Here is a 111,587-nt window from a genome sequence, read left to right on the forward strand (position 1 = left end):
CAAATTTCCATATGATTGGGCTCTGCTGCTTTGGTTGAACGAAGAACCGGAATATATAGACACACCATTCCTATATAAAGTAAGGTGTCAAAGGACGATATGAGTTCTAATTATAAATTAATAATGTATGAGAAAAAAAAAGAAATTAAAATAGTGATACTGAATAATTGGACTATAGAATAATGCGTGGTAGAAAAAAAAATTCAAAAATAGAAAATTGGCTAATTATAGGACAAACATAATAAAAGAACTGATTTTTGGTGACATTCTTTAAAGTTAATTTAATGGACAAACTTGTGTTTGTTGTACACATGATTGTAAGAATAAAAGGAATAACAAAAACATAATAGAGGTGAGAAATATTATTTGGAATGTTGGTGTCAGAAAAGTATAATCAATTATTGAGCCAATGTAAGGGTTAGATTTTTTTTCATAAGACAATATTGTTTTGCTATATTAGTATGCGGTTCACAGCCATTATTGTTCCTAAAATACAAGATAGTTAATATGATTTACTGTGTGATTTGGACTTGCTATAATCAGGGCGCGATTGAACGAGATCAAGAAGAACAACATGAAGGGAATTTTACGTGGTTCAGTTTTGGCAAACCTACGTCCGCAGACAAGAAATAGATTCACTCTTTATTGATGTATGCGTGAGGGTGAATTACAACTCAAGGCTACTGTGTATCAATCTCCTATCACTTCTAATCTCATTCTGCTGTACAAAGCTAATCAAATGATGATGATACGCTCCTTGAATCTAGTGTGTGTGATATGTGTGCTCTTGGTGTTGAGTTCCTTTATATACTCAGCTCCCAGCCTCTCGTAGCTCGTGGTCCCAGCTCGAGTGTTCACACTCATCACTTCACATAACAGAAAAACGGTTGACAACTCGCAACAACTCTTTCCAAAAGATCTAACCAATTCTCTTCCCTTTTTCAGCCATTGATCTTCTTTCATGAACATCCAACGACTCTCAATAGGTGATGCATGGTTATATCTAACAGGACTATCATTGATTCACACTCCTATGTTCCGTATAACTATCTTATTTGTGGTACAAAACTAAGGAACTTTACATTACCATTAAGATTTATGACATGCATGAACCATGTCAAGATCCTTCTTTTAAAGCGCTTCAAATATTTCATGTGTGATTTTCAAGATTGGTCCCATGATGACATGTAGCACAATTATTTAAATAGTTTGATAATGTAATTTCATATGATTTGTTTGACCATCATAAACTTGGGTTTGGTAGGTAGATTTTGGGATAAAAAATGACTAAATAACCCTCAAATAATCCAGGTAAAACACAATGGAGATGCTTTTGTAGGCACTTTTACAAATTTATACTTTCATTAGGTCATTGTACCAGTACAAGTTTTATTTCATTAGACCATTTTACAATTTTTTTATTTCATGTGATCGCTGTAATAATACATTTTGATATAGAAGGTTTTTAAATTTTTATTTTGATTAAGTTGGATCTTTATTTATCGAACTTTAGAATTTAATTGATTTTTCATATGTTAAATAAATTTATTTTTGATTCAAAAATATACAAGGTACATAAAAAAGAAATAATATGAAAATTTTATCATGTGATTTCTAGCTTGATTCGAAATAATTATACTATATTCAATAAAAAAATAATCTTTTCTTAAATAAGTATATAGATATTCAGTTTAAAATTTGAATGTATGCATAAAATTTTCAGATAGATTAATATATAATTTATTTTAAATTAATTAATGTTTATAAAATGATTTTTAATCTAAAATATCTAAACTATTCAATTATATATACAATTCATGTATATTTATCATTATGTAAGTATCTAGTATTAGCACTATCTGCACATTATCGTTTTGTGTTTTGAAGAGAAAGGAATCTACACATTATCGCTCCAAAAAAACATGTGAAAAATATGGATAAGTGTCACCCTCGTGGGAAATGCCACTAACTTTTACTACTGTTTAATTTTCGCCTTTTGTCCCATTTAATTCTAATGTACCCTCATCTTTGTTTATTAATTACTCGATCATCCACACACTTAACCTTTTGGAGCCGAAATGGAGGGTAAAGAGTAGTGAATATGCATACAATTATGACTTTGATTTTATCATCATCTTCTTATAATTAAGCGTGAAAATTTTAATATTGTTTAGAATTTTAATTTGGTTACTTAAACCTTGAATACTACTTGAAGGCTATTTATCATAAAACTAGCTACATTTTTGCCATTGCTAGAATAAGTACCAAGATTTTGTATAGAAACAAAAATTAGAACATATTTTAGCATACTTTAATCAGTTGAGAATATCTTGTAAAATCGAGTCATAGATTAGTACTGTTTATTTATGTTCTCTAAGTTTTTCTAAAGTTTTCTTCATCGATTCTTACCAAGTCCAAGAGAATCAAACCGCATAGATTTAGAATTCTATATATATTTATTCTCATTCCCTTTCTTCCGTTTCACACCAATTATCGGTTCTTCCTCTTGGAGAACCCCCTCAAATATATCCTAAACAATCAATAATATTAGTAAAATGTTTGAACTACATTTGGAAATTAGGGGAATAATTGAGAGAGCCCCAAAGAATAACAAATGAAGAAATCTCAATCAATGTCTAAGATGAATCTCGCATGGGGATTAATAAGTTGTTGGTCGATCTCCATCATTGTTTCGTTTCGTGACAAAAATCATAGCCCCAACCGTTATCGTTACAAACTTAATAGTTCGGGCCTTTGATTGATATTAGAAATAGTTTAAGATATATTTGAAGCTCGACAAATAATCAGGGCCTTTGTAATAATATCGATAGTATGTGTCACATTTAAAACATGACATAATTCAAGTCTTTTAAAATAAATTAAATAACATTAATTGCTATTTTGGTTTAGTGTAAAAAATCTCCACTCCTTTTGTCCTACTTATGTTCTAGGATGGTTACATTTGAAATGCACTACCAAGTGAAGACTACTTTGAGCCATTCTCCAAAACAGAAAAGGTCGTCAACTTTGAAGCCGCAATCTTGGAAAAGTTGAATCATGAACAAGAAAATATTGTACTCCACTTAACAATAAATACACACCTTCAATTCTAAGCATATTCACATCCAAAAAAAAATACAAGGCGTGATGATGTGCTGTATTAGGGTGAGATCACAAGATATAAATGTATTTATCATAATAAAATAAAAATATTACAAACAATAAAAGAAAAAGGGATGTAGCCTGTCTGTGTCCCAGATAGTGGGTTTGCAATTCAGGTTCGGCCCGGGGCACGACCATTGCCAAGCACATTGGCGCCGAGAGTACCTTAGACATGTGCCGTGGCCCGTGAGTGCCTCCTGCCTATTACCAAATCCACCGCCATTTTCAAACAAATATATATGTCCATATATTTATGTACATATCATTAGTTTATTAAGTAGTAGTCAAATTATTAACATTGTGAGTTAACACGGTAGGTTGTTTTACTAAAAATAAGTCACACTCAAATTTGGTTTTCACTTTGTGGGTAGTGAAAGCCAAGTAAAGAGGCACTCGGAAAAGTTAGGAATGAGTAAGATATGTGAATCAGTCTCCACTCATGCCTTCTTGCCCACCCCATTTGTTTTTTGGCCATAAAATATCGAAGTTAATATATGATGACGAATATATACGTCCTACTACACTAGCACTATATATGAAACTTACCATAAAAATAAAAGATGACAACACGTGGAAATGTGGAATGATCTCCATAGTTCTATTATTATTTAGAGTACCCGATCTTTCTATTTCACACATAAATGATACTTGATCTTTATTTTATACTATCGTTTTTGGTACTTATAAATCACGTTTTTGGTACCTGATGCAATTTTCACCTTAAAATACCCTCTAAACAAATTCATTTTTTCATTTGTGTCATAAAGGATATTTTGGGCATTAACAAAACTAGTAACAAAAGTGATAGTATTATAATATCTTCTCTCACACCATGTTTATCAGCAACTCACCAACCCAACCCAACCATCCATTTTTTCAATATTTAATTCATTTCTATCTCCTCCACATCATCTTTCACATCATTAATATTCATCCAACCCAACCACACATATTTTCATGGTTTATCAATGACCACCCAACCACACTATTATATATTTATTTTTAAATTATTTTTTAATACTACTATTATTACATGAAATACTTATTATTATAAATTTATCGACAAACGTAATAAATGACAAACTAAAAATTATAAAAACAAACAAATAAAAAACATAAATTACAATAATTGAAATACGAAATTGAAAATACATAATTGGTGCTAAAAATATTATTATCATAATCGGAGAATATATTATTGTCATCATCCTCCATAGCTAGCAACAAGGGAAACTAAAAAATATGAAATTCTATTAAACAATAAGGATTATAGGAGGAGAAAAGATGATATTTTTTGTGTGTAAAACTATAGCAAATATGGTCTCTATTTATAGAGGAAGAAAAATTATAAATTTTGGTATAATTTTTATAATTTTGTAATATAATATATTAAAGATATATAAATTATTAAAAATAAAAATATCAGCCAATGAAATTGTGTTTGACATAATCTCATTGGCTGAGTGGTGAAAGGGATGGAGAGACCTTCGGTCGGTTTGAAGAGAGAAAGAGACTCATGTCAAGGAGAGAGAGACTAATTGTTGAATAATTTTTTTTAATTTATATTTGTGACATGGAGGTCGAGCCCCACAACCGATAAACATGGTCTCATTCTCCTCACTCTTTATACTATTATTATAAATCAATATTAATATTATTATTTTGATATTATAAATTAACAATTAATTTATTTTTAATATCATTTAAATACTTAATCATAATTATAGTTATAATTATATTTAATTATTATAATAATATTATTGTTATAATAGTAAAAACTAGTAGTAATTAATAAATAATAATAATTATTATTTTATATTAAATTAATAACTAATCAATATAGTCTTAATCAAAATTTAAAATTGTGAATTGTATTCATAATGATAAAGAGTTGAATGTTTTTAGTTAGGTGTTTCAACCCTAAAATGAGTATACATAATTTAATTAAAAATATACAATTGATTTAATTACTTTATATAATTAATTTAATTAGGTGTTTTGTTATTAATTTATTTCATGAATACAATTAGATGTATGTATAAAACACTAAAAAGAAAGAGGAAAAAGAAGAGAAAGGAAAAAAGAGGAAACATAAACTAAGGAGAAAAAAGAAAGAAGAAAGGAAGATAAAATACTAAAAAGAAAGAAGAAGTTGAAGAAAAAAGAAAGAAGAATAAACTAAAGAAGAAAAAAAGAAATAAGAAAGGAAGGAAAAAAATCACATATTTGGTTCTATTTAATTGAAATTTCCAAAAATATTCTCTATAGTAAAAAAATCACATGTTTGGTACCTAGAGTTATTTTTGTTATGAAATACCAAAATCGATATAAAATAAAGATCAAATATCATTTACGTGCAAAAGTGAAAGATAAGATAAGAGATGTAGTTCACTCTATTATTTAATATATATGGTAGATGTCGTTGATTAGATGCATGTACAGCAGTAATCAGTAGACATCTCGAGGTTTCCCTTTGTTATGGATGTTTAACTCTAGTGAAGTAGTACTATACAAGTTATAATGTGATTGCCCCACCTTTCCTACTTTTTTTTTGTTTGTTTGCAAGTGAATGTTGAAGGTGTAGCCAAATGTCATCTTTGGTTTATTTCGATAATCAATGGATATTATTAACGTTTTAATTACTCGATTACGTGGCCATTGTAAAAGATGCGAATGAATCAAAGAACAAAATATGTTTTATTAATGATAAAAACGAATATTTTATATACATTGTTAGGCCTAACATTTAATTAAGAGAAACAAAACAAATTATTTTTGAACCCATTTTTGGGAATTAAGGCCCAAATCTGCAGTGCTTTATATGATCATGCAACCAATAAAACATCTAAAAAACATTCCCAAAAAAGTGTAGAGAAAAATCATGTCACTGTTATCGCTATTATTTAGCAAATCGAGTGGAGTGTTATATTACTAACTCAATACTTAATTGCTAATTATAATTAAATAATAGCCATTAGATATTCAAATTAAGGACTTAGATCATCAGTCCCGAAATGTCAATACGATCAACAAAAAACGTCAATAAGGTATTAATGTTAATTTATAACAAATTAGTTGTAATTAACTTTTAAAAAATATCTCATAACTTTAAAACGCATATAACTTTCTCGATTTAAATTATTTTTTCGCACAACATATATCAAATTAAAGATAATTTCATAAGGATTCTAACGAGATCTCACTTGCATATGTTCCAATGTCAAAATTTGAAATTTTTTTCCAAAATTTTCAATTTTTTCTTACAACAACAAATGTCAACATGATATATAAAATATGTCAATATAATACATGTAGAATGTCAATATAAGCAATGTGTTAACATTCTCAAAGCATTGTGTTAATATTTTCGAAACACTATATTGACATTTTCATCCAAAACACTAATTTGATAGTTTTTTTTTTATCTTTTTCGATTTAATTAATAAAAATGAAAATTACACGTGGCAAATTGTAGACAACAAGTTTTCTAAAATCATATGGTCTTAAGTAGTTAGCAATTAAATGATCAGTTAGCAATTGATCACTTCCAGCAAATCGAAGTAATCATATTTCATCTGTGCAGCACGAATAATTAATGTTTGATATGAAAATTTCCAAATTCAAACAAATCCGAGTGACGGAATCAATCATTTTTTAGAGCATCCACAGTGGTGCGGATGTCCCGGCGGACATTCCCGCGGACATCCCAAAAACACCTCCTGCCACGTCATAAGGACTTTCCACTGGACTGCCACGTCATAAGGACATCCCACTGCACAGTGACGGACATCCCGACGGACTTTCCACAATAATAAAAATTTACAAATTCACCAAATTAAACAATTTACGGAATTTTCAACGAGTTGTATTTATAGAATTTTCAACGAGCCATATTTATAGAATTTTTTAAAAAAATAATAAAATAATCGGGACGTCCGCGCGGACGTCCGTGGAGTCAACGCAATGGCGGACGTCCGCAAGGACGTCGCGACGGACGTCCCGGGACGCCGCGGAACTCCGGTATCCGCGTCACAGTTGCACAATGACGGACGTCCCGCGGAACTCCGGCCGGACGTCCACCGGGACAGGCGCCATTGTGGAGGATGTTAAAAGAGTGTGATCAACCGTTCAATTTCCTTTGTTTATTTAAATAATTCTACTAGACTAGGGTAATAAATTTGGTAAGTTGCTTTTATAGAGATGATGAATTCATTTAGAAAGAGTTTTCCATTGTCCATGGGCTGAACCCAAAAAGCCTGTAAGTTACTGAAATTACTGAAATTATATTCTTATGCATTTATATAGTTTCAATAAGCTGGCCCATTATGGTAAATGAATTTGTAGTTACGATTTGGGCAAGTCTAGCAAAGAAATTTGTTGTCTCTTGCTTTTTATGTCAATATTTATTCAGAATTTTAATATTCAATTTTGCTATTGAAGTGCAACACTATTTAATTCACTATTACAAATTAGTTTTAATATTCAGTTTTATCATTGGATTCAATATTAATTAATCAGAAAATAATTTTGAAACACACTTTTTTGTTAATTTTTTATTATTAAAATTACCAATGGAAAATTCTATTACTAGTAACTATCGACGAACAACCTATCAATAATCTTCTCTATTTGTCGATTCGGATGACATTTGTCCTCGGTAGTCTAACAGTAAAACTATCGTCACCCATCTGTAACTTTTTTTATCATCGTATTTTGCATTGACATTGTTTATGCATGTTGGTAAATTCGACGATTTGGATTTAATAACGGAAAAAATTGTCACGAAACTCGCTTGTTAGTGTATTTTGAAGTTAGTTCAATAGCAATCTTGTTAGCAACAAGCTAACAAATAACAAATCACAGTAGTATACGTTTCGACATTCTTGGAGCACTTCATCCGGAAACTTTCGGCGCATTGATTCAGCAAATAATGAAAATCCCAATAACATTATTTCTTTTAAGTAGCGATAATATCAATATGTGGGGTACTGACTACTGATCTCACTATTTATCTAAGAATTTACTTTTTGAAAACTATGAAGAACTAATGCATATTCATTCTGCGTTCACACATGCATGCACCTTTTCCTTTAGCTCTAATTCAAATTCAATCATGAATTCAGATTACTTAAATTCGGAATTGAAGATAATTACACGTAATTAGGAATCGAATTACAAGGATTTCGAATGTTCAAATTAATACAAATGACTACATATATATATATATATATGATATGCCACTATCATAGAAAAGTCAAACAAAAGCTAGTTATATTATCTTGAAATCGAAAATTTTATAAGCTTGAATAAGGTTTTAACTAAAAAGATGCAAATTAAATGTAAAAAACTAATTGGACAAGTGAATCCTATTAAATAGTTTTAAAATTAAATTAAATCACACTATAGTGAGATTAATTAAAGAAATGAAAATTAATTAAAAAATTGGTAGTGGGACAACAAATCAAGTGCCCTTAATTATAGTTTGTTCATATATAGATTAGAGTGCAAATTTTGTAAGCTAAAGAGCCACATATATTACACATTATCCCAACAAAATAAATCAAAGCCCAGTAAATAACAAGTGACAAACTAGCTAAATCAAAATGTCCCCCACAAACACATTCAAGAAGTAACTCATACTAGCAAATAGTAGGAGTAATACAAAGCACATCACCTTTAATTACCTAGTAAATAAGTTTAATAACAATAGTCCCATGAAACATTGTTAGTTTCAAGTGTATGTATTACCTTGCTTGTACTTTTTAAAGAGATCTTCAGTCTTGGCTCTCCTAAAAGCACAACATCCAAATACATAAACCGCAATGAAAGCGACAAGAGTGATGATCAAAATCATGTCTACTTTGATCCATTCTTTCTTGAGATTTGCAAGCAATCCGGCTTTGCACGAGTCGCAAGAATAACAGAGCTGCGTTTGGTCGTTGCTCCATTGCACACAGTCCGTGTCCGCCGCATTGTTTATGGGACTGATCCAGTATGTAGGGTTCACGAACGTGTACCCGCATTCTGTTGGCGGCTTGCAGCACCCCGACTGCAAGCCGGGATGGACACATTTTTAAAAGTCATATTAGGAAATGAACATATTTTTTTAAAGACAAGGTCAAGTTAAAATGATTAATTACCCTGTTTATCACCTAAAGTAAACACTTCTTATAAAAATCAATAATCAAATATGTCCTATATTAAGGGAGTATTTTTTTTTATATTCTCACATGTTTTAATTATAGGGTAAATGATTTATGGTTAAAATGAAAAATTATAAGATGGGGACCAATGTTTTCAAAACCAGACCAATAATTGAATCAACAAAGCTATTGATTCATGGTTCAACCAGTCAGACTGATTTAAAAAGATAGAAATGAAAAAACTTCATTAAGATAGAAATCCAAATTTAAGTCCATTGTTTGAAAAGATTGCTCAAGCTCAAAGAAAAGTTAAGTAACATGTTTTGCAGAATCATGTTTTGTGTGGTAATCAATCTAAGAATAATATTTACAGCACCATAAAGCTACCAAGCAAGTAGTAGTAGATTAAAAGCTTTAGTATAATAAGGTCACCTTTTGCAGGTCTAAAGAGTAGAAGTTGTCGGACTGAATTCTACTACTAAATCACATAAACTCACTTTCTTGATTCTTTTAAAAGATGAAATTTGAATGAACTTCAACAAAATAGAGTAAAGCAAAACCACATACACACTAGAAATGAAATTTGATAAATTTTTTCCTTTCCTTTCCTCCCACTTTGTTGACAATTGAGATTACCTGCAAAGGAGTTATGGGAGCATTGAAGAAATCCTGAGCCGCACGGTAGCTCTGATTCAACTCGGCGCAAATGGTGGTGGAGCTGAGGCAGCTCCTGATCCTATCCCACTTGTACGTGCTGCTAACGCGCTGCCTCAGCCAGCCGGAGTAGCCGTCGAGATCGTACTCCCAGTAAGTGCGGCTGGGGACGGGGTGGCCCCCGCCTCTGCTGGTGACCATGTAGATGAATACAACCAGGCAAGCGAGAAGTAGAATGAGGAGAAGCATGGCGACCATGTAGGCAATGAGGAGCCACTGGATCCTCCAAAACCCTCCCACGAAGCCGGCCAGCGCCGCCACAAGGATGAGCACGCCCAGGATGATGACCGGCCACTGCAGGATCTTCACGCACGCGTTGTCCGCCTTCGACGACAGCGTTATCCCCGCCCATATCACCGGGATCGACAGCAGCATTGCCACGAAGTTGGCCCCGCCGATGATGTTGTTACTCAATGCCATCCTAATTAAAAATGGCTTTTTTGGGAGAGTGAAATGTGGAGATGTTTTGTTTAGTGGGAAAAGGGTTTTGATTATATGATGGACTTTGTTTCGACTTTTTCAACGGGAGACAGCATGTAAAGTGAAACATGGGGAGAAATTCGTTGCTCCAATGCAGGTTTATGCTGTCATCACATCTGATTCATTTTCTCAATTTCTTTTCACGGGAATGGCATTGGATTCTTTATTAAGTTGATATTAGTAAGAAAATATTTCCTTGCATCAATACTTTTATGGATTTTGTAGGACCATGCAATTAAGCATCATTTATATTGTATATGTAGTATTGATTTAATATTAAGCTATAATTCATTTAATATTCAGTACTAACATTTTTCTTGTCACGTATTAACGACAACAAAAATACTGTATTCGCTAGTCACATTGCATTTGTTTTTTCACTTTAGAGTTTCAATTGAAGAAGAAATATAAGTTTAGGGTCTTTTGCATTAAGAGCATCTCCAATGGCGGCGAGCGGGCCGGCTAGCCGATTTCCGGCGCTCGCCGAACCATTGTAACCGGCCAGCGCCATTTCGGCGAAAAAATCGGTGAGCGCACGCCGATCCGCGAGCGCTGGGCGATGCGCTCGCCGGTCTGCTCGCCGCCATTGCAGGCTCCGGACCGGCGAGCGGAAATTTTAATTTTTTTTATTTAATGTTTTTTTTAATGAAACTCATTCTTGGTTGTTTCTCTTTTATAGAGACATCCTTGAATGTTTTATGTTCCACTTTCGATGTGGGACAAACTCATTCTTGATTGTTTCTCTTTTATAGAGACATCCTTGAATGTTTTATGTTCCACTTTCGATGTGGGACAAACTCATTCTTGAGGATGTTGTAATGTTATTTTAATTTTAATGAAGCGTGTTTTTTTAATTAATGTACTTTTTAAAATTTTAATATTATTATTGAATTTTCTCGTATCTGTGTCGTAAATTTAATTCCGTATTTTGTGTGATTGTCAATTATTATTTGTTTTATATAATTAGGAGTGATGTAGCTAGACTATTGCTAGGCTATTGCTGGGCTATTTGTTTGTCCTAGTGATGTGGCAGGAGGATTTTTAGTGCTGATGATGTGGCAGGAGGAGTTTGTGGCTGAGCTATTGTTGGGCTATTGCCGGGCGAAAGCCACTGGAGATGCCGTTATAAGCAATTAGTAGCGGGTTATTGACGGGTTTCTTCAACTGCGGGCCTAAACGTGGGCTTCCCACTTTTTTATAAAACTATGGCCTAACTAATAAAATATTACCATCAACTCTCATCTCGTTTTACAATTCAAGTTGATGAATAGTTAACTTATACTTTAGCAATTAAAATATTAATAAATATTAATTTATTTCATATTTTATATTATAAATTAATTTCAATAATGTTGTAGGCTAAACTTCAATAATATTACATTCCCAAAGTTTGCAGAGTTACAAATAGTATTTGGAAGTCCATAAAATTTAGCGTTAAATTCACATAATTTATTCTTGCAAAAAATTTAATTATTTGAAAATTTCACATAATTTATTAGTTCTAGTATTTAAGAACGTCAATTTTGATTTCGATAAAATATTATTTAAACATGAAAAATAAATATCTATAACGTAGACGAATAAAAGCATTTAATTTGTAGTGTAAAGATGAAAAAAAGATGGCAATAGCTATTGTTGATCTAGGCTAAAACTTGGAGTTCTCACGGTCACGGTGATACACTTTTTTGTGGGCTCAAACATTCGAGCTAAAGTTCGAAAATTGGGCTTTCAACTACAATTAATCTAGGCTACTTGTCGCTCAAATGAAAGATGATGGCACCCATTTATATGCACTCCTACAATTTAAGAATGAGAAAGATCAAATCCTCATTCCTCCCCAACTAAAATAAAAAGAAAAAAGAAAATTTGTAATTATAAGATTGAAAATGCATCCTAAGACATGGATCATCCTTCATTTCTAAATTGGACTCCAATATAGTATGATGTTGGAAGTCTGAAAGGACTTTATGAATTTCCATATCATCATCATATGACTTTCTTTTTGTTGTCTACTTGCTCTTGTTAATCGCCCATTACTCTTTTTTTGCTCATCACATAACGCATTACTAAAAGTGTATACAAAGTTGAATAAAATGCCCCCACTCGTCTCAAAAGTTGCCCACAATACTCAATCTTCAACAGAAAAAAATATACTAGTACTCCATCCGTCTCATATTACTTGCACTGTTGCTTTTCGACTCGTCACAAACTCTTTACACTATTTATAGTTTAAGTTAGAATTAATGCATTTGATTAATATGTTAGTTTAAGTTAAGAGCTCCTTTATTAAGTGATGTCTCATTACACTTAAAATTCTAATTTAATTACACTAAAAAATCAATCTCAAATTTACGGCCTAAAATGAAAAGTGTGAGTAACATGGGACGGAGGGAGCATATAGTAGTACATAGATACATCATATGTGCATCATATTTATTCAATACATTCATGAATTCAATGAAACTCTTTTTCCTATTTCCTCTTGTTTTGCTAATGTCTTCTTTGAAATCCTTGTTTTCTTTATTTGTTGTTTTCCATAAATATGGTATCTCCATTAGGTGATAAGTAGGGTATTGAAGTGTAAAATCATGCACTACATAGTACATTCCCCACCCACAGTTATCAAAATCTTTATCGCCACTAGGCGATCATCAAATGTTCATACACAGGAATATTGTACTCAATTTTATTGATATCATCCATTTTTTTCAGGTTCCTTCCGTCCCATAAAAATAAAGACATTTTTCATTTTGGGACGTCCCAATATTTGAACTTCTTTCTCTCTAATAAGGTGAGTCTCATTCTCCACTAATAATACTACAATTATTTTTCTTTTTATCTATTTCTTACGTTACCAATTGTGCATTACTTCTCGTGTCATCCCAAATGTCCATATTTTTGTGAGACGGAGGGAGTATATTCATTTCCCATACTAAGCCATTGATTTCACATTTTCACTTATAACGTAGAAACATGCATATGCCTTAAATACTTCTCACTCTTGGTGATGCATTGGCCTGTTGTAAAGTGTCATCACTATCTTAACATGTAGTGAAAGCTCGTGTTGTCAGTCTGTTTACTGCAAAGCTTTGAGCCTTTTCACTGCAATATGAAAACGACAAGCTTCCAAGCAAGAACTTGTCCTATAATAAATTTCATTCATGATTATTAAGATAGTAAGATTCATGGAGGTTAAAATCTTCCTCCTAGTGCCTATTTCTATCTTCTCCTCCTCCATCGATAACTATGTCCTCTCTATGACTCTTATCTATTTTATTCCTTCACTCAATTTTGTGTCTAATCAACGCATGCATTAATCAAATCCGGTCACAATTGTTTTTTCCAAAATCTCAATTTGGAACTCGTTATATACGTTGCTTAATTTTGTAAGGGTTTAAAGAAATGCCAATGCAAGCCAACAATAACTAAAATTTTCGACAAGGAAAGTGTTAGGCAAATTTCCAAAGACGCCTTATTACTACAAGATAGAGAAATGCATGTAAATTATACAACTATCATAATTAAATTTTAATATATAATAATAATCGTAAAAATAACAAATAAGTATAAATGTTTGGATTTTGAACCTATATTAATTAAATAAATTTAATTAACTAATTGATTTAATAAATGAATGAATTAACTATTTTAATAATTGAAGTAAGATATTTTAATTAGTTACATAATAATTATAATAATGATTGTTATTATTATTTTATTGATTTATATGATCATATTATATTAAAATTTTCTAAAGAAGTTATTTGAATGACATAATAATCACAACAACCTACGAGAGTAAACTAACATCCGATGTAAATCCATAAATTAAACACTACTACATAAAATTAATTATCTTCATCTCACCGATATTTTCTATTTGTTTTACCCAACCGAATTAGTAGATAGTTAAACTAACCAAATGATTAAATAGAGGTACTACAATTTTGGAAAGCGACGTCGAAAACAAAAAAATATTGATTGATCTCGAAGCACACGATTGAAAGTGTGGGAACAAAGCATACATGAAGGTTAGTAGTGTGGTGAAGCAAACCATATCCCACATCGAAGAATGAACAAGAGTTGCAAGCATATAAATGGCCTACCCCAACTCCATTAGTATGAGGCCTTTTGGGGAGTACCCCAAGAGCAAAACCGTGAGGGCTTTGCCCAAAGCGGACAATATCATACTAATGTGGAGTTCGGGTGTGCACCATCGGGACCCAACAGTGGTATCAGAGCCCTGGTTCAGGGGCTGGGCCTGTGTGGCTCGGGGTTCGGTGGGTTGCGCTTGCAAGTTCTCCGATGTCTCTGCGTGAGCTCGACCAAGACCTGTGGTAACCTGGTGACCTGTAACATGGGGCACAGACATGTGGTCTTGGTCTGATGGTCTTGGTTTGAGGGGAGGATTGTGGTGAAGCAAACCATATCCCACATCGGAGAATGAACAAGAGTTGCAAGCATATAAATGGACTACCCCAACTCCATTAGTATGAGGCCTTTTGGGGAGTACCCTAAGAGCAAAACCGTGAGGGCTTTGCCCAAAGCGGACAATATCATACTAATGTGGAGTTCGAGTGTGCACCACCGGGACCCAACAGTGGTATCAGAGCCCTGGTTCAGGGGCTGGGCCTGTGTGGCTCGGGGTTCGGTGGGTTGCGCTTGCAAGTTCTCCGATGTGGTGTGTGAGCTCGACCAAGACCTGTGGTGACCTGGTGACCTGTAACATGGGGCACAAACATGTGGTCTTGGTCTGGTGGTCTTGGTTTGAGGGGAGGATTGTGGTGAAGCAAACCATATCCCACATCGGAGAATGAACAAGAGTTGCAAGCATATAAATGGGCTATCCCAACTCCATTAGTATGAGGCCTTTTGGGGAGTACCCCCAATAGCAAAACCGTGAGGGCTTCGCCCAAAGCGGACAATATCATACTAATGTGGAGTTCGGGTGTGCACCACCGATACCCAACAAGTAGTTTGTAGTGACAACTTTACACGTGAAGTTGTTTTCTTCCCCTTTGGCCTTATCTCACACTCTAAGATCTCTCGACTTTTTCCAAATCTTCGAGGCTGCATGCATTGAAATTGAATCTACCTGCACCTCTCCCTCTCACACCTTTTCAATTCTTGGTCGTTGATGGACCAATCACAAGCACGACACGTCTGCTCGCCACCTAGTACGCCGCCTACCGCCGGAAGCATAGGCCGAGGAGGATTTGAGAAGATCTCTCCGACATACTACGTCGTAGTGAGTAAATTATTTGTATTTGAATTTTGAACTTGATGTTACTATGATTGCTATATATCTTGGATTCATCATTAGCTTTCTTTTATGTTTAACTATTACTCTCTCCGTCCCACAATAAGAGTCTTGTTTTGTCATTTCGGTCTATCCCAAGTAGACCCCACATTCCACCAACTTATTCCACTCACATTTTATTATAAAACTAATTTATATAAGTGGAACCCATATTACACTAACTTATTCAACTCACTTTCCTTTACATTTCTTAAAATTCGTGCCATAACTAAATATTACTTTTAATCCGAGACGGAGGGAGTATTATTGAAGAAGCATTAAACGTGTTTAAAATATAAGTCAATGCTCTAAATTTCCTTAACATCTAAAATTCTATGATCCTAGCAGTGGTAGTGGTGTATCCAGTCAATCATAATTATAGAAGAGGAAGAGAAAATGAGGAAATAGAATATTTTTGTAATTGTAATTGGCTAGACATATCACGTGGCAATATGTCCGTACCATTGAATTTTTATTAGCCTTTTTGTAGTCATATTCTAAAGAAGTAAATGCTCTTCAATTACAACATAAATGAATTACCAAGGAGTTAAAACATACTCGCATCTTAAAAATTGATTTAGTTCACTATAAATTAATAACTTAATAAGCAATTCATAATAATTACAGAAATTTAAGTTATTCCAAAAGTTTAGGATCCAAAAAGTTATTTTGCACAAAAGAACTTTTTCGATCATAAACATTTACCTGTTCCAAAAGTGAATACATCTATCCTCTGGCATATTGAGGCAAAGGAGAAATAGAATCTACAAATTCACAATAATGAAACAAAATCCACTGTCATCACATAATTATACTCCACTTTCTGTGAATACATCTAACCTTGAATTGGGAATTTTCCTGTGATTAGCTTCCAATAATTTATAATTTAGAAAGGTTATGATGCGATTTTTAGGTTAAAGGAGTAATAAAATGTAAGCATAGTCGTACCTACTTTTATTGGTTTTGTATTAGTAGTATTAAAAATCTAAGAAATTTACCACAATTAATGACATCTACTAACTTGGGTGTACATTTCATTGTCTCTTTAATATGGCCTATGCATCTTGCTAGCTATAGGTTATTAAGTTCAGATTTACTCTTCTGTTCCCATAAAACTCAGCCTATACTATACCTATACATATATCCTACTTGAATGTTTGGCTGGATTCAGAATTTCAGATGTTTTCACATTCACAGCATTATAGCCTATTCCCTTGTAACCAAAATTAGATTCACAAATTTTACTATATATCAATAAAACAGTACAAGAAATGAATGAAGAAACAAAATTACTTTGTGTTTACAATTTAACGCGGATACAAATCACTGATCGTTGCTTCATTTCTGGAAAACTCAGTTGCTCTGATCTCATCGTTGCTACTAGGCACGAAAAACCCGGGCTGCAAAGGCACCGGGAAAGTGGAAGACAAGCTATTAAGCATCACCACAACCGAAGCCATCGTTGGCCGAACCTTTGCATTTTCTTGAACACACAACAAACCGATATGAATGCATCTCAGCATATCATTCCGAGAGGCCGAAGCAGACATCAATGCCGGATCAATCATCTTCTTCGCTGTCCCCGCACGCCAATTTCTCCAAGCCTGTATTACAAAACTAATGATTTTGCCTCATCTATGTTGACATTTTAACTACTATAATCAATGAGAAATTTTCAACTTACAAAGCTAAGCATGTATTCTACATTCTCTCCATTCTCCACATTCTTGAAAGAGTTGTTACTCTGTCCGCTGATAATCTCCAACACCAGCACTCCAAAGCTAAACACGTCTGACTTCATCGAAAAATGCCCGTTTCGTGCATATTCTGGTGCCATGTACCCGCTGCCAAAAAGAAGGCATAATAAAAGAACAAGTTTTAACTTGATTGTGGATCTAACTAAATTGTTTAACATGATGAGTGGACTTACTAGGTTCCAACTATTCTGCGTGTATTGGCTCGTGTTTCATCCTGTGTGAACAATCTTGCCATACCGAAATCTGAGATTTTAGGGTTGTTATCTTCATCTAGGAGTACGTTGCTCGCTTTAAGATCACGATGAATTACACGAAGACGAGAGTCTTCGTGCAGATAAACAAGTCCCTTGGCGATGCCCTTTATGATCGTGTATCGGACGTCCCAGTTAATAGCCAAACGCTTCATCGGATCTATTTCTCAACAATATACATACATCAATTTTTAGTTTATAGAATTATGGTGTTTTTTATCAAGTGGCCGAAATGAAAGAAGGAATTACCAAAAACAGAGCAATCTAGGCTCCCATTATGAACAAATTCATATACGAGAAGCCTCTCCGGTCCTCGTAGTGAGAATCCCAACAACCTTACTAAATTTTTGTGCTGAAGCTTGACCATCAACACCACTTCATTCTTGAACTCCAATTCTCCTTGCTCTGAGTTTCTTGATAACCTTTTGACTGCAATTTGTTGGCCTTTCCGAAGTTTTCCCTAAAATAAGATTATAATAACATGTGTAAAACTAAAAGAATGAATAGTTTGCTAGTATTTTTATCTTTACAAATGGATGATTGGTTAATAAGAGATTCTAGTATAGATATTGGAAATCTAATGCCTAGCTATATTTGACGAGTTTTAGGTAATTTCGACACAAAGAGAATTAAATGTCATTGTGAACTTGTTACAACTCGATCATACTACACCTGATATTCTGATACGAACTGAGATTGCTTATACAGTCATACAGAAACAGTGCAGGTTCCAAATGCTACTTTTCTTACCAACTAAATTGGAGCAATGTGCTAACAGGGAAAACTGCATAAAACTCTAATAGTGATTTTCAATTTATACCGACTAATTTTGGAGTTATATAATACAAGTAGCTTTTAGAATTTACCTTATAAACTGCACCAAATCCACCTTGTCCAATTTTATGACTATCGGAGAAATTGTTGGTGGCAGTTAGAAGCTCTTCAAAATCGAAAATAAGGGACTCTTCTGCACTTACATACTCCTCCTCATCTAATCCTATATAAAATAGTTAAACCTCATAAATGTTAAAATGTAAATATATGTTAGAAACTGGAGTAATACGCATCACAAGATTGATTTAAAATTAAACCAAAATAATTGGATTACTTTGTAATGTGATGTGCTCTGTTTTCTTCTTCAATCTCTTTCTGACATAAGTGCCAACACAAGCAGCAATAAGCAGAGACGCAACAATTGGAACAAGAATAATGATCACTGTTCGAGTGCTATTACCATCGTCGTTGCCTGCAAAATCCACATTACAAACTCCTTTACATATTGGCAAAATTGACATTTGGTACCTATCGTTACATTTTTGGATTTAAGTGTTCCAATCACCGAAACTTTTTGCTGAAATAAAATGATTAGTACTCAGTGATAGTAATTATCAATCATAGGACAAAATAAACCATTACCCTTATATTTATCACATAAGTGAAACAAAAACTCATATACATGGCACTATTTCAAAACTAAGTAATCCAATGTCCAACAATAAATATCTCAACTTTTATCGGTTTGGATTTCAAAATAATCGTTTGACTTTGTAAAAAAAATGAATAGAAAAGGATAGTGTAATGTGAATCAATCATAGTAATTGTTTTAGTAATAATGTGGGTCCTACATGAAATGGGACATTTATTGATGGACTGATAATAAAGACATTTAATGCAGGGGCGGACACACTAAGGCAAATGGAAGGGCTTAAGCCCTTACCCCAAATGTTATTTTTTGTTTTTTTTTCACTGGTACAATTTTTGAAATTTTCAGAAGAAAAGGGCTGAGTTTGAGTAATGCTTAAAGAAACAACAATGGCAGTTGTATGTTGAAAACTTGAAACGAAGAAGAAGAGTATTGAATATTAGTAATATAATATTACTAGTACTATTTACTATAGATAGTAGGCTACTAGCACTTTTTAAGGCTATATAAGTGTAGAGTATAGACTATAAGTGTAAAGCGTAGACAGAGAATTTTTTATAGCTTCAAAATTTTTATAGAGATGAGTATCTTTTTAAAAACTAACCCTTTTTTATTACTAGAAGTTAAAGATAATTACGGGACTACTTTAAATTAAACTCATTCTTCTTCAAGTTAAAAACCTCCAAATTAGAAGCATGCTGATTATTTGTTTCATTCTTTAGGTTAGATATATGTTATACTAGTTTAATGTCCTATAAAATATTTATGCACATCTATAGTTTTGTTGATTGTATTTTCCGTCCATAAAATACATTCCTACTCTTTAAAAATAGTAAAGTGATAGAAAAATAAAGAAAAAATGTAGTTGAAGTAAAAATGATACTCAAGTAGAGAAAATTATATATATTGACTATATAAAATATGTGTGCAACGAAGCCCTTACAAGAAAAATTTTCTGCGTCCGCCCCTGATTTAATGGCCGACGAGAGAATATTAAACTAAGTTAATCGAACGGATTACCTGGCGATGACCGTGTCGCTGGAGCCTGCACCGGAGGAGACAGGGGCGCTGCTATCATCGCTCGAACTTGCTCGATCCGACTAATATTATAAAAGGGATAGATAGTATATTCAAGATAACAGCCTGGCATATACACAACAATCCGTGACCTGTTATCACAACAGATCATTTGCTCCGACCTGATCAAGCAATCGGCGCATCCCGCCGCCGACAGATCCGGCACGCACTGCACCATCGCAAACATCGTCTGAAAATCCGGCGCCGTCCCATTCCCCGCCGCGATCTTCATCAGCGGCCCTCCCGCAGCCGCCTGGGCGCGAAGCTCCCTGAGCAGCACCCTCAGCTGCTGGTTGAACTGCTCGGGGCTGCTCAAGTTCTGGACGCCCCTGGAGCGGACACTGTATGACTGAGCTCCCGCGCCGCCGGATATGGGCACGTCGGAGTAGCGCAGAGTGCACGCTTGACGGAAGAAGATCCCCTGTCTCCGGTTGGGGCAGAGCGACTGGAGAAGCGGGGCGATGGCTCCTCGGAGGCAGCTGCGGCATTCCTCCAGCTGGAAGTCGGTTCGGCAGAGTGCGCTGGCGTAGACTTGGTCCGGGGCTTGGCCGGAAGTGGCGTTGTAGTAAGCGTTGTCGGTGATGTTTGGTGCGAGGGATGAAATGAGGGAGATGAGATTGGTGCTGTATGTGCCGTTGGCGGTGTAATTGCCGCCGAAGCAGCCGTAGTTTTGGGCTGTTACGGAGGCGGAGAGGTTGGTGAGGATTGCCAGGATCAAGAGGAGACATGTTTGACTACTCATTGTCGTTTGAGTTTGCTTTCAAATCTGGGAATGGAAGTAAATATACCAAATTCAGACATGTTGGGTATTTTATAAGAGCTAGTGGCATAAAAGCATGCATGCGATGTAACGACGAAATATCCTTCTAATACTAAAAAACTATATGTAGCCCATAACTGATGTTACAACTTGGTGCGGAGATTAGAATTAAGTAGAATTAACATTTACATGCTATTTGCTAATAATTTATATTTACTCTCTGTAAAGTTAGTTTCCATTTTAATCTTAATATAATCAATTGTAAATAATACTACTAATGTTTAAATAGTTTTGGTGCTTATTGAAAGTTATAAATAAATTTCAGTTTAATATAGAGTATTTATTAAATTGCGATATTTCTAGAATAAAAATTAAAATGCTTTCAGAAAAGCTGAGATTTATTCTCACTTCAGAATAACATATCAACTCCCTCCCAAACTTCCGCATTGCTGATGCCCAAATTAGCTTCTAACTCAACCAAACTCAAACACCCTTTTAGTCTATCAACTGCTAGTAAATGTGATAGTGAAAATATAGTTGTAAAAGGATGTCAACAAACAGTCTATGTGTAAGTGTAATTGCATTATAGTAGTAAATCGTAATTTCAGACTTTTGCTAGTTGCAAGAAACATCGAGGCTCTCTCATTGCACATTTTATTAGCAAAAAAAAAAAAAAAATGACGCATGCTAAAGGCGTACAACTACATTGGGGTTTTGGAATTTTGTGCACCTTGATTTGTGAACCGCTATAAGTCTATAACCATGAAAGGCATTCAAGCCTTCTGAAAAAAAAGAATGAAAGATATTTATGCATCTTGTCCGTGTAAACTACTTCCTTCGTTCCATAGGTAATGAAGTCATTTCCCTTTTTAGTAAAAGTCAACATATTTATTCCTACTTACGTTTCCTCTCTCTTACTTTATTATCTTTTATTTAATACATTATACATTATTTTCTTAATCTCCGTGCCGAAAAGAAATGCCCCATTACTATGGAACGGAGAGATTAACACCCAACAAAGATGTTTAGGCTTTGCATGCTCTTACACATGAACGAGAATGTATTATGTACTCATGAAGTAGTGGATGTGGGTTTTCATAAAAGATAAAGATGTAACACCGCTAGCAACAGAGCTTCATCGAACTGGACAAAGCAAAATTTCAACAAATTAAAAGACTAGGCAGAGAGAGAGCTTGACAACTTGAATATTGTGAATGTAGAGATTTTGGTGTTCTGTATAAATGGACTTGACTACCATATAATAGGTGTAATCCAATGCATGATGAGGCAATTGAAGTTAACACAACTTAAGTCTGTCATCATTGCTAGAGTGAAACGACTCCACCGGGGGTTACAGATGTTACACGCGCTACTCAGGGACGCGTGCTCGAGTTGAACCTGGACGGACACACCTCACATCTAGGTTCGTTCACGTATGAGACTTCTATATGTCAGCCACATTTCCTTCGCCTCATTATGTTGGCGATGTGGCCACCTCTGACCACGGACCACGGCTCACGACCTCGGCCTCTGCATCCACGAGGCGAGGCAGCGGCGTGCGTGTGAGGTTTACCACCCATCTTTGTCCACTTTAATTATTATATGTAATAATTTAGCCTCTTAAATATAAGATTAATGAAGGCTCTAAAATCTATGTGGGATAGTTAATACACCTACTCACAATTGAAAAAGTATGAAAGATAAGAAGGGTGGTTAAAAGTATTGTTAGTGGATAGTGGGGTTCCACATTATTGTTAATGTTTAATGAGTTGTAATTGCATAGTGGTATAAGTTTTAATTAAATTGATATATAAGAGTAATAAGTTGTGGACAACTTTCCATAATGAAACAAATGCCACTGTCTTTACAAAATTGAGTGATGCTAAATGGCCATAATGTGGCCGGCCATAATGATTTAATTTAGTCCATTTACATGAATAAAAAAATTAGAATTACCGATATAAACTTATATGTGTGTGAATGGACTTGTAAGTTGATACTTATCTTTGAATTCCATTACGAAAACACATTAATATCACGAATTACTGTATACGTTGAGCAACAATCAAGAAATGACAGTAGTAATAAGTTGAGCAAAAACTACGAAAGAGTAACACTAACATGTTGAGCAATATATAATGAAGATGATATAAAGTAAAATCAAGTAGTATTAAACCAAAAATTTGAAAAAAAAAACAATTATTTTTGTTATTTAATTAATTTATGGCTGGCCATAATATGGCCGCATAGCATTATTCTACAAAAGATTATAGTACTTCACTTTTCCCATTTTGACCTTGAATTGGAAAATTTTCCTGTGATTAGCTTCCAACAATTATATTCCAAATTCAGTAAAAGCAAAGATTAATCGTTGGGAAAGATTATCATGCTATTATATTTCCTACTTGTATGTTTGGCTGGATGGCATTCACAAATCACAATAGTTTGACATTCATAGCATGATGACTCTGTTTTTTTCCCTTCTAACAAAAATGAGATTCACAAATTTTACAATGTATCAGTAAAACAGTAAAAGAAATGAATGAAGCAACAAAATTAAATTTGTTTTTGAAACACACGTGTTCACAAATGTTTAACGCGGATACAACTCACTGATCGTTGCTTCATTTCTGGAAAACTCAGTTGCTTTGATCTCGTCGTCGCTACTAGGCACGAAAAACCCGGGCTGCAAAGGCACCGGGAAAGTGTAAGACAAGCTGTGAAGCATCACCACAACCGAAGCCATCGTCGGCCGATCACTTGCATTTTCTTGAACACATAACAAGCCGATATGAATGCATCTCAGCATATCATTCCGAGAGGCCGAAGCAGACATCAATGCCGGATCGATCATCTTCTTCGCTGTTCCCGCACGCCAATTTCTCCAAGCCTATAAAAATACTCATGATTTTACCAAATCTTTATTGATGTTTTAACCACTCTTAATCAATGAAAATACTTGAACTTACAAAGCTAAGCATGTAGTCTACGTTCTCTCCATTTTCTACATTCTTGAAAGAGCTATTACTCTGTCCGCTGATGATTTCCAACACCAGCACTCCAAAGCTAAACACGTCGGATTTCATCGAAAAATGCCCATTTCGTGCATATTCTGGTGCCATGTACCCGCTGCCAAATGTACATAGGATATGTTTTCAAGCAACCGAAAAGAAGGTACTATAAAAGAACATTTATAACTTACTAGGTTCCAACTATTTTGCGTGTTTTGGCCAGTGTTTCATCATCTGTGAACAATCTTGCCATACCGAAATCTGAGATTTTAGGGTTGTTGTCTTCATCTAGGAGTATGTTGCTCGCTTTAAGGTCACGATGAATTACACGGAGACGAGCCTCTTCGTGCAGATAAACAAGTCCTTTGGCGATGCCCTTTATGATCTTGTATCGGCTGTCCCAATTAATAGCCAAACGCTTCATCGGATCTATATCTCAACAATATAAGTACATATATATATATACATCAATTTTTAGTAAACAGAATTAGGATATTTTTTCATCAAGTGGCCAAAATGAAAGAAGTCATTACCAAAAACAGAACAATCTAGGCTCCCATTATGAACAAATTCATATACGAGAAGCCTCTCCGGTCCTCGTAGTGAAAATCCCAACAACCTTACTAAATTTTTGTGCTGAAGCTTGACCATCAACACCACTTCGTTCTTGAACTCCAATTCACCTTGCTTTGAGCTCATTGATAACCTTTTGACTGCAATTCGTTGGCCACTCCGAAGTTTTCCCTATACAATTCATGCGTATATCAAACTATGCACTATAATATTTTTCCAATAATTTTATTGAATATGAAAGTTTGGTTTCAACTTATCTATAGTAAGATGATTAATCCCAAATTTTGCCTCTAGATTAAAGGCATATTTACCTTATAAACTGCACCAAATCCTCCTTGTCCAATTTTAAGTCTATTGGAGAAATTGTTGGTGGCAGCTACAAGCTCTTCAAAATCGAAAATGAGGGACTGCTCTGCGCTTACATCCTCCTCCTCCTCATCTAAGCCTATTTAAATCACATAAAATGTAAATATATGTCAGAAGCTAATATGCATCATAGTCAAATGATGATTTAAAAATAATTGGATTACTAATGTGCTCTGCTTTCTTCTTCAATCTCTTTCTGACATAATTGCCAACACAAGCAGAAATAAGCAGAGACGCAGCAATTGGAACAAGAATAATGATCACTATTCGAGTGCTATTACCATCATTGTTCCCTGCAAAAAACCAGATTACAAACTCATTTACTTAATAGGCATAATATCATTTAATACCTATCGTTACATTGAGTAATCAACGTGTAATTTGGGATTACCTGGCGATGACGGAGGAGACAAAGGCTCTGCTATCATCGCTCGAACTTGCTCAATCCGACTAATATTATAAAAGGGCTCAATAGAATATTCAAGATAGCAGCCTGGCATATACAAAGCAATCCGTGCATTGTTACCACAACACAGCAATTGCTCCGCCCTGATCAGGCAATCCGCGCAGCCCGCCGCCGAGAGATCCGGCACGCACTGCACCATCACGAACATCGTCTGAAAATCTGGGGCCGTCTCGTTCCCCGCTGCAATCTTCATCAACCGGCCCTCCTGCAGCTGCCTGGCCGCGAAGCTCCCTAAGCAGCACCCGCAGCTGCTGGTTGAACTGCTCGGGCTGCTCACATTCCGGACGCTCCCGGAAAGGACACTGTATGATTGAGCTCCGGCGCCGCCAGATATGGGCTCGTCGGAGTAGCGCAGAGTGCACATTTGTCGGAAGAAGATTCCTTGTCTCCAGTTGGGGCAAAGTGATTGGAGAAGCGGGGCGATGGCTTCTCGGAGGCAGCTGCGGCATTCCTCTGACTGAAAGTCGGTTCGGCAGAGCGCGCTGGCGTAGACTCGGTCCGGGGCTTGGCCGGCGGTGGCGTTGTAGTAACCGTTGTCGGTGATGTTTGCTGGGAGGGATGAAAGGAGGGAGATGAGGTTGGCGCTGTATGTTCCGTTGGAGGTGTAGTTGCCGCCGAAGCAGCCGTAGTTTTGGGCTGTTACGGCGGCGGAGAGGTTGGTGAGGATGGCCAGGATCAAGAGGAGACATGTTTGACTACTCATTATCGTTTGAGTTTGAGTTTGGTTTTAAAATTGGGAATGGGAAGAAATTAAGTAGACCAAATTCAGACAAGTTGGGTTTTTATAAGAACTTGTGGGGTGGAATATATTGCATGCATGCTATTTAACAACCAAATCATTTTATTTAAAATCAATATGTACGTCAAAAGTTACTTATATAAAAAAAAGACTATGTAGGTCAATAGTTGACCTTATATAATGACAATATATTGGTCAATAGATGACCTTATATTAAAACTACGCGGTGTGTAGAATTAAGCAGAATTTAATATATTACTTTTAATCATTTTCAATTTATATATTTATATAAACTCTGATATTTCTAAAAAAATTTAAAGTTGTGCAATGCTTGGCAAGTTGAGCTCACACAGAGCCAAATTTAGAAGGAAAACATGGATTGAATAAATATGCCGTAAACAGGACGTTCACTTACTGAGTCGTCGTCACTCGTCACATTTCATGAAAAAAAATAAACATTGTAAACCAACTCATTCTGCCAAAATAACACTAGTATTAATTCAAATTTCATTGTATCTTTTCCTCCCAATTATTACTCATTCTCTAAAAATATTAGTAATACTCACACCGTCCCACAAGAATATGCACTATTTACTTTTTAATTCTTAATTCATTCCACAAAATTATGCAATTTCTAATTTTAGAAACTTATTTCTCTCTAATTAGATGTGACTCATTCTCCACTAATAATATTTTAATTATTTTTTCGTTCTACCTCTATGTTACTTTACTAATTTTGCATTAAAACTCGTACTGAACCCAAAGTGTATATTATTTTGGGATGGAGTAATTATTATCAAACTTCATTCTATCTTCTCCCCTCAATTATAACTCATTCTCTTAAAATATTAATACTTCATCTCCATGATTTGAAGATTCATTTTGACCCGACACTGATTTAAATGAGCATTTTGACTCAGACACGTGCAAAAAAAAATTACTTGCAATTACCTTAGGACAAAAGAAGTACTCCCTCCATCCCTATAAACATTTGGTTGGCATTAGTTTTAATACATAATTAGTAAAGTAACAGAGATATGTAAGAGAAAAAGTAATTAAAGTATTTTTCAGTGAAAAATGAGTCTCACCTCTACCTCTTTAGAGATAAAAAAAACTTTCCAAATTAGAATATTTATAGTTTTTAGGGACAGATTAAAAAGAAAATTGTTAATACTTTTGAGGGATGGAGGGAGTATTATTTAACACTCCTATAAACAATAGTATGTCGTTTGTAAGAGCTACACTAGATTCTATCCTCTTGTTGACTCCCCAAGGTCCATACTACATATACATACCCAAGCCTTCCTTAGACGAAATCTAACTTTGAAATGGTGCTCAGCCTCGCAAATCGCAATCACCTGAAAGGACGAGTGCACTGGAAGATTTTCGAAGTCTGTCGAAAATACACCCCTTTGATAGTGAAAAATATAGGATGTCAACAAGCCCATCCAATTTGTGGTTGTAATTGCAACATAAATCGTATTTCCAGACTTTTGATAGTTGCAAGAAACATCGAGGGTCTCATTGCACATTATAGCCAGAAAAGCAAAGGTGCAGGTTATGGTATAACTTAAGACCGATGAAGTAGCTTACAACACAAATAATAAGTAGACTTATGTAATCAAAATTTAAAAATGAAAACTATCACGACTATGGATAAATTTGTTAGTTATTGGAACTTGATAATTAACATACTCCAATGACCTGTCGAGAATGATGCAGATTTTATATCTACTAAAGCAATGTGAATAGATGAAACAAAACCACTAACCTAACTCTGCTACAACTCTCCACCCTAGAAAGGTATCAAATGTTTTGTACATCACTCACCAGTAATCCTCTCTAATCCAAGTGCTTTGGATACTGGATGCTTCTACAAGTATTTCCTCTGTAGTCTGTATTGAACAAAAAAATGCAGCTCTGCAACAGCAAAAACTCAAAGTTAATCACATTGCTAGAACAATAACCTTCAACAATCAGCAACAAGTCTGATTGATTTCTGGAAATATACAGTTCGCTGCAATCAACAAGATATGATATGCAAGGACATACCCACTCATTTGGTCTTTTTTACTCAGAAATTCTCTTGTTTCTTGCCTCTGCTTTCCAATGCCTTCGGCTGGATCCATTTGCTGCACTACTATCCGAAATTGGAGTATTTGAAGGATTTAATAGTGGATTTTCTTGATGGCCGCCACCATCCACAAAGGTCGCTGAACTTCCGCTTGAAATTACAGTGCCACCATTATTCAAAGGACATGTTTCTGAGTTCTTGTGCATATGGGCTGTCCTGGCATCTTTCTTCCAATCTCTCTGACAATGAATACGGGTCAAGTAATCTGGGCCATGACCCGGGGCAATTCCGCTTACTGAAATATCAACTTCCAGAGGTACAGATAGAAACTCAGTATGCAGCTGCTGGTAATGCACAGGTGTTGATTGATCAATACTTGAAGCCTTTCTTAGATCAGCTTCTTGACGCTTACGAGCTCTATATCTACGTTGCCTCTCCCTATTCTTCAAACGACGAACCGAAATATCATCAGGACTTCTAGCAGCTTCTTTTTCATCATGATGCAACAACAGAGAACCATCCATCCTGGAATAACCACAAGTAAAATACAGGTTAGAAAGACATGTGTTTCAAAAGAACATCAAGTAACTCTTGATTGCACATTTACTTCATCCATATTGATTTTCAATAAAAATTTAATTCCACAATGAACAAATAAACTGGGTTTAAAAAAGAAAAAAAATAAAAAAAAAATAAAAAAAAATAAACTGGGTTTATTTTTCTGTAAGCAATCACCACACGTAAAGGTATAAGAGGCACAGAAACGTAAAAACTGTTCCAATTAGAGGAACAATATATAGGTGCAATGGAGACTTGAGATGACAGAAACGTAAAAAAACTGCTCCAATTAGAGGAACATTATATAGGTGTAATGGAGACTTGGAGATCCTCTCAGATAGGAACATACAAGTATGTAATGTTTCTGAGAGAATGAGAGTATGGATGCATGTTTAAATTAATATCCAAAGTTAGTGCCATGGGGAATATAACTTTGAAAATCCTTTAAATTTGAGCCTGAGGTGTCTTCAACCACAACATGTAGATCATAATTTTTCTCCTTGAAAGATGAATTATAGCTTCTACTAAGGTATAAATATTTACAACACATCTGACCAGCTTAAGGAGGGTAGGCACTAGGCACTTAAAAGAGCGAATTTTTCCAAAGCTCCTTATCTTTAATAAAGTATGTTTGAGCCTATAAGAAACAGCAAAGCAGACCACATGTACACTTCACATGCAAAATTGCAATAGCTATAACATAAATATAGATGATCCAGTACTTTATATCCACCAGATGGAAAATTTTACAGTTGAAAAGAGGATAAAACAATGAAGGTGGTCATTGGCTGATAGATCTTTATGAAACACTTTTAGCAACGCAGCAGATATATTCAGTTGGCAAGAGATATTATTGAGAAAGAAAGAAATAAACCACTAAAAGGTAGCAGTAGGTAACTAGATATGGCTTGAAGATACACTAAAACTGATGGTAGCACTAGTATCCTATTTTAAACAACAGCTGAAGAGAATTAACTCAGTGGAAGTTATCCTATTGCTTCTTTTAGTTGCAAGAATTCAAGAGGTTGGTAAGTTTTCTTCCCAAGTGCTATTGACTTAATGTTAGCCACTTGATTCAATTATTCTAGTTTTTTCATAAATGATACTCCCTTCATCCCTCACAGGTATAGCACATTTGACTTGCATGTGTGAAAGCCAAACATAGCAATTGTGCCACACTTTTGAAGGACAGAGGGAGTATTAACAACACCATAAGTATGCGTTGCAACTTGCATGTGTGAATGCCCAGACTGCAAGCATCACACATGATGTTGTCAAAAACGCGCCTGGGGCGCAGGGTGCATGTGGCTTGGCTGGAACCGCCCCTAGGTAGCCACAGCGAGCCAGGGGCAGCTGTGTGATCCTGGAGCGGTCGTGACCTTTCAAATCTTTAAGCATTAAAACCTTCAAACGCCATTAAATCTTTTTTCCCTAAAATTACTAAAATACAAAGAACGTTGAAATCTGACATAATCCTTCAAATCTCCAAAAATAATCTCTAATGTTCCTTTAAAAACAATGAATGTTCCACAATTCTGAATACGGCTCATTTTCAGCATTCTTCTTCTACTCAAATTCTTCCTTGTTCTTCGACTCAAAAGTTTCAAATCCTTTCTCAATTCAACTCACATTCTCCCAGAATATTTGAAGAATGGAGAAAATCTATTAGAAACAGAGTCATGTTTCGAATTCCACCTGTGACTTTTCTTTTTATTTCCAAGGTATAAAACATACTCCCACCGTTTCCTAAAAATAGGAACTTTTGAACAGCACGGGTTTTAATAGTACAAAATTGGTAAAGTAAGAGAGAGAGAAAGGAAAAGTGTGTTAGTGGAAAATGGGTCTCAACTCATAGAGAGAAAGAAGTTTCCTAAAATGGAAAGTTTCTATTTTTAAGAATCATACCAAAATGGAAAGAGTTTATATTTTTAGGGATCAAAGGGAGTATGTTTTTACTTCTGTTTTCGTTTTCGAATTCCACTTGCAACTTTGGTAATTGTCTTTTTTAATTAATCCCAGTGACTTCCATACAGAAGTTTCTATTTCTAGTGCAGATTAACTGATTTTTGGAACTGTTAGTGCACCCGATTAGAGGGCCCACACCCTATCGCATCGTGTCACACATGTATTTTAAATGTAGAAGTTATGGATACAAGAAGATGGCTAGTCCTCTGTGGCAGTCTTTGAATAACCACACCACTACTTAGGGGAAAATAACTGACAGTGATTAAAATCACCAATTCTTCATATAGGAGTTTTCTGTATCAGACTATCAGGATTAATCAAATCTGCATCAAAAACTACTTTATAATGGCTCCTCCATTCATGAATTAATCATTGATCTCTATATGAGAGCCAGAGACGAGAAATTATCAAACGCATCACCTTCATGTGATTCATCACAGTTTCTATGAGGGAATTGCTAGAGGAGTTGAAGTCGTGTACTACTATTAAGAATAAATTAAAGACTGAAGACAGCTAAATAAGCTTTGTTTTTACCATTTTAGCATTACTGCTCAGGCTGTAACACAATCTAACGATGTCTCCTTGGATGATCATAACTTGCATGCATTCTACAGTAGTATTTTCCAATAATCAAAATCACGAAATCATCAGAGCTCGCATCGGGCCCTACCCTTTCACAGATATGAACTTATTAGATCTCTGTTATTATCTATTTCGAGCCATTTATTTCCAGTTTAGCTAAGACACATGTTACAAGAGCACTTTCTTACCTAAGTTTCTCTTATTTGATATATCATGTAAATTGTCATTTTCCTGAGACTTTCTTCATCCATTTACTACTTTCATTATTTTCAAATGAATACATAAAGCCAGGCGATAAGCATAATAAATTAATGAGTTAGCAAAGAAATGTGTGAATCAACAATAAAAGCTCAGATTCCCCATTTCACAGAGATAAAAATCTTAGTCATGATCTCGCAGCTAAATCCGTTCACGAGGTATACATATACATATTAAGCAACAAATTTTAGTAATCAATCGAGATTACACATCGATGCATTGCGTATATAGAAATCACAAAACACCCTAATTTCTACAACCACGCCCCTACAAAAAGGAGAAAAATTTACCTGGTTGAAGATTCCCCGATGAAAAAAACAGGTGTCAGGAAACACCATGAACAGGCCGCCGTAGCTAGGCCGGAAGATTGAAGAGGAGATGGACGATCGAGAAATGGGATTGGAGTTGGGCCAAGCTAATTTCAGTTGCTTTACGGAGAATTTCTTGGGTTCATAATTTGATAAAGTCAAATTTCCACTAAAAATAACAAATTAATTTTAATTTAGTATACTTTATGCTAATCTTACTTTGTCACCAAATTTCGTTGTTTAAAGATAACCTTCGACTTGTTACAAATTACTACTGGTATAGGATAAAAAAAATTATTGATAGCTGTGTTTGGGTATGACATGAGTACTTGATATTTGATATATAAATTAGAAAGGTATCTCAAACTTTGTCAAACTATCATTTTTTGTATGTAACATTTGAAAATATGTCCGTCAACTTCGACTTAATATCATTTGAGCTATTATTTTTTTTACAGGAATATCCTTAGAGCATCCATAACGGGTGCTCTTAGCTAAAAGCAGCTTGTGCCGTCAGCACGACACGCGACGAGCTCGCCGTTGATGAAAGACCACGCACTCAGCCTACTCCAATTTAGTTTGATTAGTAGTTCCATCGATTCATAGATTAAACCGTGAACTGATAGTTCCATTGCTTCGATTAATGTTCTGATTTTTGTGACACTAAACTATTGGCCTTCCCATTTTAGGATTCAGTGTTAAATTTGAGGTTGGTTGAAGTGTTCTTCGAACTAATGTTTCGAAAGAATCTAGAAACAAATTTATCATTCAAAATATCCTTCATCAAAGGTACATATGTACAGTCGCCGCCAACTAATTGGACTTATGTCCGGCCGTCGTCTTATTGAGATTAGGCTAAAAATTCTAAATCCTGAAAAATATACTATCTCCGTATTTCAAAAATAAAAACTTTTAAAACGGTACGAGTTTTAATGCATATAAAGTAAGATAAAAGAAGAGAAATTTTGATAAAATATGAGAGACAGAGAAAATTTGATAAAGTAAGAGAGAAGGAGAGGAGAAGAGAAAAAAATAATAAAATTAATGTTGGTGGATCGTGGATTCACTTAATTATAATGGTATAAGTGGTAAATAAATTGATACTAAGATTTTCTTGAATAAAAAGTTTGAAAGTTTCTATATTTAAGAGATGGACTAAAATGGAAAGAATTGTTATTTTTAATATACGGAGATAGTATATCCAAATGCGTAAAGTACGTACATTTCACGATAATTTTAAATGTTACAGATCAGATTCAAGTGAATCATACTTATAATTTATAAAATTCATTAATACCACAAAACTGCAAAATTTATTAATGAATAAAAAATACAAACTTGGATAGAAGTTAAAATGTTTAATTTAAGAGAAAACTGAAATTTCAAAACTCAAATTTTAATTTTGAATAATGTTTTGACTTTTGAATTAAGCAAGTTATAAAACTGAAATTTCAAAACTCAAATTTCTGTAATCTATTCCTGATTATATGGATCCAGCTGCTTAATCATTAACAGTGACAGTAACTGAATCGAATTAAATTGGTGATTGTCAAACGCTGCCTTCAATTCTCAATAAAACTGTCTTAATTTAATCAATTCTTACATTTGCGTTGACTAACCACAAGGTTTCACCGGCGCTTCTTCAGCTGCAGACAAGAAATTGCTCGTGCTCCACTCCATTCGCCCGCAGCTCAAGGTCTCAATTTCATTTCCTTTTTTGTTTTCCATTTCTATAAAGACCGGTCCTTTTTATCTTGGGATTTGAAGGAAAGATTGAGGAGTTGTGAGTTTTTTTGAGGGTTCCTTGGGTTTGAGGCCCGAACAAGGAAAGTTGTCATTTTGTTTCTCTGTGGTGGAAGAATCAAGGTTCTGGAGTTCAGCAGATCGATTCAGGATTTATCTGTCTTGTTAGGGCTTCTTGGGTTTGAGGTTTGACAAGAAGATCTAGGGATTTTGCTTTGTCGGTGGAAGAATCTAGATTTTTGAATTCAACTCTTGAGGTTTTGGAATTATTTGATTACTGAAATTGGGGGGGTTTTTTGTTGAAGAAGAAGAAGAAGAAGTAATTAGGTTTTTGCTGAGGAAAAAGTGGAGTTTTTAGTCTTGAAAAAATGGATCCAAATCAGCCACCTTCGAATAGGCAAACTGATCATTTAGGTGTGAACAAGATTGGGAAAAACATCAAGAAAAGCCCCTTGCATCAGCCTAATTTTGCTAGTGCTGCTGGAAGGCAGCAGCCTCAACCCCAAGTCTACAATATCAACAAGAACGATTTTCGCGACATAGTTCAGCAGCTCACCGGTTCACCATTACGCGACCAGCCCCCTAGGCCTCCCCAAACCCACCCGAAACCCCCCAATAACCGGTTACAGAGAGTCCGTCCCCCACCTCTGGCTTCGACCGGTAGACCTCAGCTCCCCTTTCATCCTCAGGCCCCAATGCGAATGCCTGCACAAGGCCCCATGCCTTACCCGAATAACCTAGAGAGACCTCCACCCCCGGCCCAGTTTGATCAACGTTCCCCCAACATGTTGCTACCGTCCCCTCCTCCTGATGTATGGGGAAACACTGCCGAGTCTCCCATTTCTGCCTACATGAGATACCTTCAAAACTCCATCATAGATTCGGGTCCCAGGCAACCCCACCCTTACCCACAAGGCCAAATGCAGCATCAAGTTCCTGCACAAAATCTACCTCAGCCTCATGCATTTCCTAACCCGGCCATGCCTCCGAGAGGAAATGGACCTCCCACGAATCTCCCATCCCCTCGGTTCAATGGTCCTCCACCCCTTCTTCCATCGCCTCGTATGAATGGGCCAATGCCCCCTCTTCCTTCACCAAGGGCAAACGGCCCTCCACCCCTTTTACCCTCTCCAACTTCGCAGTTCCTCTTACCTTCGCCTACAGGCTTCGTAAACTTGTTATCTCCGAGATCACCTTATCCGTTGCTTTCTCCAGGGTTCGACTTTCCCCCGATCTCACCCAATTTCTCGTTCTCTGGAATTTTAGGTCCCGGACCTCATCCACCTCCCTCCCCTGGTTACGGATTTCCTTTGTCCCCTCCGGGTTTCTTCCCTGTACCCAGTCCAAGATGGAGGAACCAATAACGGTTTAGTCGAGACTCGAGCACAGCTTCTCCTTCAGGGATCATGATGTGAAGTGCAATACAAGACTTAATCTTGAAAATGTTTCAAGCCTTTGTACTCTTCCTCTTTACTTTTTTTTTTTTGGTTTTTATTTGCTCACACAACTTTGTCTTCTTTGTATGCAAACTATGTAACAGCTACTGTCTAGTCTTTAGATGATTGAGTAGAGATTCCAAAGCCAACTCTAGTGCTTAGATGAAGCTGCAGTAGGTAAGCAGATAGTGTTGTAGAATTTGCAAAGTTATGTAGGTTGCCTCATGTACACTTTATTATTTTTCATCTATATGTTCAATTGACATTTCAATTTTTCCATAACCATGTCTTGCAGATTGTGAATGTGCCCTTTTATGGATATGGTTGTTGAAAAATGTGTACGCTATTGCTAAGCTATTCAAGAAAACAGTTAGGCAGAGCAGAGGGATAAAATGTTGGCACTTCATTTTATGGTTGATTTTTTGTCATTGCAAACATAATATTCTTCTGGATTTTGGTCAAATTGTAGACTGTTTCAAAGTTATCTGCTTTGAGCTGAGCGTGGAAACGGTCAGGCATTGAGGAAAAAGACTTCTATTTCCGTGTTTTTTCCCTTTTTTGTCTGTGTTTGCTTTTTAAAATTTTGTGTTTTTGTTTTCATACAGAAAATATTGCATCAGTAACGAATGCAAAGTTTGACATGCCTAAATCAGAGAAGAAGAGTTTTGGATGTGTGTTGGCAAGATAAGACAATATTCTAGATGATGGGACAGAGTTTCTTGTCTTGTTTCTTTGTACAGTGACACCAGTTTCCAGAAAAGGAACTAGGGAGTAAGAAATTAACTTTTAAAAAAAATTTAACTTCTCATAAAAATATATTTTTGAGATAAAACTATGGAATTGATAAAATAAGAGAATAATAGAAAGAAAAAAAAGTAGTTATTATTAGTAAAATATGAGGCTAATCTCGTTAAAAGGAAAAAGTTATTAAAAATACTCTATGAATTATTTTTTGGAACGGACAAAAATGAAAATAGTACTAGTATCTATTTATATGGAAAGAGGGGAGAATTAAATGGAATTATGATACATGAAATATTTAGTATTAGTAGAATTTATTCATTAATATATTATTTTCATGGTCAAGTTAAAATAAATAGCACTAGTACTCAAAATTACTATATCACAATTATCTTTTTCGACAGTCAACGAAAGTGTGTCGATTTCGACTTATCTTTGTCGTATAAGTCCACTCAGGCACTCACCATTCCTCTACTCAAGTCTCAAAGAGTATATAGTGCTAGTGATTTATATTTTGAGTAAATTTTAATTAGTGTTAAACAATGTTTGTTGAAATTATAATAATCATTGATCAATTGTTTTATATATCGACATGCCTAGCATTTGATTGGAAAATGATAGATGCATTATGTAGTTCTATTTTTGTGTTAGTTGAAAGTTTAGTTTGTTTAGTTTTATGTTTGAGATTTTATTAAATCAATTCATTGGTAAATATAGTGCTCAAATTCTTTTAATTAACTATAAACAGAATATTGATTAAATTAATTGATCATGTTTATATTTTGAGTCGAAGAACTTTGGTCTTTATAACCACCAAAGTAAAGACGCTTCTTTCATTGTCAAAGTAAAATACAACCCAAATCTGAATCTCTGAATATTTGAAACCCCCCATCTCATTCAACATTTCAAATTTCAGTCATAACATAAATAACGAAGAGCAAAGTTTTTCCAATTTCAAATTTTGTACAACAAAGCAAAATCAATACCCAAACTACATGCCGGTTCTAGCAGCAGTCCATATCTGCTCATGAAAACTGATCTAAAAAGCACAAATTCTTCATAAAACCTAACTATGTCGCCCAATCCTACAAGGGCCATAATGTTAACCATAAGAGGAGATGTTGCTGCTATTTCCAATTCCAGAAAGCAAATGATACATTACAAGTCGACAACCTCGTCATCAAATCATTAGCAGTTAGGCCATGTCAACTTCCTTTCTGGATGCTGCCAAGGGTAGCATGTCTTTGCGCCATAAATTATCATTGGAGAACCTTTTCAGGAGTATGCTACATGAAGTTTTGATCTTAGGTAGAAGATCTCAAGACTGCATCCACCAAGTCAAAAGGGAATGCTTTAGAAACCCATGTTTTAACTTCCATTAGAATTTGATGCATTCTTCTTCTTTCTCTTATGCTTAGGTTTCACAGCGTCCAATAATGTCTTGGCTTTGTTTTTCTCCTCTCTAGCTTCAGCTGCCACCAATAACGGAGGTGATGGATCTGCATCTCTATGGGATTCATCCTTTACATTCAACTGTTGCTTTTCAGGTGGCATTACATCCATCTTCAGATTTGGTGTTGCTACAGCTGCAAGATATGAAATGATTTATATCTCTATCTACAGAACTAGCGGAAACCAAATATGCTGGAAAGTAATATGAATATCAATTAAGGATGGAGACTGGTTCTTGTGAATGAAGTAGACTGGAAGCATCTAAGAGTTGGCTCATGCCCAGTTGAAAATATAAAACTACCAAAACTACATACTGTATATAAAAGTTACCAGAATCTGAAAATATAGAACCACAAACAATTGAAGGAATAAAACAGAGGGACGAAATGATAAAGAATCAGATATAGTTGATTTCAGAGAGCGAGGCACTTGGGTGTCCGAATATAAGAAAAATCGTACTTCTGAACAACAAGAAATATGCCATAAATGACATGAAAAATATTCATTGAACAAAAGATCAAGAGTAACTCCTTCTGAGAGGGAGTAAGATGGCATCGGGAAGAGAATTACAAACCAGCAAGAATTCGTACTAGGGAAATTCTTATTTCTTAGAGTCTAAAACCTAGAGTGCCAACTGCCAATATTTAAAAAGTAATAGCAATAAAAAAAGTAAATGTAAGACAGATCTTGAAATAATTTTATTATCAAACTTTCAGAGGTAATAATAGAGTTTCATCACTCCTTCATCAAATGCACAAACTGTTAATAAAAGATTAATCATCCTAAGAACTTTTGACAGTTTATGTTGTGGCTTGAAATTGTATGGAGAGGTTGTGAATGATTGTGTGCCTAAGTCATCATTGGTCAATTTGTTCTACGGAAACAAACACAAAGATGACAGAACTACCAATAGAATACCTCGTGAAGCTAGACTTGCTTTCAATTCATCAGTATCTGCAATCTTTGAGTATGGATCCCTGCAAGCACAAATAATATACATCAAGAACATGTCTGCTATAAAAATTCAGACCAAGCATATGGTGATGTATTTTGAAGACCTGGATGCATAGATTCTTAAATAGAACAATAAATAGACCAGCTTATTAAATAATTTGACGATTTTGCAGACTGTGCAGGCATCCATCCAATTGGCGTAAAATTTATTGGGATTATTAATCAGCATGACAAACATAAGATGTCAACTAACCTATATCCTGTACATAAACGTACAGCCTGGACCATATATTATCATAAAGAGCAATGAAGGAGATTCCCATGATCATATCAGTAATACTACTCCTCAGACCATGATGTATTCCACGATAAAAAACATTCAAGTTCATTGTGAAGTGAAACATATATGTGCACATATTCAGATATAATAAACACACACAAACAAACTCATACAAATAATAATTGAAAATAAAAAGGCTTTTCATAGTGATAGAAATCCGTGGGTTCCATCCTAAAACCAATTGGTGATAGGAGGAGAGGCCCATGAGACTTATATAGTAGATTAAGCTCTTTGTGTACACCAACGTGGGATATTTTTTATGTTCATTTTATGTTTCAATTGTCAACACCCTCCCCCAAATCCTTCAAGGTGAATCTCGGAGGGATTGGACTTTTTTATGATCGATTGGACAATCAGCCCAATTTTTTTCTGATCGGTTGGACCACTGGCCCAAATTTTCAGCCCAGTTATACTGCTGGGTCAATCATTTTTTTCGGTTTCAGCCCTGCTGGGTCAGTAAATTTTAGCCCACAATCGGTGACCCATTCTGATACCATGATAGAAATCCGTGGGTTCCATCCTAAAACCAATTGGTGATAGGAGGAGAGGCCCATGAAACTTAAATAGTGGATTAAGCTCTTTGTGTACACCGATGTGGGGTATTTTTTATGTTCATTTTATGTTTCAATTGCCAACACATAGTAAGAACAATTTCCAACAATTTCCTTCACTGAGGAAGTCAGAAGAATAAGTATTTACCAACTAGAAGGTCCACTAATGAGGGCTTTATGTTTGCTGTGTCTCAAACTGCTTTCATCTTTCTTTGATGAGTGGCCCTCAATTTCCATGTCATCACTTTGACATTTCACTAGTTCCAGTTTAGACTTCTCCATGTCCTTTGATATATTGCTGATATCTACTGAATCAGGGTGTCTTTTGATTTTTTTCAAATCTCTTTTTGTTTTATATGATTCAACCTGCAGAACCAATAAATAATTGCAAAATATTTCACTAAGCCGGGTTATATAATACATTATGAGATAGAAACAAAAGAATAAACTTAGTTCAGTGCCAGCAACAGCTGAAGCATGTGTACTGACAGCTTTTTTAATTTTGCCAGTAATATCAGCAGCCTTCACCGATGCTATCCGCAAGCATTGCATTACAACACTTTGCATTACACCTTCTCCTCCAGCTTTTTGAATAGCACAGACATCACCATTTGTGTTCAAAGTAGCAGTCAGTTTTCCACCCATAACAGCTTCTTCAAAGTGTGATGGGTCAATAATCTAGCAACATATGTGGGGAGTAGTGTATCAGTAATCTAACTAATCAAATGTGAGACAACAAACATGTGAACTCGGGGGAAAAAGTCATGTAAGTCATGTCCATGATAGGCTTACCACTCTGCTCTCATTACCGATAAATGCAAATGTTACTGCTATTGGGAGATGGTGTACAATCAATGCTAATGGTTCCCTTACCTGCCATAGCACAAAAACAAAATTTAAAGTTCAATATCTATTATCTAACTTTTTACACAGGACAGCCAGGCAAAATAAACAGTTCAGCACCCACCAAAACTCCCCTTTTATTAGTAAGAGGGGCAAGGTGACAAAGCTATTGACTTAAAAACAAATTTATTGCATGCCATAAATAAAACATGCTTCGTGCTAGCAGGACAAAATTGCAAATAGTTTAGGGTGCAAAATATTTTGAGATCATCTATGAAGGGGAGAGAACAAACTTCTGATGGATGTATTATAACTTCCTGACCATCTTCCCCTCCCAGTGTGCACTCTGGCCTTCTGAATGTCAAGAGCGCAGCCAAGGCTGCAATATTTGCAGCATCAACAAGATTCCTATTTTCAAGGAAAACAGAGATGCCAATAAAATAGTCTATGATGGCCAGCAGAAACATGTAGATCGTCTATTTGAATTAAGGCATAGATGTACGGCTTACCCGCCATTGTCTAGAATGTGAAGATCGATACGGATAGACCACACCCATTTCCCAGCAACGACACAAAGTGATTCAGTGTCAATGGCCCTGCTTTCCCTGTGAAACACATTTCATGTTTCAGCATGAAACATGATGTTAAATTTCACACTATCTGCTAGTCCTATAAAAATCATTTATGCTTCTTTGAAAAACTCCAGAAGATTTAGTTCAACTTCAGTAGATAAGCAAAGTGCTGTCCTAGAAAAAGCAATTTAATGAAAAATGCTGTTTTATAAAATTACCTTAACCCACGATCAACTATCCGTCCCAGCTCAACAGCAGATTCCCCAGGACGACCAATTTCAAAAGAAGGATCTGCCATTGGCGAGAACTCAGTAAATATGGCAAGAGTGCCTTCATTAGGGCGATCACGGTAAGGTTGCACTAGTTGTGATGTTACAAACCCCATTACGCGAGTCTGGCCTAGCTGGACTTCTGATGAGCCATCTTCACTGTTCAGACACCAAAAAGTTGACAATTTTATTTCAACCCACACAACCACAATTATCTCTAAATCATGATCGTAATTTTTATTATAAATGAAGAGCACAGAGAAAATATATAAGAAACAACAACCCAAGATTTTATATGTTTCAACATCAAATATAGTTATCCATAAGAGGTAAAACACATTCGCTGCTTAAGAAAGTCCAGGCACCGATGAACCTTATCATGAAAAAATTACAAAAAAAACTACAACCACTATCCTTAATTTTAAAAGAGAATAAAGGAGATTGACAAAAGCTCCCAATGGTGGAAATATAAAGTTCTAGTTTTCCATAGTTAGTGATTAGTGATTTATCACAGGGAAAACAAATAAAAGATCACTTAAACACAAGAACCTTTCCAGTGTAAAACTCAGAATAAATAGATGTAGCGTGAGACGTGAGTTCTATACTAAAGTAGTTTGGACAAGGGATTACACGATTGACCTTACTATCTTTCTCCTATAAACAAGATGAAACTAAGAAATACTATAGTTTTAGCCAACTACAATTACAAGTAATAAAATCTACTTTGGTAAAATTATTTGGTGAAACCGAAGATGATGTCTTACATGCCGAATTGAATAGTTAGATTCCGGTAATCAAAAGAGCCACGGCCGTCGATTCGGAGGTCAGAGAGCAGGGCTGTTTGAATGAAGTTCTTCTCATTGACGGTCATCCGCCACGAATTCGCCAACCGCTGCTCCATAGTATGCGAGTACTTGGTTAATTTCTTCGACAAGAGAAGTGAATCCAGAAATTCACGCGCGCTGCTCGGGCGGGCGGTCGTAGTGGTAGATTAGTGAGTTTAACCGGAAATTTTGAGAAGGAATTTGAGATAGAAAGGGTTTAGGGTTTAGGCGAAAAAGGGAATGGGCCAACTTTAGTGTAATATTAATACTATTGGGCCTTTAAAGGGATTCAGCTTTAGTCCAATCCATAGCTGTGTATTCAAAATGATGAAAATATAGCTCCATTTGCAGAGGTTAGTTTTATGATTTTCTATATTTTATCACTTCAGTTTGATTTTTATTTCTGGACTGTATGATTCGAAGATTCTCCGAACAACATCAAAAGGAGAGAAATATAAATAACTTATTTTTTTATTGATGTTGAATCTAATGACAAATATTTATATATAGTGTCACAAATTCATAATCTAACTTGTGAAGGAATTGATAAGAAAAACCGAGTAAGGAAATAAAACAACAACGAGATAGATTACTAAACTGTTCACATAATTTGAAATAGTAGATTACAGAAGAAAATAAGAAACTAAATTAAGGAAATAACACAAAACATAAGCCATAGCATAGATCAAAGTGGATATCTCAATGCATCCATCTACCCATTTTCATGGTCATCATTTTCCTTTTCTTGTAAGCTTGATGCTTGTCAGCTATCTTGAGCTTCCTCTTGGCATTGCGTATCGGATTCACAACAGCCATCACCTTCATTGCTTGTTTCCTTTTGTCACGCTTCGCCTTGATATTTTTGCATATTTGTCCGTAAAATTCAACAAATTTATCGTCTCCAATTATGCCTCTTATGTCATCCCTGACCTCTTCAGCTAGTTGTTTCAGATCATCTGGCATGCACAAAAATTGGGTCTCAAATAAGAATATGTTTCCCCTTCAACTTTTGAATTATTTCAGGAAAACACATAATACAATTTTACTCAATATAATATTTTATGGGTAGAAAGAAAAAAAAAAGTGTAGTTACCAGAAATAACTTGTCCGGTGAAACCTTCGCAGACTCTGTACAATGGCAACAGCAGTTGATACGCAAAACTGCGGACATCATCAAAGCTTGCAGGTGAAGTTTTCTTCAAAAAATGGAGGAGTTGTGGTGATATTGCCTTGTAAAACTCGAACATGATTTTCATCTGCAGAAACAAAAGAATTATGCCATCAAGAGTGCTCATTAATAAATCTCCAAGTAACATAAATTCATGATATGGCGAAATTGTTTAATACAAACAAATGAGATCAAAGGTTTTATATGAACAAACCTGATTGGCCTCCATCTGAAGAGTAAGCTTCCCCATTCTCTGGAGAAAATAAGAAATAAATGGATGCTGATTTTTGTCATGTTGAGCATCAGCCTCAGAAATAAAAGATTGAAGAGTTCTCTTCCCTTTTCTTGGATCAAGAATACCAAAAGCTTTAAGGAAGCATTCTTGCTCGGCACTGTCAAGGCTTAACCAGAAGCTAGAAACATCCATGTATTCATTATTCTTTAAGAAAGAATGGAGTGCAGAAATTGAGAACTCGAGGTTTTGCTTGATAAGTATTCCAGTTCCATTATCACTCAATGGCACCTTCAGCTGACAGCACAAAGAAACAGCTACATGGAAGAGTATGCTCGGTTTCATGAGATAGAATGCTTCTGCTCTGACTTTGCTCTTATCTCTATTGGCCACTGCAGTGAAGTAAGAGGGACAAAATCTGGCATGATATGTTTTGCAGCCACAAATGAGGATGCAAGAGGAATTCACAGATGGTTTCCCAAAAAGCCTGTACAAGTTATCGAAACAAATATCAGAAGATAAAATAGCAAAACATAGATCTGTGTGATTAACCTTAGCATATGAAGACTATAGATCTATAAGAACGATGTCAACTTTAAATTAAAATACATCGAAAGCATCAAATGGATCGGAACGACGGACTATAAGGTACGGATGGATTAGACCAAACAGCTAAGTTAGCTGTACAAAGATCTGTGTAAGACCATATTGAATGCGATTAGAAATTCAGCCCAATTGACTGACAGATTTAGGAGAAAACCTCCTCCCGTGATCTTCTACAACAGATATAAACAGGTATTACAAAATAAGTACATCAACTTTCAAACATTTTGAACAGATATAAGCAGGGACAATATAAGTACATCTACAGATACAGTTAATACTCAACATTTTCATAAAGCTAAATGATTGAAAGATTTAGGAGAAACCTACTCCCGTAATCTTCTACAATAGATATAAACAGGGACAATATTTGAAGTATGATGACAGATAGAATAGTGAGTTGTACCTCAAGCTCGCTATCAAGGAACAAGTTATGAAATTGACTTAGGATCTTCCCTAACATAACCAGAGAATAATATGCCTCCTTCCAGAATGGAATTACTAAAACATCTGATAAATCTTGTTGAGTTGATGCAAGAGCATTGTATGCTGACTGAAGATTGGTTCTGATTGCAGGAAGTACTTTAATGAGGTGTATTTGAAAATTCTTTCCAATAACTTCCACTAGTAAACCCAGAACCTGTCAAGCAAAAGCCAAGTATACTCAGAGATAATCATATGTACCAAATCGACAACCATGAAGGGCATCTTCAAGCTGCGAAAGAGCTATAAAAACAGATTCATGAACCTCGGGATTATGTTTGAAGTTTTAATCCAGGAAAAACATCATAAGCACCAAGTCACATGTTAAAGAATAGCTAAACCATACATAAAGAAATCTTGTACGAGGATGTTAAATTATGCATGATAAACATAAAATTAAAGTATTAAACTAAATTCGGTACAAATTTTATAAAAAGTTAAAGAACTACATCTCAGTTTCTGATATAAACTTCAATACTACTCCATTTGGTTTGTGATATAAACTTCACAATACCATAAGTACATCAACTTTTAACATCACAGTTCACAACCACTACTGTTACTGTTCTATATTAAGACTTGAGAATAGTTCATCTCAGATACGACCTAAGACCAAAATACTTTAACTTAAACCTAAATCTTGCTCCAGTAAACCTTGGTTGTTAAGAATTCGAGCAGCAATAGCCTTCTAACTTATTGTCCAACACGAACAAAGACTGCCAGGTAGTTTTAGGCATTTGACCCCAAGCACCCAACTCCACGAAAATCAGAACAGATAAAAAGATCATGGAAAATGAAAACTGCTGTTTATCCAAGAAATATTGTGCAGTTGTTAATGAGTAGAGATAGTAGTGAAATATTATGCTTAGTGGTACAAGGTGAGAGATGCAAAAAATGTACTCCAGTAATTAAAAACTTATTACACTGATTTACCTGTGCTGCTGCACCCAATAGGCTCTGTTTTCCTTCAATGTACCAAGACAGGCTACACTCAAGTATTGAGTGAAGAGAATGTGAGCTAACATGCCCAATGAGAAACTTTATTGCAACAGCAGACATCTGTCTAACATTTGTGTCGTCGTCATTAGCCAAAGAAATGACCAAATACGGAAACAGTGTCTGTGACTGTGCATCCACAACATTCTGTGGAAATTTCACGATAATGGTATGGAGCATCTCAAGGACAGCTTCCCTTCCACTGGAATGCTCGTAACTGTAGGAAATATTGGTTAAAAATTATGATTATAGAGAAACATCAAAGGCAAAAAAAAGTTAGTATCTAGAGTTGAGTATTTTCACCTCAAATTTGCAAGTAAGAAATCAAGATGTTCTTGCAAGCGCTTCTGAGAAAGTTGGTAACCCAGTAAAAATTGAAGCAATATTTTACTGCACTTTTTACGAATGGGCTCATCTTGACTTTGTACCATCATCTCTGCAACAATCTGGACAAGATCATATATTTCAGGAACTAACAGCTTTCGGTGTATGATAGCTTTCAACAGTGAAAGCGCAACAAATGAGGGCCTTTTTGCAAAATCAACAAACAATGGAAATTGGATCAGCATATGCAACTGATCAGTGGAAAGTGTGACTCTCTCGCTTTGTAGAAGCGTTGTTAACAACTTCATACAAGACTCAATCAACTGACAGTTAATCTTAACTGATCCTTGAGCTATAACCAACAAAGAATTCTTTATCTTGTCAGCTTGCAATTGAAGTGATGGCAAAGGCAACCGCACCATCAGACTAAAGCACCTAAATGCAGCTATTATAATGTTTTCATACTTTGAGCTCAAACATTGACCCAATAAACTTACAAAAGGATCAAGCATTGATAAAAGTTGTCCATCCCCTGCACTAGGCTTCAGCTTCTTCAAGTAGTTATGCAGAACTTCAAGAGCAAACGCTGTTATCAAATGAGAAAATTGCCGGTCCACATTCACTAGTCTGTTGCTTTCGATTGGTTGGATACTCTCAGCATCTCCATAATCCGCCCAGGAAATAGGCCCATACCCCTGTCCATTACCTTCATCACCGATGCCATCTTTAACGAGGCAATTCACAAATATGAATAGTTCTGTCTGCTCCACAGATGGATTACTTCAATACCAGCAGCTATGTGTTTTAACATGTTCTCCAATTTCAACTTAAGATTTTGGTTGAGCTGCTTATGCAGATTAACTGTAACAGGAGAAAGAAGTTTCAAAGCTTGAGTTTTGAAAGTGACACTCTGGGCAATCAATTTTAGAGTTTCATAAGATTTCTGCTTTCTGGTCTCTTTCATTTTAGAAGCAATCTTTTCAACTTCTTTCTCGTCAGAAACACCCCCAAGTATATCGTTTTGTACAACAGTAAGGAGGTCATCCAAGCAGTAATCCAACTTTCCGCAGATTGGAGTCCTGAGGAACTTAGACAGCAAGAAATTGAGTGTGTATCCTAGCACGTGTAATTCATAGCCTCTCTTCAGTATGCCCTTCAAGACTTTGACAATAAATTGCAAATACTCCAACCCTAGTTCCTTCAAGCAAGCAGACAGCGCAGACCTAGCCTCATTACGTACACTTTCAAGCCGATTTTTTAGGAAGTTTGAAATACGGTGAACAACAGTTGGAAGTTGAGAGTACATGATATCACTGGGGAGCAATTTTATAAGTTTCAGTGCAACCAAGCAGATGTTAACATTCATACGGTCAGAATCGGAGGCCAACAACTTCTGAACCTTGGGAAAAATGTGTTTGAGCAAACTCTCTTGTATGATAGGTAGTTCGCCGTGATCAGTGATCCTCATCAGAGATGATGAAGACTTCATGTTAACGGTGTAAGGACTGGGTGCATCAGAAGCAAGACCTTTAGATTCATGGATCAGAAATGACTCCTGAAAATGGAATCTATCAAGTATAGCGCCGATAAGTCGCAACAAAAGTTTTTGCCTGTCTGGTTTCAGCCCCAAATATCGCAAACATCTGACTAGCAAGGCGTAGTACTGATCCCACTTCATGCAACCAGATATTGACGCCAGGGCGTTAATACATGCACTTCTTCTATTCTCATCCTTCCCATCTGGTACATTAAACAGCATGCTAAAGAGCAGTGGGACAAACACTTCATAAGTGATGACCTAGAAATTTGTATACTTCAAAAAATTAGGGATATAAAAATCACAATTATACTACTCAGCATATCTCGAAGATGTTTGAGAAGCTTACATTCGACAGATTGCCAGACCTGACAAAGTTGCTAAAACGAACTACTGCTCTCGCTCTCCTGTGTTTCTGAATTAAGGGCAATGACATAATGCAAGAACCCGATAAGTATTTCTCTAAGTTGAAAATAAAGATTTTTTTTCACCGAATTAAGAAAAGGAGTTACCTGTACATGTAGGGTTTTTTCTTCTTTAGTTCTAGAGTACATTAATCATTCCTCGTTTGTACTGCGTTTTTTTTTTGTTCCGGATTTGGGAGAGACGCATGACCCTCATGCGTCTCTTTTTAATGAGACGCATGACTGTCATGCGTCTTTTATAGAGACGCATGAGGGTCATGCGTCTCTCATTTTTTTCCGTTTTATTTTGACGACGCATGAGAGTCATGCGTCTTAGAGACAGACGCATGACGCTCATGCGTCTTTTATTTTTTTAAAATTTGACTGACGACGCATGATTCTCATGCGTCTTAGGGAGAGACGCATGATCGTCATGCGTCTCTACTTCGAATTAAACCAGCGGCGAAGGCAGTAGCTCCTCATTCACGCACGCAGACAGCAAAGGTTGCGATTTCCTTGGCGATTTCTTGGCGATTCCCGTCATATTTCGGTAAGTTTCCTTCAATCTTTCAACATTGCTCCCTTATTTGTTGTTTATTTGCATATTAGTAGGGTTTTTGAAAAATTTATGTAACTTACTATTTTAGGGTTTATTGAAAAAATTTATCTTTAATTGTTGTTGGTTTGTATATATATTTTGCAGAAATCATGCAAGTATTCGTGAGTTTATATTGGGGTGGTAGAATATATCAACTTCCTCATGTGGGCATTTGTTATGATCCTCCTCGTGCGAGAGCTTCCATCGTATTGGATTCATGTGTTTCATTATCTGAATTAGTAGGAATGATATGTGCTAAGATAAGAATAGATTCCAACCAACACTTCATCGAAATATCTTGGAGGCATTGTTTCTTGGGTACCGGTACGAGTTATGTATGTACTGCGGTTGACAGTGATCAAAGTGTGTTTTATATGTTCAATGCGGCTCTAAATTCTACTCGGCATATTGAATTATTTGTTGAGTATTCGTCTGTTGGAAATGCCTTAATCCCACCAATTGTTGATCATGGTGTTGGATCATCTACGAGGTTTGAACCTATGAGCATCGACTGCGGTATGAATGAGCAAACAGCCGTTGCAGATGTTGGATTGAATACTCAAGAGAATGTACAAGAGCATGCTGATGCTGATGTTGATGTTGTACGAGGAGACCTTGCAGATCCAGAACTGATGTCATCATCGTCTGATGATATTTTAAGTGATGATTCCGGTGCTGACTCTAGTGATGAGGAGGTAGTGTATAAACCCGTCGTACAAGGTGAACAACCACTTCCAGAATATGTTCACACTGGGTTGAAATATTTTCGCAAACTGCCAAGTGGTCGTACTGAGGTACCTGAAGTTGGTAATGAACGCAGTACCATGTACTGGGATGAAGAACACCCATATCGGATTAATGGTGGAACAAAATTTGATAGCAAGCTGCATGTGAAGACTGCTATTACTATGTGGAGTCTGAGGCAACACACCGGCAATTTAGGGTGGTTGAGAGTAAATTAAGAAGGTGGCATGCCGTGTGCAAATATCCAAATGGGAGGACAGAAGATGGGACAGCTATTATCAGCGAGACCGACGCTGACAAAGCGAATGAATGTCGGTGGGAAGTGTCTGTTACACACATGGCCCATGATGATATGTGGGAGATTAGGAAGTGGCGGGGACGCCATAGTTGTGAAGGTCATCGTAATGATAGAGGACATGCTAACTTTTCATCACCAATGATTGCTTTGTGTATTCGCCATCAGTTGCTAAAAAATGCCGAGTTTAGTGCCGCCGCCGTAAGAAATTTTGTTCATGACAAATTTCATGTGGTAGTCAGTTATAAGAAGGCATGGTATGCACGGAGGAGGGCTTTAGAGATTGAATTTGGTGGATGGGAGGAGTCATTTAGGGATTTGCCAAGCTACATGCTTGAACTGCAGTATAGGAATCCAGGCACCATTGTTGAGTGGAGGCATAACGAGTTGTTGAGCCAGGGCCTGCTATACATGCTTTCCAGGAGTGCCAACCAGTTTTGACAATAGACGGAACTCACCTCCGAGGAAGATTTAAAGGTAAGCTGCTTGTTGCTTGTGGTGTTGATGCTAACAAGAAATGTCTGCCTATTGCATATGCTATTGTTGATGAAGAAACTGGCGACAGCTGGGAGTGGTTTTTGGATCATGTCAGAATTCATGTGGTGCAGTACGAAAGGGAGGTATGCATCATTTCGGATAGGCACAAAGGAATCCTCAAGGCTATGCGTTCAGATGAATGGAAAAAGCCGCCGATATGTCACCACAAATTTTGTTTGATCCATGTGAGGAAAAATATCTTGACAAAACTAAAGGGTAAGGGAGGAAAAGCAAAAGGCATGATATGGGCATTGGGTGTCACAACTCAAGTACGCAAGTACGTGAGAAGGCGCGGTCATCAGCAAACCGCCTTGTTTTGTCTCTGTGGAAGAATCTGGTATCCATCCAAACAGATCGCGGCACTTGCTGGTCCAATCTGGAAAGTTGTCATGATAGTCACGACCCGTAAAAACGACGCCATCCGCCCTCAAGCCCCAGATGGCTTGCACATCTTTCAAGGTGATCGTCGTCTCACCGATCGGTAGATGGAATGTGTGTGTCTCCGGCCTCCAACGCTCAATCAACGCCGTGATCAGCTCATTGTCGACCTTCATTGGCTTCCCACAATCGATCACGCCTTTGAAACCAAAGACGTCAAGCCAATATCTTACATTCTCGTGAATCACGGCGTCCCAAGTCTTACTTTCAGTCCTTCGGACTTTAAATACTTGGGTTGTTCCCCCTTTCATTAGTTTATTTGAAATGTGATTTGTTTGCATATTTAACACGGATGGGTCTTCGGGTCCATACAATAAATGTCGAGTAGAACTTGAAGTCGCCATCTAATCTAAATACATATTCACAAAACAACAATTACAAACTCAACCCTGACATGTGTTAGCTTATTTGTTATAAACCCTAATTTACAACCAAAATCACAACACCAATCATCAAAAACACACCAATATTATACAATAGAATGAATTTAGCCACTAAAATCGTAGACATTTAACTAAACAACAAAAAAATCAACCAAATTGGAGCTATTCGTTTTAAACCCTAATTTACAAACATTAGGGGAAATCTAAATAATCTATGCAAATTAACAACAAATAAGGAAGGCAAGTAGAATGATTGAACGAAACTTACCGGAAAACAAGTCGAAATCGTCTTCTTTCGCCGAATCTAGGAAGAAATCGCCGCCTCCGTGAGTGTTTGATGTCTGCGTGCGTGAATGAGGAGCTACTGCCTTCGCCGCTGATTTAATTCGAAGTAGAGACGCATGACGATCATGCGTCTCTCCCTAAGACGCATGAGAATCATGCGTCGTCAGTCAAATTTTAAAAAAATAAAAGACGCATGAGCGTCATGCGTCTGTCTCTAAGACGCATGACTCTCATGCGTCGTCAAAATAAAACGGAAAAAAATGAGAGACGCATGACCCTCATGCGTCTCTATAAAAGACGCATGACAGTCATGCGTCTCATTAAAAAGAGACGCATGAGGGTCATGCGTCTCTCCCAAATCCGGAACAAAAAAAAAACGCAGTACAAACGAGGAATGATTAATGTACTCTAGAACTAAAGAAGAAAAAACCCGTACATGTACTATGTTATAGAAGAAATCTTGTTCAACATCAACACAACATAAGGCCCTATACGAATCAAGGTTTGGTTCATTTGGAAGCTTCAGCACCATTGCCCAGAGCAACTTAATCCATATCTAAAAACAACAAATATATTATTAATATTGAAAAAAGTTTTGTTTCCAGTAATTATATGCAAACAACCTGACTGGTGCAATGAAGCAGGATAAATTATTCAAGAGGGGGAAATAACTAATCCAGATAACATAAATACACCACATGGAAAACTCAGGCTTGCAATAAATAAAAGAGGAACCACTTCAGGAATGGAATATAAGTAAAAGAAACAGCAATTATATAAATATTGGTACCTTTTTACAAGTGCCTTCTTTGTTCATTGCATTTCCCATATGTTTCAACAAAAAACTGTTTACCATGTGCTGGATACTAGCCCTGGACCACATTTGGTTAGACTCTAGAGATCCATTTAGGATCTTGCCAGAAAATTCAACGAAGGAGAGCAGTAAGTCGTATGCACTTTCCCATAATATCTCTTCTTCAGATGACATATCATGTAGTGCAAGAGCCAGGATTGGCAATGCATGCTTTTCATCAATATTATAAAAAAACTCCACATTAACCTCCTTATAAGGAGCAAGGACAGTGTGATCATAGTTAAGACTAATCATCACATCTGCAGAGGCTTGGCATAGCTTACAAAGAATTTTTGCCTGCACACAACAAAAGGAGGGGGCTGAGAGACTTATTCTTCTTTTTCTTCCAGTGATAAAGAACAAAAATTATTAACAGGAACTATCAAGAGGCGTGCTTTACCAATGTTAACAAAGAAGAATCATTGGAGGCAACAGCGTTAAGGACATTGCATATATGCTTACAAACATCCATATCAGCTGAAATTAGAAGTGGGGAGAGTGAAGCCAAAATCTTTTTACTTATTCCACTACCCAGGACCGTCACCACTCTGCAAATGATGTCCAATACATGGACACAAGTATCTGCAAGAGCAAAAATAAATATTAGTTGGTTACGGATTGAAGAAAGTAATAATACGTTCAAACTTAAAAGAATGAAATGGTGAAGAGGCTAACCAGAATTTAGGTGTTTCTTTGCAAGAAGCGGGAGTAATACATCAACAAATGATTCAGCAGCTGATGGTTCCTTCGCATACACTGACAACAAGCGGAAGATGGTGATCTCTCTTTTGTTGGGGAATTTGAGCAAAGGCCTACAGAGAAGAGGAAAGGGGAATGTAGAACATCAATAGAAAATTCAAATATACATAGAAATTTCACGACAAGAGCAAATATGGAGCACATGTAGACAATATCAATGCACATCAACAAAACATTTTTTGGTTTTGGGGGGGGGGGGGTGTTGTACTATCCACTGATGGCGATGGAGAAATGGGAAAAGGAATACCTCTCAGTCACATTTTCTTTGGTGAAAATACTACGCAAGCCACAGAAGAGCTCATCAAGATGAGGGAGTAAAACTCTTTGGACTGTGACATCTTCACTATCCAGGGCTTTATCAAGCTTCAACAAGTTCTTAGTGAACTTCAAGATACAAGTCAAAATGGATTTTGAAGCTGGTGGAACATTAAGCATGGAGAAAATGTTGGATACCAGGTTCTCCTCCTTAGACAATAGTGGGACAAGTCTGTAACTTTTACTCATTGCAAGAAAACAATAGAACAGTGAACTTGGCTTTTGGCTACCAAGGCATTCCATCTTAAATTTAGCAACCAAAGGTTTTACTGATGTAAAGAACACATCCCAAAACGCACCTCCGAAATTATGATCACTGTATTTACTAAGAACAATATATATGACCTTAAGGCTTAAGGACCTCAACTCTCGGATATGCTTCCTCTCCTGCAAATGAACAAAATTTATGTTTCTAACTGCCAGTAATTTAGCTAACAGGAGGATAAAAATTTTGAATACAACATCACTGAAAGTTATTTGCTGGATTCAAGGGAAGTCCAGAAATCAACTGGATATTCACAAGAAAATTTGATTTAGTAAGGGTTAATCCATAACCATTAAAAATGACAATTTTCAGCCAACTGAACAGACTCCAGAAAGCATACAGGTCTATTCCTACACACAAGTTACAGGAATCTGTGCGTCACTACCAGTCACACATTGAAAACACTAGTTTTACAGAACATAATAGAATTCCTGATATAGCGTAAAAGCAATTTTAAATGACTCTAGTGTCTCATTACCGTTATACCATGTTGCTGGGTTACCAACTTATGCTGGGTTACCAACTTATACGAGAAATACAGGTACATTAATATATTAAGCACAAAATATGGTCAAACTTTATCTACAGTTTGTCTTTCTCACCAACAAAGAATAATTCCTGATGTAACATGCATATGAAGACAAGAAAGGAGGAAAGAAATGCTGACATTTAGCAGATCAGTCCTTAATTCCATCCAAGAAAAGTAGAGTATTAAGAACATAAAAAATTTTATCAATCCAACTTCACCTCAAATTATTACCTTGTTCTTATCCTCTGCTTCGTCATTGTCACGCACCTCCAAATCTAAGCTAGAAGAGTTCTCTATAGGAGATGAATCACGTATTTTACTGCCAAGAGCTGATGTGCAGCTCGATGATACGAGGACAACACAGTAAATCAGTAGACTAAGGAAGGGTTTAATGTGAGATTCATCAAAAACTACCAAAATATCGTGAACAACATGCACGAAACCAGACTTCTTCTTCCACGACAGGGTTTCCATGGTATTTGATGTTAAAAGATTAAGGATTTCAGGTTCATCAAGCTCAAATGGATGACTTTTGGATGATGCCCAACAAACATTGCTCATTTCATCACCAACTTGAGAGACAGGCAGCAGGGGCTTAAATAATAGCCAGAAGAAAAGAGGAAGCTCGTCAGGATCAAGCTCAGATAAAAATCCCAGAACTGCCTTTCGGTGATGTACACTTGCGTTCTGAAAAAGTAAGGTGCCTCATTAAAAATTAGATCAGATCAGAGACGATTTAAAATGAAAAGCACACACAAATAGAGAGCAGGCCACGATATGAAGTCAAGGGCATCGATCATCCAAGTTCTAAATACAATACCTTCTGGGTACCAAGCATCTTCAAGTTTCTAACTTTTGGTAAGAGTATCCGTATGACTATAGGCACAAGATAAGCTCTGTGTCGCTCGGCAACAGAATCCATCGAAATCCTGGATAAACTCCTCCTGGCAAGCTCATCCCGTAGATTTTTTGCATTGATTAGATTTTTCAGATTCTCACTGTATGGAATTAAAAAGTCATCCTTCCAGTTCAGCAAGCAATCAAGAACTTTAGTCTGTATATCAGCATCATTTTGGTCGAGAAGCCTGCAGTACCAATATGAAAAGCATAAGCCAAACGCGGATGATAAAAATAATGTGAGGAAACACTGGACAACACTCATTTAGGGACAGCAATAACTTGTCAAACCAACCTATACAGAAGTACATCTCTCAGAAATTGACCTTGATAAATAGACCTAGGATTCCGTATCAATCTGAGCAAACTTAACCACTCTTTTAGAACTACCTTCCATTCTTTCCCTTTGTGATCCAGTGAGTATGATTCAACACTGCAAATTTTGGAAACATAAATTTACACATGGTCAACTATGATAATTTCATACAAACAAGATGAATCAGAAAATATAAGAGAAATTATTGACCATAAAGGCACCTAGTGACTTCTTCAACACTGTAACCGAGATATTTAAGAAACAAAGGTACTATTTGCCGGGAGTGAGATTCAGCTATTAAAGGAACTTTCTGTAAAGACTGAATCAAGAGGGACAAGATTGTTGCACGGGGATTACTGTCAAATACACAAATGATTTTAGAGTTGAAGCATCCAGCCAAACCTAAATAGTCAACACAGAGTGGAGAGTTACGGTGTTGCAAGCACGGAGGTAAAAGCAGGTATTGAGGACACAATATGTGACACAAAATGCATTTAAATAAGATGAAAGAGAAGTGGCAAAAACACAAGAAAATAAATTCATGTTTCCAGAAAGCAATTACCAGTGTTCTCCATAGAGTCATTATCACCTCTATCATGTTGACAATGAGATGCTAGAAAATCACAGTGACACTGTTCAAGATATTTAAGATATCTGTCCCACACAATTCCAAAATATTGGCCAACGAGGACAGTGAGGCACTCTAAAGCTGGATTCCAGACACAGCTAAATCGGTTATGAAGTATGCCGAAAATTCCATTTAAAGCAGCAACAATATATTGATCAGCAACTCTATGATCAATCAGATTCGTCTGTAATTGAGAAATTAGAAGAATAATTTTACGGCTTGTTGCGATTGAAGGCACAGTCTCTTCAACAGATCTGAGTAGGTTGAGAACCTAGGATTCAAAAAACCTATTAATATCGCATCTGACACGTGATATTGCAGGTAAGACAAACTATGTGAAAGAAATATTACATTGTTATGGCAGCCATCCACTAGACTAGTCCCAACATCATCAAATCTTGAATTATTTTCAACTGGATGATTCATAGCTGAATCCTGATCATGTACAGATTCATAATGACACAGTATGCGCAGGGTTGAAAGGCGAATCTCTCTATTCGCATGGCTCAGATTTACAGAAAATATGTCTAGAGCAGCCAAGGACATTCCAGCCATAGACTCCTAAAATTGACATTTCCTAGGTGATGCACTGAAATACCAAAAAAATACAGTTCCGTGTCAAGGACTCAGGCTAAGGCGTTTTATAGTACGTAGTATAAATTTACCTGGAGATTGAATCCAATATATCTGCTACAGCAGATAATATGTGGGGTGACAGCTTATATCTTTTTGCAAAATCCATGAACTTTAACATTGCAGAATCTTCATGATCAATACCCCTCTTAGACAGTAACTTGTTATAAGAACGCAAGGCAGCCCCAAGTAAGCAATACCAGGTATCTTGCTGTAAGTCTGCCTCTACAAAAATATCACATATGTAAGTATGAATTATCAATAAAAGCAAATAGAAACATAAAACTATCAATAGAAGATCTTTATAGAAACATTTTACAATCCGTCTACAGTGTGCTTCAAGTGTGATGTAGAATACAAAACTCGTACAAAAAAAGAGGAATAATTTTAGAGTTTAAGAAATCACTCCACAAGCAAAACTGAATCGGAACATAGATTACTGCATTATAAGGACTACAAAATGACAGGCATTAAAATAACATTATTAAGCATCACTGCAAAAAGATTATGACTTACTAGATTCCACTCTTAGAAACTTGTCAATTGCATTTATCAACTCCATTAGTACGGATGAATTTTCCTGGGCATCTGCTAAATGAGGATAGCACCCAATAACAGCCCATAAGACAGCCAACTTATTCTTTTGAACAGGAAATAATTTTCCTTCTACAGAATTACTGATTTCTCTGATCCAATAATGAAAAATCTCTTCAAAAAACATAAAAGTCCTTGAGAACTTCTCCTTGGATTTCCAGTCCCAAAAGCTAGAGTTATTCACTTCCAGTTTCTCACAGAACTTCATCATTAAATACATGACCTCTTCATCATATATTTCTATTAAATTAGTGAACGCACTGCAATGAATAAAAAATCATATTAACAATGCAAAAGGAAGGAAGATTAAGACACCTATCAAAGGAATAAAAAATAACAGATAGCTGCTAAATTACCGCATTATATAAGTTCCAAAGACATAATAAATACGGGGATCCTTCGCGAGAAGATCTCCAATGAAAGTCAGTAATCTGTACGGGAACATCTGTATGAGTCCCACAAAGAGGAGACAGTGGAGAACAAAATTGTTGAATTATAAAGATAAGTTTGAAGGCAATACCTTTGACTTCTAATATTGAACACTGACTCCCACTGTACAGAAACCAGCAGCAAAGCAGGCATATTCTTAGAATCAGAGAGACGATCAATTACACAAAGCATTAGTTGCAAAACTTTTTCAATAACTTCGGAGTGTAGGTTCATGTTGTCCATTGTAAGAGAACGAACAACAAAAGTTTCCACGAGTTGGTCGACAAGTTTGACCAAGGTTTGAGAATCTGCACAGGATAAAACATCTGAAATTAAGAATCAGTAAATGGAAATTAGAAACAACATAAGCCACTTGAAGACCACCTGTGATTTTCCCAAGGCAATCCTTTTGCAAAATAGAAGTAAGCAGGGCCAAAAGACGACTCAGGTGTATAGAGTTCTCGTTTGTCAAAGATCCTATAATCTTTGATAACAAGCATTTCAATATGAGAGAAAGTTCAACTGGATCTAGCTCCACACAAAGTCTCTCAAAGGTCAGAATAAGAACTTCAAGAACCGGTCCTGAATCTGCATGTCCGCAATATTATAGTAATAAATGAAGGGATTACAAAGTAAGGGAAAAAGCAATGGTAATTTTATAGGATGTGATAAGATAGTGTAATACCGAGACTATTGATATTAAAGATAGATTCATCAACCAGAAGTGGCAACAAGGTCTCGGTTCTCGAGTGCAATCTTGACAACGTGATTCTCATAACATGAGATAGTAGAACACTAACACCAGATGTCCTCACTTCCGATGGTTCCTCAACAACTTCAGTCATAAGTTTCTGAAAACCTGCCCAACATTTAAAAAATTTATCTCCATAAGAATATAAGAATAGACTACACACAGGAAGTAGTACTAAAAAGCACCCATAGTTGGTCACACTTATAATTAAAGTGCATGATGAACATCAAGACATATAAATGAATGCACTAGCATGCATATCACATAGGACATATAAAATAACATCAATATAGAGTTGGACTGGGTTTTTTCTATTTTTGTTCTAAAATAGAACTTAGATTCCTCGTTTGTTCTAGCGTTTTTTTTTGTTCCGGATTTGGGAGAGACGCATGACCCTCATGCGTCTCTTTTTAATGAGACGCATGATCGTCATGCGTCTTTCATAGAGACGCATGAGGGTCATGCGTCTCTATTTTTTTTCGTTTTTTTTAACGACGCATGAAGGTCATGCGTCTTAGGTATAGACGCATCTCTCTCATGCGTCTGTTGTTTTTTAAAATATAATAGACGACGCATGAGCGTCATGCGTCTTAGGTAGAGACGCATGAGGCTCATGCGTCTCTAACTCGAATTAAATCAGTTCCGCGAGAGGCAGAAGGCAGAATACACGCGAGAGAGAATTCTGATAGGCGACTTCCGGCGATTCCTTGGCGATTTCTTAGCGAATCCGACGATTTCCTCTCTTTTTCCGGTAAGTTTCATTCAATCCTTCAACATTCCTTCCTTATTTGTTGTTAATTTGCATAGTTTGTTTAGATTTCCCCTAATTTTTGTAAATTAGGGTTTATAACAAATTGCTCAATTTTGTCCGATTTTTTGGTGTTTAGTTAATTGTAATGGATTTTAGTGGCTAAATTCATTCTATTGTATAGTTATTCATATATTAGAGATGCTTGGTGTTGTGATTTCGGTTGATATTGAAGAATAAAGTATAGGTTGAATTGCATATTTTAATTTAACCTTCTAATTTAGTAGCTATATGTAAATTAGACCTTATAAAGCATGAATGGTGTTGAATTGGAGTGAATCAATCATTTGATTTATGATTTGTTGTTATTTTGAAGATGAATTTGAATGGATATGTAATTTGTGTTGTAATTTGTAATTGTTGTTTTGTGAATTTGTACTTAGATTAGATGGAGACTTCAAGTTCTAGTGAGCAATTATTATATGGACCCGAAGACCCGTCCTTGCTAAATTTACAGAAACATCACATTTCACATAAACTCATGAAAGAGGGCACAACCCAAGTATTTAAAGTCCGAAGGACAGAAAGCAAGACTTGGGACGTCGAAATTCACGAGAATGTTAGATATTGGCTTGACGTCTTTGGTTTCAAAGGCGTGATCGATTGTGGGAAGCCCATGAAGGTGGACAACGAGCTGATCACGGCGTTGATTGAGCGTTGGAGACCGGAGACGCACACTTTCCATCTACCGATCGGTGAGGCGACGATCACCTTGGAAGATGTGCAAGCCATTTGGGGCTTGAGGGCGGATGGTCGCGTTTTCACAGGGCGTGACTATCATGACAACTTTTCAGACTGGACCAGCAAGTGCCGCGATCTGTTGGGATGGATACCAGATACTTCCACAGAGACAAAGCAAGGCGGTTTGCTGATGACCGCACTGATCAACCAGACAAGGATGCCTCTGGGTGATGACCTACCTATGTACGTATACATCCAAAGGGCACGTATCCATGCCCTAATTTTATTAGGAGGTCTCATTCTGCCGGACACCACGGGGTGTAAGGTGCCATTTATGTGGTTGAATGGGCTTGGGGATCCAGAAGAGGTGAAGAATATTAGTTGGGGAAGTGCGGCATTGGCCTACCTTTATCATTATATGTGCGAGGCTTCCATGGATAAGAGAAAAGAGTTGGGCGGGCCTATGATGCTTCTGCAGCTATGGGCGTGGGAAAGAATGCCCACATTGAGGCCTGCGTTCATTGGACCAGTTGTACACGAGCCATATACACCATGTGGCGCCAGGTATATATCTAAATATTTATTTATTAATTTATATTGGATTATTTGCTTACATCAAATATATGTACAGGTGGAAAGGAACAACGCAGATAGGAAATGCTCCTAGACATTCGGTTGAGCATTATCGTGACCAAATATCTCTGATTAGACCTGGCCAGGTGAGTATTATTTCGGTTTAGACTTCATTTATGAACTTATTACGGAATTATTCAGTGGCATTTGCATTGCTGTTTTGTAGTTTATCTGGACGCCATACGCACATTGCATACTGCCTGACTACTGCAATGATGTGACTGGATGCTCTCTGTGCGAGACCTACTTGGTATGTTGGGCCTATGTCGAGGCCCATGAGCCTGGACGAGTGCGACGACAGTTCAATCGGTACCAGGATATACCGCAGAATGTAGACAGGATGCTAAGGAACGCCGATCATTTAGGCAAAAATGATCGGCGTGGTAAGAAGGGCAACAACTGGGCAACCACGCATCAGTTCTACATTGGGGAGTGGGACATGAGGTACGAAAGGTTCCAAGCTGCCGAATACGCCGCACCAATGTCTTTGGATATTCCCATGAGCCCGAGTTATATGGCGTGGTATAACAGAATTACAGTGACGTACATGACTCGGCCTGGGGCACGGGCCACTGCTGGGATGAATGAGTCGGCTGCTTCGATGCGACTATTTGTAAGTTGTTATATTAAACTATATGCTTTCATGTGATATAGATTGTTTCTTATTGATATTGGTATCATTTTTTGTCTAGGTTGAGGCTTTTCAGAGGGTTTTCCATTTAACTACGGAAGACGAAATGGACCCCCGAGTGCGCCAGATTCGAGAAATTGTTAGGACTACCCTCGAAGATACGAACAACGGTGATGTCATGGAGTACCCCGCTTCTCAACATCAGGATGTGGTCATGCCGTACCAAGAAGAAGTAGTTCCACGGCGTCGTGGAGCGCGTGGTGTTCGGACTGGGGGACACGGCTACACAAAGCAGTTTAGGATGTCTCAGGCGCCTCCCGATTATGTAGCACGATCCTCATGCGTCTCTAACTTGCAGGCTGGCAGAATACAGAGAGTTCGCCCGCTCGGGCGATTCTATTTTACTAATTTCGCCCGATCGGGCGTTTTCGGATTATTTTCACATTTACCTACTTTAATTATTCAGTGGAGTTGAGACAAATAATTTCCATTTTCCAATAGTCCGAAACACAAGTTTAGATTTAATTGGCAGATACACAGAAACAACGTTTCATAGAAACTACACAAAACAAATTAACTACAGTGCTAGTGACATATAGAACAAACTACAATTCATCATAACACATCTCTTCTCCTGCTAAGTCCTCTTTGTCTCAAGCTCCTAAACAAAATAAAAACAAAGAAGTTATCTTCTTACTTCATGCATACAAAGGTAAATTAAATATATAAAATCAATAATTGAGAAGGAAAAATACCTGCACTGCAGATGTCAACAATTTAGTCGGTGAGGATCCTACATAACACGACCAACTGTGCAATTTCTACGGTCATGGCCCTCTACACACCGCAATTCCTGCACTTGCGGGAAGCTCTCGGTTCATCTTCCTCGCGGACATCCATTTGATTAGGAATCCTCCTTGTTCTGCCTCGTCCACGCTTTCGCGGAAGCAACTGCTCTGGTGTGATACGTAATTTCCATCCAGGATTTGCCCAATAGTCTTCGTGTCTTGGTGCTTGAAATGAGACACCATAGTACTGTGCTTCCCACGTAGCTTTGTGGTTGTGTTTATCAATGAGTTCAAACATAGAGTTACCTCGATCTCTGGCAACAGTGCACGCATGGGAACTAGGAACTCTCCACATCTGCCACTTCCCACAACTGCACTTTGAATCCATAAACTCGACGTCTTGTCTGTTATTGCCCTTTGCCTGTCCCTTTTCAACACGGGGACGACTTCGAACTTGGTAATGACCTTTTTCTCGGTCAAGTACTGAACAGTAATGCATTTGCCCCTTTGCATCATACGCAGCAAGTTTGTCCCTCGCCCACGGGGTCAACCGACCTTCGGTATGTTGTATTTCTGTCTTTCTCTCTGCCCACCATTCCACTGTTCTCCAAAATGTCAGATCAACCAAAGCTCTAATAGGTAGCTCTCTTATACCTCTCAACACGTTGTTGTAGCTCTCTGACATGTTTGTTGAGGGCACCCCCCATCTCAGTTCATCATCGTAACAAAGAGACCAGTTCTCTTGTTTGGCTTTGTTGAGCTCGTGTATCGCAACAAGACTTTCCTCTCGTAGTGCACGTCGCCGTCGCACGTACTTGCGTACTTGAGTTGTGACACCCAATGCCCATATCATGCCTTTCGCTTTACCTCCCTTACCCTTAAGTTTAGTCAAGATATTTTCCTCACATGGATCAAACAAAATTTGTGGTGACATATCGGCGGCTTTTTCCATTCATCAGAACGCATAGCCTTTAGGATTCCTTTATGCCTATCCGAAATGATGCACACCTCCCTTTCGTACTTCACCACATGGATTCTGACATGATCCAAAACCACTCCCAGCTGTCGCCAGTTTCTTCATCGACAACAGCATATGCAACAGGCAGACATCTCTTGTTAGCATCAACACCACAAGCAACAAGAAGCTTACCTTTAAATCTTCCTCGAAGGTGAGTCCCATCTATTGTTAAAACGGGTTGGCACTCCTGGAAAGCATGTATAGCAGGCCCAAGTGCCCAGAACACATAATAGAAGACTTTAGTACGGCCCTGGCTCAACAACTCGTTGTGCCTCCACTCAACGATTGTGCCTGAATTCCTATACTGCAGTTCAAGCATGTAGCCTGGCAAATCCCTAAATGACTCCTCCCATCCACCAAATACAATCTCTAAAGCCCTTCTCCGTGCATACCATGCCTTCTTATAACTGATTACCACATGAAATTTGTCATGAACAAAATTTCTTACGGCTGCGGCACTGAACTCGGCATTTTTAAGCAACTGATGTCGAATACACAAAGCAATCATTGGTGATGAAAAGTTAGCATGTCCTCTATCATTACGATGGCCTTCACAACTATGTCGTCCACACCACTTCCTAATCTCCCACATATCATCATGGGCCATGTGTGTAACAGAAACTTTCCACCGACATTCATTCGCTTTATTAGCGTCGGTCTCGCTGATAATAGCTGTCCCATCTTCTGTCCTCCCTGCCGGATATTTGCACACGGCATGCCACCTTCTTACTTTGCTCTCAACCACCCTAAATTGCCGGTGTTGCCTCAAACTCCACATAGTAATAGCAGTCTTCACATGCAGTTTGCTATCAAATTTTGTTCCCGCATTAATCCGATATGGGTGTTCTTCATCCCAGTACATGGTACTGCGTTCATTACCAACTTCAGGTACCTCAGAAGGACCACTAGGCAGTCTGCGAAAATATTTCAACCCGGTGTGAACGTATTCTGGAAGTGGTTGTTCACCTTGCACGACGGGTTTATACACTACCCTCCTCATCACTAGAGTCAGCACCAGAATCATCACTTAAAATCTCATCAGACGAGGATGACGACAATTCTGGATCATCAAGGTCTCTTCGTACAACATGAACATCATCATGCTCTTCTACATTCTCTTGAGTATTCAATCCAACATCAGCAGCATCTGCAACATCTGTTTGCTCATTCATACCGCAATCCATGCTCAAAGGTTCAAACCTCGTAGATGATCCAACACCATGATCAACAATTGGTGGGATGAAGGCATTTCCAACATACGAATACTCAACAAATAATTCAATATGTCGAGTAGAATTTAGAGCCGCATTGAACATATAAAACACACTTTGATCACTGTCAACCGCAGTACATACATAACTCGTACCGGTACCCAAGAAACAATGCCTCCAAGATATTTCGATGAAGTGTTGGTTTGAATCTATTCTTATCTTAACACATATCATTGCAACTAATTCAGATAATGAGACACATGAATCCAATACGATGGAAGCTCTCGCACGAGGAGGATCATAACAAATACCCACTTGAGGAAGTTGATATATTCTACCACCCCAATATAAACTCACGTATACTTGCATGATTTCTGCAAAAATATATATACAAACCAACAACAATTAAAGACAATTTTTTCATTAAACCCTAATATAGTAAGTATACAAAAGATTTATCAAAACCCTAATAATATGCAAATAAACAACAAATACGAGAACAATGTTGAAAAATTGAAGGAAACTTACCGAAATATGAAGGGAATCGCCAAGAAATCGCCAAGGAAATCGCCAAGGAAATCGCACGGGTTGTCTTCCTCTCTTTCTCTCGCGTATTCTGCCTATTCTGCCGTGGGAACTGATTTAAGCAAGTTAGAGACGCATGAGACTCATGCGTCTCTACCTAAGACGCATGACGCTCATGCGTCGTCTATTATATTTTAAAAAACAACAGACGCATGAGAGAGATGCGTCTATACCTAAGACGCATGACCTTCATGCGTCGTTAAAAAAAACGAAAAAAAAATAGAGACGCATGACCCTCATGCGTCTCTATGAAAGACGCATGACGATCATGCGTCTCATTAAAAAGAGACGCATGAGGGTCATGCGTCTCTCCCAAATCCGGAACAAAAAAAAACGCTAGAACAAACGAGGAATCTAAGTTCTATTTTAGAACAAAAATAGAAAAAACCCGAGTTGGACTAGGCAATCAGATAAACATATGCTATATACAAGGCATATGCACCAGGGACTAGTCAATAGTCATTCACATATACAAAGAAGATCATTGTTAAGAGTATTGTTCAGAGAAAAATTAATGGCAAACTACCCTTAAAAAAATATCATACCTCTCTTTAGTTGCTGAATTGGCGCTTTCCTGAGCAAGAATGACACTGACTCTGCCATAAATTCTCGAACATAATCCTTAGGGTGGTTTCTTAAGTTTGCCGTGATTCTGCATAATAGAACGATAGGAAGAGGGGAAAACAAGAGAAGAAATGAAAGTTAAGCATCGATGAAACCAACTATAACTGTTTGGATATGGTATTTTGGGGATTGGAGATTGCATGGTTGTGTTTGATAAAAATGAAAATAGTCCGAAAAATAAAATATCATCCATATGAAGTCCATAGGTAACCCATAAACATAGTTACATAGAAATCCACGTATATAACAGTCAACAGACTACAACATGGTTCTCTCATATTAAGTGATATCTTGCGTCAGTTCAGAGAATTCAGAGCTAGACGAATAATTAAATAATATCAAATTTAACACCACCAGTTATGTCCTGCTTTAGACAAAGACTTCAGCTGAATGAGTAATTGAATAAAATCAACTTCTAAAACCACCAATACAAACAATGCTACCTTAGAATATGGCCAACATCTTTTATAAGAAACTTCTGCAGGTACATCATTGTGTATGACCATGATGTGAATATCTGCAGCAACAACAGCAATTTCATATAATGTTTCCAGAATAAGGAAAATAAATGAAGAACCATAGATACATGAAAGCACTCTTAGACCTGCTCAATTAGCTCTGGATCCTTATCAGCACCGCTTTGAAGGAGCAATTCCAAAGAATCAATAATTCTTGGAAGAAATCTGCAGAGAAGGCAAGAAACAAGTAGTGCAAACATATTGGAACTTGGAAGACGATTGTCAGATGGAGGCAAACAAAGTCAAAAACTGAACATGCAGTTGGGGTAGACATAGTGAGACCAGGAACATGAGTTGTTTCCCAGCCTCCACGTCCCACTCACACCCCAACCCATGCTCTCTGGAGTTTCCAATAAATAATTGGGCACATATGATTTTCATCATCAAAAACTTATATCTTAGTGTACTTATCTTCGTGTAAAGCATTTTTTTTTGCAAATATAAAGCATGTTTCAGTATGACTAAACTATTTTAAAACAAAACGTATTTAGACTTTAGAGAAAATTACAATGAGATAAATAGATTTTAAAAGATTGAGAAACAGAAAATAAAAGTGAAAGAGAACTTACGGTGTAAAATCCTCTACGAGATCTCTAGATAAGGCAGAAATCATCCTAGCACACACAAAATAAGTGCCACCAAGAAAAAAGTTAGATCCCCGTACATAACAAAAATATAAGGAGGACTTAAACTATTTATGCCGCACCAAATTATAAGGACGTGAATATAAGGAGGACCTAAAAGTAAGATCCTCGTACATAACTAAGATATAAGGAGAGCCTAAAAGTAAGATCCTCGTACATAACTAAATAATGAGTACCTAAAAGTAAGAACCTCGTACATAACTAAAATATAAAGAGGACCTAAAAGTAAGCTCCTAGAATATAACTAAAATATAAGGACATAAACTATCAAAAGTAATGCTGCCCCAAATTATAAAGACATGAATATGATCAAGATACATACTTCAACCACGAGAATTAGACTAATTACTGCAATAACCTTAAGCATAAGAAATTAGCAGTAAGGAATGATAGGTTATGCTCAAAGTTGACTAATAAGAAAGAAACAATGAAACCTTATTTACGATCCTTATCTCATAGTATAATAAAGCAAATAAGTATATCTCGTGTAATAGCTACGATTCATAAGTATACCTCAGTATTGGCTCAAGTGATAGCCTCCCTTCAATTTTTAGTCTAGAGAGAAGGCTTGATATAATCAAATCCTTGTGCAAGATAATTTGGGGAAGTGTCTGTACCAGAGGAAAAATCTCCTCGTAAAATGATATAAAATCCCTAGCAGTGTTAAGCTCCTGCGTGTCATAAAAAAAGTTACAGATGGACGTAAAACATTAAGGAAATACCGATGAAGTGGCTAAACCATTTGATGGACTGTGTCAGGGAGATAAATACCCAGAAAAGTAAAAGGACTACAGTCAGGACTCTAAATGAAGATACAAGTGCTTATATAATCAAATTTTGATAAATGGAAAACAACAAAATGTATGGAAGTAGGAAGACATATTTCATGTGAAGGTAGCAAGGATGTAGCGATCACAATTTGCTAATTGGTAGAATGAACAAGCATCAAGCATTTAAAAAAACAACAAGTGCGTAAACTAGAGCATCACATTTTGCTTAAAAAAACAAGCATTTAAAAAAAGACTCGTTTTGAGAAGAAGAAGACCGTAAATTAGCCTACAAGAGACGAGGCCAAGCAGCGAAATAAATGAGCTCAAAGCATATAACTACAACTTCAAGGGTATCTAGTCTGATCATACGAGACGAGACGTACTCTGTATTATGTACTCTGTATAACTACAGCTTTCAATGGGTCTAGACTTCGGTACACATCTATGTCAATTTCCTCAACTCTTTGCGAAAACGTCTTGAACTGCATCATGATGTCATCATAAATCAAACAACGAGTTCAAAAACACACACGCAGACACGTTTCGTTTAAACTTACGGTCGACGTGATTGGCCCGCTTTTTTTTGGAGGGATTTGAGCAGGACAACCGTGGAGGAGCGGAGGGAGTAGCGATGATTGGGATTTGTGTCGACTCACTATATATATAGGATTTCTGAAACGTGGCTTAATCCTTCTTGGATTCGCCCATTAAAAATTTGTATAATAAAATATTACCATATATGTTAGTTAGGCTTCAATAAAATATTATGTATGTTAGGTTTCATTAATTCTTTCTAAGTTTCAGTAAATGACCTAAACGTTAAATCTTTATACGTGAATTTTGATACTCTACGAGTACCTAATAAAAAATATCCGTACTACTATTAATCTATTATATTTAAAATTTATTCTATCAAGCTTAAGCCTTAAAATATATTTTTTCAAATGATTAATTGTAATGTTTTATATTCGTCTTCAAGATGAGATATGATAACAGTAGATTATTATTCAAGTCGTTAATGCCAACTATTTATTAAATTTTACTTTGTAAAATAGGTAATTGTTTAGTAGTATTAAAATTAAAATTAGTTCATTTTTTTCGAAGCAAGTACTCGAAAATACAGTAATTTGTTAGTATAGTTTTATTTTTCTCCTTATTTTTACCTTTCAAATTTGCATTATTTACCCTTTAAAAATTGAAAATCAAATTTGTGAAATATCATTGTGTGTTGGCAAAATGAGAGATTTTGTATCCGTTAATGAGAGGGGAAATTGTACCATACATATAAAATGTTTCATTAGTATTTCAAATTAATATAAAAGGTTTCAAGTTAACATATTACATACAAAATGTTTTGTTTATATTTTAAAATATTACATTTTCTTTAATTGATTAACATCGTTAGTTTTTTATTAATATCTTTACTTTAAATTCTTCATTCATAAAAAATACTTTGAATATTACAAATATAAAAATAAAATTCAAACACAACTACAATCTACACACTGAAAGTTACTCATGATCTTGAAAATATTCTCACTAACCTTAAATTTGTGACAAAATAGAATGTTGCTTCTACACTTCATTGGTCCAATAACCACTAACACCTTAAGATTAATATCAATATCAGAAGGCACTAAATCTTCATCCATATTATACCTATAAATTCAAAAGGAGACATTTCATTTAATAAATAGGGGAACTAAAAATTTCCATTCAAAAACTAAAAAATTCCTAATTGGAAGTTCACATTCCTAAATTTACATCCAAGAATTTAAAATCACTTGATTGAAAACACATGCAGAAGTGTAAAAGATGAGAATTTTAAACAAAAATTCATATGTTTCAATAGAGATTCTCGACATGTAGAACTAAATTCCTATGTTTCAATAGAGCAAAATTGAAAAAATTCTATGCTTTAAAGTAAGAAGTTTACCTGCAGCGGTCGATTTTTCAAAGTGAGAAGTTTTAGAAATTTTTTTTGGAGCAGACAATTCTACTTAGTGATGGTTCATCTTCTAAAGGATAACCCTATTTATTTTTTTATTTTTATTTGAATGAAACAGAAAATCTAATGTTGTTAATCAATTAAGGAAAATGTATTACTTTAAAACACTAACAAAACATTCTGTATGTAATGTGTTAACTTAAAACTTTTTTATCAATTAGAAACACCAATGAAACATTTTGTATGTATGGTGTCATTTTCTCGTTAATGTGAACACATTAACAAATACTAATAGGAGTATTTTGTAGTAAGTCTTTTAACAAGAATAACAGTTGAGTTCGTCACAAGTAGAGATGTTAAATGGGTCGGGCCGGGCTGTTTGTAGTACATTTTTCAACAGGAGTAACAATTGAGTTTGTGGCAAGTAGAGATGTCAAACGGGCCGGGCGGGAAATGAATTGGGCTTCGGCTGAGCTTGGTAGGTTAAATGGGCTCCAATAAAAAATGTCGCTTAATTTATTGGCTACTCATTAAGTAAATTATAATGTTAACAACTTTTTTAAACTATACGATTTGTTTGAAGTACTCACTCCGTCCCACCACAAATTATCAACTTTCCATTTTGAATTGTCCTACTACAAGTGATCAATTTTCTTTTTTAGCTAAAAGCAAAACTTCAACCATATCTTACTTCATTCTCTCTCTTACTTTATTATCTTTTTCTTACTTTATTCTCTCTTTATCTCTCTTACTCCCTCTAACCCTGAAAATTTGTCACTTATTTCCTTTTTCGTTCGTCCCTAAAAATTTATCATCTTTCACTTTTACCATTTTTTTGTAGTGGACCCTACATTCCACTAACTCATTCACACTCACATTTTATTATAAAACTAATATATAAAATTAGGACTCACATGCCACCAACTTTTTCAACCAACTTTTTATTATATTTATTAAAACTCATGCCGGGTCAAATGGTGATGAATTTTGGGGGACGGAGGGAGTACTTTTTTCCTCTCTCATATTTTACTCTCTCTACTTTAATTCGATATATATCATTTTCTTAATTCTCATGTCCAAAAGAAATTCATCACTTATAATGGGACGGATGGAGTACTAGATTTCTTTAGAAAAATGTGTTATGGTAAAACATTTATTTTTGTCTGTGAGTGTTAACTATTCTTTAATCTAATAAATTAGTTTCCCATTAATGATTTCAATAGATTCTAAATTTTCTTTTCCACTTTAACTTTTTTTCCTTTTTCTTTGCAAATAATCCAAGCAAAGCTCAAAATTCATTTTTATAGTGACTTCTATAAGTTAATTTTTCTATTTGTCACAAAAGATCTCTATATGTTTACAAAAATTTGTCTATTTTTTCTATTTTGGTATGTTTATCAAAATTTGTGTTATTTGTAAAAACTTTTTACCAATTTTCCTCCTTTCTTTAGGACTTATTTGACTATTTCTCGTTATATGTGTAACTTAACGTTATGCATTTAAACTTGATCCGTTCATAAATACTACTACTATTTTTTGTTGTCAGTGTTATATACATAGTAAAGCCCCTACGAACAAAAAATTCTGCATCCGCCCCTACATGTGAGTGGAATATGGGGTCTTTAACCATTTACGGTAACAATGAATCGGGACTCCTATTCTCAGACTGACCAAAATGAAAAAAATGGGACTCCGATTCGCGAATAAAAGGAGTATGATAAAAGTGAACTGAGACTCCTAACTGCGGATGGATCAACATGGCAAGTGGAAACTCCTAATAAAGGATGGAGGGAGCAATATTATTTACAAAAGATATACTCCCTCTATATTATGAAAATAGATGCATCTTTTTGGCATGGGATATGAGAAAATGATGTTTAATAAGTTTAGTAGAGAAATTGAGAGAGAATATACTCGGAGATAATTTATTTATTTTTTTGTTGCTTAAAGGATATATATGAGTCAATTTAAGTGAGATACCCAAAAAGAATTCACTAGATGTCATTTGATGGTCAGGGTGAGAGCACAGTACATGTCAAATATTTCACAATCTCCAAGCCAAGATAATTCACAAGATCACTAGGTCTAGGAGATCTCAAACCGGGAAGACCCTGGTTGTTGGACTCACTCTCAGTCAACTGTCAAAAACATCAACCCTCTACACTATTGATTATGATTAGTATAGGTAAGCAAATGATCGATCCCACAGAGAAGGATAGGACGCGACGCGAGCCAGAATCTCAAATCAATGGAACTGCTAAAGTGGGATGGAGAGAGTATTAGTTTTTTACGAAGTTTCTAAATATAATTTGACCTTGAATATTACACTTAATTTTATAACCTGCAAAAAAAGTTTATTCTTCAATTTAAAATATTTTTGAGATATGAATACTTGTAAAAATTAATGTCACGATCAAAAGACGAAATTTGAATATTGATATACTCCATCTATCAAAGATTTAAAGAGTCATTTTGTTTTGGTTTTGTCCACCATTTACAAAGCCATTTACTTTATTTTATTTTTAGTACATGGATCTCACATTTACTAACTTTTTACACTCGTAATCTAATATAAAACTAATACTTTAAATGAGTCCTACATTTTACTCACTTTCTTTCTATACTTTTCTTCACAAAGTGAAACAATTTCATAAAACCCGTGTCGAGTCAAAAATGACTTTTTAAATGATAGACTGAGGAAGTATTATTTTAATATTAAAAAATAAAAAAAATAGATACAATTAAAAAGTACTCTCTCTTTCTTATTAAAAATGAAATGTTTTCATTCTTTGGTTGTTCCATTAAAAATGAAACGTTTTCTGAAATAGAGATTGCTCTAACTCTTCTTTTTCATCTCACTTACTTTACTATCTCTTCATTAGCTCACGAAATAACACTACATAAAATTCCATACCAATTTCCAAATATTTCATTTTAAGTGAGACGATAGAGTATTATTAGTGTATAATGATCATTATTTTAGTCATTCTTTGTCCCTATCTTAATTAGCACTACTATCATGCAGAGTACTCCCTCTGTTCCATGTTAATAGAGTCATTTTTCTATTTTGGGAAATTCCAAGTTAATTGAGTCATTTCTATTTTTGGCAAAAAGTAATTCTCTTTTTTACTTTATTCTTTCTCTATCTTTCTTACTTTACTCTCTCTTACTTTTTTCACCATTCATTTAACAGACTATTCTTAAACTTCATTCCAGAAAGAAATGTCTCTGTTATCAAAGAACAGAGGGAGTACTATTGTTTCTATTCTTCAATTAAGAATACTTTACGTCAAACTCATATGAATAATTTAATTATTCATATGTACTAAGTTGAGTCGTATTCTTTTTTGGGATATTCTAATTAACTTGAGTCATTTTTTTAACAAAAAATAAAATATTCAAATCATTTTTTTTATTACACTATCTACTTTACTCTGTTTTTATCTTTTCTACTTTATTTCTCTTTCTTATTTTTTAATTTTATATTTAAAAGTAATTCAAATTAGTTGGTACCGAGGGAGAAGATATTAAACCATCTACTGAACGTTCTATGTACTAATATCTCATTTCGATGCTGGCATTAATGTAACTAATCATCATCGACTGGCATTACATTAGAGCATCCACAATGGCGGCGAGCGGATCGGCTAGCCGATCCCCGGTGCTGGCCGGTCCGCTCGCCAAACCATTGTAACCGGCGAGCGCCATTTCGGTGAAAATCGGCGAGCGCACGCCGATTTTCGAGCGCTGGCCGCCATTGCAGGCTCCGGATCGGCGAGCGATCAACCAGTTTTTTTTTTATTTATTTAATTTTCAAAACACTATATATACGCGCTTTGCATGTCATTTTCATGCACATCACTTGTTTTAACGAGTTTTCTCTCTATCTTAATTTCTGTACAAGAGCAACAACGCGAAATGGAGAACACCAACAAAGGTACTCCAGTGACGAGCGGGTCTCAAACTCCCCCGGTACCCATGGGAGGTGGATGGGGTCCGATGCCCAAGTACTACAACATATACCCGTGGCAGCAGATGATGCCCGAGATGGCAACCAGGGGTAGTATGCCCGGGATGGCAGTCGAGGTTAGTATGCCGGGATGGCAGGGGGTACCGAGGATGCAACCCGGTATGCAGATGATGCCGGAGTGGGCACCCGAGATGCAGATGATGCCGGGGCTGCAGCCGGGGATGCAGCCCGTGATGCAGGGGAGGGGAAACGTCTATCGCTCCAGTTTTGATTTTTCGACTACTTCTTCGCACACATCCACCCCATCGGAGACGCAGTTCACTGGGTTGGAGACTTTCTCCTTAGAGAAGTTGAGGATAGATCTTCTCGGGGTTCCGGACACTCCCGTTCAAACGGGGAGAGTAGGGCTGGGTCGGTGTCACGACCGCCCATACTATGGATAAATAAAACGGGGAGATCGTGACTATGGAAAGCGATAAAGACCAATATTCAAAATGAAAATACAATTAACTTTGAGAGAAAATATTTTTAGTCTACAAAAAAAAGGTTAAGTATCAAATTAAAGTCTCAAAGTACTTAAGGGCATGAAATGTATAGAATAGTACTGAAGACATTTAGAAGATAGTTTCAAACAAGGCAGCGGGAAAAAAACAAGTATCAAGGGAGAGTCATAGGATGACGCCATGTATGAAGACACGACGCATCCGAAAATTCCTAAATCTTGACTCAACATCTGCCGCCACATCACTGCTCAACCTGCAAAATTTTAAAAAGAATTTGCAGGGCTGAGTACTTGATATACTCAGTGGACTCATGCCGAAAATATTTTATAACAGTTATGACATACATACCATAGTGAACTCGAAGTTTATAATTGGAAAAGAAAAAGACAACGAGTATCACCAAAATATTTTCATAGTCTGGCCAGACAAACAATCTCTCCCATTTTCTCAACAATCCAACAATCACATCAACTCTCCACAGTGCGACGAAAGTGTGGCCACACTATTCACCAACGAGACCGGCCGACTAGCAAGGACGGCTCCCGACCCACCAGTGTACACAGCCTGATAGGGCGGCCCTACTCAGACCCGAATTCGTTTCACAACACAGCATATAGCCTAACGGAGCAAGCTCAGACGAACTAGGCATCAGACAACAATCTCATACTCAAAACAAACATGGCATGACATAACACTTTAAACCACCCTTATAACACCATATCGCATTTTCGAAAAATAAAGAGATTTGTAAAAGAAAGTCCACCTCGCTTGCTTAGACAACACAATACCCAACTCAAAGCAACCCTCGTTCCTTGTGCTCACGTACGCACAACAACCCCTTGTTAACACCACAACACAATCAGCCTTCCATCAATACAAATTATCGTGCATGTCCTATCGTTCCTTTCATCGTTTTCCTTAAATTTCTCATCCCAAACGTTCATCAACATAAGGAAACACCCCATAGTATACCTCAACGTATAACACATAACCACGCCATAAAATATGTTCCTTAATCACACATGTGTCATGTAATTCCTTCAAACTTGACAACAAGTATTATTCTAACATGACTGAAATCTGACAGAACTGTGCAGTCGTTTTGTAAAAATCATTAAAAACCCATCCGACCTCATATGAAGCTAAAATTTGGTCACCACACAGTAGACACATTCAAGTCCGTCCAGTTAAAATTTCACACCAAAATCATGTCATTTAGTCAGTCAAAACAAAAGCGAAACTCACTGGTCGGAACACAAAAATTCTGGCAGTACTGCGCAGTTCAATTGAAAAGTTTGTTAAATATTCATCCGATGTCCAATGAGGCTGAAATTTTAACACAACACAGAAGACTCTTAAAATTTTATCCAGTTAAAAATTCACATCAAAATAAGGTCATTTGGTTGGTCAAATAAAAAACGAAACTCACTGGGCGAGAATATACGTTTCTGGCAGAACTGCGCAGTTAACTTCATAAAGTCATTAAAAATTCATATTTCGTCAAAAGAGGATGAAATTCATACACAATACAGAAGACATCTCAAAATTTACTCAGTTAAAAATTCGTACCAAAATAAGATCGTAGACTAAAATATTTTCTCTCAAAGTTAATTGTATTTTCATTTTGAATATTGGTCTTTACGCTTTCCATAGTCACGATCTCCCCGTTTTATTTATCCCTAGTATGGGCGGTCGTGACAGTCGGGGCGGCCCAAAGAAGTAGGGCAAGGGGAAGGGCAACGAGGTCGGCGAGTCGTCGCAGCCGGTTGATGACGACAGCCCGGTACGGAGGAAGTGGACTAATGCGGAGAACGTCGCGCTGTCCAAGGCATGGGTGAGTGTTTGCGAAGATCCCCTCACTTCGTACAATCAGAGGATTGTCAACTTGTGGGCTAAAATAGCAGCAGCCTACAAGGCATTTTGCCCGGAGGGGATGCTACGCAGCGAGGAGGAGTGCCGGAAGGGGTGGGACCGAATCAGGGTTGGGGTCTCCCGATTCAACGGCCTCCGCATGCAGAGCAGTGGCCAAACTGACGAGGACTGCAGGAGGTTAGCAGAGAAAGCCTTCCCCGTGCCCGGGGTTTATAAGGAGTTCACCTACTGGAACTGCTATGAGGTGCTGATAGACTCCGAGAAGTTTCGGGCAGGTGTCGACGCTGGCTGGCCGAAGAAGCAGCGACTGAACTGCCGGTGATTACAGCGGCAGCAGCGGCGGTTCCCACGACCTCCCCGAGGGTGCTCAGGAGTTCCCGTCCCCTCCATCGTTTACTCATCGCACTCACAACGGGCAGCGAGCGGGGTCACCCAGGGGTCCCCGAAGGTCCAGTCGGCATCCCCCCCCTGTTGGCCAGTCGACAGCCGAGCTCGCCTTCTTCGTGCGTCAACAAACGCGGGCTCAGATGGCCAAGACCTTAGCCGAATGGAGGGCGGAAACTGACCCCGTGGAGAAGAGGTTTCTTCACTCGATGCTCGAGAGCATGCGCGTCGATTTGGATGCCATCGCGGAACAGTTGGAGGCCTCAGACGCGACCTCAGATGCCACAGATTTGGGGGTCCCGGATGGTGGCGACGACAGCAATGGCGACGGCCACGAGGAGTGAGGCGGAGACGGGGGCTCGTGTGTGGAAGAGGGTTTTTTATAAATTAATGTAATTTTTTTAATTAATGTACTTTTTAATTTTAATATTATTATTGCATTTTCCTGTATCTGTGTCGTAAATTTAATTCCGTATTTTGTGTGATTGTTAATTATTTGTTTTTTATAATTTTGTTTATTGTGGCTAGGCTATTGCTAGCCTATTGCTTGTCTAGTTGATTGTCCTGATGATGTGGTAGGAGGAGTTTTAGTGCTGATGATGTGGCAGGAGCCTATGCTTATTGTGGATACTCTTGCCAAATAATTTTTTGGAATATGAACCATCTCCTGACCTGAAATCATAATGTTCAATGTACAGATATGAGTACGTTACGTATCTCTTTTGCTGGCACTATGCAGTCAAATTAATGTTTGCTTTTTGACAAGTGATCAAAGTTCTTACTTAATTATGATAGCTTCTATGCAATGGAGTACTTTGTATTTAGAGCATCCACTATAGGTGAAAAGGGGGCGGACGAAAAAAGGGGCGATAAGGGGGCTATCTATAGTGGGCGGAACGTCCGCCCCGGGGCGGACAATTGAGAGTGGGGCGGACGAGGGTGCGGCGGGAAGGGGGCGAGGATGGGGTGGTGGGGGGGGGGGGGTAGGCGCGCCTATAGGCGCTCCGGTCTATAGTGGGGCGACGGCCAGCGCGCCTTAGCCCCCTCAATTTTTTTTTTGAAAATTTCTCCTATAAATACCACTCCTCCACCCTCCATTTTCACCATTTTCACACACTCTCCCTTCATTCACTATCATTGACTTTCACTCTCTAAAATGCACGGAAGAGACGACGAATCACCCGACTCACACAATGAGGGTTATGGCGGCAATCCTTCCTAGCCGTCGGGATATGGAGACTATCCTTCTAAGTCACCAGGATATGGCGGCTCTCCGTCCCAGCCATGGAGTTGGAATCAATTTGCCAGATTGCGTGACGCGGAACAGCTCCGCAAGAAGTGGTCTAGGATTCTGCCGCCTACCCGGCGGTTTGTGGGCATATACCAGAACAACCTGCTCTATGCGGAGAGTGGCTGAAGCGAGGCTGACGTTAAAGAACTTTCGATTAGCCAATACAACGCGCTGGGCTATCCCAAGTTCACAATGTGGGAGGAGTATCTAGTTCTCGAGGACTGCCCGAAGTTCAAGGCCATCTGTGCGCAAGAGCAGGCTCCTGCGCCGAAGCGGACAAGACACAACATTGCCGGGGACTACAACAGTGGCAGCGGCTCGCAATCGTTCGACCTGAACGAAGAGCAAGCCGAAGAGCCCACCGCCACCCACTCTAGGCGCGTCCGCGCTCCTGGACAACGTGCCTCTATCCGACGCGCTAGAGAAGCTGGCGGTTCCTCCCGCCGATCGTCGGTAGCGTCTGGATCGCGCGCCCCACAACCTGCGCCTATGCCGCCGTCAGGAGCAACAGAGGTCCTACGGGAGAACGTATATGTGCAGCTGACGCACGAATTGAATGAAGTCTGCAGCAAATACGAGGCCGCAACCGACCCATACATCAAGAATATATACTCTGACCTCATACGTCTGCTGCAGCGCCGTCTGCACGTGGCTGATGATGGTCCTGGGGCAGCGGCGGCCTGTGGCAGCGAGGGCGAAGGAGAAGGGGAAGGAGACGGAGAAGAGGAGGAATCGAACTCCGCCACCGATTAGACGGTGGCGGCGTTTTTATTTGTATTTTTTTTGGACGTTCGTTGTATAATTTTACAATTGCAAATACAACGAATATTCGGTCCCAATTAACTCGTTTCATAATTATTTCAATTCCGTTGATTTAAAAACGAAATGAAAAAAATAAAATGAAAATTGATTATAAAATTTCGGGGCTATTGGAAGTGTCAACCTATAGTGGCGGAAACAAAAAATTGGGGCTGTGGACAAAAAAAGGGGGCGTGGCTATTGGGGAAGGCCGCCTATAGTTGATGCTCTTACAGCATCATTAACCCTGGCCGGATTCAGGTCCCAAGTCTCCTCCACGTCATCATTCTCCTAAATTTGAGTCATGACCGAAAACTCTTCTAACCTTGCAGGCCGCAATCCGGGCCACAACTATTAAATCGCACTATTCACCCTTTCAACCTATTTTACTCGTAAAATAGAAAACGTTGAACAATTCAAATCGGAAAAATTCAATGTTCAGTCGGAAAAAGAAAATTACAAATCCTAAAAAAAGAAATTTAAAAATCCTAAAAAAAGAAATTTAAAAATCCTAGAAAAAGAAAATTACAAGTCATAACAAAATGAAAAAAACTACTTCTTCATTTGTGCACGAAGATAGGTAACCATCTCATGATGCAACTCGAGATCGAACTTCGAGATTGTCGAGGTATTCCCAATTATGTTCTTTTATCGTAATATAGCGGGAGTAGGGAGAGGGGTGGTACATGATTTATAAATTTATTTATACTCAAGATTATTCAATATCTATCTTAATAAAGTAAGAATTAAGATGTTCTGTTTTTTGTTTATGTTTTCACGCTTCGCGGTTTAAAAAATGTCCCTGATCACAAATTTGTAAGTTAAAAACGATGCCTAAACCAAAAAAAACATGCAGTAAAAAGGAGTATAATTTGATATTTTTACGTCCGCAGTTGCATTCCATTATTGACTTGCAATTTTAAAATAGTGGCAATAATTCACTATATTCCATTTCCTATTTTAATATCAACCTACTTTCTTCTTTTCATAAAATTAGATTTAATTAAATCATGGAGTAACACGGTTTCAATAAAAATAATTGATATAATGTGTGATAATATTTTTAAATAAAAAGAGATTTATTTTTATGAAAGTGAGAAAGGCACTCCTATAATTTAAGTTTCAATTTCAACTATTTTTTTTGTTTTCTATGCACCTTCTATTACAAAATTAACTAACAAAATTAACGACTCTTCTCTCTCCCCCTCACTCTCTCACTCTCACTCTCCCTCTTCCATGGAAGACGCGATTTCAGCAACGGAACAGCCAGCATCAGAATCAACCGCGGAGCCGAACCACGTGCTAGTTCCTCCGGGGCTAACGCCGGAGGAGTTCGAGGATCTCAAACCCGCGGTGGCGGAATTCCACAATTACAAGGTCAACGCCGGCCAGTGCTCCTCCATACTCGCGCAGCGCGTCCACGCGGCGCCGCAGGAAGTCTGGTCCATCCTCCGCCACTTCGACAAGCCGCAGACCTACAAGCACTTCATCAAGAGCTGCACCGTGCGGGACGGCTTCGTCGTCCGCGTCGGCGAGCTGCGTGACGTCAGCGTCATATCGGGGCTGCCGGCGGCGACCAGCACCGAGCGCCTCGACATCCTCGACGACGAGCGGCGCGTCACCGGCTTCAGCATCGTCGGCGGCGACCACCGCCTCAGGAATTACCGCTCCGTGACGTCCGTGCACGAGCTCCCCGGCGCGATCTCCACCGTCGTGCTGGAGTCGTACGCGGTGGACGTGCCGGAGGGGAACACGGAGGAGGACACTCGACTCTTCGCCGACACCGTCGTGAAGCTCAATCTGCAGAAGCTCGCCTCCGTCGCCGAAGCTAGGGCTACGATCGATTGAATTTACAGGTAAATCAATTCCTATCTACGGTCGATTTGCACACAATTCTGCAATTCCAGTTCTGGAAATAAGATTCCGAGAAAAAAATGAGGGGTTTCTTTATTTCCAATTGAACTCTTTGTTTTGTTGTTTTGAGTGTTGTGTGAATTTTGATTTATGGTGGATATTGATCAATAATTGGGAATAATATTTGTAATTGTAAATTGTAATACTGGCGATTGTGGAGTAATTGAAATCTGAGAATTTGACGTCAATCAATTTATTCTTATTCGATTGGTAATTTTGCGTTGGAATTTGAAAGGCACTATATATAGGCTAATGCAAATATGCAATGTGCTAATACTGTACATTGTTAAATTTAGTTTAGGTGTTGCACTTTCTTTGTTGTGATGATTCTTGAATGGATAATCAGTTTTTATGTGAGAGAATACTGTAATATTCTCTTGATAAATGCGGTTTCATTTTAGTTGGCTAATGATCCAATCACTTGATAAAGCCCTTCAATTTTTGTCCGAGTCTGTTATTGATTTCTAACAAAAGAAAGCATAAAATGGGTGCTTATGGAACAATGGATTATAGAATCGACTTTTTTCTTTACTTATCCACCTTTTGTCTTTTTTGAAAACCATATTTAAAAAAAGAATTGGGATTCGCATTTTCAACAGCTAGAACTCGCATGAGCAATACAAAGAAATGTTCAAAACCATCAACATAAATGCATTGCTTGACCTATAAGCCCAATTCAAGGAAATTTTGTTAAATATTTTAGCAATATGTGTAGAATGCAAGTGACCATGTGTTCTTGTGATAAAGACTGTTGAACCTGTTGAAAATGCAATGCTACCTCAACTTTCTCACTGTCAAGGAGTAACTAATTTGGAGGGTAATAGACACATTATTTCAAACGAAGGTGCGGTTAGCATTTGGGTAACAGGAAGATGATTGGAGAATAAATGCATCAAGTTCCTCACCATTTATAGTTTCAAGTTGGAAACAACTGGACTCGTCTTATATTGTATAATTGGTCAAGGTTCTTGACAAATCTCCAGTTTTACCTAGGAATGTCACTGTAGCCCACAACTTGTAGGCTGGCCCGAATAGCCGCCAAATTTATAGGGTTAGGGTTGAACTTTTATAACCCGAAAGAAATCACAACCCGACTAGCCCGCACCCGATTGACTCGCAACCCGAATAAGGTTGGCCCGAAATCCAGTGTGCCGAACCGATTGACATCCCTAGTTTTACCCGACTATAGCTGAGCTCATTCGCTTGAGAGAGGTGCTGAGTTGGGTCAAAACTAAGGGATGGACAAAGATAGAGTTTGAGATGGGAGCTCATGCTATAGTACTCGCAGTGAATCTATCTTTGAGGCAGTGGTGGAAGATTGTCATCATCATTTGAAGATGACAGCGAATCCTCTATGAGGTTTGTAAGGTAAGCAGCGAATCAGGTTGCCCATACGCTTGCTCGGTCTTCGAGTATTTATAGCTGATAGCAAGTATTGGTTGGATTGCATTCCAATTTTTATTTGTGATGTAAATGTTTTGGATTTGTTTTAATTCTGTGATATAAATGTTTTGGATTTGCTTTAATTCTGTTTCAATACACCAATTTAGATTTTATCAAAGTTGAGACTGGTATACAATCCCCGAGAATTTTTCCACAAGGCTTCCAGAAAGAGCAAGACCTTGAGATTTACAAAAGAAAGAGGTCCCCACAAAAGTAAAGCACCGACCAGAACATAATTAAGGCAACAAGTCGTTGAATACCCGACAACTAAGTACCACTGGGCACGGGTGACGAACTTCTAGAAGATCGAGTGTTATGCAATATAATTAGATTGTAAGAGCATCCACAACCGTGCTATTGCCAGCGGCACGGTTATGGGCCCGGGCGGTACTATTCATGCTTGCTCTCTGGCAAGATCACAACACCCACAACTGTGCTCTTCTGCAAGGACGAACACAATTAATATAAAATTCAATTAAACAATAACATTTCCATAATATTAAAATCCATTTAAAAATCATAATAAATATTACAAATAAAATTAAAAAATACATAATTAAAATCCAAAAAATTAAAAATGACATAATTAAACTCCTTAAAAGTAAAAATTACATAATTAAAACCCGTAGCTGGAGGAATCGGCATTTGGGAAGAGGCGCGAGGCCTAGGCTCCGGTGTCCACCCGTAGCGCCCTTCGGAGGCACCTTGGTCGTCGATTGGGTATGGACGGTAGCCACCCGGAACGGCCGAATCTTGGGTTTGAGGAGGGGCCGAATATTCCGTTTCCGGACTAGGAAACGGTTGTGAACCGAACCATTCGGGGTTCCAACCGTGGGAGCCCGAAGGGTTATCGTCTTGGCCGGACATAGTGATGTTGTAGGGTATGAGAGAATGAAGATGAAAATGGATATGAGAGAATGGAGATGAGAATGGATATTGGAGAATGATGATGGGAGTTGTGTAGTTTGATGTGAATTTTTGGGGTGACATTGGGGGTATTTATAGATGAAAGTGTGTATTTTGGGGGTAAAAAAATGAAAAAAAAATTAAAAAGGTGTAAAAAACGGTTATAAACGGATATATTTTTTTGGGGAAGTGAAATTTTTTATTTTTTTTATTTTTTATCGGTTTTTTTAATAAAAAACCGATTTTTAAAAAAAAATAAAAAAATGTTTAAATGCAACGGTCAAGCCGTTGACGAATGGGAGCGCGCCACGTGTGCGTCCGCTGGCACGGACGTGCTCGATACATCGAGCAGCGCCGTGCCAGCGGCGCGAGCGCAGCGGCGGCGGATGGCGTCCGTGCCAGCGGCACGGACGGCGGTGGCGACGGACGCCACCGCTGCGCATGCTCTAACACTTTCGAGAAAAGAGATGTAAAGGTCATCACATGATCCATATATATATATGTCAGCGTTGATCGATCAATGTGCATATGCAAGCCACACCGATTTGCAATTCAAAGTAGGACACAAGATCTTCTTAAAATTGAAATAATTATATTAATTTTCAAAGGGAAGCTTTGGCCTTGTTTTGTGGGATTCTCAAAGAAATCGGTCATGTCGCTTAACATTTTGTGTTGCCACCATTTTGTGTTGCCACCAAACATTGGCAATGTGCACATTTTTTTTTCTTTCATGTATCGCAGTTTTAGAAGTATATGTATGATCCGGAATCTGTGATCCCTAAGCCAATACAAGAAACAATGTTAAGTCTGCAATCAATCGAGGTAGACGAAAACTATACAAATGCACATGACAGAAAATAATATGAAGGCATACCTTCCAAAGAGGTACAGTGGTGAAGAGTTCCAAAAAGGTAACGAGGTTTGTGAACCCAATCAATATCCACGAAATTAAGGATTCTTAATATCACCAGGATTATAATCTTTAGAAGTTTGTTTGGCGATACCAAGAAGGTAGCTTCTAAAGCCTCCGACGATTAAAGCCTAAAACAGAAACATATCATAGCGTCGTGTGGCAGTTTTCCACCGCATGTTTGCATACTATGTGCAGCTGCTTCAGATATGCATATTTTGGAGATATGATCTTGTGCCACTGTTAATATCAGTGACATAAATCCTATCTTCATCAGTACTGCACCAAAATTCAATATCAAGAGACATATTGTTGTTGAGTTTATTAACTTTGCATGATGTGTTGTTGATGCTGTTTTGCATTTCTCTTTGCAGATAAAATTCACAGCAAGATATTCCTTATGATGATGACTAGAATAGATCAAATTGCAGACCTAGATTTGTTGTATTTGTTAGTAATTTGGGCTTCCACATGACTAATTTAACGTGTATGACTATCTTTCAATTGTCCAATTCAAGTGATCTATTAAAGATTAAAGTTTGGGCTAAAGTGTATTTATTTGTTATGGAAATAAGTGTAAATATCATTTTGTGATTTTCTATTTGATGAGGGAACGAATAGAAAAAAAAGGGTCTTATATTTATATAAATATAAGATTAGGGTTATGGTCCCCAGATTTCAGAAGAACGTTCAATATCTCTATATTCTCTCGGCAGACTATTGTGAAGGACGTCTCTGATCGTTTGGAAGATCCATAGCCGCTGCAAAGCAATTCCGTTGTTCAATTCGTTATGGATCAAGGTACGCTTCCGCTTTACAGTTTATGCTCCTTCTTCATCGTTCTTGGTTAATCATCATAGAGAGCTTTATATAATTGTTCACTCAATTATTCTAACAGTATTATGTATAGAAGACAAGTTTAGACAATGGCAAGCATCCACCTGCTCAAAATTTATTTAGGATTTGCAAAACTTAGTATACTTTTGTCCTGTCCCGCAATTCCTAGACAATGGCGATTCTTAGAAAATTGTACGTGCAATTCCTAGACAATGACGATTCTTAGAAAATTGCACGCCGGAAAGATGCACGTCATGCAATTCCTAAATTTTGACACACCTAGAAAATTGCTCTATTTAAATACAAGATTTTTCTGTGTAACACTCCATCCGTCCCTAAAAAATAAATTAGTTTTACTATTTTGGACATTCCCCCAATATTAGATAAGTTTAAATATAGAAAGTTTTTACAGCAAATAATAATCATGCATATCATTTATAACGTGTACTCCACGATACACTAACATTCATTCCACTTCCTTTTTTCTCTCTCTTATTTTTTCTCATCTTTCTCCTACTTTACCAATTGCATATTAAAACCCGTGCAATCGACAAGTTTGTTAATTTTTTAGGGATGGACAGTGTATTTGAGTATAATATAATAGAGAGAGAAATATAATTAAATGTTGTGACATAATAGAAAAATTGTGCGATCGAGACAAACAGAAACGTAAAGAGACACAGAATTTACGTGGTTCACCAACGTTGGATTGGCTACGTTCACAGGCAGAAACAGAGAACATATGTTATTTAGATTGTTTTCAGATTACAGAGTTTTGTGCCCTATTCCTATATAACTAGGCACACAGACGACGGGCTAGGCCCAATATAAATATTAAGGCCTAAAACATAAACATATCATAGCGTCGGGTGGCAGTTTTCCACTGCATGTTTGCATACTATGTGCAGCTGCTTCGATATGCAAATTTTGGAGATAGGATCTTGTGCCATTGTTAATATCAGTGATATAGATCCTAACTCCATCAGCATTGCACCAAAATTCAATATCAGAGACATATTGTTGTGAGTTTATTAACATAACATGATGTGTTGTTGATGCTGTTTTGCATTTCTCTTTGCAGATAAGATTCACAGCAAGATATTCCTTATGATGATGACTAGAATGGATTAAATTGCAGACCTAGATTTCTTCTATAGAAGACAAGTTTAGACAATGACAAGCATCCATCTTCTAAAAAATTATTTAGGATTTGCAAAACGACCATGGCAAGCATCCACCTTCTCAAAAATTATTTAGGATTTGCAAAACATGGTATACTTTTGTCCCCCCTCTGTCTTATAGTTATACTTCACTTATTGTATTGCATATTCAGATTCAAGGCATACAGCATACTAACATTAAATATTTTATTTAGAAAACAAAAGACTTATTCTAAATATGTCATGCCTCTTTCCAATATTGAATGTATAAATGTTATTGGATAATTTATACTCCACTATCCAGTACCATGTATACAATTTGTTGATAACTATATATTGAATCCAACAATAGCCGAGAATCTATAATTACTTTCTAAATTTTGTTGTAAATATGTGTGTCTTGCCCAAGTTTTGTATCACGTTCTTCTTCGTGTGCTTTGTTGTGGCATCGAGGCTGAAATGAGGGAGGTTCACTCCCATTCATTTGATTCTTTTCATCTGGGAGAGAGGAAGGTCAAGGCACGATGTTGCAAACTACGTGCAACATCAATATTTTTTTAGCAGAGCGATGACATAAAAATGCAATAAAGAACGCCTATCAGAAAACCCGATAAGGAATATTAGAGAAGTCACATGAATTGGGGAAAGGAGGGTGACATCTATAATCGATTTTGATCAACAGATAGAAGCTTAGGGCATTAGCAATGGGGGGCGATCCCCAGAGCAGATGGATCGCCCCCCCCCCCCCCAATCGCCTTCCACCGGTCGTCATAGTGGGGAGGGAGCTCATCTCCCTTCCCGTTCGCCTTCGCCTCCGGGCCGATATATCGCCCCAGCCGATAGCCTTCGCCTCCGCATCGGCCCTGCGATGGGCCTCCATTGCGGAGGCAAGGCCGATCCCCAAGCCGATTTTGCATTTTTAAAAATTTTATTACTTTCTATATATACACCTTCCTCCATTTCACACATCACTCTCATCATTTTATTCCATTTCATTTCACACATTCATCTCTCTAGCAAAATGAATCCCAATGATGGCAATAATTCCGGCGAAAACCAGTTTACTGGCCAAGGAGGTGGGTTTTCGAACCTACTAGCGGGAGAAAACCTGTTCGGGTTGGGAACCCAATCATCACAGTTTGTGATGGGTTCATTTCAGATTTCGTCTCAAGGAGGTCTACCTTTTTTCCACGGCACCCAATACACCAGCTTCCCCCAAGGAGGCTACGTCGGTGTTGGTAGGCCGATGAACACATCGAGTTCCGGCGATGATGTCTACCGCCCAACGATGAGCCCAACCGTGTTTGGTACTCTCGAGACTGACGAATCCACTATTCCGTTAAGAGACTTGAACTTCAGCACCGATGAGTACGAGGTGTCCGATATGGAGCCATCTCCTCCTAGGGCGAAGGCGGCGGCGAAGGGGAAGAGGAAGGAGAAAGTGGGAGCCAAGTCTTCTGAGGGGGGGCAGGGTGGGCGCACAAGGAGTACCTACTCCATCGAGGAGTCGATTGCTCTTGCTCGTTGTTGGGCATATATCTCTGATGACACAATTGTAGCCAACAATCAGAGTGAGGGTGGTTTCTGGGGACGTATCACGCAACGATACGAACAAGTCAAGCCCGATGGAGCCCCGACACACAAGCACGACGATCTACACAAGCATTGGAAACGCATGGTGTTCGAGTGCGCTAAATTTCACGGTATCTACGATGGCCACTTCCGGGAAATGCGTAGCGGAGAGAGCGAACTCTCCGTCAGAGAGTAGTATTGGGATACATATAAGCTTCTTAAGGATTTTTCCAAATTCAAAACGGGTATGTCAGAGGTGTTGCAGACGAGATCGGTGCGGACACGCCTGACGCTCTCCGGGAGCTATAGCAGTGGCGGAGCGGAGCCAATAGACTTGTCAGAGGACCAATCGCCCATTGAGCTTCCTCCTCAGCGCCCTATGGGCATGAAAGCAGCGAAGGCAAAAGCAAGGAAGGGGAAGGGGAAGACAGAACGGATGGCCAATCCGCACCAGTCCAGGCTGACAATGCATTAGGTCATGTCGCCTTCGCACAATCGATGGTGGGCCTCTACAACATGCACATGAAATCCAATTCTCGATGTGTGAAGAAGTCCATCTGGAACACCTACCAAGGGTTGAAGAAGAAGATGGGTCTTGACGAGGATGACGAGCTGGAACCCGATGATTGATGTGTGTTTGTTGTTTTTATCTATTTTTTTTACGTAGTATATTTTTTTAATGAAGCATGTTTTTTTAATGAGGTATTTTTGAAAAATGAAATGAAATGAGATAGGCTCGGATGGGCTCTCTATTACAGAGAGATAGGTTCTGGGATGGGCCTACTGATGTGGCAGGAAAAAATGGAAGTAGGCTTTGAGATGGGCTCCGAAAAGGGCCCTTAATGACATTCAAACAAAAATAATAGAATGTATCGTACTAAATTAAACACGAATGAAACTTGTTGTATAATTTATGTAATCTTTAAATTTTTTGTATTGATATGGAGTACAATTAAAACATTTTGTATGGGTTAGGACACTAACGATTGGATAAATGGTTCATATATGAAATTTTGCGAAGGAATGCCTAAGAGCATCTCCAATGGCGGACGTTCGGTCGGACGTCGCGACGGGCGACCGGGACGTCTGCCATTGTGGCGTTTAGGTCGGATACGGACGTCCCGTGAGGACGTCGGGTGTCCTCGGACGTCCCGGCGACGGGCGGGCGGACGTCCGCCACTGTGGCAAGGGTCGGACGTCCCGGTCGGACGTCCGGAAATTATTATTAAAAAAAAAACTCTATATATACGACTCGTTGAACTTCATTTCAACGCGGAGTGAGCCGGGGATGTTGGATTATGTAGAGGTTTAGGATGAAACGTTGCATCCCTTCATTTCACAACCGAAAATAACTGATTGTTGGCGGGTTATAAAATTGCAATTTGGTCCTTCAATTATCGAAAATTTCATTTCCGGATGAAGATTTCTGCACAGTAACTTTAATGGAAATAAAAAAATTCCAAACGACCCCAGCCAGGGGCTCTGCCCCTGCCACCCCTTGGACCTCGCTCTCGGGGGCGTTGCCCCCGAACCCCCGTCTAATCATAACGAATTCAAATAAGTGTGCACTCCGCACTTCCAACTTATTTGATGTTTCGTTATAATTATATTGATCAATCAAGTTAATCCAATTACACTAAAATATCCAACAGATTATGTATTTTTCTTTTTTCGAATAACTATGTATTTTGCTTTTTTCTAACTATGTTTTTTTTTATGTTTTATGAATATGTATTTTTGCCCGTATTTTGCTTTCCCGTATTCCGTGTCAAAATTATATTTCTGTTTTTACGTAATTAAATTATTGTGATTTTTTTATTGCGGGATGTCCTAGTGAGAAGGGCGGACATAGGAGGGGATGTCCTAGTGACGTGGCAGTGGGATGGGAAGTCCTAGTGACGTGACAGGAGGTGTTTTTGGGATGTCCTAGTGGATGTCCTGGTGGGATGTCCGCCCACTGGAGATGTTCTCAACTAAACTGAGAACCTGAGATCAGAAATCAGAACCGCCGCGCCGCTTGTCTCTCCTTTTAACGCTTATTCTTCTTCGTTACTGTAATACTCTTCCCTATATTTTTCTAATCCACAAAAATTTGAAATTGATTTTGCAGTATCATTGGAGTAACATTCTTTCTGCATTTTGGGTTTTGCAGATGCTCTAATTCTTCTTCCCAATTCCTTCGAGTATGCCCTTCTCTCTCCGCTCTTAACTAAGTTAATTGGTTATTTATATTTTTTATAGATTAGTAGTATTTCTTTTTCTACCTGGTACGACTCAAATCTTATTTTTTTTATCAATGAACCTCTAAATCATTTTTGAGGATTTGTCTTCAACTCATACGCAAAATCCTAGGTAAAATTTAGAATCACTTTGTTTGGTGTGTTTCGTTTAATGTAATGTGCTGATACGGCGCTATTTGCTGCGAGGATTCATAAGTTTAGTGCGACAAAAATACATGCGGATTAACTGTTTGATAAAATGTCCATATGATGATACATGGGGTTTCGTAAGAATGAAATGGTATGGAAGCTGAACGCAACTTATTATACTCTGTTGACTTATGCTAAGAAATGCTAAATAGTTTATTGCATTTTTCTTATATTTGAGGTAGAAGAGAAGTCCGAGAGCTAGAGGGATTTCTTGCTAGAATGTCAATCATCTAGTTACTAGATCTATTTATGTGGAAGCAGTAGTACCTCACCAGTTGAGTTACTACATGAACATGCTTATGCTTTCTCTTGCCATTTCTTTGAGTGAACCTGAGTATTGGATTTCTGTAGCTTTACGAAGCCTAGATTTTTTTGACCGACAAACTTGCCCAATAAAATAAATTAGAATCTAATTAACCTTGCCAATGCTTAGTATTGCTGCAGAGTCTTTCCTTTGGTAAATATTCAGGTCTTAGTCGTAAGTTTTATTATATTCTCAAGGCACATTAGGTACTGTAGAAAGCATATATCTACTTAAATAGGAAACAGACTGAAATGATATCAAATTGATGAAGGACACAATTGTACAGAAATAATCTACTCCTTTGGCATTAAATTACAAATATAGAGTTTTTAATCAACATAAGGAATACTTATCTGAAAGTTTCTGTTAATATTAAGAAACTTCATTTCATTGCAGCAGTCTTTGAGCACTTGAGGCTTTTTGCAACCAAGACCATGTCTTTTCAACGTGAACGATTATTGGGTGGCCAAAAGTCGTAAGAAAAAGAAAAACTGAAACTTTATCTCTTCATGAATAATATGCCTATATGCTTGTGAACCATCTCACCATGTTATAGAAGATACTTCTCTACAGTATCAATGAGCACTTTGACCCCCCCTACATAGTTCAGACTTGTAAATCTTTTTACTGGCCTGAGAATACAAACTTCTCCGATGTCTTGAATTTATTTGTAATTCTAGTTTGATTGTTGTTAATGCTGAATTATACGATACATCTTTGTATTATGTTTTTTTCAGCAGTTGGTGACTTTGTTGGCTTTCTCAGACTGGACTAACCTTTTGAAGGGGTCATGGAATTTCTAGTTCCAGTGATGTTTGTTGTTTATATGGAATCAAAGACATTCGGAATTTTATCTTTGATGAGAGATGCCTTTTCACTTTATGAAACACTAATTTAAGTTTTTTATATACTTCGTATTTGATTTCTTATTGGTTGGGTTGTTGGAGAAAGGAACTAATACCATGTTTGTGTAGGTCATGTACTTTTAAAGAGCCTATAACATCCAACTGCTGGACTGTGTAGATAATATATCTATTGGGCTTTAGAAATCATCTCTTTAATGTTTAATCTAATCGACATCCTCAGTAATAGTTTGAGTTTTATTTCATTTTCTTAGGGATTGAGTGAGCTAAAATTGTTCCTTCTATGAGAGTGACATGCTGTAATTTGTCTCGGTTTGTTTAAGGATTGAGAGGAATCTAAATGAATATTAGGACCAAATCTTAGAAAATAATTTCTTGACGTAACTTAGATCAGGGGAGATTTCATGGATGAAAAGTAACTGAAGTTAAATCTTTTTATGCTGGTGAGTGTGTGTGTGTGTGTGTTAACTGGTAAGGCCTTCTTGTTTCTCATTTCAAGGTAGTTAAATTAAATGTAAACTTTCATATGCACTAGCTGCCTCATGAAGAGGCATATCACTTGTGCTTCATTTCTGCTTTCTCCCAAACAGACATCAGCAATCACAACATGTGAAATTCTATCTATAATATACATTGTTGTTCATGTTTATTCTTGACTTGCTAGGTGAATTTTTTCCTGATGGAGGCCAAGTTCTTCCGTTTTCTTAAGATTGTTGGAGTTGGTTTCAAAGCAAGAGCAGAGGCCGAAGGCCGTCTCCTATACCTAAAACTTGGCTATAGCCATGAGGTGGAACTGGCTGTGCCTCCTGCAGTTCGCGTATTCTGCTTCAAAAACAACGTAGTATGCTGCACTGGGATCGACAAGGATAGGGTGCATCAGTTTGCTGCTGCAGTCCGGAGTTGCAAGCCTCCTGAAGTTTACAAGGGCAAAGGTATTATGTACATCGACGAGGTCATAAAGAAAAAGGAGGGGAAGAGATCAAAATAATCTGTGATGCTCGCAGTTCTGCATATGCTACTCTAGATATCAAGTTTGATAAGCAAATTTGTGCTGTGGCTGAATGTTCTTTTCACTGAGGAGAAACGTTTAGAATGTTTCCATATTTGCTATGTTTCATAACTTAGATTAGATCGGGCCTTTTCAACAGGCTGCTGTTTCTTGAGTCGAAAACATCAGCCATATTGTTTTGCATCTTCAGCTGGGTCTCTGACTTTGTATACTTCGCTTCTTATTGGAGTATTTGGTTTTGGCAATTCTTATTTTTATACTCCTATATATTACTGCACCTAAAGTACTGTATGTTGCAAGTAGGGCACGTTTGATTGTGTAGAAAAGACTAGAAACGGGACCTAATCTATGCTTTCCCACACGTTAGATTTGATGGAAAGTATTCTCACCAGACCCGGGTTAATATTTGTGACCCATTAAATTTCAGGTTTGTAAAACGCTCTCCGTGGATAACCATAACTCACAACTCTCACGCGATTCTGGACTATCCTGAAGGCGACGAACCTGTCGTGCAGTCCACGTACACTATATAGGTATAAATTGAATGAGATACTTTGTTGGTATGTGTGTTGGTGCGAGATATATGTTGGCCTAACTTTCTACTCATGCGATTTTACCAAGTCAAGAATCCATCCCACTTTCTTGCAGAGCAAGTCGATCTATCATCTTATATACTAATATCTCACTAATCTATCATATCTCTCTCACAACTCACCTATTCCTTTCCTGCAAGTAAACATACTCCACTTGTTATGGTTTTTTTTTTAGTTTCTTGTTTTCTTACTTTCTAATCTTGTTTAAATCTCTATGAAATATATAGAAATACGCAATGGCAACTGATATGAGCTGGAACGACGCTGCTTCTAATTCTTCCTTGAAGAAGCCATGTGAGGAAGGTGGAAGCTCTTGGGACAACTTCAAGAATCAGATGAAAGACCACACACACTCCTTCAAACTAGCCTTTCACTCGGTATTGTATTCGTTGTAGCTTAATTACTGTTATGTTTTTTGTATATATGTTACATTGATTGTTGTAATATATGCAGGTGAAGGAAAAAATCTCAATTCCTGCAAACTGGAGTGTAGATCAAAATCCATCTCATGAATCAATGGAATTGCCATGGGAACGTGACTTCACCTCAGTTTGTTGAGATGTCATCTCTTAATTTATTACTATTTCACTTACAATTTTCGATTCTATTATTTGTGGATTGATTTCTCCGACCAGAAATTGGATTTTTAATCAGTGGATTTTCATCATTGGTTGTGTGATATGGAAAAATTTTAGCACTAAATTATTTAAATATAGTATATTGGTTGATGATCGAGATCCAAAGTAAGAACAAAAAAAGACCATAATTACCCTGAACTGGAGCAAAATTGAAAATAATATCACAATTATGTCTTATAATGGCAAACATAAACATTAGGTTGGTGGTGCATATTTAGAAACCTATAAAAAAAATTCTCTTTTGGGGTCTATTCTAATTTGTTGCGAAGGTAGTAAAAAAGGAAATTATGTAGTATAGAGAGATAATTACCCAAAATTTGTAATTAACACTGATTAAGAGTAAATGATAGTATTTTGTATCAATAGTGACAGCGACGAATCCCTATATCTCGTAAAAAATTCCCATAACTGCAAAATCATTTTGGGAGGGAAATTCAGTTAATTCGTTGGCAAAATGAAAAACGATAAACCCCAAATTGGAAAACCCCCGCGAATTTTGAACCTCAACCGCTTCAAGCTTTGCTGTATATATAAACATACATACTCTCCAAATCAACTCATCTCTTTCACAAATTCACTTTCCAAAATCAACCTGCATTCGATACAGATTCTCGCAATTGCAGTATGGATCCCCCAGTTGAAGGTCACGACGCTGATGCGCGGCCTGCCAAGAAGAAAAGGGGCCGCCCAAGAAAGGATGGTAGTGGTAGTACCAATTCCCCAGACCCCTCTCTTTCTCAATCGACGCCTGCTGCCATCCCTCTTTCTCAGACTCCTGACATTCTTGGTTTGTACTCTTATTCTTCCTTCCTTTCGAGCTGCTTTTTAGTAATGTTTCTCTTTTTGGTGGCCAGCAATTCAAGGAACCATCTTAAAACCCCATATCCTTAAGGTTCAAATCGGAGAGGTACATTTCTTGTTTTTCTTTATTGTTTAAGCTTCAATTTCCTTGTTTTTGAAGCAGCATTTTGGCCTTCTAAAATGGTTAATGACTTTTGTTGCTAAGCAATTGTGGAAAGAAACTAGCATGTGCCTTCTTGTAGAGAATGTGAATTTAGTGCTTTCATGGTGAATAATTGCTTTTCAGTTAAGAAGTTTGGCCTTCATGCTTTTATGGTTAATGGCTGTTGTTGCTAAGCAATCTTGGAAAGAAACTAGCATGTGCCTTCTCGTAGTGAATGTTGGCGAATTAAGTGCGTTCTTGGTGAATTATCGCTTTTCAGTTAAGAAGTTTGGCCGTCTTGCTTTTATGGTTGATGGCTGTTGTTTCTAAGCCTTCATGGAAAGAAACTAGCAAGTGCCTTCTTGTAGAGAATGTGGCCAGTTTATGTTACTATTGAGCTTAGCAAATTAAGTGCGTTCTTGGTGAATTATGGCTTTTGATTTAAGAAGTCAGATCATTCAGTTTCTACACTCTTATTAGTTTGAATTATGGCAATCCATGTATGCACATCTCATGAACAATATTTTTTTTTCACTAGGAAAAGTTTTTTAAAGTGCCATAATTGATTTCCTTGTAATAGCAACCAAGTATGGTGTATGCGTGAAATGCAAGTTTGGATTAATTTTGAATCGCCTGCATAAGGAATTTCTCAATTATTATACATAAGATTTGTTTACTACTCCACGTTCAACCATTTGCTAATGAGGGTTCAAAGATTTTTGCATAATTTTAGTGCACCTGTAATTGTTTTAGGTAGAGTAGAGTGAATGCATGTGGCAGAACTTCATATAAATATGTTATGTGAATTGGCTAGGTTGATGATGTAGTTACTAGTTTAACTCTTCTGAATTCCTTTCTGCTTATTGCACTTAGGCTATGTTTATTTCTTTCAGTAATCTTCTCTCTGCACTATTTGCATGGACATGGAACCATTAAGCATATTTACATATCTTCTCTCTGATAACCCATTAATGTCATTGACATTGAATTGAGAATACCTAAATTTGTTAAAAGAATCTATCAAAGTCTAATAGAGTATAATGTTATTTATCAGCCATTTCATGTGTTGGTGATTGTGGTTTAAAAGGAGTAGTCGAATGTTCGAGGATAGAGGATTAAGTTACATTTGGAGTTTGTTTAAGAACAAGACTTGAAGGTCTTTTTGGTTTGCTATTGGAGTTTAGAGATATTAATCATTTGTTTTAGTATGAAGAAAAGGGAGTCTGCTGGGTTAGTACTCTTAGACATTTCTTGGTGTTTCCTACAAAATCATTGTCGACCCTCTTATGCTTGATGACGCTTGTCGTCTAATTAATGCTTTTGGTTTCTCATATTTGTAGGACATAGTTTCAAAGATCACAGCTTTGACAAAAGAAGAATCATGGAAAGATGAGACACTGTGCATTTTGTCTGCTACTGGTTCAGTCTCTACAGTTGACATAGGCCATGACAGGAACTCTGTTAGACTTAACATTCCTAAGGTTGTGCTACTGATAATCTCTGTTATGATATTCCTTAGGGTAAATTTAATTGTAATGTATTGCTATTGTTCTTGTGCCTGAAAATGAACTGGTTTGTTGATGAATTGACAGGGATGTTATGGCATACTGTCTTTAAATGGTAGCTACTCAGTATCGGAGAGCAGGGATTGTCAAACTGAGGGGCTGATGGTGTCAGTGGTCGGGTCGGATGGCTCTGTATTTAGTGGTACCGTTGTTGGAACGCTTATAGCTGCATCGCCCGTTCAGGTTATAGTGGGGGGCTTCTCAAAGGCCAAGGGTGGCGGTGGCAGAGGCAGAGGCAGAGGCAGAGGCAGAGGCGGAGGCTCCTCATCTGATCCAGCTCCTTCTGATTCTAGAGCTCCCTCTGCAAGGGGCAGTGGAAGCGGAGGCAGAGGCAGAGGCAGAGGCAAAGGCAGAGGCAGGGGCAGGGGCGTAGGCGGAGGTTCCACATCTGCAGAGGGCAGAAGAAGCCCCTCATCTGATTCACCTTCTTCTGCAGAGGGCAGCGGAGGCGGAGGCTCATCTGATCCACCTCCTTCTGATATGAGAACTCCCTCTGCAAAGGGCAGTGGAAGTGGAGGCGGAGTCTCCTCGTCTAATCTACCTCCTCCTGATTTTGGAGCTCCCTCTAATCCACCTTCCAAATTGTGAGCTCCCTTTTCAGATGGTTCAAGTGATTTTAACCCTTTTCAGATGATTATGCAACCCTCCTAATCTAATCCACCTTCCCTTTGCAGAGGCGGAGGCGGAGGCGGAACTCCCTTTCATTGAAGTTCCCTCTTCAGATGGTTCAAGTGATGATACCCTTGTGCCATTGAAGTTGCACAGCTTTACTGTACTTGTTTTTCCAATGTAAGCAAATCATCCATCGCAGATACACAGCTTTTTCTTTTAGTTGTTTCGATTGTAGCAAAATGCTATACTTTTCTCATTGAGATATATCATCATTTGTCAATTTCTAGTCTCTCTCCCTTTCCTTATATTTTCTATTTCGTTTCTTTTGTAGATATATCATACTAGTATTCTTTTCATTATTATTCCTTTTTTTTGGTTGGTATGATTTAATTTTCTTTCTGATTTGTTTTTAATAGGAGTACGTACAATCTATATTAATTATATCTTTCAATGCTTTAATATGAGTTTGAAAACTTATCTCTAGTTACATAATATGAATGGTTAGTTTAATCATGTTATAAAATAATGTGACTTTAAAATTAAATAATTACTAGGAGTATAGTATTTAAAGGTGTAGTAATTTAATTTGATATTAGTTTATTTTTATTATGTTATGTACTTATGTAGGGATTCGAAAGAGAACAGTTATATTATGCTAGTAGGAGAGTGACTCTTCAGTACAGCAATTACATGTAGGGATTCGAAAGAGATCAGTTATATTATGTATTAGTCGAGACCTTAATTAAATATATATTAGGAATTTTTATAAAATTATTAGTATCTTATAATTTAATGGAATGGTGTCCAAAATTTTAAGAAATTATTTGTTTTATCCAAATTTTTATTTTATTGAGTAGTATTTTCTATGGACATTAATCGATTAAAATCAACACAGATTTCGTAAGGAAGAATTTATGTTATTTATAAATGATGCTATTAGTATTTAGTAGTGACAGCAAGAAGCCAAATGGAATGGTGTGAGACAGCAATAATCCCCACGGAAATTTACGTTCAGACATACCGTAGTAAATATGTGTGTGTCTGTACGAATCGTTCCGTGCTCATAGCTCATGTTTGTGTTAAAAGTTTGCTTATTATGATTTTGATGCAAATGTGAGTTATTTATACAAGCCACAAGGGAGACTTTATTATATTTATTTATGTAATTACAGAATGCTTTACTGATTGTGTGTAAGTTTTGAACTTCAAGGAAGTTTCGTGTTTTTCAGATTAGAGAAAGATGTACTATTGAGAAAATGGAGAATCTATATTTTTATGAGTCAGAAGTTCCATGATTGACATGCAAGCTTAAGAGTTCGAATCAATATTTCGTTGAAGTCACAAACTTATTTTTACGCATAACATGTTTCGATCTTAGAGATATATTTTTTGCATTTTGATTTCAATTTGAATATAGAAGAATTTCCACAAACTAGAGATTGAAGGTCTTGCTTAGATGATGATTCTATAAGGAAAAATGAAATTTTCTAATTTAATTTATTTGTTAATTAAGTTGTCTGTTGCGCAGAAAGAGTTCCTTCAGAAGTTTATCAAAAATTCTCCATGCAATAATAGTTTTGCAAATCAACTAAGTACTATTAAATGATTACTTAATTCCTATATTAAAAAAATTATAATGCAATGATTTCGGAAGATGGAAAAATAGACACCAACATTATTTGATTCCAAATTCAGAGCAATACCTATTGTACCTTCTTCAAATTCGACTAATTCAAAAATATTATGATGTGACTGTATTTAGTACTCCCTCCGTCCGTCCACGAATAGGAGTCTCATTTCTATCCGGCACAGGTTTTAAGAAATGTTAAGAAAAGTGAGTGGAAGAAAATTAGTGGAATAGGGGTTCACTTGTATATATTAGTTTTAAATGATATGTGAGTGGAATGAGTTAGTGGAATGCGTGGTCTCTTTACCATTTATGGTAATTATGAACCGGGACTTCTACTCGTGGACGGACCAAAATGGAAAAACGGGACTCATATTCGTGGACGGAGGGAGTATATAAATATTTGAATATTGTGATTAATTTATTATTATTTGAAAATTTCATGGGCGTCTCTCTCGTGAAATTGCGGGTAATGCAACTGGTTTTAAAATTGATGCAGTAGTCATCTCATTCAAACATAGCAAAATCAAATGGTTTTGCATTTTTGATACTCTATTTCAGTTTTATATGGAGATGCAGATTCTGTTAATTCGTTGAGATACAGATTCGGCAAAATGCAAAACGATAAACCCCAAATTGTAAAACCCCCGCGATTTTTGAACCTCAACCGCTTCACCCATCGTCTCTTTCCAATTCCACCTGCATTCCGCTCAGCTTTCCTGTAAATTTACTCTCCAACCTCCCCAAATCAACTCTCTTTCACAATTTCAGTTTCCAAAATCAACCTGCATTTTGTATCTCCTGATTCGATACAACTCTCCGAGATTCTCGCAATCGCAGTATGAATCCATTTGATGCTGAACTAACCCGAATTGAAGATACCGACACTGATGGCTCGCCCTCCGTGCTCACTGATGCGCCGCCCAATAAGATAAGGGGCCGCCCAAGCCCAAGAAAGGGTAATAGAGGTAGACCCATTCCCCAATGCCTCTCCCCGACGCCCGCCCAACAACGGCCTATTTCTCAATCTCCTGAAATTCTCGGCTTGTACTCTTATTCTTCCTTCCTTTCGCGCTACTTTTTTGAACTTTTTAGTAATGTTTTCTCTTTTGGTGGCCAGCAATTCAAGGAATCGACTTAACACCCTATGTCCTTAGGGTTGAAATCGGAGAGGTACATTTCTTGTTCATGGCCTTGTTTTTCTTTATAGTGCAACTGGATTTTGATAGCATTTTGGACTTCATGCTTTTATGGTTAATGGTTTTTGTCGCTAAGCAATTGTGGAAAGAAACTAGTATGTGTCTTCTCATATAGAATGTGAGCAATTTATGTTATTAAACTTGGCGAATTAAGTGCGTTCTTGGTGAATTATCGCTTTTCAGTTAAGAAGTTTGGACTCGTGCTTTTATGGTTGATGGCTGTTGTCGCTAAAGCAATCATGGAAAGAAACTAGCATGTGCCTTCTTGTAGATTGTGTTAGTCTTAAACTTAGCGAATTAAGTGCATTCTTGGTGGATTGTGGCTTTTGATTTAAGAAGTCGATCGTTCAGTTTCTATCCCCGGGAGTAGTCCTAGAACGATATACTCTTTTTAGTTTGAATTATGTATGCTTTAATGCAATCCGTGTAATGTACATCTCACGAACAGTAGTTTTTTTCTCTAGGAAAAGTTTTTAAAACTGCTATAATTGGTTGCCTTGCTTCATAGAATCTGTATTACCTTACCGCATGGTAGTGTATAGCAACCAAATATGGTGTATGCGTGAAATGCAAGTTTGGGAGAATTTTTTTGAATGGTCTGCATAAGGAAACTCTCAATTGTCGACCCTCTTATGCTTGGTGACGCTTGTCGTCTAATTAATGCTTTTGGTTTCTCATATTTGTTGTTTCCTACAAAATCATTGTCGACCCTCTTATGCTTGATTAAGCTTGTCGTCTAATTAATGCTTTTGGTCTCACATATTTGTAGGACATTGTTTCAAAGATAATAGCGTTTACAAAAGAAGGATCATGGAAAGATGAGACAGTGGTCATTTTGTCTGCTACTGGTTCTATCTCTAGTGTTTACATAGGCTATAACGGGAACTCTGTTATCCGTATCGTTCCTAAGGTTGTAAATGTAATTGTAATGTATTGCTATTGCTCTTGTGCCTGGAATGGTATACACTCCCCTGAAAATGAACTGGTTTGTTGATGAATTGACAGGGACAATATGACATACTGTCTTTAAAAGGTAGCTTCACAGTATCTAAGAGCAAGGTTTGTCAAACTGAAGGGCTGATGGTGTCATTGGCTGAGACGGATAACTCTGTATTTGGTGGTTCCGTTCATGGAATGCTTATAGCTGCAACGCCCATTCAGGTTGTAGTGGGGAGCTTCACGAATGCCAAGGGTGACGGTGGCAGTGGCGGTGGCATAGGCAGAGGTAGAAGGAGAGGCAGTGGCATGGGCTCCTCATCTAATTCACCTTACTATTCTGGAGGCTCCTCGTTCTGATTTAAGAGCTCCCTCTAAAGGGGGCAGTGGAAGAGAGGCAGAGGCTCCTCATCTAAACCACCTTCCAATATTGGAGCTACCTCTGCAGGGGGCGGCGGAGGCTCCTCGTCTAAACCACCTTCCAATTTCGGAGCTACCTCTGCAAGGGGCAGCGGAGGCGGAGGCTCCTCATCTAACTCAATCTTAACTCCATCAAAATGTAAGCAAAACGCTAACATACAGAGCTTTACTGTACTTGTTTCCCAATGTAAGCAAATCATCCATCACAGATACATAGCATTTTCTTTTAGTTGTTTCGATTGTAGCAAAATGCTATACTTTTCTCATTCGGATATATCATCATGTGTCAATACTTACCAACGGCTTTGCTCAATGAATTTGCGTTCTTTCTCTTATTCATCAGTATTTCTTTAGATTTTCTATTTTCATTATTCTTTTCTAGATATTAGATTTTCTTTCTATTTTGTTTTTAATAGGCCTACTAATATTTTCGATGCTTTGATATGAGTTTGAAAACTTATCTCTAGTTACATAATATGAATGGTTAGTTTACTCATGTTATGAAATACTGAAGTGTTACTATATTGTAACTTTAAAATTGAATAATCTACCAGTGTTTAATATGCCACTAGCTAGAAGGGTTGGGGAGTTCAGTTATATGCTAGTGGGAGAGTGACTCTGCAATACAGCAATTACATGCGGTTAAAGGTTGGAAATATCAATTATTAGTCGAGACCTTAAATATATATAAGGAATTTTAAAAATTAAGTACTCCGTATTACTAGTATCTTATTATTTAATCCAAAACTTGAAATGGCACTAAAGAAATTATTTGTTTTATCCAAATTATTAATTTATTGAGTATTTTCTATGAAGGTTTTATACTTTTATTTATGAACATATATTAATCGATTGAATTAAACACAAAAAATCAACACATATTTAAGGATCAATTTATAATTATAAATTTCATCGTTACCGATGCTATGAGAAGTGACAGCAAGAAGCCAAATGGAATAGTGTGAGATAGCAATAATCCCCACGGGAATTATTTACGTTCAGACATACCGTAGTAAATATAATCATGTATATATACCCATCACCGATCGATGCTCAGAATTCAATGTCAGAAAATGACACTGCACTGCAACCTTTATCAACTGCCAATCCAACCTAGCAGTATATAAATTTTTATCTCTCTTTTTTACTCATGCCCTAACCCTTCCTCCAAACTTACCAAATCATCATTCCTCACTTTACCAAACAAAAAATTTGAATCAATCAATTCAATGAAACAGTGCTCACTCGTAAAAAAAAACTCGAGGTATTCTATAAAATGTAATCTTGAGAAAAAAAAAATTAAAAGTAAAAAATGGAAAATTGCATACAAGTAAAAACACAGGTCCTTCATGGCCTCCGCCCCAGCCGAAGTTCTAGGTCGAGCTCTTCGTTGCTCAGAGAGTCTTTGGTGATTTCATCGAGACCTCGAATATTGTTATTGTTGCTGTTGTCGTTGTTTGATGCAGATGGTTCCGTGTTTGTGGAGTGGCAAAGGGAGGAAACGACACTGGTGGGTGCCGTTTCGGTAGGTTTAAATGTATTGTTGGCGAAATGTTGGAAAGGAGATGAGTAATTAGGGAAAATGATGGAATTAGGGTTTCGTAAAGGGTAGACAAGGCACAATCCGTCAGCGCCGAATTCGTGGCCTGTTTGGATAAGTATCCGCGGCGGCTGAGAGGGGGCCAGGGGCGGTGGCGGCGGAACCTCGTGCAGCCTGGCTCGATCACGGCGGTGGACGTTCATGTGGCCGCCGAGGGCTTGGGCGGAGCGGAACTCCCTCCGGCAGAATGTGCACGTGTAGGAGCGCGGCGGCCACGTGCAGCCCAGCAGGTTGCCCGTCGTGTCCTCCTCGAACGCTCGGACTTCCCACGAATCGTCGTCTTCGTCTGGAGATGTCTGATTGTTGTTGTTGTTCTGCATCGCGAAATGTGTGTGGGGTTGATTTGAATTTGGGAAGGAGGAGGTTAGGGACGTGAGTCCGAGGTAGGGAGCCATGAGACAAGTATCATTTAAAGGTGAAAATAAATGCAAATTTAATTAAAAAAAGGAAAATAAAAAGGGAAGAAAGATGATATGGTATAGTAATGGCGTTGAAGAAAGAGATGAATAAGAAAGAGATGAATAAGGGTGGTTAAAATAAGGGGATGGGCGTAGTGGGGAAATGGGGACAAAATTCTCATAGCACCGAAGATATCAACAAAGTTTTTGGGTATGCAGTTGGATTGTAGCTGTGAACACATATATAGATAGCTACATGAATATACATATAAGCATATGTATGTGTGTGTGTGTTGGTAAAAGATGTATCTTTGCACCTCCATTTGCGTACAAAAAGCAAACAAACTGTGCATTGGCTTCAACGTATGTCCATGTCGAACAATCTTTTTCCTTCATCTCCTAGAAAGAGAGTAAATAATAGAGTACTCCATATAGTCCTACTTAGCATAGATTGGCTGGATTTTATTTATTTGACTTGTCACTTTAATCGTTGCTTGTAACGACAATCAGTCTTAATCACCTAATATGGATACACTTCCTTCTACACAGTTTTGATTTTTGAACAGTTATGTTATCTACTACATATATAGTTTTCCTTTTTTAAGTAATTAAGTAATTAATGAAATATCTAACATCTAAAAACTCATCTTTATCTATAAACATGCAAGATTTAATTATGACTTTATTCTATCTAACTAAAACATAAATAAATTAAGAGGGTGCATGCTTGGCTAAGCTTGTTTTGTATCATAATATTCAAAGAGCTAATTATAATTGAGTTGTCAAAAAAAAAAATTCTGGAGAGATTGTAATTAGTTGTTAGAGCATAAGTTTACAACTTAAAAAGGTTTAGAAATCAATTTTTTCAAACACTTCCTGTCAAGAGTTTATAAATTCTTTTGAACTAACTTATGAAATTTATAAGCTCAGCCTAAAGTACTCTAAAAGAAAAAGGATTCTAAGAATGAAAGTTAATTAATTACTACTAACTTTCGTTTTCGTTTAATTAATTTTGTTTCGACATGGCCTGGTTTAGGCCACATTGCTTTCAAACGCAGATCACTAACAGCCATTGGTGGCCAGGAGGATTTAGCTAAGAAGAGGTCGATAATTTTTAAGTTTTAACGGAGTACTAATTAATAGTACTTCTTGTCCACAATCGATCTAGCTATCAGCCACTATATTTAACTGTCACGAATTTTAATAATGTTAATGTTATTGACTTTGTTATAAGAAAGTTTTATAAATAGAATAAGGGTCTCATTTAATGGGTAAAATGCGTTTTAAGTTAATTTTGTTCAACAATGACACACTATTTTGTAAATAATACTATTAAAGAAGGTTAAAAAGGCTGTGGCATATAGGTATATTACTAAAAGAATTGTGACAAATAAATTTTACATGAGAAGGGAATAGTTAATTGAAGTCAGTGTAAATTGATGATTAATTAATTCGAATTCAGTAAAGTATCATTTTGAAGTTGATTCATATTGTGTTAACTCCAAACTAAAATCCAGTACATCGATTTTAATTAATCAGTGGGTGACGAGGGTTCATATCAGAATATAATTAATAGTTTTATCCATAGGGCAGTGATCTATGGCAAATACCTCTTAACCAAATAACTAGAGAACAAATAATAGCCACAAGATCAAAAAAATCAAGTGCTAGTATTAATTTTCAAATTTAATGAGATATTAGTTCCCTCAATCACAAATTTACTCCACAATAACAAGGCGGGGGTATAATTGTCATTGCAGCCAAATCCTGCGTCGCCACCATCGTCAAACGGCTCAAACCTTCCCCCACCTCCACAAACTAGCTCACCGCCTCCACCACCAAATCTGCCCCCGCGATATGCACCGTCACCGGCGGCGATTCAATCCCCTGCCCACTCGAAACTTGTAGCATAAACCAAAAGTCCCCTGCGGATCGGTAGCCTTCTCCCCGTCGATCGCCTCCGCCAGCGCCGAAACCACCCCCTCGTAGATCTCCTGCGGCACGAACGTCAGCGTCGTCCCCGAATCGATGATGATGTTCCCCTCCTCTACCGATCCCCCAAATTGAGCTTTCGAGGATGAGGCAATATCAGTCCTCTTCTCTCTGACGCTGCTAGTGACCGATCCGACACTGCCCTCTGATGCCATGTTAAACTATATTGGGAAGAAGAAATTGAATTGGATTGCATTGTATTACATCATTTGGAGTACCGAATACCTTAGTATATAGGTGGAGTTGGGGACTCTAAACAAAAATTAATCTTAGAACAATAATACTTTGGGACTAAACATTATCAATGCTAGGCTTTGGTACTCTAATATCTCTTTAACCACAATTATGCATTTTTTGGAAATGCTAAACACAATTGAGCAGAATCAATGGAATTAGAACAAAATGATAAACAAATAAGCAAGAATGAAGATTGGAAGAAAGCCCTAGTTTCATTAATTTGTGATTTGTAATTATAACTTATCTATATGGGTACATAAAATAAGAAAATTGTGCTTAATTTGTGATTTATGACTTGTCTATATTAATCGAGTACAATCAATAAGAAATTTGTGTTTTGTGTTGGTATTAACATTAATGATTTTACTTCACTCTTGTTTACAAAACACATCACTCTTGTTTACAAAACGCATCACTCTTAGCAAGATTTTACTTCACTCTTGTTTACAAAACACATCACTCTTAGCATGATTTTACTTCACTCTTGTTTACAAAACGCATCACTCTTAGCAAGATTTTACTTCACTCTTGTTCACAAAACAAGAGTGAAGTAAGATCAGAATAAGAGTGATGTGTTTTGTGAACAAGAGTGAAGTAAGATCAGAATAAGAGTGATGTGTTTTGTGAACAAGAGTGAAGTAAGATCAGAATAAGAGTGATGTGTTTTGTGAACAAGAGTGAAGTAAAATCAGAGTAAGAGTGATGTGTTTTGTGAACAAGAGTGAAGTAGGATCAAAATAAGAGTGACGTGTTTTGTGAACAAGAGTGAAGTAAAATCAGAATAAGAGTGACGTGTTTTGTGAACAAGAGTGAAGTAAGATCAAAATAAGAGTGATGTGTTTTGTGAACAAGAGTGAAGTAAAATCAAAATAAGAGTGAGGTGTTTTGTAAACAAGAGTGAAGTAAAAACAGAATAAGAGTGATGTATTTTGAGAACAAGAGTGAAATAAAATCAGAATAAGAGTGATGTGTTTTGTAAACAAGAGTGAAGTAAATCATGCTAAGAGTGATGTGTTTTGTAACCTCATTTAATTTGTTACACTTTCTTAGAGCCATCAATATACAAGCTGTCATGATTATAACATAATCTACAGATTAATCATTGGTACAATTGAATCTGGCCTCGAAAGTCATGAAAAATAAGGACTAATTTTTCTCCTACCACTATTTTTATTTTATTAATATTGCTTGTTAATGATTACGTACTTATAATTTAAAGGAACATTCTCAATTAACCACAGACACCGCCTTCTCGTCCCCTCCATCACCAAAGCATGCGCCCATTCCCAATCTCCCCGCATTCTTGGCCGCCATATCCACTGCAACGCCGTCAAACTCGGCTTCACTTCAGATTTCACCGTATCGAACTCGCTGCTATCCATGTACGCCAAATTGTCCGACACGGGCAGAGCTGACCGCCGGAATCCCCACTCCTCGCTTCGGCCACCTGACGCAGTTGGAGGACGAGGCGGCGTACGTTGATGCTTCCTAGATAAGGCGCCCCCTGGAGGGCTGATCGCGTTGTGCCGACGTTGATCCCGGTGAGTCCGACGTAGAGGTACAACCACCGACGGACTATGCATACAGCGCCAGAGCCGAAGAAGTCGACGAGATCACCACAGACGGCGGCGGTGCAGCCGCCGGAGCCGTCTGAGAAGGCGTCGGAGTGGGCGGCGGCGGGGAGGCGGAGGGTCACAACTGAGCCCGACAGTCACTTGGCATATTCACATTCATGTATTGAGTTCCCAAAATGCCCTTGGACAAGTTTTTTTCATAAAAATCTGAAAGTTTGTTTAAGCCATAGGATTAATTTGGAGTATTAAGATGTGTGGCTGAGATTTGTTCTCTAGTTATACACTTAAGATTAGTTATATCTTGATCACTATCCTTTATTCATATATATATATATATATATATATATATGTTTCTGTAAATTAATGAGGAATGGAGAAGATATAGTGAGAACAAATGTAATTAGGAATGAGCTGTAGCTAGAGACCATATCAAGAGAGTTAAATGCCTCTATTTATAGAAAGATACAAAGTCAGGAGTAGAGATGAGTCTTCATTCTATACTAGAAAAGATGCATAAATTGAATTAATTTTATAGACGAAATTTCTCTAGGTACAATTTTATAATCCTATATTATGCGTCAAATTATCGAATGCATTTTCACGACCTCAGTAATTCATATTTTTACTGTAAAAATCATAAAGATATCTATGGAATTATTATTGTATGAAATGATTGTAAATAAATTTTATTAGTCATTTTTTTTATATGATGCGAGGGGAATTATATTTTTAAAAATCTAAACATTAAATATGGAGTAGTTGAAATCTTAAACCCTCGTCGTGCCTTCCATCGCCAACATCACCGTCCAGCGCTGCCGTTGAAGTCCACAGAGGTTCAACGAATGAGCGCTGCTCTCCAACTCCACTCATTCATTCGATTTCTTCAATCTCCATAATCTATTTTTTTCATAGGGATTATTTATTTTGTCTGAATCGGCATTGGCCGGTTTTGGATTTGTCAGGCCTGTGTGCAAACTACAAAATTCAAGTTCAAAATTAGGGCAAAACACCAATTTAGGGCTAATTCAAGCAACAAATTTCAGGTTTAATATGTCGAGTTCCGGCGAACCGAGCAGAAAACGGCCGTTTATAGAGATAGATAAGCCGAGTACGGTATTGTGCACAGTGGTGGCAATGGATAACAAGAATCTCTTTTACAGAGTGTGTAGTGTGTGCGAAAGGACTCTGCCGGATAATCCTGGTAGCTCTTGCAGCTACTGCAATTTCACCAACAGTTTCAATCCTTCTAATTCCAGTTCCAGACGCCTCTTTCGTGTTCTTGTAAGTTGCAAACTATGAAATTTGAATGCTAGAAGGAACATTGGGTGAAAAAATTCAATTGTTTTATGAATTTGGATGTAAATTGTAATAGGAGATTTCGATTTGCAGGTGTCAATAGCTACGGATACGGAGATTTTGGTGGTGATAATGTTCGATAGGGCCGCGAGAGTGTTGTTTGGTTGCTCTGCTGATGAGTTTTTTCACTTTGCCAAGATTCACCCCTATGCCTGTATGCTTTTGAGCTCATGTATTTGCACATTTCTTCTAATGAAACAAAAAGTTTAGCAGATTTTGATGTGGAATTATGCAGCTACAACAGCGAGCAAGGCTCTGGAGGGAGAGATTTTGACTGTAACGTTATCAAAGCCGAAGAATGGCAATGCTCAGCACCTGCGTGTGGTGTCGGTTATACCGATGCGAAGTGATTTTCAGCCGGCCATCCACACTTTGAGGGAATTGTATCCACCCTAACCATCATTTCACTTTCAAAGAAGCTATTCTGTATAGTAAGAAATTGCTTTGTCTATGAACCTGGGAATGGAAAATCATTAGATTCTGCTGTTGAGTTATTGCAGAAAAACAATGTTTAGTATGATCTAGTGTTTTCATGGCTTCTCTTTGTACTTTGATGCTCTGCAAGATTCTTGGCCTCATTTATAAACACGAGGACATTCGTATATTCTTCTAATTCTCAATCAAAATCCTTTGTTTATTGTTGATTATGATCATTAGGGATAATTTTTTTATGCATTTTGCAGATCAAAATCGAGTCTTGCTCTAGACTGTTCCAAATAGTAAAAATTGCTCTGTTTCACTGAATTCCAATGATGAGAGGTCTGTTTCATCTGAGAGCGATTAGTTTGTAAAAGTGGTAAATGCCAAATTTTGTCTGGTAATAATGTGAGTGGATATCTGGAAGAGCCCAGACTAGTGGGATTTTTGGTCCAGGAATTGTTTGTCGGATCTGATAACGTTTTTGTGAGCAGTGATCAGATAGATGATCATTTGGATTTTGATCAAGAATCAGACTTATCCTCACCTTTTTAATCCAAACTGATGAATCCTCTTTACCAATCTAAGAAAATTAATCAGAAATGAAGAATATTGTTTCCTTGATAGGCGTTTATAGTGAAGGACCGGATTTTGGGCTGAAGAGAGAAGAAGATGCACACTGAGGAAGTCAGAAGATGAAAAATTTGGTGATGAAATCGAATTGATTCCCTGCAGTCAGTCTTCAACCCTTGCACGCAAGGCAAGGGAGGTGAAGGAAGGCATGGCATACAAGCGTGCATCTCAGACCACGTCCCATATCGGGAGAACCCAATGCCACTGGTTGGTTGGGTTTATCCTTGAGATGGAGTGTGTGCCCTAAAAGCAACTTCGATACATTTGAGCACGGGCATATATTTGCATCTTCAAGGTTATTTATAATTAATTACTCTAGTGTCTTACACTTCACAAATACTATGAAGAAGTGAGGATCAAATGCGACGACGAAGCGCAACTTGATTAACTGTTATAGAAACAATAGGTTGGGAATTTGTTGGGAATTTGAGTTATCTTTGGATGTGTATAAATCTCCAAAAAAATGCAACTAGACCACAATCAAAGTTAGGGGGTGTTTGCATAGTTTAGTTGGGTTTATGTATAGTTTATGGTGGTTTATTGGGTCAAATTAAAAATTCTAATGGTTAAATATCGTAAATGACGTAATTTTTTTTATCCGAAACCTTTTATTCGTTTTGATGATTTTCAAGTATTTCGTGTAGTAATCGACAAAATAGATCATAAAATTAGGAATAGCTGAAAGAAAGAATGGGTATGATTTTGATTATGAAATTAGAAAGCATGCAAAGGTGATCATGCAGCCCCAAAATACCCGCTCTCCAACTGCAGAGTAAACTACGGATCTTTCCATCATGCCCCAAACCTTCCACAATTATCACCACTCCAAACTCTTCTCTTTGCCAAATCAACCGCAGTTTCCCGCCGCCGTTTTGGTTTTATTTTTATGTGAAATGTTGAGCTGATGTTTGGAGCTTGAAATTTCAGCTCTCAGCTTGAATTAGAGCTGCACAAAATGGACATTCTGTTTTCTCAGATTCAAGCGGACCTCCGCTCCAACGACTCCCTCCGCCAGTCCAGCGCGTTACTCCAAGCGCTGCAGCAATCCGCCGCGGGGCCTGACATCTCCGTCATCGCCAAATCCGCCGTCGAAGAGATCGTCGCCTCCCCTGCCTCCGCCGTCTCCAAAAAGCTCGCATTCGACCTCATCCGCAACACTCGCCTCACCGCCGATCATTGGGACACCGTCTGCACCGGCATCCGCAACGACATCGATTTCCCAGATCCCGACGTCACCGCCGCAATCCCGTCCTACCGCCTCAGCAAACTCATCCACGACTGCAACAAGGAGATCTCCGACTGCTTCGACTCCCCCAGCGAGAATCTCCGCTTCTCCGTCACCGAAACCCTAGGCTGCATCCTCGCGCCCGACGATCTCGTCACGCTAGGTGAGAACAACATGAAGCTGCTCGATCGCGTCTCCAATTGGTGGAATCGCATCGCTCGGAATACGCTTGACAAGTCCGATAACGGGTTTTTTCTATTTTTGTGCTAGAAGAGAGATAGGATTCCTCGTTTGTTCTAGAGTTTTTTTTTGTTCCTGATTTGGGAGAGACACATGACCCTCATGCGTCTCCTTTTAATGAGACGCATGACAATTATGCGTCTTTCATAGAGACGCATGAGGGTCATGCGTCTCTTTTTTTTCGTTTTTTTAACGACGCATAGGGTCATGCGTCTTAGGGAGAGACGCATCTCCCTCATACGTCTCTTTTTTTTTAATTTTAATAGACGACGCATAAGCGTCATGCGTCTTAGAAAGAGACGCATGAGGCTTATGCATCTCTAATTCGAATTAAATCAGACGAGGCGAGGCAGTAGCCTCATTCAGGCGCGACAGAAAGACGTTTAGGCGATTTTTGATTGGAAATTCCGGCGAATCCGACCATTTCCCCTCGTATTCCGGTAAGTTTCGTTCAATCCTTCAACATTCCTTCCTTATTTGTTGTTAATTTGCATAGTTTGTTTAGATTTCCCCTAATGTTTGTAAATTAGGGTTTATAACAAATTGCTAAATTTTGGCCGCTTTTTTGTTGTGTAGTTAATTGTAATGGATTTTAGTGGGTAAATTCATTCTATTGTATAGTTATTGATATGTTTGAGATGCTTGGTGTTGTGATTTTGGTTGTTATTGGAGAATAAAGTATAGGTTGAAATGCATCTTTTAATTTAACCTTCTAATTTAGTAGTTATATGTAAATTAGGCCTTATAAATCATGATTTGTATTGAATTGGAGTGAATCAATCATTTGGTTTATGATGTGTTGTTATTTTGACGATGAATTTGAATGTATATGTTATTTGTTTTGTGAATATGTACTTAGATTAGATGGAGACTTCAAGTTCTAGCGGGCAATTATTATATGGACCCGAAGACCCGTCCTTGCTAAATATGCAGAAACATCACATTTCACATAAACTATTGAAAGAGGGCACAACCTAAGTATTTAAGGTCCGAAGGACAGAAAGCAAGACTTGGGAAGTCGAAATTCACGAGAATGTTAGATATTGGCTTGACGTCTTTGGTTTCAAAGGCGTGATCGATTGTGGGAAGCCCATGAAGGTGGACAATGAGCTGATCACGGCGTTGATTGAGCGTTGGAGGCCGGAGACGCACACTTTCCATCTACCGATCGGTGAGGCGACGATCACCTTGGAAGATGTGCAAGCCATTTGGGGCTTGAGGGCGGAGGGTCGCGTCTTCACAGGGCGTGACTATCATGACAACTTTCCTGATTGGACCAACAAGTGTCGCGATCTGTTGGGGTGGATACCAGATACTTCCACAGAGACAAAGCAAGGCGGTTTGCTGATGACCGCGCTGATCAACCAGACAAGGATGCCTCTGGGTGATGACCTACCTACGTACATATACATCCAAAGGGCACGTATCCACGCCCTAATTTTATTAGGAGGTCTCATTCTACCGGACACAACGGGGTGTAAGGTGCCATTTATGTGGTTGAATGGGCTTGGGGATCCAAAAGAGGTGAAGACTATTAGTTGGGGAAGTGCGGCATTGGCCTACCTTTATCATTATTTGTGCGAGGCTTCCATGGATAAGAGAAAAGAGTTGGGCGGGCCTATGATCCTTCTGCAGCTATGGGTGTGGGAAAGAATGCCCACATTGAGGCCTGCGTTCATAGGACCAGTTGTGCACGAGCCATATACACCATGTGGCGCCAGGTATATATCTAAATATTTATTTATTAATGCATATTGGGTTATTTTCTTACATAAATTTTATGTATAGGTGGAAAGGAACAACGCAGATATGAAATGCTCCTAGACACTCGGTTGAGCATTACCGTGACCAAATATCTCTGATTAGACCTGACCAGGTGAATATTATTTCGGTTTAGACTTCATTTATGAACTTATTATGAAATTAATTTGGCATTTGCATTGTTGTTTTATAGTTTATCTGGACGCCATACGCACGAGCCCTACTGCCTGACTACTGCAATGATGTGACTGGATGCTCTCTGTGCGAGACCTACTTGGTATGTTGGGCCTATGTCGAGGCCCATGAGCCTGGACGAGTGCGCCGACAGTTCAATCGGTATCAGGATATACCGCAGAATGTAGACAGGATGCTAAGGAACGCTGATCATTTAGGCAAAAATGATCGGCGTGGTAAGAAGGGCAACAACTGGGCAAACATGCATCCGTTCTTCATTGGGGAGTGGGACATGAGGTACGAAAGGTTCCAAGCTGCCGAATATACCGCACCGATGTCCTTGAATATTCCCATGAGCCCGGGTTATATGGCGTGGTATAACAGGATTACCGTGACGTATATGACTCAGCCTGGGGCACGGGCCACTGCTGGGATGAACAAGTCGGCTGCTTCGATGAGACTATTTGTAAGTTTGTTATATTAAACTATATGCTTTCATGTGATATAGATTGTTTCTTATTGATATTTGTATCATTTTTTTGTCTAGGTTGAGGGTTTTCAGCGGGTTTTCCATTTAACTACGGAAGACGAAATGGACCCACGAGTGCGCCAGATTCGAAAAATTGTTAGGACTGTCCTCAAATCTACGAACAATGGTGATATCATGGAGTACCCCGCTTCTCAACATCAGGAAGTGGTAATGCCATATCTAGACATGCCCACCGGTTCCGGTTCC

The 111,587-nt window shown here is 37.5% G+C and overlaps 11 protein-coding genes, 3 long non-coding RNA genes and 2 pseudogenes across 15 annotated transcripts; 8 read left to right on the forward strand and 8 right to left on the reverse strand.

The window, feature by feature from the left end:
• Positions 1–8,695: 8,695 nt before the first annotated feature.
• Positions 8,696–10,579, reverse strand: LOC121767405 (protein TORNADO 2-like). The gene is made up of 2 exons (XM_042163671.1): positions 9,942–10,579; positions 8,696–9,211 (listed from the first exon to the last, which is right to left on the reverse strand). The coding sequence occupies exons 1-2, from the start codon at positions 10,437–10,439 to the stop codon at positions 8,894–8,896; spliced, it is 816 nt and encodes a 271-aa protein (XP_042019605.1). The 5' UTR covers positions 10,440–10,579; the 3' UTR covers positions 8,696–8,893.
• A 6,451-nt stretch (positions 10,580–17,030) lies between these two features.
• On the reverse strand, positions 17,031–21,130 carry LOC121768145 (putative receptor-like protein kinase At4g00960). The gene is made up of 7 exons (XM_042164525.1): positions 20,250–21,130; positions 18,915–19,052; positions 18,673–18,803; positions 18,056–18,266; positions 17,729–17,966; positions 17,483–17,642; positions 17,031–17,402 (listed from the first exon to the last, which is right to left on the reverse strand). The coding sequence occupies exons 1-7, from the start codon at positions 21,046–21,048 to the stop codon at positions 17,106–17,108; spliced, it is 1,974 nt and encodes a 657-aa protein (XP_042020459.1). The 5' UTR covers positions 21,049–21,130; the 3' UTR covers positions 17,031–17,105.
• A 2,363-nt stretch (positions 21,131–23,493) lies between these two features.
• Positions 23,494–26,207, reverse strand: LOC121768146 (annotated as a pseudogene).
• Positions 26,208–27,874: 1,667 nt separating this feature from the next.
• On the reverse strand, positions 27,875–32,107 carry LOC121767691. The gene is made up of 3 exons (XR_006043172.1): positions 31,949–32,107; positions 28,274–28,820; positions 27,875–28,141 (listed from the first exon to the last, which is right to left on the reverse strand). It is a non-coding gene; the product is annotated as an uncharacterized LOC121767691 (long non-coding RNA).
• A 1,416-nt stretch (positions 32,108–33,523) lies between these two features.
• On the forward strand, positions 33,524–35,682 carry LOC121769348 (protein HAIKU1-like). Its single transcript, XM_042166122.1, has 2 exons — positions 33,524–35,322; positions 35,441–35,682. Exon 1 carries the CDS (start codon positions 34,078–34,080, stop codon positions 35,071–35,073), a length of 996 nt encoding a protein of 331 aa, XP_042022056.1. The 5' UTR covers positions 33,524–34,077; the 3' UTR covers positions 35,074–35,322; positions 35,441–35,682.
• Positions 35,683–36,761: 1,079 nt separating this feature from the next.
• Positions 36,762–41,925, reverse strand: LOC121769106 (exosome complex component RRP45A-like). The gene is made up of 9 exons (XM_042165793.1): positions 41,632–41,925; positions 40,817–41,026; positions 40,536–40,631; positions 40,320–40,434; positions 39,976–40,056; positions 39,673–39,861; positions 39,332–39,549; positions 38,257–38,315; positions 36,762–37,472 (listed from the first exon to the last, which is right to left on the reverse strand). Exons 1-9 carry the CDS (start codon positions 41,766–41,768, stop codon positions 37,255–37,257), a joined length of 1,323 nt encoding a protein of 440 aa, XP_042021727.1. The 5' UTR covers positions 41,769–41,925; the 3' UTR covers positions 36,762–37,254.
• A 327-nt stretch (positions 41,926–42,252) lies between these two features.
• LOC121768320 lies at positions 42,253–67,288 on the reverse strand (annotated as a pseudogene).
• LOC121768321 (serine/threonine-protein phosphatase 7 long form homolog) lies at positions 58,344–59,860 on the forward strand. The gene is made up of 2 exons (XM_042164792.1): positions 58,344–58,438; positions 58,879–59,860. The coding sequence occupies exon 2, from the start codon at positions 58,884–58,886 to the stop codon at positions 59,841–59,843; it is 960 nt and encodes a 319-aa protein (XP_042020726.1). The 5' UTR covers positions 58,344–58,438; positions 58,879–58,883; the 3' UTR covers positions 59,844–59,860.
• LOC121768322 lies at positions 60,939–61,282 on the reverse strand. The gene is made up of 2 exons (XR_006043348.1): positions 61,196–61,282; positions 60,939–61,101 (listed from the first exon to the last, which is right to left on the reverse strand). It is a non-coding gene; the product is annotated as an uncharacterized LOC121768322 (long non-coding RNA).
• An 11,206-nt stretch (positions 67,289–78,494) lies between the features above and the next one.
• LOC121767216 (abscisic acid receptor PYR1-like) lies at positions 78,495–79,466 on the forward strand. Its single transcript, XM_042163440.1, has one exon. It carries the CDS (start codon positions 78,601–78,603, stop codon positions 79,210–79,212), a length of 612 nt encoding a protein of 203 aa, XP_042019374.1. The 5' UTR covers positions 78,495–78,600; the 3' UTR covers positions 79,213–79,466.
• Positions 79,467–88,070: 8,604 nt separating this feature from the next.
• Positions 88,071–89,316, forward strand: LOC121766306. Its single transcript, XR_006042970.1, has 3 exons — positions 88,071–88,160; positions 88,259–88,289; positions 89,236–89,316. It is a non-coding gene; the product is annotated as an uncharacterized LOC121766306 (long non-coding RNA).
• Positions 89,317–90,381: 1,065 nt separating this feature from the next.
• On the forward strand, positions 90,382–90,690 carry LOC121766719 (60S ribosomal protein L6, mitochondrial-like). The gene has a single exon (XM_042162979.1). The coding sequence runs from the start codon at positions 90,382–90,384 to the stop codon at positions 90,688–90,690; it is 309 nt and encodes a 102-aa protein (XP_042018913.1).
• On the forward strand, positions 90,690–95,351 carry LOC121766305 (AT-hook motif nuclear-localized protein 10-like). Of its 2 annotated transcripts, none has more exons than XM_042162559.1 (7): positions 90,690–91,244; positions 91,532–91,681; positions 91,758–92,729; positions 92,797–92,849; positions 94,226–94,366; positions 94,478–95,034; positions 95,125–95,351. In XM_042162559.1, the coding sequence occupies exons 3-7, from the start codon at positions 92,567–92,569 to the stop codon at positions 95,156–95,158; spliced, it is 948 nt and encodes a 315-aa protein (XP_042018493.1). In that variant the 5' UTR covers positions 90,690–91,244; positions 91,532–91,681; positions 91,758–92,566; the 3' UTR covers positions 95,159–95,351. The 2 variants fall into 2 exon arrangements, with proteins under 2 accessions (XP_042018493.1, XP_042018492.1); XM_042162558.1 differs by lacking the exon at positions 90,690–91,244 and adding an exon at positions 91,276–91,443.
• A 1,811-nt stretch (positions 95,352–97,162) lies between these two features.
• Positions 97,163–99,518, forward strand: LOC121767685 (AT-hook motif nuclear-localized protein 13-like). The gene is made up of 4 exons (XM_042164013.1): positions 97,163–97,657; positions 97,810–97,862; positions 98,658–98,798; positions 98,894–99,518. The coding sequence occupies exons 1-4, from the start codon at positions 97,531–97,533 to the stop codon at positions 99,182–99,184; spliced, it is 612 nt and encodes a 203-aa protein (XP_042019947.1). The 5' UTR covers positions 97,163–97,530; the 3' UTR covers positions 99,185–99,518.
• Positions 99,519–100,376: 858 nt separating this feature from the next.
• LOC121767808 (transcriptional regulator SUPERMAN-like) lies at positions 100,377–101,433 on the reverse strand. The gene has a single exon (XM_042164139.1). The coding sequence runs from the start codon at positions 101,237–101,239 to the stop codon at positions 100,592–100,594; it is 648 nt and encodes a 215-aa protein (XP_042020073.1). The 5' UTR covers positions 101,240–101,433; the 3' UTR covers positions 100,377–100,591.
• Positions 101,434–105,761: 4,328 nt separating this feature from the next.
• On the forward strand, positions 105,762–107,005 carry LOC121767462. The gene is made up of 4 exons (XM_042163732.1): positions 105,762–105,878; positions 106,089–106,326; positions 106,435–106,555; positions 106,637–107,005. The coding sequence occupies exons 2-4, from the start codon at positions 106,096–106,098 to the stop codon at positions 106,795–106,797; spliced, it is 513 nt and encodes a 170-aa protein (XP_042019666.1). The 5' UTR covers positions 105,762–105,878; positions 106,089–106,095; the 3' UTR covers positions 106,798–107,005.
• The last annotated feature ends 4,582 nt before the right edge of the window (positions 107,006–111,587 follow it).

This window comes from Salvia splendens, chromosome 15 (genome assembly GCF_004379255.2).
Source record: "Salvia splendens isolate huo1 chromosome 15, SspV2, whole genome shotgun sequence".
NCBI lineage: Eukaryota > Viridiplantae > Streptophyta > Magnoliopsida > Lamiales > Lamiaceae > Salvia > Salvia splendens.

Bases quoted from the DNA above. Each gene is read 5' to 3' on its own strand.
- LOC121768145 (XM_042164525.1), bottom strand. From the start codon at position 21,048: ATGAGTAGTCAAACATGTCTCCTCTTGATCCTGGCAATCCTCACCAAC. The intron at 18,804-18,914 runs GTAATCCAATTA...TATTTTATATAG, and splicing joins AGAGCACATCACATTACAAA to GATTAGATGAGGAGGAGTAT. The intron at 17,403-17,482 runs GTAAGTTGAAAA...TTTGTAATACAG, and splicing joins TAGAATACATGCTTAGCTTT to GCTTGGAGAAATTGGCGTGC.
- LOC121768321 (XM_042164792.1), top strand. From the start codon at position 58,884: ATGGAGACTTCAAGTTCTAGTGAGCAATTATTATATGGACCCGAAGAC.
- LOC121767216 (XM_042163440.1), top strand. From the start codon at position 78,601: ATGGAAGACGCGATTTCAGCAACGGAACAGCCAGCATCAGAATCAACC.
- LOC121767685 (XM_042164013.1), top strand. From the start codon at position 97,531: ATGAATCCATTTGATGCTGAACTAACCCGAATTGAAGATACCGACACT. The intron at 97,658-97,809 runs GTAGACCCATTC...TTTGGTGGCCAG, and splicing joins CCCAAGAAAGGGTAATAGAG to CAATTCAAGGAATCGACTTA. The intron at 98,799-98,893 runs GTTGTAAATGTA...ATGAATTGACAG, and splicing joins TTATCCGTATCGTTCCTAAG to GGACAATATGACATACTGTC.
- LOC121766305 (XM_042162559.1), top strand. From the start codon at position 92,567: ATGGATCCCCCAGTTGAAGGTCACGACGCTGATGCGCGGCCTGCCAAG. The intron at 92,730-92,796 runs GTTTGTACTCTT...TTTGGTGGCCAG, and splicing joins TCAGACTCCTGACATTCTTG to CAATTCAAGGAACCATCTTA. The intron at 95,035-95,124 runs GTGAGCTCCCTT...TTCCCTTTGCAG, and splicing joins TCTAATCCACCTTCCAAATT to AGGCGGAGGCGGAGGCGGAA.
- LOC121767462 (XM_042163732.1), top strand. From the start codon at position 106,096: ATGTCGAGTTCCGGCGAACCGAGCAGAAAACGGCCGTTTATAGAGATA. The intron at 106,327-106,434 runs GTAAGTTGCAAA...TTCGATTTGCAG, and splicing joins GACGCCTCTTTCGTGTTCTT to GTGTCAATAGCTACGGATAC. The intron at 106,556-106,636 runs GTATGCTTTTGA...GGAATTATGCAG, and splicing joins CAAGATTCACCCCTATGCCT to CTACAACAGCGAGCAAGGCT.
- LOC121769106 (XM_042165793.1), bottom strand. From the start codon at position 41,768: ATGGAGCAGCGGTTGGCGAATTCGTGGCGGATGACCGTCAATGAGAAG. The intron at 40,435-40,535 runs GTAAGCCGTACA...CCTTGAAAATAG, and splicing joins CACATTCTAGACAATGGCGG to GAATCTTGTTGATGCTGCAA. The intron at 38,316-39,331 runs GTAAATACTTAT...TTGTGCTTGCAG, and splicing joins ATTAGTGGACCTTCTAGTTG to GGATCCATACTCAAAGATTG.
- LOC121767808 (XM_042164139.1), bottom strand. From the start codon at position 101,239: ATGGCTCCCTACCTCGGACTCACGTCCCTAACCTCCTCCTTCCCAAAT.
- LOC121767405 (XM_042163671.1), bottom strand. From the start codon at position 10,439: ATGGCATTGAGTAACAACATCATCGGCGGGGCCAACTTCGTGGCAATG. The intron at 9,212-9,941 runs GTAATCTCAATT...CCCGGCTTGCAG, and splicing joins CTCCCATAACTCCTTTGCAG to TCGGGGTGCTGCAAGCCGCC.
- LOC121766719 (XM_042162979.1), top strand. From the start codon at position 90,382: ATGGAGGCCAAGTTCTTCCGTTTTCTTAAGATTGTTGGAGTTGGTTTC.
- LOC121769348 (XM_042166122.1), top strand. From the start codon at position 34,078: ATGGATCCAAATCAGCCACCTTCGAATAGGCAAACTGATCATTTAGGT.